The sequence below is a fragment of the Ochotona princeps genome, chromosome 11 (genome assembly GCF_030435755.1).
Source record: "Ochotona princeps isolate mOchPri1 chromosome 11, mOchPri1.hap1, whole genome shotgun sequence".
NCBI lineage: Eukaryota > Metazoa > Chordata > Mammalia > Lagomorpha > Ochotonidae > Ochotona > Ochotona princeps.
In genome coordinates, this window is record NC_080842.1 from 65756666 (window position 1) to 65859502 (window position 102837).

At 46.3% G+C, this 102837-nt stretch overlaps 1 protein-coding gene across 1 annotated transcript; it reads left to right on the forward strand.

Moving 5' to 3' along the window:
- Positions 1–31879: 31879 nt before the first annotated feature.
- On the forward strand, positions 31880–91133 carry TAPT1 (transmembrane anterior posterior transformation 1). Its single transcript, XM_058670287.1, has 14 exons — positions 31880–32133; positions 45087–45217; positions 57577–57695; positions 69137–69299; positions 71458–71593; positions 72963–73060; positions 73597–73666; positions 77613–77693; positions 80155–80264; positions 82235–82294; positions 82616–82684; positions 84984–85060; positions 88309–88469; positions 90365–91133. Exons 1-14 carry the CDS (start codon positions 31932–31934, stop codon positions 90592–90594), a joined length of 1707 nt encoding a protein of 568 aa, XP_058526270.1. The 5' UTR covers positions 31880–31931; the 3' UTR covers positions 90595–91133.
- The last annotated feature ends 11704 nt before the right edge of the window (positions 91134–102837 follow it).

The following is a 102837-nucleotide window of genomic DNA, read 5'->3' on the forward strand; positions in this document are numbered from 1 at the left end:
GTAGTGGTTAAAGTCCTTGTCTTGCATGCCCGGGATCCCATATGAGTGCCGGTTCTAACCCCGGCAGCCCTGCTTCCCATCCAGCTCCTTGCTTGTGGCCTGGGAAAGCAGTTGAGGATGGCCCAAAGCCTTGGGACCCTGCACCCATGTGGGAGACCTGGAAGAGGTTCCTGGCTCCTGGCTTCGGATTGGCTCAGCTCCAGCCATTGTGGTCACTTGGGGAGTGAACCATCGAATGAAAGATCTTCCTCTCTGTTTCTCCTCCTCTCTGTATATATCCGCCTTTCCAATAAAAATAGAATAAATCTTTAAAAAAAAAAGAGGAATGTATAAACTGTAGTGTATCTGCTCTGTGGAATAGTACCTAGCAATCAAACAGCATGAAATTCTACCATTTGCAACCGAATGGTCCCAACTAGAGACCATTATGCTCAATGAAATAAGTCAGTCCCAAAACGACAAATACCATATGTTCTCTCTGATATAAAGCAATCTTCATATAAATGATAAGATCAACAGGTCTTTCAATACTGTTCTTGTCACAACTCATGAGTTTTGATATTTTTGTTTTTATTTTCATTTTTCTCTTATTAAATTCTTCATTGACTCAAAATCATACAGTAGTATCATTTTCTTTAATCGACACATTGATTATTCAACAGTATGTTACTTAACTCCATGGTGTTATAAATTTTTAAAAATTTTATTCCTGTTGTTGATTTTGGTTTATGGCTTTTCATCTGAAGAAATGTATAGCAACTGTGTAGCAGTTGCTCTAATCCAAACGTATCGATACAGCGAATGCACTTGCACTGAGTTCATCTGGCTCAGGTCAAAGTCCTGTCAGCCACCAGCTTAAGGAACCATAGCCTGGACCAGAAAGTTGAACTGCCATAAAAATTAAGTGCAGAGACCAACACAGTTTTATTGGTAAGAACAAGAGCAGGCTCCGAGACAGGGAGAAATCCTGGAACCCTGTTCATGGAGCTAGGAAGAGAGGCTGCCAGCACAGTGTTTTCAGGAAGGGCTGTGCAAGTGAAGGCCTTTTGACTACTGGACAAGAGGCAAAGGGGACCAAAAAGAGATTCATGCGTTTATTCGGAAGCAGGGTAATAGAAGGGGGAGACGGAGAAGGAGTGAAAGCGAGAACTCTTCCATCTTCTAGTTCACTCTCCCAAATGGCCCCAACAGTCAGGGCTGGGTCACAGGCTGCATCTGAGTCTCCCACACAGGTGTAAGGGCCCAAGGACTTGGACTATCTTCTACTATTAGCAGGTAGCAGGCACGTTAGCAGGAAGCTGGATCAGAAGTGGAACAGGAGGGACTCAGTCACCCACACAGGATCCTGGAGCTGTAAGCAGGTTTTTAACATGCAGTACCACAATGCCGGCCCCAAACATCCTCTGGTTATATTTTTGCATGAATTCGCTGAAGTTCCCTCGTATTCGTGCAAGTCACATTAGTCATTGCATGATCGTAAGAGCCAGTAGGTGTTACTGTGTTTGCGTTACTACATTTGCTGCTCTGCTTCTTTCTGGTTTAACATCTCCACCTACAGCTACTGCCCTAGGAGCAATCATTCGGCCACCCCGGCAGCTTTCTCTTGGACATAGATAAATAAGAGGAAAATAATAATTCTTCAAGTCTTCTTATATGATGGCTTCTGTCTCCCTTTGGGTAGGCCACAGAGCCCAGATAACTTGCTAACATTATTCTGAGCAATTCTATGAATGTGCTTTTGATGAAGTTAATATTTAAATTGGTGGATTTTGAGTAAGGCAGATTGCCCTGCATGCTGTGGTTGGGTGTTATCCAAGTAGTTGAAGTTCTGATTAGAACAAAGGCTGACGACTTTCACTTACAGTAACAAAAGGAAGTCAGCCAGCAACTGGCCCTTGAACTTGAACTGCCTTTCAGCTCTTCCCTGAATCCCCAACCTGACTACTTACAACAACAGATTTTTGGACTTGCCAGCCTCCACAAATATGTGAGCCACTTCCTCAAAGATAGAGGCTACATGCTAGATAGATGTCAGATAGTTAGATGCATGAATAGAGATAGATATGATAGGAAGGTGGATAGTTGGAAAAATAGATGCTTAGGTAGACAACTAGTAAATGGATAGTTAGATGACAGATGAATGTCGGTGCAGATGTAGGCAGCAGTGTTAGGGGGCTGTGTGGGCTGATGTGGTGGCATGATAGCCCAAGCCTCCTCCTGCAGCACCAGCATCCCATATGGGCACGGGTTCGTGTCCTGGCTGCTCCACTTCGTATCCAGCTCCCTGTTTGTGACCTGGGAAAGCAGTATAGGATGGACCAAAGCCTTGGGACCCTGCATCCACGTGGGAGACCTGGAAGGTTTGGCTCAGCTCCAGCTGCCATAGACATTTGGGGAGTAAACCAGTGAATGGAAGAGCTTTCTGTCTCTCCTTGTCTGTAACTCTGCCTTTTGTGCCCTTGTGTACAGATGACTGCCAGTTTTATAAAGGACTTGCAAGGGTGGGTCTGCTCTCCCATCTCTTCCTCTTCTGCCACGTGAAGATGCAGCAGATGGCCCATCTCAGAGACTAACCACTCAACGTTGGGCTCACCGGTCTCCGGAACTGCGGGTCAGAAAGTTGCTGCTTGTAATAAATGATTCCATTTCAGGCATTCCGTTGAAGCAGCACACAACAGGCTAAGGTGGGACGTCACATAAGCTAAACACTGGATAGATCACAAGCTGTTGTTAATTAGCTTATACAGCATTTTCAAGCTCCGTTCATTTGGAAAAGAACCCACACATATACAGTCCCTTCCTTGTATGTCCTAACTGTAATTTCCCAGTTCTAAACCCCACAGAGGTTAGCTAAGATATGAACAGAGATCTTGAAAGAACTGCATAAAGGACTGCTACATCTCAATTTGTTAGTAGCATTTATAAATATAACTCAGAGCCAAGAGTGTGTTTGCTCTCAATTCCCCCGCTCTTCAGACGCGTTGCTCTCATTAATGATGAGTTCATTAATTCCTACTGCAGGCTTTCTAACTTGCCAGTAATACAGATCACTGTCAAGGTGGCTTCTGAAATTCAACCTTTTTTACTTGAGAAATTTGCTGCAAATAAAAAAAATGACTAATACTGCATTCTTACGAGCAGTAGCAGCTAGGGCTGATGTAATTGGCATCTCACCCACATATTTCCAAAAACAGCCCACCTTTTATAGATCTGTGATACAATACCAGCACTGCTCCCACACGGGGCTGCCAGGGTCTTCTCTGCCCCAGTTCTTTCAAGCAAAGTTACCTTTGTTTAGGGTAAGAAATTACTTACAGAACTGTTTATGAAAATATTTCAAAAAGCTCATGGAAAAAAGTGAGGTTAAACGTCTACATTTATTTTTGTGCAAAAATGTTTACTTCACCAGATACAGAAAATAGATTCTATGAGGAAACTGCATTGCTTTCCATGCTTGTGCACCAAAACAAACTCCACAAAGTTTGCAAAGTAGCCTCACATCTAGAATATAACCTATCTCCTTTCGCTGTGAGTTACATAGAATATCATGCTGATGGCTGGGTTGCTTCAAATCCCAAGTTCCAACATAGTCAGCCCAGACATCGAAGCAGTGATGTTGGGCAGCACTCACAGTTACCTCTGCTCTGATCACTCCAGGGATCCCCCCCGAGGCCATCCTACTACTTGTAGCCAAAGGGATAGCACTGGACCCAATCAAGCCATTTAGGAACCTCCCCTGGCAATCCTGCTGTGCCCATCCCACTGTGTCAGCATTCGTGCCTGTGGATTCTTACATGTTCTAAATCTCACACATGGCTGGAAGGGAAAGTTTCTGAGTGTTTATTTTTTTAAAAATACACAGAGTCCTTTAATTTATTTTTGTTGAAAATTAAATGACCGAATAAGAAGCAAAAGCATTCTTATAGCAATCTTACTTTGCAATATGTCCAATGCATGAGCCGATTCAGCAACTGCTTATTGAGCCATGCCATATTCCAAATACTGAAAGTGGCTATCTACACACACACACACGCACGCGCGCGCACACACACACACACACACACTTTCTATCTTCATCCATTTGGTCTATCGTAACAAAGGATCACGAGGCTGAAGAAGTCACACACAACAGAAGCTAATTTCTCCTGGTTCTAGCAGGACTGGTGTCTGCCAAGGGCGTCCCTCTGTTTCCGGGATGGCACTTGTCACCAGGTGCTCCAGAAGAGACAAGTGCTGCACGACGGAAAGCACAGAAAGCAAGGGGATGCTCCCTTCAACCTAGAGACACAGCAAGCGGGCAAGTGGGCAGGCAGCCCATCCATGGGGTGGGGCCTTGCACCTTCATCACCATCAGGGACATGCCCTGTGATGCATTAGGGATCAGAATGAATTTTGGAACAGTCACCATTATTCAGACAACAGAGGCTGTCATCTGCCCCTTGTGACAGTCCTGTGACTCCAGGACCATTATATACATTTCAACTAAAACTCATGTTGCTTCGAGCTAACCCAATTTTACATGCTGGATTTCATACACCATGCTAAGTATTTTACAAGGGTTTCTTAATCTAATCAACAATACTATTATGAGACTTAGGCCTATTTTTTTTCTTCCCAAACGGGTACATGTGTTAACTGGAATTGGAAAATGTTTAGTCACATCCTCAAACTAAAGAGCTAAAGGAACAGTACATGGCTCCTCCTCCAGGCCCCCCAGCTCTGACTTCTCCACAGCTTTCGCCCTAGCTCCTCACTCCCCTGTGGCAGAAGCTGATATTGGCAGGAATTCTGAACAATAGGACTATTGTAATTTCTAAATGGATAAAGTACTTTGAGCTCTGGCTTTCAGCATTAGTGTTAACATTGCCTCTTTGCAATAAAATTAGAATAATGACAAATTCCCATCCCAAATCCACCAGCTTCTAGAAGAAGCTATGCCCCAGTTTCTCCTCAGTAATTCTTACATTTAAAGGATAGGCATTGTGCTAATCTATAAGGTTGGTGACTCTGTTTTCCTAGCCACAAACCAAGTACCCAGAGCATGAGAAAACCATGAATATTATTTGAATACATGAATGTACTTCATTGGGAGTCAGTGCTTTTCAAATATCTACAAAAAAAATTACAGCCATCCCAAGTGCACTTTATTCTAACGTCCACAGCATACTTCCTGCCCGATCAGGTTAAAAATTCACTATACCCAGTGTATCGCATCTGGCACTTGGGACTCTCCTTGTTTTTGTTTTGTTTTGTTTTGGGACTTGACCTGGTGCACATATGCGATGTCAACACCGAAGGCATGACTTCATCTCCTGGCAACAATGCTGGTTTCTCTTCCTTCTCAGCCCCTCCCCACAGCAGAGGAAAATTCTTTCCATTCCTCTTCTTTGGTCTTACATTTTCCTTCCTGGAGCCCTGTGAAGCATGACTTTGCTCTTTGCTTCTCAGCTGCTCCACTTCTGATCCAACTCCCATCCAATGTGCCTGGGAAGGCAACAGAAGATGATGCAAGTGCTTAGGGCCCTACTCCATGTGTTCTTGGCTTCTGGTCTCAGCGTGACCCAGTCCTAACTATCGTGGTCAGTTGGGAAATGAATCACCAAATGGAAATATTCTTTCTCTTTTTCTGTTTCTCCCTCTCTGTGTAACTCTGCTGTTCAAATAAATTAACTTTAAAAATTAGCAAACAGCAATAGTGATTTGGATTAATAAGGTGGTAGAAATAGGGGAAATGATGGATTTCTGCAGGAGCTAGCAGTATTAAATAAGGGCAACCAAAGAAAAGGACTTGGTTAGGCAGCTGAGACCCAGAGAGTGTAGTAGGAGCAGGTAGTAATTAAGAAACTCCATATTCTCATTATTAGTTTTTCATTGCCTATTAAATCCCCCAAAACCAATGTCAAGTTAGAAATACAAGTCTTGAGTTCAGGAGAGAGAGACCACAAGTGGTTAATTTGGGTTTCAACCACAGGTAGAAACTATAAGGACCAAGCTGAGATGCACTGCGTTCAGCTTATTCAGGTTTCGTTTATGAACTGTGCAAAGACTAAGATCTTGTGCAAACAAGGTTTTCCTACCTCCATTTTCTCAACTGGAAAACAAGGGTGGAAATACTGGTTTTTTTGGGGGGTGGTTCTTAGGTTTTATAAAATACTAAATGCATACCAGAACCTGCTAAGTAGTCCATGAGTGTTAATATAAGTGGTTTATATTTCCTATCACAGTGGCCTTCACCCTCACTCTGAATATGACTGTTTACAGACAACCAATGCTGGTGTACCTTCCATTGGGTCTGCTCAAATGTACTCCCTCAAACTCAGGAAGGGCTGGCTGGTCACTGCTGTCCTGCGTTCTCGCCAGCTCCTGGCAGCTTGACACCCTGTGACTCCTCCAGACAAGAAGAGGACACCACTCTCACGAAAGGATAGGTCAGTGACCCCTCCTGGCAGACATCTCACCTTCAGGACTGCCCTAATTTGGCATAAGGGGACACACCCTCTTTTCCCTCTGCTGAAGGGAGTTAGGACATGCCCTGATGCTCTTTTTATCAATGGCCTTTAAAGCACCTTTCTTATGTAGTTGTGGGTGGTCAATGGAGGTGACAAATGTTCTGTTGGTCATCTCCCAATGAGTCCTGCATAAGTGTCTGCAGTCCCATTTTCAATATGTAGGCAATTTGTCATCTGTTGCACTTGACTTTGGGCTTCAGCCAAAATTCCCAGAATCAAGACACATCCCATTTCCCATCATACATAGTTTATCTTTGATTTTTTTTTAGTATCAAATTAATTAGCCCATGATAATTTCCATGAAAATAAATGCTGGCCCATGAACCTGAAGTCTAAATAAATCTAGAACAAATAAGAGTATACAAGTATAATTTTGCCTCTTATTTCCATATGTTTATGATATTGAATCACACATACAAATAAGACATAAACATACATTTTAAGAAGTTTGTTAAAGACATCATTTGGGTGATGTCTGAGTTTGAGGAAAGGTGAGAATGAACTATTCCTCTTCCAAGCTCGAAACGAACTATGAATAAGAGTCAGATGCATGAAGAGTAACACATCAGCATTATAATTAGAAAGAGTAGGTGGGAGAACGTAGCACAGCCCATAGAAATGAAAATCTCCCACTACTTCCCTCCATGACCAAGTCAGACAGGCAGGTGCCATATTCAGGAAGATTAACACCTGGCCTTGTACCTCACCACCATCAGGGAGATGGAAGTCATGCTTGCACACACACTGTTCACAGGCAGGTCCTAGAGACAGAACTACACAAGCTCCTTGAAGAGAGGGACAAAACTCAGACAAAGTTGGAGCTTTCCCTCCTTCTGAACCAGCAGAGTAAAAGAAGGTATTTATGCCAGAATGTCACTTCCATCTTTTCCTTCTAAGTTAAGGAAGAGGTGGGAACGGGGAGTGGAGAATAAAAGTATCACCTTGATGGGAAGTTTGAAGGGCCTGCAAATAGAAAGGACAGAAAGATCATCTAGAAGTGGAAAAACCCAGCAAAGCAGCACCTGCCGATGCTCATCTGCTCTGAGTTTCCAAAGTGTGCTTGTTTTAAGGAGAAGGTGTGCAGGAAGCATTCCATTCACAAGGAACGTGTGAGCAAAACGCAGAATGGAGGAGACAAATGTGCCCAGGAATGGTAAAGTGTCCACATTGGCTTAAAAAAATCAAGGGCTTTAGTGGAAGAACAGTGGGAGACAGTGAAGATGCCATCTAGAGCCCGGTTGGGGAGAGTCTTGGTTCTAAGCCAAGGAGTTTGTGTATTATTCGGTCAGGACTTGGAAGGCAGTCAAAGTTTTTGAGTAGGGAAGGAACATAATTATGGCAGTACTTTAAGAAGATTAAGTGGGCAGCAGGGTGCAGAACATATTATCTGGGGAGAGTTTGGAAGCAGGAAGATTAGTTAGTGGCTGCTTCATGAGTTGGAAGTGGAAGGTACATTAATTAGTATTATCACAGTGGGACTGGAAGGCAAATGACATTTGGGTAGTGCTTTAGAGTTTACAAAGTTTGTGACATGTTAATCACCTCATTTGGTACAGTGCAGTGCTGTGGGAAGTAGGTGGCTCAGTGATAAACACACTGGAGACAGTTTGCACTGAATAAACATTAATTGAATAAACACAAGGGCTACTGTAAGGACTTGGGAGCTATACACAAGAAGGAACACAAGTGGGAAGTCAGAAGTGACTCGGAGCCTTCAGAAGCCAGAATCTTTCCTTACTGCAGCAAATGATATACTCGTATTCCAAAACATTTTGGACCAAAAAAATTAGCTTTGTTTCAACTTTCCACAATCTTTTGGAAATATCCTCATGTTTTTTGAGCTCTTGTTATACACTGGGAACTGTCCCAGAAATTGAGATCGCAGCAAAGGACATAATAGATCTCACCCTTAAGGAACGTGTACATTAATGAGAAAAGAGTTCCAGACATCTCTAAAAATATAAAATACTAGAGGGTGAGGGAGAAGCCTTCCCCATAGGAGGTTAGAGGGTCTGGAAGAGTCATTTTAGAACATGTGGTTAGAAAGACCCTCTTTGTGGAAGTAACTGCTGAGCAAAGATCAGAGGAAGTAAGGTAGTGAATCATAAGGAGTTAGGGAAGAGAAGAACAGGAGAGAAGTTGGGAAGTGGTTGTCCAGGTGGTGTCCAGCAATCAGCAAGGGGGCCTGCATCAGCAGCCAATGCCGAGGTGGTAGAACATGAGTCCAGAAAGACAGCCCAAGGTTAAATCCTGAAGCGTCCCAGAAGCCAGGCTCAGGCCCCTGGGCATGTATGTAATAAGAATCATCTGTAAACAGAGGGCATTGTAGGCTTCCAGGCAAGGGCCAATGGTGCTTGGACTATTGTGGAATTATTAGAAAAGGTAGAAATGGCTGGATTCAGATTTGTGGGAAAGTATACATTATAGGATTTTGTTTATTGGATTTTAAGAAGAATAGAAGAAAGGGGGAAATTAAAACTGCTTCTATCAGCCATTAGGTGAATGGTGGTTCCTTTGCCAAGGTGGATCGGAGTGGGCAAAGGAATAAAGATTTTTCCTTAAAACCTGTTACACTTGATCATGTTGAACATTAAGTAGAAGTGCTTCGCAGAAACCATGACTCTGAAGTTAGGGGAAGAAGTCAGGGTTGGAGGTATACATTTACACACTTGAGATGGCCTGACCATCATTGGAAATATACAAGCCAAAGAGAGAAGTGGTGCACACACTTATTCAGATTCGTTAAGTTCTCTGCTAAGCCTTTTTCTAGGGCTCTGATGGTGAAGAGATCAAAGACTTTGTCTTTCCCTACAAAGGACTCCCAGTTCAGATTGGAATACCGTCACATAAACAGCCACCTAACCCACTGTGTGATGAACTCCATGACAGACGTTTCCAGTGGGCTGAGAGCTCTGAAAGTCAACAGAGGAACGTTGGGGCCAAGAATTCAAGAAAGCCATCCTAAAGAAGGTGATAGTCAAGGAAACTTTTGAAGGTGGACGAGGGGTGTTTGATAAATCAAATTCAGACCTAAGGAGAAGGGTATTCAGGTGGAGAAAACATACTTTGCATCAAGACAAAAGCATGCAACATCATGGCATGATCATGCAACTACAGTTATTCAGCTACAGCTCAAAAGACATTTTTTGTGACAGTAGCACAAGATGACACTAGAATCAAGAGGATCTCTTTAACTCCTATGAAAGAATTTGTTAGGAAAAAAGACAAATTTAGTTTTAGAAATGCTAAACTTCAAATACAAATGAGACATATCTAGGAGGTAAACAGAAATGAAAATCAGAATTTCAGAGACACTTGGGGAAAGAATTATGCTTTTTTTGACAGTAAGTTTATTCTTTATTAAGAATTATTTTCCTGCACTGAATATTCCCTGAACAAACAGTGGTGTATTTGAAAATTCATGCATTTCAAAGCAATATAGAGCAAAGTATTTACATCAACTAGAGGATAAAGTGTTAGACAATGTAATTAATGTGGAAATTAAAGTGACTAGGTTTTAGACACATCAGAAAAACAGTACTCAACTAGTGTGAGCACGACTGGACATGGCACAAGAAGAGTGATAATCACTGGTGCAAAACATTCCAGGCTTTTAAGAGCATTGACATTTAGGCTATATGATGGGCATTAACAAGGCATGATTGTGTAGATACTCACAGAGTCAGAGCAAGCATAGAAAAAGACTTACAACGTGTTGTCTCTTACCATGGTAACATAAATAATCTAATAACACTCTTCATCACCTTTTGGTTCTAAATCTCTTCAATGGGTCTTTATCATCACATATGCTTCCTAAAATTCACCTAAACTGGGCCCGTCGCAGGAGCCCAGTGGCCAAAGTCCTCACCCTGCGCCCATTGGGATCCCTTACGAGCACCGCTTCCAATCCCGGCAGCCCAGATTCCCATCCAGCTCCCTGCCTGTGGCCAGGGAAAGCAATCGAGGACGGCCCAAAGCCCTTGGACCCTGCATCCACATGGGAGACCCGAGGAGGCCCCTGGCTCTGGCCACTGGGGCCACTTGGGGAATGGAAGATCTTCTGTATCCCCCCATCCACATCTAACTTTCCAACAAAAATAAAATAAATCTTCAAAGAGAAAATTCACCTAAATTTCTCACCACGGTTATACTCTTCTTCTTTCATCAGACTTCATTAATAAAATTACTTAAATTTATAATACAGAATTAACATACAACTTTTGAAAAAATATTGACAGTGAATATTCAGATGTCTTTAGTTCTTTAAAAATAATCATAGTGTATGAAAGCATTATGCTTTTCCTGATACCTGTATCCACATTATTTCAAAGTCTCTAATGGAGAGCATCACTGAAGCCCTTCCAAATGAGTTAAATAGCCAAGAAATCTACAATGGCAAAGAAGAGGCATGAGACACAAAAAATAGAGGCAACAGAAGACTGTTGAAGAGGAAGAGGATGAAGAGTTAGGATGCAAGCCAAGAAAAGAATGTCAGAGACATTTGAGAGTAGAACAGCATGTTATCATGTTGGCAATGTCAACCCGCAGGAGAGGCAAAGAAAAGTTAAGTGGAGAGAAAGTCATCAAATGTCATGACCAAATAGTCCTTAGTGTTCTTTAGAACATTTAGTTAGAAGGCAGAAGACAAAAATCAGCAGCAAGGGGTTAGAGAGACCATGTTTGGCCTGAGAAAGCAGGACGGTGGAGTGATGTACTTCCACACCTTCATTCTCAAATTGTCACATTTTCCTGCCTAACATCTGTGTTTTCATACTCCAACTTGATCTGGACTATCCCTATTTTCCGTCATATCTTTCTTTCCCTCTCTGTTGTCCCAGTGTGGCGCATTTCTCATTTCGATAAGTATGTGCTGTTACAGATTCTGTACAATGAATACAATCTCTTCAAGGATTCCTTCGACTGAGAGAAACTAGTCTCCTCCTCTCCAGCCCTGTCGGCCTTTAGCAGTGGTTATGCTGCAGCGTCCTGGACAGCAGGAATTCACAGTGAAAGATGTTGCCATCTTTACATTCTACACCATTCCGCTCTCCTAAGTGCTTGTTGTTTTATAGCACATCAAGTGTTGATTTCCTGATCTGAAACAATTTGGTTTCAAAAACAAAAGACCTGACTCTGTTGCTCTGACCTTTAGAGGCGCCATTTGGCTCAGATCACATATATTTCTTCTTCTTCCTTGTGTCATCATCACATTATCCTTTGCCAGAATTAACTCAATGGAAAGGTTGGCAAACTCTTGCATCAGATGCCATAGCCAGATGACTGTTCTCCTGTATCAACTCATATCTGGCTTTTAGTGAAATTGGGTCTTACTATATCCAAAGCCACTTATGCAAATTAAGACATGATTCCACTCAATAAACTGGGAATGATGGCCATGGTCATTATGAAAGCAAGTGAAGCTAATCAAAGCCCCATCTTCATAATCTTTTTTTCTAGATACTAGCAGCTGAAACAAGCGAAATCAAGAAGACAACAACTGGCCATTTAGTCTCGTCTCTGCTATTTGTAATAGTAATAAACAGCACAATAGAAAACTAATTAGTCACCACTCTCCCCAGGCCAATTGTCAAGTTATAACAACTTTACTTTCCACTCTTGATCCTTTTCGTTCATTGCTGACTCATTCAGGGCCTCCTCTCCCCTCCTGTGGACCAGGTAACAGCATCCCAGCTTGTATTCTACTGCCTCTTACATATATTCACTCGATTGGCCTCCAGAATGTTTTCTAATACAAAGACCAAGCAATGGCCTCACATAAACTCCTCCAGAGGCCTTTACAACATCAGGAGATGGCCCGGGCCTTCATCGCTGTCTGCAAGATCATTGGCATCCTGGCTTCAACCGGAGCCTGTTCTTCATTCACATCCACAGCGTCTGAGGGCTGCTGTGGGAAGCTCATGTCACTGCCAGACACCCCTTCCCTTTGAGTCCTGGGTTTTCACTTCTTCTTGGGCAGGACCACCACTGTCCACTGTGGCGGCTTTCCTTTCCAAAGGCTCTTAGGATCCTAGCGCAAACACATCTACTCCCTTCCCAGACCTTGGGAGACTTTGCCAAACCACAGGATTTGAACATGTTAGTTATACACCACCTTCCAAACTCAAGACATGCCTCAATTGTCCTTTAATAAAGGATTCTGCTCGAATATGATATGATCTTTATATGATCACCTCTAAGTAAAATCTCACATTAGCAATCTCACTCTACATACTGAATTTATATAAAATTCAACTCATTGTAAACATCCGCATGCATCTTAAAGCTCTATATCTCTGCCTGGAAAATTACTTTCCTTTAATAACATTAATATTGTTTGATAGATGACCTAACATATAATCCTTTGAGATCAAGAACACTGAGATCAGAACTTTCCCTGACTTTAAACAGAGTCTAAATCAATGAACTTCCTCAACTAATGGATTATTATTTTCCCCTGCATTACTCTTCCACAAGAAGAAGTTAATAGCTACAGATTAGTCAGAGACCGTTTCAGGAGTGTAGAACTGGCATCTGCATCTATAGACACACAGGGGCACGTGCATGCACGCACACACACACACACACATACACATCTATGGACATTTAGACATTTGCTCTATTCAAATCCTTTTACCGCTTCTGTAATCTAGAAAATTCTGACTTCTCACTGATGCACAAGTGGAAGAAAACTTAAGTATAATGCTGGACCCAGCAACAATAGTAATAATACCTGCAGGTCCAGTAGACAGACAGACAGCTAATGAGCCAGGGAATGTTTTAAGCATCCCTAAGTATGTGAACATACAAGAGGCAGCCACATGTATGTCTTCAAGTCCTCCTCCAACTTTCTGAGGTCATCTGTTCTTAAAAGTTCCGGTTAAAGCATAAAAGTTATTTAGGGACATTTAGCAGCTCTAGAACCTCCGGAAAGGCTTTGGAGTCATTCTGGGATGCCCCGCCCAGCCATAAGGAAGATCAGGTTATGTGGAGAACTTTGCCCATTTAGTGTAAGATTATTGAGTAAATTGTAAAAGTGCCAGGCCCTTCTTCACATTATATTTTCCTTTTTTTCCCAAACACTAAAAACCTTGTCGCACACATCTTAGTCCCATTTTGCCTTAGTTCTCAGAGAATGCAGACCTCTACAACCAAAGGACTTGACAGGATCCGTTCCCCTTTGGGATTCACCTTGCTTAGATAGGAGTTAGCTTTACAAAACCAGGGCAGAAATTTTGAATAAATAGATTAAATAGAAAACATATCACAATAATCAATTGGTGCTAGACTGAGACACAGATAAAGTCTGATCATGGCCTGTCACATAGACTCAATTCTCAAAAACCCAATACCTACTGTTTGACTTTTATAAAGCACATCTTCTGTAGTCACCATCCCTTAAAAATCCTAATGAGGGCCCAGCGGCGTGGCCTAGCGGCTAAAGTCCTCGCCTTGAAAGCCCCGGGATCCCATATGGGCGCCGGTTCTAATCCCGGCAGCTCCACTTCCCATCCAGCTCCCTGCTTGTGGCCTGGGAAAGCAGTCGAGGACGACCCAATGCATTGGGACCCTGCACCCGCGTGGGAGACCCGGAAGAGGTTCCAGGTTCCCGGCTTCGGATTGGCGCACACCAGCCCGTTGCGGCTCACTTGAGGAGTGAAACATCGGATGGAAGATCTTCCTCTCTATCTCTCCTCCTCTGTGTATATCTGGCTGTAATAAAATGAATAAATCTTTAAAAAAAAAATCCTAATGAGATTGCCTGACCCTCACATCATATTCATTGAGAAATGGTGAGTTCCTACTCCCAACAGGAACTCATACGTGCAAACATCACATAACACACTTCTTCAATCCTCATGTCAAATCTCCAGAATATCCCAGAGATACTATTTCCCATAGTTAGCCCATTCACTGAGCTGCCCTCTTTCTCTGCTTGCTTGGTCCAGGATTGTTGATGTGGTGGATGCTTGTTGTCAGCAACTTTTGTTTTGAACTCTCTCATCTACCTTCCAAGGAGGGAAGCAGTACAAAAGGGGACAGCAATCTTTCGGTGTAGGAGCTCCTCAGAGTTTTGACACCTGTGTTTCTGAAAGTTATTGAAAAACACAAGGGACTATCACATTGACTCAGCTAGCCGATGCTCCACCTTCAAGCACTGGAATCCCATGTGTGCACTGGTTCATGCCAGGTTGATCCACTTCTGATATGGCTGCCGGCTTGTGGCCTCAGACAACAAAAGAAGATGGTCCAAATCCTTGGGTCTCTGCACCCATGTAGGGGACCCTGAAGAAGCTCCTGGCTCCTCACTTTGGATCAGCTCAGTTCTGACCATTGCAACCATTTGGAGTGTGGACTAGAAAATGGAGGATCTTTCTCTCTGTCTCTCCTTCTCTATGTACATCTGCCTATCCTATAAGGATAAATACATCTTAAAAGAAAAGGAACTCAAAACATAAGGACCAGATAATTCAACTCATATATTCAATGATCCCCAAACTTACTCCCTTCACTTTGTTTCTCAAACATTCTTACCTATAAATGAAAGAACATTCGTTTCCTTTAGGTGTTCCTCATCTATGAGGAACAAATGACTCAGACTACACACCCATGCAGGCTGCACCATGGCAAGTGCACTGAGCTTGAGGGGTGCACGAACTGTCATGGGGTTGCAGGAGAGGGAACAACCAGAATTACCTGGTGATGAGGAAGGAGAGTCAGCAAAGTTTTTCTGGAGCATAGGACAATCTAAGCGTCTCTGAAGGAATAAAAGGTTGCCAAGGAAAAAAGGAAAAGCAGGGGTGTTAGGGGAGGAATCTCTGGCAGAGGCCCCCAAATCACAGAACAATGGATGCAAATGGCAGAGCCCAGGATCAGATGGCCACAAACACCTACAGAGCTAGGAGGAGAGTTGGGAACCTCCCTGGAAGGGTGCAGAGGGCCATGGAAAGTGTTCCAGCAGGAAGCACCTTGTTTGTGTGTGTTATGAAAGCTAATTGGCCCAGCTGCATGGGAAGGACAGGTTAGACAAATAAGAAGGTAGGCAAACCAGTCAGGAGGCTTTCAAAAGGCACCAAGTGCTCACTAGGCACCATTCCCAGCACTTTATAAATGTCACTTCACTTAATCCTCACTGTGAAAGTGACAACTGGTCCCAGACACCTCAAACGGCAGGAAGAAACAGAGGCCCAGGAGGCTAAATGAGATGTCCAGGTGTCAAAGCTGGAAGCAACAGAGCTGTGCATCAGAGCAGGAAACTGGGCTGCTGAGCTGGCTGGCATTCCTGGCACATCTGTTCCGAACCCCCCCAGAGGAAATGGTGAGCATGAGCTAAGAGCAGTAACAGCTACGCTAAAGAACAAGGGACCAAACCGAAGGCACCTTTGGAACCACCTAAGGTTTCCAGTTTCACTAAGCCAGAAGGAAGAGATTTGAATTGGCAAGAGCTGGAGTAGCAATCAGGGGTAAAAATGACACCCTAACTTGGGGCATGCCAAACTGGCAGAGACCAGGACAGCTTCCTGGTGAATTGGGCAGCAGTGTTCACATTTTTCCCATCCTCATCTTCCTCCCTTAACCCCTTTCTCCCTCCACAGCTCAGGATCTTGTATTTGTCCTATGCTCCATTGATGTCTATTCTCAAGCAATACCAAACTGTACTGTTGGCTGGAAACAACTGTGAAAATTATCAGATTCCTCATCCATGTGGGCAGGAAGCCAGGATTCCACCTACTAGTTCTAGAAACAGTTTTTCAAATAGTATCCCTAAAGGTGTTTGCAACCAACATTTATAAAGCCTAATACAGCTATTGAGAGGATCAGCATCCTAGTGCAAAAATCTGAAACTCAAAATCTTCAAGATCCAAAACATTCTGAGCACCAACATGATGCCTACAGTCAAAAATTCCATGCCCAACTTCATGCAATGGGCCCCCATCAATACTCAAACCTACTAAGGATACTGTATAACCTTATCTTCATGCTGTTGTGCAAAGTAGACATGAAACAAATGAATTTCATGCTTAGACATGGGTCCCTTCCCAATACACCTCATTATATAAATGCAAGTATTCCAAAATCCAAAATGCACCTGAAATCTGAAACACTTCTCATGCCAAACATTTTGGGTAAGCAATGCTTATCTTGTAATAACAAAAATAGTTTCCTCAAAGTGCTGGTGGTTTAATATCATTGACAAATGTGAAAGGGCACTCCTGTGACTTTATGTACAGCAGCAGATCCAAATGCTTACTGAGAGGGGAGTCATAAACTATGACAGATCCGCATGGTCCTCTAAACTCAGCATTGAGGAAGAACAAGGAACTGTCTAAACATCAAAAACCAGTGCCCTCTACAATAAGATGTCAGCCATGAAAAGTAGGAGACAAATGAAGGGCATCAATGTGCAACCTTCGTAGGTGCATATCTGCAGGAACAAATACTGAAAGAATACATCCATGCACACACATACGCATATAGTACGCATAATGATATGCTGACACACGTCTTTGCTTTTCTAAAAGAATATTGGAAGAATAAAGCAGACTCAAAATGAGTTACCTACAGGCAGCTTAAGGCAAAGCCTCTGAAGGGCAGAAGAGGGGTGTGTGTGTGTGTGTGTGTGTGTGTGTGTGTGTGTGTGTGTTGGGGATGCAGCAGTCCTGGTCTCTTGTCACTCCCTGTAAGTCACACTTCTTGGATCACATTGGATCGGGAGCTGAGTACAGAGCATCAGAGTGACAGCAACAGTGTCTTAGGCATAATTACATAGTTTTGACTTTGGAATAAAATAAATATTCTTATATTCAAAAGTAAAATCAATTTATTTTTGTAAAGATGATACTTCTTTATTTGTTTGAAAGCGTGACAGAGATAGAAAGAGAGGCAGAAAAGAGAAAAACAAATTCCACCTGCTGATTCACTCCACACCTGACAGCAGTCCAAGTCAGCAGCCCAGAACTCCATCCGTGTCTCCTATATGGATGGTAGGAGCCCAAGGATTTGGGCCATCATTCAGGGCTTTCCCAGGTGTACTATCAGGGAGCCAGATGGGAAATGGAATAGGCAGGCTAAGCATTTGTGTTCTTATGAGATGTCAGCATTGCAAGCATAGGCTTGAACAGCTGCACAACCATGCCAATCCCATAAATTAAATTTTAAAAAGCAACAGAATCATCTCATGCAACAACTTAAAGGTAGCATCTTACACCAGCAAATTTACTGGGAGAAATTGAAGCCAGGCATGTGGGCCTCTGACCATGCTCTCTGACAGTAGAGCAGCCAGCCTGCCGTACCATCTCTAAACAGCTTTCCAAGGATGGGGGAAGGGCAAGAGTGAAGGTCAACAGCAGGGGTAAAAAACAACGAATAAAAAAGGAAGGCAATGTGGTGCAAGAACAGTGGCTTGCAGGGAGTGACAAGAGACCAGACATGAGAAGCTGCCCAGAGGGTCCCTGTGTCCCCAACTCACACACACATCCTTCACCCTTCAGAGTCTCTGCCTCAAGTTTGCCAGAAATCTTTACAACTTGGAAATGTTTACATATGTGCATCCATAAGTATATATTACATATTTTGGAAATATTTGTTCTGGCAGTTCTAGTTATTTAGGGACATTTCTCTACTCTCTCTTGCCTATGTACGAAAAGTCCACTGTGAGGCACTGACCAGGGTCCCTCCTTGTCCTGCTCCCTGTCCCTATTTGAGCATGCAGTCACCTCAGGAGATAATGTGGGAAGTAGAAAGTAAAAGCTTTTCTGCCTAACACTCCCTGCTTCCCCCAACTCCTGCCCTTGGGGAGGGAGGGGCAGAGCAGACAGACCACTTGGGGGTATCTACCCTTTCTCACATCTTCCACACAGAGGGCCCAGGAGGCAGCCTCACACCAGCTTGTGCTCCAAAGAGCTTGCAGAGAAACAGACAGAGAAGAAAAATGGGGTGTGTGCAGAGGCTGTGAAGACAAGAACCTGCGGGGTTGGGGGGCACCAGATGTGAATCTCCACCAGACAGGCCCTGTCCATTCTTTGACAGGACACAAGATTGCAGAACTACAGGGCACAATGGGGAGACAGAGAGCACTGGGCAGGAGTACAAGCTTGTTGCCCTTTCTGTCTCCCAGGAGCCCACCCTAGTGGACACTCAAAATCCACAGCAGGTTGGTGCTTGTGGATCAGTTTCATGTAGTGTATTTCACACTTCAGTCTGCAGGGTGATTCATGCCCAGTATTTGTGCTTCTTTCACAATCTAAGCAAATACTCCCTGGCTCAAAGGACAACAGAGGCTCAACAGGGAAACAAGCATAGGAGTCTCTGACTTTCCCTCTGGCTCTCCTCGCACCCTTGCTCTGTAGGGTGCCTACCCCCATGGGACACCAGTGTGAAAGTTTACAGACAGCAAACATCAGGGGAACCAGGAGCCAGCCCGGTGAGAAAACCACAGGGACTCACAGAGTGTGTCGGAGGCAGGGATGCAGAACTGTAATCACTCAGCCCATTTTCATTTTAATCATGTGCCCAGAACCCAGTCCCCCAGAGGTCAAGCAAACACGCTGGACTCCAGAGCAGCCGACTCAACTGTCCTGCACTATGTCCTGAAGACAGAAATACAAAGCAAAACCAAAAAAGTTTCAGGACAGAACAGGGCGGAAGGGAAATCAGCTAAAAATATAAAGGAGTTGAGACACAACGTCCTTTCTTCCATGTCCTAGAGATCTGGTGGCTGAAGTTGGCTATGACATAAGCAGAAAAGTTTTCTTTAAGGTAAGGTTAAGTGCAGGCCTGGAACTTGCCCAGCACCATAAAACAAAGTTAACCTTTGGAGCTGTGTGAACTGGCAAATGAAGCAATACATGAGACAAAGGAGAGGGCACTTCAGAGGTTCACCTAACCTAACAGGATTGCTAACGATTCCATGGGGGAAAACATCAGGAGCAGTCTTCCTGCCTCTGCTTACCTGGATTAGTTGGCTCCTTAACATGCCCGCCTTGCACATAGTGTTACAACAATAATTCACTCACCTGCTGTACCTGTTGACTGGAGCCATGTCTCTTCGTGTTTTAGTTCTCCTTGTCTCCAAGAGCACCTGGTTCTGAGATGAGCTCAAAGATATGGTGGATGTCAGGTGAGCTCTCCAGAGCTCTCCGCAGTCACTGTCTGTGTCAGCCACTGCTCCCATCTTGCGGGGCATTCCAGCTTTGTTGTAGCTTGGTGGAGGTCTCAGAACAGACAGGAAGTGCAGGGTCATAGGAGAGGGCTTGATTTGGTTTGGTGGGACCTGTGGGTGTTGGCTCTCAGCAGAGGGAGTAAGCCCCACCTCACAGCTGGCAAACCGTGGTATCAAAACAGGGCATTATCCAAGTAGTAGCATTCAAGAGATTAACAGCAGAGATAAGATCCCCTTGCCAGGCAGCTGTGTTGAGTGGTAAACAAGCCATGACAGCAGTTCAGGAGAAAACTCTAGGGCTTGGGTGAGGAATCAGAATAATCTCTGGGAAATCACAGCAGAGACAGACAGAATGGTGACATTCTGCTGGACACGTGCTTGCTGAGGACCTGCGGGATATGGAGGTTCAGGACACAAAATGTCTGCCAGATCTGACAGGCTGGAAAGGACTAGGATCTTTTTTTTTTCGCTGCTGCACATGGTTTTTATTATATTTTTTACAATCTTTACATAGTTAATTAGGGTAAAAAGGTTCAAGAGCTACAGGAAAGTGGGCAAGACCATTATTTCCACATTGTTTCCTTCATATATCTGAGGGAAAGGGGGATATTAAGGGAGAAGCCCCACCCAGTCTCCCACCCACCACAGGTCCCGGATGTAGGGCATGATCTGAGATACCTGCTCAAGTGGTTCTGACAGTTCAACAGTTATGAATTGCTGCCATTCTCGCCATTCCAAGCACGATGAGGTCATTGAAGAATCCACTGATTGACATAGTCCATCCAGCTGAGGTGGTTGATTTGTCCTCTGTCTTTTCATGGTCAGAGTTCTGAGTCCAGCAGTTCAATTGGGGAGATCCCCAAAGAAACTTTGAGGTGTTCCCAGACCAGATTCTTGTATGCACTAGCAAGTACAGGGCCCGGCACAGTCCATTGCCCAAATCACCTGGTGGTTGCAATTGCTGGGTCGGTTCTGTTTCCAGCGCTGAAGGACTATTCAGCAATCCCATTCCAGCCACACTATCTGTTCACTCTCACCCCGCAACCACCCAGCATCTGACCATGCTGGAGTCTCTGCTCTATTAAAAGAAAACAAAGGGCACCAGTGTTGTGGGGTACAGTAAGTTAAACCATCACTTGCAATGCTAGCAGGAGCCCCAGTTCAAGTCCCACCTGCTCTTCTTCCCATCTGGCTGCTTGCTAATAACACCTGGGAAAGCAGCAAAAAGTAAGCAAGTGCTTGGGGAAATGTCATCTATGGGGCAGAGTAGGGTGGTGATCCTCACCCCCTGGAATTCAAGCAAGACATCCCATGTGGCTTAAACCAGCGGAGCTACCACCTGCTGCCTCCCAGGGTGCATAGTACAGGTTGGAATTGGGCTTAAATCCAGGCACTCTGATAGGACAGTGGACATTCCAAACAGATAGCTTAGCTGCAGGCCAAACACTTTCCCCAACATGGCAAACTTGACATGATAAATACAGTAGAGCTAAAAGGAAACTCACCATGGAAAAAGCTGTAATCCATAAAACTTTGACAAAGAGAAGTTGATAAATCAAGTCTTCATTTTAAAATGTACACAAGAAAGATGTTATCCTGATAGAAATAATGTTAGCAAAATACAAATGCAAGTGGAAGCAATTGGGAGAAAGTTTAAATAGGCCATAAAGAAAATGAAATGAGAAATTAAATTGCCTTAATGCAGTTCAATCTTTGCTACAAAATTCATCATTGTTGATATCACCCTGACAGAAATGTACATATTCAGGGAAAAAAAGGAGGGACAAAACATACATGCACTCAACGCGATGAAGTCAAATTGTCCTATGTTCCCCACAGGCTAGGTTCTGCCTATTTTCTGCTACTTAATGGAAAGCCAGAGTCTCAAGGTTCTGAGTTCTGGAAGTTCAAGATGGGGGCTGTCATAGTGGTGGAAGACATCACACACATGCACAAAGAGGGAAAGAGGGAGAAGAGGAGGTGCCACACTCTCAATAACCCATCCACACAATCCCCATGGTAAGAGCAATAATGCACTCTGAGGGCAGGACCCTCATTTCCCTTCTCACCTGTAGCCTTATCTTAGACAAAGAACATCATTATGCCCAAGTTAAAATTCTGTGCATTTCCCCTTGAAATTTCTGCTTCCTCCCTTCCCACCTGTTTGCCGACTCCACATGCCCGCCTTTTTTGACTCCTCAGCCTTCGCTCAGTGGTTTTCTCTGTCCTGTTCCCACTTCGATTCCTATTGCTTGGGCCGTGGTCACTCTGGGCTACAGCCTCTTTGCTGGTCTGATTTCTGGGACTCTCACAAACCACTCCACGCATGTCCAGGGAAGAGGCGGGGGCCACAGTGCATGTCACGGTCTTGCAAGACTCCTCGTGATCCTGACATCTCCAGCAGAGCCCTACAGTTGAGCTCGTGCCTGTTTCTCTCTGTGACAGGGACTTGTCGCCTTCTCCGGCTCCAAGGCACTGCACACACTTCTACCTCAAATCCCACTGCCTCCACCCCCGACCCTTAGAACCCCTGTGCTAATACTCCCTACTCACCCTTCGAGAATGACACTGCAATTGTTTCTTTCCTAGCCTATCTCTTCCACCAAATTATAAAATTTTTAGAGTAAAGTCATGTCTTATTCACCTTCATTTTGTTAGTAGCAAATACAATAATACTTGGAATCACAAATAGGTAATGAGCTCTCTTTACATATGTGTGAGTTGGACTGAAGAAGGAACTATTTTATTCTTTGCATCCTGGACACAGGTATTATTATCCTCATTTTTAAAAACTCAAGGAACTTCAATAGCTCACCCCAATTTCCAGAGAAAGAAAGTAGCAGTTAGGATTTCACTTGTACCATTTTAACTATAAAATTTCTGCTGTGTCTTTCAATTGGATAGAAACCCAAAGGCAGACATTGGAACATAGTTTCTACAAATATGGCATTGATAGTCAACAGGGGAGAGGAGTAACATTAAAAATTAGTTATAAGCCCACGTAGCCTGCTATTGTAGCTGCACGACAGTGGGTTTATTCCTTGGGAAAGCAGGAGATTCAGGAGGACTTTGAGGGAGACATTAGTGCCAGGGATCAAATGGTAACCCAGAGCTTGGTCATGTCGGAAGAGAATCCTAGACAAACACAGAAAGTCAGTTTGGTTTTCTTATACATCAGCTGTTGCGTTAGAACAAGCTTCAGAAATTAATATTCTGAGTGCAGTATAGATGACGGGAGCTGCAAATGCCAATGTTTTGAAATTTCAAAACACCAAAAATGATTAAATGAACAAAGGTATCCATGCCAGCGAGGATGATTTCTCAGAAGCACTGAGCATTACACAGACAACATCTTTCTTGGATGCAGCCACAGTCAGCAAGATGCCCATTATGAATGTATTTCTTCATGTTTTGGGCCTCATCAACATATTCTGCCGCATGCCAAGTGCTAATGAAAACTGCATGCAGATTGCCAAAAAAAAAGTAGAAGTACTTACATTAGAATAATTAATGTCTCAGCTAGATGGCTCAGAGGAGAGATGCTGATTCCAAGTTGACGCACAGTTCTTGCCCTACTCCAAAACTGTCCAAGGAGAAAGCTGAGGCTCAGAGACAAAGTTGAATAAATTATCGTTCTTTCTGATATGTGATTAGGTCTTGATTCAAAGTAACCCAGAACTTTGAAGTCACTTCCTGAGCCATCATTTCCTTAAACCCTTTCAACAGACTGAAAGAGTTTGATTTGGGATTTTGAAATTAAATGTGATAGTCTATATGTAAAAAAAAAAAATACTATTGTTAAAATCTATCTGTAAGTTAAAAAAAAAGAATCCTCTCTGTGTATGACTCATTGTCTTACAGCCAAACAAAAGTAATAAAAACAAAAGTTTGTTGTGCAAATGCTATGCTGAGATAACTTTTCAGAAAAAAAAAAAGAACAAAAAGGATATTGATAAAATCTCCTAACTAGATACTGGACTAAGACATCTAATGTAAGATTTAATGCATAGTAAATACTCAAAAAACAGAGACTAATATTCTATCTGTCTTACCCAACAATTATGGGTAGATGCGAACTCATATCTCAACATAAATCAGCTTAAAAAGGCTATAAATTATTTTTCCATTTATGGAGAAGGTTGAGAAGCACAGTTGGCAACCTTTAACTCTAATTCCTCACCCTACTTCTAGGCCTTTCTCACCCATTCTTCTTTCTGGTCAATGCCCAGCCCTACGCATTATGTGCTTCCTTTGATTAAGCTCTGGAAATCCACCTTGAAAATGTACTCAACCGTTGGCATTGCCGTACCTGTCATTCTGCGCTTGCTGCAACTTCGATCTCCAGGACCTTCAGATGCCTTCTTCAGCCCTGTTTTCCATCTAGCAAACACATCTTTCCAGAATTAGTCAAATGCCACTCCCTTCTAATCAGGATACCCACAAAACAGAATTAATGAACTCTCCTTTGAACTCTGCTGTGTTACTTCCTGCATTGCAAGGTGACTACTTCTGGACAGGAAACACATCTCACTGATTTTTGATACCCTGGGACTTTGTGCAGTCCTTGAAACATGAAAGATGATTTAAGAAACGTTTTCTGAAAAAGAAACACTAAATTGAAGGAAAGTAATTTAAGGTCAATATTCTGGTTTAGAACAGGGAACTGGAAGTTCATCAGAAGAAAAGTCCTCTCATACCTATGACGTCAGCATGTAATGCCTGCCTAAAATAACCAAAGGCACTTAAAAGTCACTGAGTCCTAAGCTGAAAGAAGACTTCAGGCTCATCTGTTCTTCCATATGCTTCATGGGTCAAGAAAGTAACGCCCTGGATACATTCCAGGCTTCATGGCCGGCAAGGGGTAGGCCTCCTAGCCCAAGACTCCTGACTCCAACTTCACACTCTCTTTTATTATCTTCAGCTACCCCTCTAAAGGCCCTTTCTAGACTGTGGCCATCTGTGGAGATAATATTCTACTGCCTGCTCCCAGACAAATATTTTACCCACATTGACATAGAAGTAAAAGAACAGATTGTTTTTGAGAAACCCATTGGTTAGTTAAAAACCAATGCTTGCATGGGTGAATCCACCTGCGTGTTTATACTTATTTCTGTAAGATGACTCTAGCTTAATAAAAATATGTATTGTAGTCTGAAGAGAAAATCCTTGCTTGATAAGTTCTGTTTTAAAAAACACTCTTGATAGAAAATTCTTTGCATTCAAAGGCTGAAACCAATCGTAGAATCCATCTATAACGCAGAACACAACCCGTAAGACACCAACTTAATCACACTAGTTAGGCTCTGCAGGGAATATCATTGAAATGTGAGTGGGAACAAATGGGCAGATTTGAAGTGGACATTCAGTATCCCAGTCAGTAAAATCCACTTAGCTTTGTACTTTAATTACTTAACACGAGATTTATTTGATTGGCTATCTGGAGATAAACTAGCAACTACGTGAGGGTTAGCCAAGCTTGTAAAAGTGAAATCAAATGGCAAGAAACCACTATCATTCAGAAACAATCGAGTCAACTACATTTATATCAATATCATTTATATACAATAAATATTAAAGTTGAATATTAAAAAGTGTTTGGCGGCTGTCAGCACTGTGTTGCTGCCTGGGATGTGGGTATCCCTTCTCAGAGAGCCTGGTCTGAGTGCCCATCACTCCATGTTTTCACTCAAGCTTCCTGATGACGCTCTTGCAAGGCGGCAGGTAATGGCCCAAGCACTGGGTCACTGCCCGATCCTGTGCTTGGGAGGACCAAATGGAGCTTCTGGGTTCTGACTTCAGCCTGCTCCAGTCCCAGCTCGCTCACTCGCTCTCTCTCTCTCCCTTGCCCTCTTTCTCTCTGCCCTGACATTCTGCCTTTCAGATGAATAAATAAATCTTAAAAAAAAGTAAATGGTTTACAGCACGGGAAATGAACTTTTACTTAGATAATTGGTGTTATTACATGGTAAATACAGAGATAAAAGATCACAGTGAAAGTTATAATAAATAATGATCAGTGGCTGAGCTAGCCTCAGTTTTCTTTGCAATCAAATATTTACGTGTGGATTATGTTTGGCAAAACTTTAATCCCAACATATATCTGTCATCAGTGGGCATATACTCAGAAGAACACAGACTGATGGTACAGCTAGGCAAGGCATAATTAAGGGGATAAAACTGTCCCAAGAAAATAATGCCTGTTAAAAGCCACAATAATGGTTTCTTTTTATTGATGATTAATTTGAAAATTAATCACGATACTGTTAGTCTTGAAACCATACATCTGAGTTATAGTACTTACTAAGTATACATATGATACAAACAGGTAAAAATCTGTTCATTGTTTGAACTTGATATTAAGTTGAAAAATGTTAGAAACAATGGGAACATATCTCAATATAAACACAGCATTAGAATTGAAGAGAGGAATCAAACAGAAGCATATGAAAAAGCAATTTGAAAATCTAAGGTCTGGAAATCATATACATTTCTGAATCCTGGAAAGCAGAGACCATTAGTAGAGTATTATTTGAGGTTCTGGAAATGTAGGGTACATTTATAATAACTTTCAGTAATCAAGCTAAAAGTGAGGCAAATATTTGGGTTTGTGTAAGAAGAGATAATGGATTAATAACCTATGTATGACCCAGAGAACACATTCACATTTCAGTATCTCAGAAACAAGGAAAAGAAAAAGAGAAGAATATTAGAAGAGAAAGGCTGATTAATGAGCAAAACCAAAGCTAATTACGAACACAGTCCACAGAACCAAAAGAACTTAAAGAACACAAAAAAGAAAAATTAAATATTTATTCCACACATGTAAAAATCTGATTACACACTACTACTTGATGAATGGTTAAAAGAAGCCATAAGTAACTCTCCACGAGGGAATAAGGAAAACAGGAACCAAACAAATAAGAAAATTCTGACAGGCAATTTCCCAAAGGGCTGGCAAACAAACTGGGTAGTTACCAAAATCTGCTCTGAAAGCAGCCCCTGGCGGCTGGGACCACAAAGGCTTTCTGACAGCTATCAACAAAATAGATGGATGGTCTGAGTCATTCCGCAGATTCTTATTCACGGAATGGATTCAATGATTAAAACATTCCTAACCATAGCATGTCTTTTGTTTTGTTTTCAAACCATTTTAAGAAATGAACAATGCTCTGAGAGAAAAACCTGTCATGGAAAGCCCGCTACGTTATCACCAAGGGCCTTTCTATCAGTATTTGGGAACTCCCCAGAAATTTAAAATCCATACAAAACATATGCACGCGAGTGGTGCATGGACTTACAGATCAGACAGTTTCATCACATTAACAAAGCCTACTCAGAACAACTCTTAGGAAACATTTTTAAATAACTCCTATTCCCAATGATTCCAGTCATATTGTCTCATGCCGGAGAAATGCCTTCAGGAGTAAGATTTTGCTCAAGACTGTTAGTTAAGTTGTGACAGGTACGTTAGCACCAAGACGCATGTGATTCCATTTGTGCTACATCTTCCAGAAACAAGCTGAGTCGATGTCCTTTCAGAATCCATGGACTAAAGCCCAGAGAGGATGAAATGCAAGGAGTTACCAGTCCAAAAACGACTGCCAAGGACAGAAAATAGTATTACCGAAAGCCAGAGATGCGATAAACTTGTAAATGCACTGCGAAGTCTTCCTCTGAGCCCACAGTGTGTTTTATTTCATTAGAAAATCAGCTTCAGTGCTGTTGAGTGTTTAAAATACTTCAACTCTTTCTTTTCTCTTTGAAAACAAAATGGTGAATGACTTGCATGCAGGACTAGTTTGCGAATCAGACGCACGGCATTTGCGGTTCAGGAAACAGAAGTCAGAGCTGATATAGATTCTCAGAGAAACAAGAGGTGATTAGAACCGCTCCTCAGTGCTTGGATCCTGCTTTTCAAATGAGCTCTACAACAGTGGTCATCTCAAACACCATTTCAGATGTGCTTAAATGTCTCCTTAGAATCACGGTCTTGGACTTTGGTGTGGATGGGAACAAAATGGGAAATCTATTCCCAACGCAGCAATTCTGCGTGGGAAGCTCAGCCTCAGACACCAGATGGTCACTAAGAGCCCTTCAGTTCTAGAAGAACCGACGCAGAGTGCAAAGACGGATGCACCTGGGTGAGCTACCCTGGGTTTGTAATCTGAATTCCCCCACATGTTGATTTTAGACCCAATTACAAAGTGACTTTCTAATGAAAAATTTTACACTTCTCCGTAGATCTTGACAGCCTGTGTCTATGCAACTCTTTTTAAGGAGTCTTAAGAATCTAAAAGGGGGTTTGCATGGATTTGGGGCCAAAAGTTTGGAGCTAGCAAAGGCATCACAGTCAGCTCATCCAATCCTCTAGTCAGGAAAAGGAAGCACAGGAGGTAATCTGTGTTCTAGATCAAGACGCTCCAGTAGGACGAGGCTCAGAGCGAGCTCAAGCCTTCTCGTGGGGATTACTCAAGGTCTGAAGTTTTGCTCTGGGGGTTACTCAAGGTTGCTTGAGTCTACTGGGGGTCTACTGGGGGCCACTTAAGGTTACTTGAGTCTACTAAAGGTTACTCAAGGTCTGAAGTCTTGCTCTGGGGGTTACTCAAGGTCTCAGAGTAGCTGGTTTTCATTACTTAGGAAAAGTGTGGGGGAGTCATTTCAAACATTTGCAGGGCAATACACTAGGAGGGCTATGAAGAGATAAACACCTCTCTTAGCTAAAAGTGCAAACACAATGAAAAGAAGCTGAGCCACAGCACAGCATCACATTCTTTGCAGAAATAATGCTTAGGTTGAATTATGGGTAGCTCATCATCCAAACCTCAGGCTTACCTCACAACTTAACTCAGGATGCTGTCTCTTTAATGGAGAGGATGGTTAGGTTTTTAAAAACATAATCCATTATGTTTTAGGCAATAAGTTCTACCTATAGCTTTTTACAACTGATATAAAGAATATTTTATTTTGGCCATTTATGTTTTTTAGAGACTGTTGGCTCTTCTGCAGTGTGTAAATTACTCATCTTATTTTTGTGTCTTGATATTTTCAGGATTTTTTTTTTTTTTTGAGGGCAGAGGCCCACAGTTGGGCCATGTCCTGCTGCTTTGCCCAGGTCATTGTCGGAGAGCTGGACCCAAAGTGGAGCAGCTGGACTCCACTGTTGCCCACACGGGACGCTAATTTCACAGTGGTAGCTTAACCAGTGGTGCCAAAATGCCGACTCCCCCCAAACATATATTTGAAATAGCTTTTTTTTTTCTTGATTTAAAAAAAATAATTAATTTGAGAAACAAAGAATATCCACCTAATGGCTCACTCCCCAAATGCTCACAATGATTGGGTGGGGTCAGGCCCAAGTCCAAAGCCAGGAACTCAATAAAGCTCTTCTGCGTTGTGTGTCAGAGATGCAATGACCTGAGTCATAGCAACTGCCTCTCTGGGTCTACGTTAGCAGCGAGTTGGAGACAAGAGTCAGAAGCAGAAATGGTACTCAGACACTTCAATAGGCGTCTCGGGCAGCTTAGCTGCCAAGCCAAAAGAATTCCAAAGTGCAATAGGTTTGAATTAATTCAAAGGAAACAACTTTCCAGATATAATGCCATTTTATTATTTAATTACCAATACTTACACAAGAATTCTATTAAAGAAATTAATGTTTCTTTTGACAATGCATCTGAGTATACTGACTTCAACCTGAGCTTGTCTGAAGCCACGCAGTTTCAAAACATGTCAGAGAAAACAATACAGATCAAGTGAAAAGAGCTGTCCAGTTACCAGTCGCCCAGGCTGACTACGTTTCCTGTTTGCCCTGTTGCCATTACACCTCAGTGCCCAGCCTTGACATGGCTACTCCTTCCTCCCCTTTAAAAAAGATAAGCACAGTCTTCGGAATACAGTGCCAGAGAAATGCATTTATGCAAGGGACCACCTTAAGAAATTTCTAGGGCAAACACTGTGGCACAGCAGGCTAAATCCCAACCGGGATGCTCCCAGCCCATATCCCATCCAGACATGCCAGGCGTTGTCCTAGCTAGCTTTTCCACTTCTGATGTGGTCCCTGCAAAAGCTCCTGAGATGCAGCAGACGATGGCTCGAGTGGTATCCTGCCGCCCATAGCACGTTCCTGACTCTTCTTCAGCCTAGACCAGCCCTGGCTACAGCCCTGGAGTGAATGAGCCCAGGAAAATTCCCAGTGCTGCCTTTCAAGCAGATGAAAATAAATCAGTAAGCAAGCATTTTTTTATTTTTAGAGAAACAAAATTTAGGATTCTTTTCCTTTCAGGCTTCTGAGTGAAAGGCAGGCGTGGGGCCTCTGCTGTGACACAGCAGGTTAAGGTGTCAGATTCCATATGCGACCTGGTTCAAGTCCTGGCTGCTCTGTTTCTGATCCAGCTTCCACCTAATGCACCTAGGAAAGCAGCGGAGAATGGGCCAAGTAATCCAGCCCCTGCGGCCATGCGGGAGACCCAGAAGTTGCTCCTGGCTCCTGGCTTCACTGCAGTCATTTGGGGAGTGAACTGGTAGATGGATGGATGTCTAGCTCCTCCTATGAACTCTGCCTTTCAAATGAACTGAAAAAAAAGGGAGGGGACGGGAGGGAACCAGGCCAGTGAATGTGGTTACCCAGTTAATGGGAACTCCTGTAAACAAAAAAGTGACTTTCTAATTAACATTCAGTACACAACCGAATGGGCATGATTTTATCCTATAAGTGATCAGGGATAATGGAATCTGACCTGGAAAGCATCTTAGAGGCCCTAAAATGTCACTATCTTCTGATTCTCCTAGTAAGTGATTATAATGATTTGACTGGGACATTGATTTTTGGTTGGCACAATCAATCTGTTTTATCTGAAACAGAATTCCATGGAGGATTGTCATTGTAATCGCCTAGAAATGTATTTGCTGTGTATGAAGGTGGGGAGGGGGTGAGGCTCCTCTGCAGGCTTGCGCCCACCTGTGGATCTTTTCCACTGAGCCTGTGTAAGCCCCTGCGCAGCTGTCAGGCTGCTGCCCACAGGCCACTCTGCGGTAAACCTGCCCAGACTCCGCAGTCAGGGGTCCACGGAACCCTCGCAGTCTGATGAATCCGCAAGAGCCCCGGTCAGGCTCGATTCTCTGACTGCGCAGGGTAGGTCTAAGGACCCACAGCTCTGCGTTACAGTCAGTGTGGCTTCTGCTAAATCAAAAGGCTCCAGGAAGAAACGCAAACTAGCAACGTTGGCATACGGTAAATGGAGGGGGGTCATGTCCCACTTACGGGAGCAGCAACAGTCAAATGGGCTGCGGACGACAGCAAGTGCCCTGGGGCCCATGCTCGGTGCCGGGTCGCACGCCAGAGTCCGAAGGGCACGGAAGGTCCAGCCCCACGGATAGCGGTTGCCCAGGTGTCGCGCGAAAGACACCTGGCTGCCAAGGGCGGTCTCCTGCCCTAATACCGAAAGACCGTTTGCAAAATCCGCGGCCGCATGAAACGCATAAGGCACCTCGCCCGGCGCGCTGTCCCCAGGCCAGCCGCTTCGCCTCCGCGCCCCCACCTGTTGGGAACCTCCTGAGCCTTTCTCGCCCAAGTGCTTTGGGAAACAAACTATCGAGCGAGCACCAGAGGCCCGGGGATGTGACAGGCGACCATAAACATGCAGAAGAAACTGAGCCAAGATAGCGGACACACGGGTCCAGAGCTCGTGGGAGTCGGGCATCTGGAGCCTGGCCCCAGCCGCGGCGCCAAGGCTGCCAAGGCCGGCCGGGCGGCGCCGGCGCACTCCGGGCACCGAGCTTGCAAAAGGGACCCCGGGCGGGCGGCCGGACAGCTCGCAGACGGCGGGCAGCGATCGCCGCTGCCACTGCCACCGTCACCCCGAGGCTCCACAGCCGCCGCCGCCGCACCTGGCCCGATCCCGCCGGGACCTCAGCCCGAGCCCCGCAGGCGCTCGCTCTCCCCGGCACTACGGTCCGACTTCATGGAGCCCGGCGCGGCGCCCCGGCCAGCCGAGCCCGTGGCGGCCAGGGAACCCACCGCGCGTCACGGAGAAGGCAGGAAGAAGATGGCGGCGGCCGTGGCGGCGGCGACGGCGGCGGCGGCGGCGGGCTCGCACGCGCCTCTGACGCCAATGGCGCGCGCCGGCCGGCGGGCTGCGGATGGCGGCGGCGGCGGCCCGGGCTCCGGCGAGGGGCGGGGCGAGGCGGGGACGGGGCTGGCCGCAGGCGGAGGCCGGGCCGGAGGCTGGAGGGAGGCGGCGGGGACGATTTGTTGTGCTCGGAACATGGCGGGCGTCGGCGACGCGGCCGCCCCGGGAGAAGGCGGCGGTGGCGGCGGCGGCGCGGACGGCCCGGAGCGGGACCGCCGCGGCGAGGCGGAGCAGCCGGGCGGCGGCGGCCACGGGCCCGCAGCCGCGCCTCAGCACACCGAGACGCTGGGCTTCTACGAGAGTGACCCTCGGCGGGAGAGGCGCCGCGGCCGCGCAGGTGAGGCGGGCGGGCGACTCTAGGCCGCGGCGAGGGGCTGACAGGGGCCCCGGGGCCGCCGTGGGTCCCGGCTCGCGAGCCCCGCGGCCGCCGCTGCCCGCCGGGATGGCCGCTGAGGCTCCGTGGCCGCTGACAGCTCCTCGGGCGGCCGTGGCGCGCGGCTCCGAGGTCCCCGGGGAAGTGCTGTCCCGTGCCCCGGTCACTTAGGTAGCAGGCATCTCCCGCTCGGATTTCTGAATGACAGTCACGGGAAGGTGACTAGTTCGGTGGGTCTGTGTTTTCAGCGAAATGAATCCTTAGAAACCTGTTAACTTGGCTCTCCCAATAGGTTTGTCACGGACACAGCCCACGGCGTGGCAATGATTCTGAAGTTTAGTATAATGTTGCCCACAATAGAAAGATTCAATACTCCTCCAAAATGTTACACTTGAACTTTTGCTGAACTGGAACTTAAGCCCCCCCAAAAAAGTACCGCATGAAAAAATATGTACACTTCCGAGTCCCATTGATTTAAGCATGCTCTTATATAATATTACTATTCCTTTAAGTTCTTGGCTGTTTCTGTGTTTTAAAAAACTTCTTTGAATTACACTTGTGGGAGGCTGACTGGGTTCATTGGATACCCTGATGATAATGTTTTAATTTTTATATAATTCTAAGTTTTGAACAGCAGCTCCATTTCATTTCTTACAACTAAAAATTGCTTCTGGTGTCGCTAGGGACTGCATTAGCGCTTACTCCCTGAGGTTCATGCTAATAAATGTTTTATTGGTAAGGCTTACTGCTTTGGTTGTAACTCGGGTGTTGAAATGCTAGAAGTAATTAAAAAGACCATGGCCGATCATGTGAGACCTTGATTGATTTATTCATTCTCAGAATTGGATGCAGCTTTTGAAGAGGTGTATATGTTTGAAATATTAAGCAGACTTTCTTAGTTAAGCACTTACAAGTGCTCCATTTGGTTTCATTGTCAACTGTTGGCAGGAGTGTTTGCTTTCTGAATGGGCAGGCTGGAGGTGAAGTCCTAACTGCCTGGTTACTCTGAGTATTGAAAGCATTCTGGTGTACATAGAAATAGATGTGACCAACGTTTCACTCTCGTTTCTGAAGAACATCTCTGAATTTCAGGAAAGCCAACACTTTAATAAACCTTTTTTGTTGTTGTTGTCCTGGGGAGAAAATGCAGTTGTCAGAAGCCCTCAGTGAGGTCTTCGAGTCCGACCCAACACTCCTTCCCTGGCTTTCCCTGGCCAGGGTCTGGGTACCGGCCTGCCCGAGGCGCTACCCCTCGGACCATCCTCACCCACGGCTCACTGGGTGTGCCTTGCTGACCCGGGTTCAGACTGAAAGACAGTTGCAGCTCTAACTGTTGGAGGACTTCTTGTGTCCTTATCCTGCCAGCCTTGTGAGAAGGGAGGCGGGTTTGCCACTTCACACAGGTCTTGGCATCAGGACCCAGGTGAGCGTCCCAGGAATCTGTGCTGCTCTGTTGGGAGCGCCGCCTTCTTTGCCCTCCGCTGTGGCTTCCACAGCTCCTGGCCCTGCCAGTGCACCGGCAACCCAGAAGCCTTTGCTGGTAGCTCCTTCACCAGAGATCAGAATTATTGGCTGTTTTTCCACCACTGCCTTCCTTTGCTGTGTAATCTTTCTTCCCTTACGGTTTCCAGAATTTGAAACCTTTGCCCTAAAGGTGGGCCTGGCCCTGAGGGCCATGGAGTGGCACCACCTAGTGTCACAGTAGCATTTCTACCAGCCTCAAACTGGCACAGTGCTCAGTGCTCCTCCGCCACAGCCCTGCCCCAGCTCTGCTTCCTCCTGGCTTCATGTTGGCACACCTTAGTGTTTCTTTTCTAACGGTCATGATCTCAGTGGCCTGTCAGTCAATACCAGGGAGCCCTTCCTCCCTTCTCTCACGGAATCGAGGCTTCTGGAAGCAGCGTGTTGGCTGCCCAGTCCTGAGCGCCAGGGGTCCCCTGCTTACCTGTACACAGTACATGTTTATCCACACTCTATTGAGTGGGATAAATCAAAGCACAGGGCTTACGGTTTGTCCTGTTGTTTCCTACCTGTCTCGAAGTATGTCTAGAAAATATATGCATATGTTAGCTCGCCTATGTACAACTCTGTGTATCGTGTATGGATAGCTGCATCATAGTGTCTTTTTCTTTCAAACTCTGATCACATGTTTCTCAGAACTTGCTTTTGACTTGGGTATTGGCCGGCAGTAACCTGAAACTCATCCCAAGTGTGGTGCTCACACTTGGCATCATCAGAGAAGGATGGCTATTCTGTTCCTCGTTCCTGTTTTCTTTCTTTCTCTCTTTCAGCATGGGCAATGTGTATTCCACTGTTCTCTGTGTGGTCCCTAGACTCTGCGTACTGTGGTTGTCAATTCTGCAGGTTGTCCTTTTGAAGACTGGAGAACTGATTCCTTGTGTGACTGTTTTTGTGCATATTCCCCTCGTCTCAGCCGCACGAATCCTAGGTGCAGGGCTTGCTGTGCAGTGATGTTCCCAGTCAGGACTTTTGGCCCAGCAAATCAACCTTAAACTAAGAATTAAGCAATCTGAGCGCTTGACTTGGCTCACTTGTTAAATTGCTCTAAAGACTCTGAGACTGCTTGCCCAATCCACCTGGCTCTGTTCCATAAGGCCACCAGAGAGTTTGGGATCCGCAATACCAAGGTTAGGTCTGGTCATAGTGAGGGTCTGGTAAGTGTGTCATGGCACATCCCACTGAGGATGAAATGGTACCGGTACAATGCAGGTGTGCAGGTGCCTTGGGACAGGTGCTGCGTCTAAGAGCCTGAAGTAAGTCTGGGGGAAGGATATTGTTCCTGGTGGTGATGTTATTTCCTCCCTTGTTTCATGGCTGCTGGAGTCCTGGAGCTCATCTTGTTATTCATCCTTTTGCTTGTCTTCTCTGCTTTTGCCTGTTCGCCTGCTTGACTTGACATCCATGAGAGATTGAAACAAGGGGAAGAAGAAAGACTGAAACCCGTAAAAGCCCTCTTCGCTCCTCTTGAACAACTCTCATGAAAATTTTCCACTGAGGCAGGTTCTAACTTGTCCAATTCCATATGCTGCACTTCTTGTGTAATTGAAAATTTGTTACATTTTTCTTACAAATACCACATTTTTATTCAAATACGTTTTCCTTTCGTCAGTCCTCACCCTTCATAGAATTTGTCCCAGTTACTGCTCTGATCCCAAACTCAGACATTAAAGCTGATCCCGAGCCGGTAAAGCAACATGAGCTCCTTGTGTACCAAACCATTGCTCTGCTTTGGAAATTCTCCGTTGCTTTAATTGGTTAGCATTTATGAGGGGTCTTCAGAAAACTCACTAGAGGGGTCAGCGTGAAGGATACACAGGCTAATCCTCTGCCTACAAGTGCCAGGGTCCTATTGGGCACCAGTTCATATCCTGGCTGCTCCATGCTTTTGACTTGGGAAAGCAACAGAGGATGGCCCCAAACCGTGGGACCTGGCACCCATATGGAAGATCCAGAAGAAGCTCCTGACTCCTGGCTTCGGATCAGCTCAGCTCCAGCCATTGTGGCTACTTGGGGAGTGAATCAGTGGCTGGAAGAATCTTTTTGTCTTTGCTTCTCCCAAAAATCTGCTGTTCCAAAAATAAATAAATAAATACATACATACATACATACATACATCTTTAAAAATCAAAGAAGATAGCTCATTAGAGGGCCCAACATTGTGACGCAGAGTTAAACCACCACTTGAAATTCTGGGATCCCGTATCGAGGTGTCTGTTCCATTCCCACCTGCACCACTTCTGACCTAGCCTGGAAGCTGCGGGTGACAGCTCAGCTGCTTGGGCTCTGCCACCCACAGAGGCAACCGGCTGACTCCCCTGGCTCCTGCCTTCCTTGATTCATCCCTCATTGTGGCGGGAATTTAGGGAGTGAATCTGCAGGTAGAAAATCTCTGTCCCTCCTCTCCCTTTCTGAGGCTGTGGCTTTCAGATAAATTAATCTTTTAAAAAGTTAATTGGAAATATGTAGTATGGGCCCAGCGGCGTGGCCTAACGGCTAAAGTCCTCGCCTTGAACGCCCCGGGATCCCATATGGGCGCCGGTTCTAATCCCGGCAGCTCCGCTTCCCCTCCAGCTCCCTGCTTGTAGCCTGGGAAAGCAGTCGAGGACGGCCCAATGCATTGGGACCCTGCGCCCGCGTGGGAGACCTGGAAGAGGTTCCTGGTTCCCGGCTTTGGATCGGCGCGCACCGGCCGTTGCAGCTCACTTGGGGAGTGAATCATCGGACGGAAGATCTTTCTCTCTGTCTCTCCTCCTCTCTGTATATCTGACTTTGTAATAAAAATAAATCTTAAAAAAAAAAATAAAAGGAAATATGTAGTATGAAAAAGTTGCATGGGATTTTTCAAGATTTTTTTTTGGAAGATCTTTAATGCGATCATTTACTTCCCAAAATGTCACAACAGCTGGAGCTGCACCAAACTGAATCCAGAAACCTGAACCCTCTTCCAGGTCTCCCATGCAGGTGCAGGGTCCCAAGGCCTTGGGCCATGCTTGACTGCTTTCCCAGGCCACAAGCAGGGAGCTGGATTGGAAGTGGAGCTGCCGGGACTCGAACCGGTGCCCATATGGGATCCCGGGGCGTTCAAGGCGAGGACTTTAGCCACTAGGCCATGGCTGCCGGGCCCTTTAAATTTATTTTTAAAAAATAGTATTTGATAGAGACTGACAGAGTGACCAGAACTGGGTTGGTCCTAAGCCAGGACCATGGAGCTTCTTCCAGGTCTCTCACGTGAGTAAGCCTTGAGCCATCTTTAGCTGCTTTGCCTGGCACGTGAGCAGGAAGCTGGATTGGAAGTGAAGCATCTGAGACTCAAACCGACAACCATAAGGGATGCCAGCACCACAGGCAGAGGCTTGACCTAGTAAACGCCACGATGATGCCCACCCCAGGGGCACAGGCATCTCAATCACTAAGTTAAACACCTACTCCTTGTTGCTATTTTTAATCCTTTGCTTGTTTTTTAAAACTTTATTTCTTTGGAAGTTCGATGTTCCATCTGGTGGTTCACTCTCCAAATGCTTGTGACGGCCAGAGTAACCCAAGAGTCAGGCACTGCGTCCTGGCTCCCGCTGGGGTGATGGGGCCGACGCACCTGCACTGTCATCTGCTATCTGCTTCCTTCCCAGAGTCGTCGGCAGGAAGGAGGATGAGCAGCAGAGCATCCGGAGCTGCAGCTAGCAGTGCCTTCACTTGCTGTGCTGTAAACATCACCTCAGACGCTTTACTGTTTAACCTGTGGCCTTGGACAAAGTCATGCTCTCTTGAACCCATTTCATGTCTATAAACTCGTGAATATTCTGCCTGTTCCTTTACTTCCCTACATGCAAGTCCACGCGGGTTTTTTTTAAGTCTTAAAAACTCAAATATACTGTGTAAAATAGTTCCCCTACTTAGATTTGACTTAATACAGAATTGCTTGTATATTGGTTTCCAGAAAAGCTGAGTCCTAATTGACTTTGTATAAGAATATCTCTCTGTATAGTAATCTTACATTTAATATTTTATTGTAGTCTTAGTAAAGCTTATTTAAGTTTTATGTTGTTTAAGGCTTTATTTTCCTAAGTGTTGACCAATATTACTTTGTACTTTTTAAAATGTTCACTATTTTAAGAAAGATATATTTAGATATATTACTGAACATATATTTTTGATTACTCATTACAAGTAATGAGTAATCACAGATGTATTCATAGTTGTGTTTACTGCTTTTATCCTAGATTGCTATTTCTAAAATAAGTTTTCTCAGAAGATAATTAAGCAGCCATTTCTTCTTTCAGGAACAAGAAGAAGCAAATAATACTGTACCTTTCCCTAAGTTAAGGTAGTAGATCAGAGAGCAATTCTGTGATAGGAGATAAATATTGATTACAGATTTGCCAGAGCGGGGCTAGCATTGTGGGTATCAGGTGAAGTTGCTGCCTGCTATGCAGATATCCTGTGTGGGTGCCAGTTTGAGGCCCAGCTGCTCTGCTGTGCTCCAGCTCCTTGCTGACGTGCCTGGGAGAGCAGAGGAGGGTGGCCCTGATGCTTTGGGACCCTACACCCATGGGCAAGAGTCAGAAGAAGCTCCCGGCCTGGTCCAGCCCCGTCATTGTGGGCTCTTGGGGCGTGAACCAGTGATGGACGGCGTCTCTCTCTCAGTATCTTTCTTTCTCTGTAGCTCTGCTTTTCGAATAAATATAATAAGTATTTAAAAACTATGCTGAAAGAATTGAGCTGGATTTATTATAGTTTTTTCCTTACATTAAATCTTTACAGTTGGCAAAATTTATTTCTTACACTATAGAAACATTTGTTTGTGTTCTAATTGCGTAGTCATGTACATATGTTTATAAAAAGACCTGGTGAATAATACTTCTTCTTAGTAAGAGCTGGATAAGTAAATTTGCTGACATCTAAAATAAATCATGTTCAGAAAATATGTATTTGAGATATAGGTAAACAGATATATGCATATATTCTCACAGACAAACTATACAGTGGCAACTAGCATACTGGGAAGTAAAGACACTTTGCAATACGTGTCTCTACTCCCAAGTAAAAGTAGGACTGCTAAGGAAACATTTAAATATGTAAAATTTATTTTACAATTCAATACTGGATTTTCTTTTTTTTAATTTATTTTTATTCGGAAGGCAGATTTACAGAGGGAAAGGTCTTCCATCCCCAGGTTCTCTTGCCAAATGGCCACAGTGGCTGGATCTGCACCGATCAGAAGCCAGGAGCCTCTGCTGGGTCTCCACATGCATGCAGGCGCACAGGGGCGTGGGCCCTCCTCTGCTGCTTCCTCAGGTGGTAGTAGGGAGCCGGACGGGGAGTGAAGCATCGGGACGTGAACTGGCACTGCTAGACCAGTGCCTGCAGGTGAAGCCTGTTGAGGCACCATGCCAGCCCCGATACTAGATTTTTTACCTTTGCCTATACTTACCATTTCATGGCATATTAAAATAGTAAAACATTGAAACCTATAACTGTTACTAAGGAACTGTATACTGTGATAATTCATGAGAAAATGACTGGAGGGGAAATCAGAGGGAGAGGTGGAGATTGAACCCCTATACCTATAAAACCGCATCTTGGAAAATAATAAATTCACCCAATTCGGTCCCATTTAAAAAAAAAATGCATCCTCACATGAGGTATATTAAACGTCAATGACTTATAAAATCAAACATGCATATATATCTTATACTGTAAGAACAAAATGTTCTTTTAAAATATTTACTCATTAAAGACAGGTTACACAGAGAGGGAGCTACAGAGAGATTTTCCATCTGTTGGTTCAATTCCCAGATGGCTGCAGTGACTGGGGCTCCACCACGCCAAAGCTGGGAGCCTGGGATTCCGTGCCAGGGTAGAGTGAGGTTGCTTGCTCTCACTGTTCTTGGTGGCTGGCAGTCCTGGTGCAGGGAGCCCTGTTTCGTGCTGTAGAGTACAAGGATCCTAGTCCCTCAAGCAGGGCTGCTTTTCCAGGAGTGGCTGAGGAAGAGGATAAAGCTTGGCAGGCTTTTATCACCACTGGACTTGGATTTTGGGGGTTTTGTTTGCTTGCTTGTTTGTTTCTGTTAGAATTGCTTCAATGTGTCTCTACAGAGAGTGAACTCCCATCTGTCAGTTTAACTTTCCAAGTGCCCACAATGGCCAGGGCTGGGCTGAGGACAAACTGGGAGCCAGGAATTCAGTCTGTGTCTCCCACATGGGAGGAAGGACCTTGGTTAATGGAGCTGTCGCCATGGCCTCTCAGGCTCTGAGCTGTCAGGATCTGGTGTCCATCAAGTATTGAACCCAGCTGGACTGATCTGCTGGACTAGGCACCCACTCCCTGTGGTATCATTTAAAACCATCTGTTTTAGTCCCAACTGTTGATCCATCTTCCTGTTGGTGTGCCTGGGACAGTAGCAGCATATAGGCCAAGTACACTAACCCTGCCACCCTGTGGGAGACCTGGATGGAGTCCCTGGCTTCAGCCTGACTCAAGCCTTGGCTGTTGGAACCATTGTTGGAAGATGGATCACTCTGTGTCTCTTGGGTTTGCTCTATCTTCCTGCCTTTCAAATACATAAAACAAATCTTTAGAAGAGGAAGCTCAGCAGGTGATAGACGTTGGGAATATGGCCTACGTGGGAGCTGCTCTTAGAAGGTTCGTGGTTTTGCAAGGCAGCTGACTGTTGACAGTGCGGCTTCCTAGAAGTCAAGTTACGGTGCTATGAGGACATGAAGGACAGGGTTCTGGTTTTCCAGAAAGGACATATTGACCTGCTTACAAGAGCACTTGAGTCGGTGATGGACTAACCACTCTGGTGGTAACAAGCACGTACATAAGGGGGACTGCTTAGCTTTGAATTTTGGCACGACCACTTGCTTCTCAGTGACTGTGGGGACCTCTAGCCCCCCCCCCCGTGCCTTCATTTCTTTATCTGCAAAATGAGCATAAAAACAAATGTTCCATAGTTTTGAAGTCTGTGTACTCAAAAAATCATTTGATTTTTAAAATTCTCCATTGTAGGTTCCAGCTTGGTAATTGTATCTAAAAATCTTATATTTCTAGATGCCAGATTCTGACACATTATTTTGTATTTGTAATATAGTTAAAACACTGTCACAGATGTTGTACAAGTGGTGTAAGCTTCAGTTTTCTCTCTTATGAGTTTGAGATCTGTGACTTGATTCAGGTCGGCGGCTTAATATGTGAATGCTGCTGCTGGGACCCGCCTCCTGTGGCAGCCAAGCCCAGGCTCCTGTGCAGCACACCAGCCTCTGGCCGCTGGACGAGACACTGTGGCAGCAGGGTGTTCTGAATAAATGGGAATGCGGCTTCCTGTACTTCTTCATTTACTTTACTGTGTGCCCACCTGTCTGTGTCTCTTTAACCCAGATGCCGTTCTTGGGGGCTGCGTGAGATCTCCCTTTTGCTTCCTGGGGGCAGTGAGACACTCCCTGGCTGGGACTACATCCTGGCACCCTGCTCTTGGGTCTGTTGTGTCACTCTGCCAACACTCAGCCCCGCTTCCAGCCAAGGTTCCTGGGTCGGCCACAGCTGGCTGCCGAGTGGGGCGCTAGGCTTCTCACTCTCCCCTGCTGACGCCTTCGGTCTCAGAGATGTCGTCCTAATGCGGGGTTCTGTTCTCTTCTCTTGTGCAGAATCTCTGTATCCTGTTCTTTGGCCACTTGTGACTCGGGTTTTTGGTTTTTATTGATATGTGTAGTTTTTAAGTAGTGTGACTAATGTTGAATATTTTGGTTCCTTTTACCTTTTGTATTCATGTAGATCGTTATGTGGAGTTTCAGTGTTAAAAGAAAATGGGAAAATAGCAGAACTATCAGAAGGACAACTCACCCACCTGAAAAACTAGCCCAGTGTGCCTTGTGTGGGCACTTGCTCCATTTTCGTAAGCAGTTTGGGTTGTCTTGCAGCCTGCTTTCCTAAGGAGACTAACACTGGCTACTCTGACTTGTTATATTTTGATAATTCTTACCTACTCCATTCATCTCCCTTGCCATTTTTTTATTTGGCTTTCTACTTTCTAATTGTGTTTTTGTGTTTGTTCGTTCTTGTCATAAACCTTTCTGTGATTTTTTTTCTCCTTCTCTGATCAAGATATTCTCCTGCAGGCATTTCTTGAACATCTGCTTTGTGCTGGGTCCTGGGCTGCAAAGGTGAATAAGCAAGGCAGATAAGAAAGCGACTGTAATTGCTGCTGAGAGGCAAGTGCAGGTGCTGTGGGAGCCACATGTGAGAGCAGGACTGAGAGGTGCTCCTGGGACACGCACAGAGGATGGCCTCCGAGCAGGCTCCCTGGCAGGCGCAGAGAGGGCAATCTTGGGCCAAGGGGCAGTGTCCACACGCAGAGGAGCGGGGGAAGCAGGGTTGGCACCCGCTATGAAAAGTGCCTTTGGCAGGTGGCAGGGGATCTAGGCGAAGAGAGCTGCTCGAGGTTTTGTTCGGGGTTTCAGCAGAGTGTGCCCAGGCTGTGTGGGTCTGCTGACTGCCGGTCAGAGTGGGATTAAAGGGAAGAAAGAGTACAAGAAGGGCATGTCATGAAGGGGTTTGTGCAGGAACCTGGTGAAAGGTGAGGTCCGGGCTTAGATGGAATAAAGGAAGAAGAAAATGTTCAGGAGTGTTTCAGAGAAACGATCTGCAGGACTTGGTGAGAGGTGAGAGGTTATCCCCATGGGCCCCGCGCTTTCAGCAAAACTGTCTGCACTGCTGACTGAATTAGGAAGACTGGTTTGGTTCTCCAGGTGATAAGGCATCCCTGGAATCCATAGGGGAAGTTGCCCAGGAAGCAGCTGGAATATATCTCAGGAATCAGACCAGAAGATGCGGAGACTGTAGGATAGAGACAGTACTTCGAACTTAACTGAAGAGTGTACAAGGAAAGCCAAGGTCGGCAGGAGGCACCTTGGTGAACATGAGTGTGAAAGGAAGGCTAACAGTTTTCTTGACTAGCATCTTCTTAGGGTGTAGGCTGTAATGGATGGAACACTTGGGGGTCACAGGTGAACAGGAGCCAAAGAGTATTAGGTCAGAAGAGGTGGCCATTTGAGAGAGAAGAGAGCCTTAAGTCAGAAGAGCTTGGGCTGGCAAGGAAAAACGATGGGTGGCCGCAGGGTCAGACACCACTCAGAGATGATGGGGAAGTGACCATTGGGCTCCAGGTGCACCTATTTCGCTGTGGTCAGTGAAAGGTTCTTGTGTTTTCCGAATGCCATGTTGCTTCTCAGTTTTACATGAAAGAATTAATGTTGTGGACATTAACCCATCAAAATACACCTTTCCTTCTGATTGGAAACTGAGCATGGACAGAGTTTGCGATCTTTTGCTGGGCTTGGCTCTTCTTGTACACAGCTCCTAAGGCTTTCTTCTCAGAGAATGAGTTTGTTTTTTTCCCCAGCCAACCTAAAGTGTATCAGAAGGTTCGTAACTGGAAGTTTTATTCTACAGGAATTTGGTTACTAAGGCCTTCAAATCCAAGCATCTGTTACTGTGTGCAGTAGAGGTCACAGCTTGCATGCATTTCACTTGCAGGACTTGGGCAGTAAATGTGCTGAATGGAAGGACAAAGGATGACATAGCCAGTGCACTTGACGCTTCCACCTGCTGCTGCTCAAGGCTGGAGTCAGTGGAATCCTGCGTTCCTCTGTCTGTCTCAATCCCAGCTATCTCGTGGTATCACTGATTGTCCAGATTATTAACCTGGTAAAGAAGTGCATGTGTGTATATGCACATACACACGCACACACACACTGTGAGCCTAAACGTGAGCAGACAAGCCACTTGGCGTGATACCTGAAGAATGAGGGCTGTGGTCTGTGCCGGTGCTAGAAGAAGACAGCAGATTTGGGTCCATGGTTAAGTCCTTTTGAGTCTTGCCAAGGGCTTCTGGATAGGAAGTGTAAACCCTTCCCCTGCACGGAGACTTGGCTTCCTGAGTGAATAGACCCAGGTCAGGCCAGCCTTTGGAGTAAACTTCAGTACCACATTTGGTAGAGAGCTCACACACATCGCTTCTTGGCCTTTTGGCTACGATCAAGTGTAGAGAGTTCACACAGCCAGCTGAAAGCAGGAGAATGATTCTAAACCTTGGGGATCCTGAGTTCTGGGGCAGGTGTAGGAAGAGGGAGTACGGGGTGCTGAGGAGTCTGGGTAGGTGATGGTTGTCTGTCAGGCAGGCTGACAAGTGGGAGGAGCTGGAAGCAAGCACTCACACATGGCTTCTGTCCTCCAGGCCCCTCAGGGGCAGCGCAGAGGGCAGGTGTAACCTCCTCTGGCCTAGCTGTCATCTGAGGAAGACAGCTGTGGGCGAACTTTCTTCTGGGAAACAGAAGACATGAAGGCGGATGGAAAGATCTGGGAGCAGAGAGAGGGGTTTGAGCTCTTGCAGAGGTCTGTTGGCATCACGATCGTGGTTATCAGGTGCTAGGGGCCTTCATGTGGGCAGTAAGCATGCAGCCATACCAGCCTGCCCTGGCCATGCGCAGTGTGCAGGGACATGCAGACACACCAGCCTGCCCTGGCCACGCGCAGTGCCCAGGGACATGCAGACACACCAGCCTGCCCTGGCCATGCGCAGTGCCCAGGGGCATGCAGACACACCAGCCTGCCCTGGCCACATGCAGTGCCCAGGGGCATGCAGCCGCACCAGCCTGCCCTGGCCACGCGCAGTGCCCAGGGACATGCAGACACACCAGCCTGCCCTGGCCACATGCAGTGCTCAGGGGCATGCGGCCGCACCAGCCTGCCCTGGCCACACTCAGTGCCCAGGGACATGCAGACACACCAGCCTGTTCTGGTCACGCGCAGTGCCCAGGGACATGCAGACACACCAGCCTGTCCTGGCCATGCGCAGTGCTCAGGGGCATGCGGCCGCACCAGCCTGCCCTGGCCACGCGCAGTGCCCAGGGACATGCAGACACACCAGCCTGCCCTGGCCACGCGCAGTGCCCAGGGACATGCAGACACACCAGCCTGCCCTGGCCATGCGCAGTGCCCAGGTGGTGCCTCGGCTCCTGCTGATTGGACCTCTGACACAATCAAGATACCTCCCCTTTTCTCTGTGAAATTCATCAATCTGGATGCCGTGTCACTTATAAGACCCAGGACTGAGCTCTCAGAAACCACTGTTCCAACTGTTGTCTTTATGGTCATTCCCCTCCGAGCCCCAGCACCCTCTTAGCACCACTCTATGTCCCCACATATTCTTAGCCTGTGCCACTCAAAGCGACAGACGTCACCTGCCGTCGGTGTAGCGCTGAAGTTGCAGCTCCAGCAGCGTAGGTTAATTTGCTTTGTCCTCTTTTTGTTCTATGTGAGTATTACCTGTGGCCCCAGTTAGCATGTGAGTTCCTTAATAAAAACTGTTCTTTTTGTTTTGTGTTGTTTTCTTTTTCTGTAGAACTTTCACTGTTGAGGTTCCTCAGTGCTGAACTCACAAGAGGGTACTTCCTTGAACATAACGAGGCCAAGTACACAGAAAGAAGAGAAAGAGTGTACACTTGTATGCGAATACCGAGAGAATTGGAAAAGGTACTATTTTTTTTATTCCCAGACATCATTTTGAAAGTTATGCCAAAGTGTTGATTGTATAAAAACAAAACAAAACAAAAAACTCAGATTGTGAGCTGTATTTTTAAAATATTGGAAATAATGTAAGTAAAGCTGTAGGAGCAGTAGGAAATGACACGCTCAGTTTAAGAGCTGATGGTGGTACAGGTGCAGATCTTATAAAAACAGGAAGTTAACGGCTCTGCTTCCCTGGGAGCCACTTCCCTGGAACTTTTTCCTAGGAATGATCTCTCACACTCTTTCAGTTCTCTCCAGCCTTGTTTAACTTTCTATATGATCAGTGATTTCATTTCAGTCTTTTTTAAGGTTTCAGTTTCTCAGAAAGCTCACATATTTGAAAACATAAATGTCAATCTTTCAAAGAAGAAGAGGATTGCTTCAGCTGTCAGCACAGGAGTCAACTCATAGCAGATCAGCACAGTGGGCGGCCACAGTGCCAGCTGGTGGCGGGCCCTCCTCCTGTGACAGTCACCTCGCAGACCCAGCAGCACGGGGCGGCAGCGATACCTGCTGACTTGTGCTTGTCGGAGAGTTGGCTTTCCCTGTGTACTGTAAGCAGAGATGTGGTGAGCTGGGCCAAGTCGGGAAACTTGGCTTGGCTGTGCTCTTTGGGCTCTGATCATCTGTTTAGTAGCAGGAAGAGCCTGGTGCCGAGGGCGGTTTCAGAGCTATTGTTCTGTGGGCTTTGATGGAGCGGGACTTGCTGCAGTCTTGGGAGCTCTATGAAGGAACGGGCAGCCAGCGTGTGGGGACACAGGACAATTGAATGGTGGCAGAACGCCTCTGACGAGGAGTGTCACCTGTGCTCAGTTCTACATGCAGTGCTGCCTGTCTCAGGAGCCCGAGTGTCCCTGCAAGGAGCCTGAGGGACCCGAGGGTGGGATGGGAAGAACAGGTGCTCCTGCAGCTCTTCCCCCCAAGGGCAGCAGCACTGCTCTAACACTTGAATTTGTTGAGACTGGGGATGATTTTCTGGTTGGAAATAGGATAAAATCAACTCCTCTCAGTTGCTCTCAGAGCTGCCCTTTGTCCTTGTAGTGATGGGTGTGAGGATGTGGGACGGAGGCAGTGAGCCAGTGTTCAGGCAAGGCCAGCGCATTGGGCTTGTGCCTGCCTGGCCACAGCCCTCACACTGAGAGCTCCTGGACTTCGGTTTGCCTCTCATGGGGAATTTGCATGCAGCCTGAACCTGTGGGACAACCAGGGGACTACTTCAGAGCGGGCGCTGTCTGCCCAACTCCTAGTTATGTTGGGGCACAACTAAGGAGCAGAGGCACCGGCCCCTGGAAAACCTTCTGGCTCGGTGTGCACAGCCTATGCTGGCCACTGAACTTGACTTCCTGATGCCGGTCCTTCTGAGACTGCTTACCGCAGCCAGAAAGAGCCTCTTGGGAAAGCCGTTTGGTCCTGCCTCCCCCATTTTTAAGCCAGACTGTAGTGGATTGGAACATTTCCCTCGTTCCTGACAGGCGTAGCTGTCAAGATAATGCACCCTATCATTTTCTGCTGAACCTTCTGGAGTCGGCCTTGGGGCACTGGTAGAGCCTGCAGTTAGGGCTTGGACATAGTGAGCTGAGGGGCGTGACCGCGGCCTTCCCAGAGAGGACATTTCTGCTCAGGCGGTTCCCACTGCACGGCCTGCCTAGACTCGGCTGGCTGTGTCCCATCTCAGTGTCCGTTCCTGTGCGAGGACAGCGGGTGTCTGGGGAGGTTTCAGTGCTGTGCTCTGAACTGAGCACTGTGAGTGTGTTCACATCAAATCCCCTGAACAACCTCAGTTCTCCCTCCTGCCTCCTTAAGGGAGTTCCCTGTGGACTTCCAGACCCACCTCGCCTTGTTTTGGAAACAGGAGCTGGCTTCTGTGCGGGGTTTAGACCTCATGAAAACACTGCAGCATAGGTCGGACAGACAGTTGTCCCCGAGTGTTGCAAATAATGAAGGACTGCCCTTTTAGTGTTTTCGTAAGTTTCTTCATATGTGCAAACAGTAATGGAAAGGCAAAACCACTAATTCCCTGTTCATTTGCTCCATCAGTTTTTGGAGCAGCTTTTGTTCCAGGCACTTTTGTAGCACTGAGGAACAGGGATGAACTTAACACTCAGATCTTAGCCAAGAAGGAGATAGCAGATACCTAAGTAATTTCAATGGAAGATACAAAGTGAAAAGTACCATTAAATAATTACCTGCAAAATGAATTTAGAAAAGGTGAAAGTTTGTTTAGAAGACAGGGCTGAGGAGGAAGGTCAGAAGGGAACTGGCGGAGGGGAGAAGGGGAGATTGTTCTGAGTACATTGCCCGGGTGCAGTGATGTGCTAGGTAGATCTGGAGCCTGTTAAGTTTGGACAGAGCAGTACTCAGACCTTGTGGAGAGAAAGGCTAGGCCCAGGGTGTGTTTAAGAGTAGAGTCTAGGGCCTGGCGGCGTGGCCTAGCGGCTGGGGTCCTCGCCTTGAAAGCCCCGGGATCCCATATGGGCGCCGGTTCTAATCCCGGCAGCTCCGCTTCCCATCCAGCTCCCTGCTTGTGGCCTGGGAGGGCAGTTGAGGACGGCCCAATGCATTGGGACCCTGCACCCGCGTGGGAGACCCGGAAGAGGTTCCTGGTTCCCGGCATCGGATCGGCGCGCACCGGCCCGTTGCGGCTCACTTGGGGAGTGAATCATCGGATGGAAGATCTTCCTCTCTGTCTCTCCTCCTCTGTGTATATCTGGCTGTAATAAAATGAATAAATCTTTAAAAAAAAAAAAAGAGTAGAGTCTAGGTGATGAGTATTAGGAGTCCTTTAGCTGTGTGTACCAGAAAACCTGGTTGATGGTGGATTGAACAACTAGGACAGTTGTTTGGTTGGTTTTTTTTTGTTTGTTTTTTTAAGCAAATGTAGAGGAAGGAGGTCTTGATTGTTCTGTGAGTTAGTGAAATCAGCATATATTAGGCTCCTTATCCACCCTCACGCTGACTGGGCTGCCTCAGGAACGGTGCAAAGGCAGGACCTGGGGAGTACTACCTTTCCGGACTTTTTCCAAGGACTGTAAAATCCTCTTGGAAGTGCCCCCCAAATACTTCTGTTTCTCTGTTGGCTGCACTGGTTGTGTGTGTGCAAGGGGGACCAGGACAGGAAGAGTAGGTTCTTTGTATTATTATTACTATTTTAAAGATTTTATTTATTTGAGAGAGTTAGAGGGAGAGGTAGAAAGAGATCTTCCTTCTACGAGTTCATTCCCCAGATGGCCACAGTGGCCAAGGTTAGTCCAGGCTGAAGCCAGGAGCTTTATCTGGGTCTCCCACACTTGGGCCTTCTCCACTGCTTTTCCCAGGCCGTTAGCATGGAGCTGGATTAGAAGTAGAATAGCCAGGATGTAAACCGGTGTCCATATGGGATGCTAAGCCACAATGCCAGCGCCAAGAGTATATTCAATACCCAACCAAAGAGGACAGATCAGTCATTGGGTTCTCCCGCAGGCATCCGTGGCTGTGGTCAGCATGGATTGGAAATGTAAGAGAGCACTAGACCCACATGTGTAGATTTTCTAGAAATTTAAATTGTTCAGGATTTGTTTACTAACTTCTGTGACAATGACTCCTTGTGTTAAATAGATGCTGCATGTAGGTTGTGGTTGTTACAAAGCTTTATTTATTTATTTAAATTAAAATTACTTCTTTTTTCTGCATACATGCGATCAATCACATTACCTTCCTGATAGAAAAAATGGAACTAAAATATAACTGATTTTTTTCCAGCTATGTAATTCTTTGCTGTATAGTGATTCTTTGTTTCATTGTTTAATAAATACTGTTTTTCTAATGAATTCAGCTGCTTAGTATTAAATTGGTAACTAGTTTTCTTAGTATTCAATTAAATTTGATACATCTTTTTTAAAAATTTGCTTATTTTAAAGTCATAGTTACAGAGAGATCGACACCGAAAGACCTTCCATCAGCTGGTTTATTCTCCAGATGACTCAGTAGTCACAGCTGAGCCACACCAAAGCCAGAGTCAGGAACTTCACCTGGGTCTCCATGTGAGTTACTGGGGTCGGAGCACTTGGGCCATTTTCTGTTGCTTTTTCCAGGCCTTGAATATGGAATTGGGTCGAAGGAGAGCAGCTGGTATACAAACCAGTGGCCAATATGGAATGCCAGTATCACAAGTGGAACTTTACCGCTACTTTCAAAATAACACATTTAGTTAAAATACCATATATTCATATTAAGACTTTTTGTTATTAGCAGGAATTGTGCATTAAGCTTCCTGCGTTTCATTGTGAAACTATCAGACCCATGTTACTGGCTCTGGGCTCAGGGCTTGCTGCACCCTGCCTTCCCGCCCTTGCTCACATGTGCCTCAGGGAGACGGCAGTGAGAAGCAGGAAGTCCTGGGGCTCCTTTGCTCACAGTTTTGCTGCCCCCTGCCTGTGGAAGTGGAAACAGCGCCTTCTGCATTGTGATTGTTGGGTGTCAGGTTAGCAACTGAATTGACAGCCCCTTCAAAAGCTGAGTTTGAATGTGTTGGAGGAGTGGTCCCAGAATCTGTGGCCTATTGACAAGGTGTAGTCTCCTACTCATTAGGCATATAGGACCCATCAGATAGTTTTGGGGACAGTCCAGCAAAGATCAAGCTTTTATAACTTTAGTGACTTTCTTTTTTTCTTATTATTTTTTACACAGTGTTTACATAGTTGATCAGGGTAGGAAGGATCCAGGGTTAGGGAGAAATGGGTATGATCATTGCCTCAAAATTTACTTCTTCCCACTTCTGGGGGGTGGCGGGAGAGACAAGAGGAGAAGCCATACCAGTCTCCCAGCCATCCCAGTACCCAGGGATGGGGAACGGTCACCCGATACCAACTCAGGGTCATAATGTGGTGCATACTGCAAGGGTTCTGCCCAGGTGGATACGATAGTTCTGAAATGCTGTCCATCTCACTGAGCTGTGGATGAGGACTCCCTTCCAATGTTCATTGGCTGACCCAGTCCACCTGAGAGTCTCCATTCGCCCAGATATTGCTGTCATCATTTGGCCGGGATAGTTGTCCATATGTTCTGTTCTCCATTCTCTGCTGTGATACCAGATGTCCTCTGCAGGCCCGGATGAGCTACCATATCCTCTGTGCGCAGCGTGGCCTGAGGAGGACCAGTTCTCACAGGTAGGCCCATGGACCCTGGCCAGGGAACCTGAGCCCCACTGGAGCGCCAACCCTGGGGCTCAGGGACCCGCCACCTGCCATGCAGGCAGGCCCAGGGACCTGGGTCAGGAGATCCAAGGCTGCCCCTCCAGACCCCCCCACCCCTGGGGTTTACAGATCCAGCACCTCCACACACACTTTCTTTCTCTCTCTCTCTCTCTCTCTTATCTACTGGTTCACTCCCTAAATGGCCACAGATCTCATCTACAGTCACAGAGCTGAGCGTGAAGCATCCCCCGACCCCATGCCGCCCACCTTCACTGCAACAGCAGCTGAGGCGGGGTTCCTCGGTGACTGTCAGCTGCCAGGAGCCCCCAGAGCATGCTCACTCTCATGTCATCGCAGCCTCTTGGCAGGAGCCGTACAACAAAACACCAAGTAATAGCACTTGCTTCAGGCTTGGTTGTGAGGGTTTAATTTCCAGGAGTTGAGCTCATGGAAGATAGTGATATTCAGTACAGGTTAGAAAGGAGAGAAGCGAGAAGAGCTCCAGGCTCTTCCACGAGCAGAGCGTGTCTGCAGATGAAATCTTCAGATGATTGGGGTGTTTACCTTTTATGACTAGTCCTGTGTTGAGTATATCAGATGACTTAAGAAACCTTTGTTTTGTTGGGTGACCTTTGGGATGGAACTTTGCCTATTGTCAAAAACCCTGGCCATTTCCTGGAATGTAGACTCACTGGGGGCATGTTTGGTTTTATTTTGTTCTTAATTTAGGGGAATAAAAATGATTCTGCCTAAAATGACCTTGAATCTACTATAGCACTTTTCGGCCAGTTATCTGTAGACTTAGAAGATGGTGCAGTACCCCTTGAAATTGGGCTGACAGTGGATCTCTTCCTGTGGGTTTGTTGAGAACTTCTGGACTGGGCGAACCATCTGGACTCTTCTGCAGTTAGCTGAAAGCTGTTGTTCAGCCTCCTAGCCTCACAGGGCACCTGTGCTGTCACTCTCTGCTTGTCTTCCTCTTCTCTGTGCCTGACAAAATCTCATGCCCATGATGTCTCCTGTGGGAAATCTGTTGACTCTAGCTCCTCCCTGCCCCAGCGCCCCAAACCCACAGTCTGTGGGCCTGATCTCTTCACCAGTGGGTACCAAGCGCGTGCCCTCTTGGTCACCCGGAACAGTGTGTGCCCAGCTCATGAGACTGGATTCCCTGGGATAGGAGGGGCTTTTGGGAATGGGTCTTGCTTTCCCCAGCATATGGCCGAACAAGATCTGGTCTCTGCTCTTGCAAGAGTGCACCCGGAGACTGGGGCCTGGAAAAGGTTCTCTGGTTTCCACACTGTGAACAAGTGAGTCCCTGCTAGCACATGCGGTGTGCCGGGGTGGGGGAGCCGGTTCCTGCAGAGACTGGCCCCAGTCTCAGTGCTGCTTTCGTTTTAGTCATCATGTTATTTATTTTGAAAGTTTCAAGTGGCATTTAAAGGAAGACAGAAATGGAAAAAGGTCAAAAATGGGGATAAAAATTTTAATAAGAAAAGGTTGCATTCCCCACAGAGAGAGCCTGGTGTTTTTGTTTGTTTATGTCTTTTAAGGTAGTATTTTTCAAATGAATGAGAGCAATAGTCATGATAAGATGAATATGATAAAAGCAACCTGTAGCTTTTCACAACTATGTAACATTTTATTAATGTACAAGGTCACTGAATCATTTCCATTTTGTAATTTTCTTAACTCTAAAGTTCAGTTGGGATAAATCCATATTAAATCTTTTTAAAGACATCTAATGGGGCTGGTGCCATAACGTAGGCAGGTTAAGCCCCTGCTTATGGTGGCAGCATTCCATATGGGATCCGGTTCAAGTCCTGGCTGCTCCACTTCTGATCCACCTCCCTGCCAGTGTGGCAAGCAGCAGAAGATGGCCCACGTGTTTAGGCCCCTGCCACCCTCCTGGGAGACCTGGAAGAAGCTCCAGGCTCCTGACTTAGACCTGCCCGGATCTGGATATTGCAGAAGTTTGGGGAGTTAACCAGGGGATGGAAGAGCTCTCTCTCTCTGTCTTCCTTCTCTATCTCTCTATAAATCTGTGTGTCAGATAAAAAATAAATGTAAATCTTAGAGGGAAAAAACAAACAAACAAGAAGAGAATCGCAGATCCAGTGGTGTGTTGAGGGTGGAGGCTGAGTAACAGGTGTTGGGAGTGGAGGTGGTGCCGGCCTTGCTGGCCTTGCTGGCCTTGCTGGCCTTGCTGGCCGCCTATAGACCTGCTCCTGCCTCTAGCCTAGCAACTGGGTGAGCTCTTTAGTCTGGCCTGAGTGCTAGAGTGGGGTGATCAAGGCCAGACTGAAGAACCCACCCAGAATGGGGTGAACTGCCGGCTGTGTGCCAAGTGGGGAGGACTTCTGAGGCCTCTCATCCGGCCTCCAAAGACCAAGGGGCAGTGAGCAGACTGGCCGGGGGTGGTTGTCACTGATCATTTTTAATATTCTAAAGAGGAATTGAGAAAATGGCGTTAACTAAACAGAAGATTAATTATGGTTTTCCTGTGCATTTTGATAACATCTCTGCTTTGAGAATGAATTTTCAGAGAATATTTTTAAATTGAATGTCTGGAATTTGTTACTCAATGCTCTAAATTAATTTTTGATCAAACAGCTGTCCAGAACATTCTTCCCTCCATAGAGCCGGTTTGGTCCTCGCTGTGCAGAAACCTGACGCTCACACTGGAAGTCTCCTCCTGCCGGTGGGGGAAGACTTCAGCCTGAGTCATGGACAGCAAGTGCTTCCGCAGAGTTTTTCTTTGTGTCTTTGAGGGTATCTACAAGTCTGTGTAGTGGATCGCAGTGTAAAGTGTGTTTGTGGTGGCCAAAGCATAAATCCTCTTCCTGTGACAGTGGCCTCTTTGTGGAGCTTTAACTTTTTTTTTTTCCTGAAAGGCAGAGTTACGGAGGGGGGCGGGGGGAGCAGAGAAGTTTTTCCATGTGCTGATTCATTCTGTAATGGCCAGAGCTGGGCTGGCCCAAAGCTGGGAGTCATGAGCTTCCTCTGGGTCGGCTACATGGGTGCAGGGTTCCAAACACTTGAGGCTTCCTCTTCTGCTTTCCCAGGCATATTAGCAGGGAGTTGGATTGGAAATGGAATAGCCAGGACTCGAACTGACACCCATATGGGATGCCAGTGCTGCAGGTAGAGGGTTAGCCTACTACACTATGGCACCAGCCTCAGTTTGACCCTCTTAAAGCAGGGCATGTAACTTTTATGCAGCTGTAACTGTCTGCCTTATCAGAGCTATACCGTGAGTTTTAAAGGAGAAAGGAGGGAACATATCGCAGGATGAGCTGCTGCAAGTGGCAGAGAGGTAGAAACCCCAAAGCCAGAAGGTGAGTTCTTGTATTTCTACCGTGTCTGGGTTCTTTGCCATATTTTGGTTTTTTACATCTTGTTGTGTCGAGTCAAGTAGATGACTTACTCGTTTCAGGCCTTCTCGGTGGAGTGAGAGAGAAAGGAGGATCCTACTGTCTTGTAAGGTTGCACGGTTAGCCAGGACCGAAGGGGCAGTGCTGGGAGATGAGGGGGAGGAAGAGAGTATGACAGGGACCCAGTTCTCAAGGCGTGTGCCCGTCAGCTGGCGGGACAGAGTGGCACCCAGGACTGAAGGAGGTGAATTTCAGTCACTGTGCTGCCTTCCTTTAAGCCACACCATTAGTTATTTATTTTGAAATTTCAAACGACGTTGAAAGGAAGGCTGGAGATTTCTGTGTTCCTCAGAGAGGAAACAGTGCCCTTTACGCTGTACTGCTTTTGTGACAGCCACGGCTTGGGTGGTTACAGAGGACCTTTTGCTAGTCATCTAAGAGTGCTGGAGATGTGGTTAATTGGCCCAAATATAAACGCAGTGATCGTCAGGTACCCTCCAAATTGAGGAACGGCATGGAAGCATGCATTATTTGAGTATATAATAGCATCAAATTTGAATATGTAAAATGTTTTAGCTTTTTATAAGCGTGATTCACTAAATACCCATTATTTATGTGTTTTTTTCATAACACTAGGCAATTTGGCAATAACAGCTGACACAAAGAAAACTGCCTTAACCCCGTTGCCTTGTTTTGTTTTGTTTTTGTTTTGCTCAGACTTCTTCAAAGGGAAAAGGTAGGGCCTTGGGCCTGGAGTGGCAGTTACTGTGCTTGACCCGTGTTCTCGGGCAGGAGTTCCTTCTGCGGCGCTGGGGTTGCCCGGGGGTGAGGGCAGAGTGGTAATCCCCGCAGAGCCTGTGAGCCGGATAAGTAGTGAGAACTGAGCATCATACCCGAGGCAGGCACCGGCAGGTTCTGTGCAGCACGGCCCCCGGAGGGCTGACCTGCGGCAGTTAAATGGGGCTGCAGGGTGTGCTGGGCACCACACAGGAGCCCTTAAAGCCCGCACAGGTGGGGGTACTCAAGATTATGGCCTGCTCATTCTTTTAGGAAACATCCTGAGTTTGAAATGTAAGAAATTTCAAAGAATTCTGTACTTGATGAGGAGGTGTAACATCAGAGTATTAGGTCCAGTTGTTGAATCATGCTTTCACTTTCTTAAACCCGAAAGACTTTGAAGCTTTTCTTTTATATTATGTATTCCACAGATGTAATATCTTTTCTCGCATTGGAAATTCCTTTAGATTACAGTAACCACTTGCTGTTTCCTTGTTAATATCATGACTCACCATGTTAACAGTTACAGGTAGTCCCCTTACAGGGCCAGTACTTGGTGTGAAAGATTAGTGCCTGCCCACCAAGTTTATGCAACTGTATTAAAATGTGTTCGAGTTAAACTAATGTTACTGTTGTTTATAGTAATGACAGGTCCAGGTTGAGCATCCCCAATCTGAAAATCATAAACGCAGCACTCAGAATCTGTAATCCAAAACACCTCTGGTTCCAGTATTCCAGATAAGAGATGCTGAAATGTAATAGATCCCTCTAAGTCAAAGAAAAATGACGTTGTATCTTTTATGCTAGCAGAAGGTTGTAGTTTTCGTAGTCACTTTTCAGCTCTGAACTCCAGCCCAAGCTTTGTCCTCCTACAAGATGTCCCTCCTGCACCCCGCCCCTCTCCTGTCCAGCCCCTGCTCTCCTGTGTGTCTTCTTAGATTCTGGGCAATGACCTCCCTCCCTGCTGCCTGCTAACACTGCCTCTCCTGTGACCTGTGTATAATCCCTCCAGAGGACAGAAACTGCACCCCAGTGTCCCGTTTGTCTTAGCGGCCTGCTGGGCTGAGCATGTCTTGGCCAGTGTTAACAACTTCCTGGGGGCTGCCTGAGTAAGGAGGGATTCATCCCCAGTGTAAGCTCCTGGCAGAGAGCACACGGCACTCGTCCCCAGCATCCCGTGGCCCTTTGCAATCCACTGCCAGGTTCTGGCTGTTCCTGTCCTTGGCACTCAGCCAGCAGTCCACCAGCACAAGGAAGGCCCATGTGCCTGCAGGGTGATGAGCAAGAACCAGTAACTGAGGTGGAACTGGAGCAGTTTTCAACTACTTGCCTTTGTTTATAAAAGAAGAAAACAGGCACAAAACCACGACCAACTGACAGTAGAAACAGGATGACTGAGTGACTGCAGTAGAAGGGAGACTAAAAGTTACGCGCCGGGGCCAGTGTTGTGGTATAACATGTAGAGCCACCACCTGTGCTGCCAGCATCCTGTGTGAGCACTGGTTCGTTATCTCCAAGGCTCCGTTTCCAATCCATATCCCCACTGCTCCATTTCCAATCCACCTCCCTACTAGTGGCCTGGGAAAGCAGCAGGAGACGGCACAAGTGGTGGGCCGTGCTGCTGTGTGAGAGACCCAGATGAAACGCCTGTCTCCTCGTTTCTTGCTCCCACAGTCCTGACTTCTGTGGCCACTGGAGGAGTGAACCGTGAATGGAATACTCCCGTCTTTTCCTCTCTCTAACCTTGTAACTCTGTAACGTTTGTCAGGGGTATGGCATGCAACATATGACCTAGTAATTTACATTATATTCTTATTTATGATGGATCTTAATTATTGAAAATCAAGAAGGCAGTAAAGGTCTGTATACTTGAAATAAGAATTGTGACATGTATATGGGCTATATTCCTGATGAGTAAAGCACGTGGTTTTATTTAAAGGTGTGCAAGTATATTTGCTGGGGAATTTAGCCAGCAGAAGGTCCTGCCCAGCCAGGGAGCTAGTGGGGGCTTTCTTGGGCGGCCTCTCCCCTTGGCTTCTTGGTGCCACCTTCTCATATTGGCACATCACCTTTCCTCTGGGTCTGTCCAAATTTCCTCTCTTGACTGTCCATTGTGGTCCTATTGTATTAGGGCCGTCTAATGACCCCATTTTAACTTGAGTTGTCTTTAAAGATACTATATTCAAATACAATCATATTCTCTGGTTCTTTGACTGTAAGTTCAGCTTATGAATTTGATGGGAGGATACAGTGCAGCCCATCGCTGATTTTAGCTAGTATGTGGAGAGAGGGCAGCTTATTGCCTGCAGCCTTAGAGGGTTGTGATGGGGACATGTGTGTTAGACACGCAGACACCTCTCTTTTGATAGTGTTTGGTGGCCTGGATGTGGCTGCTTCCCCAAGGCATCAAAACACTGCACCTTCCTGTGAATTACAGTCCTGAATTTAACAGATAAGAATGTGCAGTGTTACAGGAAAGAAAGGGCATGGCGAGTGTGCTGGAGAGGGGAGGCAGAGAAGGGTGGTTCTCGGTGGACCGGTGGTTGTGTTAAAGTGAACCATCAGTTTATATGGTTTCAGTTTGCATGTGTGTGGATTCCTAATCTTCCCATTAATGAAATATGCTGGTAAACAGGAAACAACAAATTGCTAAGCAGGAAAGCTAGAGGTAACAGGTTTTAGCTGAAAGGTTTTCATGAAACGTTTAAAGTTTGAGGATGTCCCCAGAAAGCGCCATCAGCTGTGTCACAGCTGTGGCCGAGAGCAGCTTGTCCTTGGAGTAATTGACTATGGGTGCTAAACCAGAGACGGAAAGAAGTGTAGACTTCACTTTGAAAAAAAATTTTCATTGAAGCATAGTTGAAATAGAAGAATAGAACTGTCATTTTTTTAAATTTCCAGTGACAAGTTAGAATTTCCTGGAAAATTCAGAATTTCTCTGCTTGAAATTTTGTACTTAATTTTTGAGACTATTTCCCTTGTTCCTCTCGTCTCCCGCACGCAGCTCATGGTGTTTGGCATCTTCCTGTGCCTGGACGCCTTCCTGTACGTGCTCACGTTGCTGCCACTGCGCGTCTGCCTGGCGCTCTTCCGGCTGTTCGCCCTGCCTTGCTACGGCCTGAGGTACGTGGAAGACCGTGCACAGTGTGAAAGGCGGAGTTGATTTCATTCTTTCTGTTATTTGTGTCCTGCAGATTAAAGATAGTATATACAGTTTCATTCACTCTTTGGCCCACAGTACAGACATTCTGTTTCTCTTTTCAATGAATGTTATATATTTATATGACACATTTTTTTATGGGCTCTTTTTTTCTAGAATGGTTTAGAGCAAGAGCTTTGCTTCAGCATGACATCAGTGCAGCAGGCTGTCGCAGAGCGGCCATGGCTGGGGCTCACAGACTTACCTCAGAATCCTTGGGCCCCCAGCAGTCATCTGCAAGTAGGCGGGGCTGTAAGCTGACCTGTCGGTGGTAGTACCCTGGTAGTACCCGCGTCCCCCCAGCGCTCTGACTGCAGGGCCACCTGTCCCGCTCCATTTGAGACTCACCGTCTCGGGGCAGTGGAGCCTTTCTAACCCTCTGATGGGGACAGCGCCAGGCTCAGACAGCCTGGCCAGTGCAGGGAAGTCCACACCTGGTTCCCCATCCGCAGAAAGGGGATGTTGCAAAGTTTTTCGACACAAACACCAGGTTGGGGTGGGGTACGGAAGGTGACTCCGCACAGGACCTTTTTCTTGGTCCATCGTGACACGAAGTAGTTCCTTCCCTGCTCTGCTAGGCTAGGATGAGCAAGGTGAAAAATGCCAGGAGGCTTTTAAGGGCACAGCAATGCTTCTCTGTGCACTGTTACCTGTCACAACATTAACTAGGTATAAATGTTCCAAGAGACATTTCTAAGTGCAACAAAGCCCTCCTAAATACATTTAATTATGAAAAAGTTAAAACTTGTTTAAAAAGAATAATAACTCACAAAATTGCTTTTCGCTATAGTGAGTATTCCATGACATGTAATTAGTAAGATCATTTAGTCATTGAAATTGAGTTAGAAAATTCTTGATCCATATTTTCTAAAGAAAAAGTCATGAGATACTTTCTTCTAAAGTAGTGAATGAGTGTGTGCTTACTACTTAGGAACCCATGGGTGCCAAAAATGAGCCTAAGTTTAGTTAAGGAAGAATTCTTGCAATATATAGTGGAATAATATAATGATCATAATGATTATATCGTAAAAAGGATATTCTTTGCAAGAGTGCATGAAGTAGTGATAATTTACATCCTATAACTAAATTCACATTTTAGAGTAAGAGTGATTATGTTCTAAATTGTATTAACTACAAGTTACAAATTATAATCAGCTGGAATAAACAGTTTAGGAATCTTACTGTTGGCAGTATGATGTTTCAGGTCTGTCTTTATTCCTTTAAGATTTAGAAGGTCTCATGCATATTAACAGCGTCTCCACCCAGTGCTCTTCTTTGCTTGGAAGCTCAGTAAAGTCTGGCCGTGTGAGTTACCTTCTCACAAGTCCAGAGTCCACCTAGTGAAGCAGTACTGGGTATAACTCTTCATGTGTGGCTGCATAAAGAAAATGAATATGCGGGAGGAAGCTACCTGTTGTAACATAGCTGACACAGCATAAGGATTGTCACATCTGCATTGAAATCTAGACTGCTCTTTGGCTGTTCTTGATCAGCGGGATTGGGCGGGGCGTGGTCTTCCATCCATTTCTGTGCACATGGTTTTTAGATGCCATCCCGTTCAGTGGGGCTGTTGGCATAAAGAGAGGACACAGCCCAGGGAGTGCCTTCCCTCTGGGCCAGTTCCTTCTTGGCTGTTTAGCACATGGATGACACCGCCTAGTGGCCTACCTATGGTGACATGGCAGTGTACCTGAAGGTCTCTCTGCTCAGGCTCTTGTTGGAAGACCTGTGATGCTGTCCAGGTGTGGCAGTCCCTGTGACGTGGGCAGGCAGGGCACCTAAGCAGGGCAGAAATGGTCTTCCGTGCGTGTTCTGGGAAGTGAGGAATTGGAAGGACCCTCTTCAGCCCTGTGCTTTGCTGTATTCTAAGTGCCTGATGGTTCCTAGACCCAGTGTTTTGCAAGCATTTCAAGATTTTTTAGCACAAAATAATGATTTCTTTTGTGTTGGTTTAAGATACTTTTCAATTTAAACTAATTTGAATAACGTTTAGAATGAAATGTTTTGTTTCCCAGGTTGTATGGCTAAGCAGACACCAGAGGACAGTCTTTTACTATGTTTAAGACACCACTATTTGTATAATTTGGATTCCTGAGCAGTTAGGTTCATACTGTCACTGATAAATATTTATATGCTACATGGAGCATGAAATACAGTTAAGATTGCACAGCAGGACTTCGGCAGTGTTGGATGTGCCGTGGGAGGGTCGGCCAGGTTCCACAGGAAGTAAAGCAGTGCCTTGCCGTCCTCACGGCTCAGGTGGGCTTCGTCGGAGCTGAGCAGCTGGTGCACAGCATGACGTGGATCTCCATTTTTATTTTCTTCAATGAGTTTTGAAAACAGTATCTCTTGACATTAGTGTTAAAGGCACCAAACTTGAAACAGTATAAAAGTTATGTTACACCTGTTGTTGAATCTAGGCCCTTTCAGGTGTTTTAGAAAGCTAAACATACATTTTATCTTTACTAAATGTTTATTGAGAAATAGCAAATTCTTCACTGATCGCTCTGCTCCCAGGACTGTTTGCTTAAAGCTGATCCAGTTTTCCTGCCTGCAGATTCCATCTTGTTCCTCCTCCCTCAGCCAGCAGGAGGTGCTGTTCCTGCTGTGTGACCGGTTGTTTTCAAATGGATAGCAAAACATTAAGAAGACCAGAAAGTTGTTTTTAGCTGATATTTCGTATTCTGTCAGTCTTCATTTCGTAAAAAAAAATCTTACTGTCTCCCTCATCTCTTAGATTTTTGAAATTATTCCCGGAAAAGGAAGGGAAGGGATATTTGTCCAGCCAGTCAAGATGCTGCCCCTGTCAGCTGTCTGGTATGGGCACCCCCTGGTCTGCACTGCAGCGTGGTGTGATGGAGCATAGATAGCTAGGTTAGTAGACTCGCCTCTCGGCCTCCAGCGTGCTGTCTGCTCCGGCGTTTGTGAGAGGGCTGCAAACTGTGGTGGCCCTTGGATATTGTGCTTTAGCATTTAGTCTTTGAGCCTGTTTCCAGAGCTGTTGCAAACTTACCATAGCTTTGGGCTTTCTCCAGGGTCCAGGACCTGGGTGATTCTGCAGCCTGCCTCCCTGGTGCTCGGCCGGTGGAGTGTTCTGCCAGCCTCTGCTCCTGCTAAGATGCTGTTGGACTGAGCTGAAGTCTGAAGTGGTGTTTGCAGGGGGACGCAGCTTGCTCAGCAGTGTGCCTTAGTGCTTCTGATGGATTTACCCTCTTGACAAACCTGTCCCGAGATGTTCTGAGCAGACGTCTAGATTCTTTAAAGTCAGATTTGTTATGTATTTTTTTCCAAGATAGGGTGGTGTCATTTTAGAAAAATATTTGAGAAATTTCCAAAATTAGGCTAATCTTTTTCAGCTTCAGAATTAAGTTGTGACTCATTGTATAAGATATCTGTGTATCTTGGAAAAATGGCAGGATTTTGCTTTTTAGAAAATTGCACTGCTCCATATTCAAATGAGGTAACGAATACTGTTTTTGCAGATTAACTCAGAGAAAAAATAAAGCATCACCAACTATGTGAGTCTTTTCATTTACCTGTAATTTTTGTGAATCTTCCTTCCTGCTTAAAATTGTGACTGTAGGTTCTCAGTCACATTTAAGTTAAAATTGAAAGGAGACAGTAGAGAAAAACAATGCAGTCTGGTGTCAGAAACTGTTAATTACTGTGGAGAAGACCTCACTGAAGCGGCCTGGGCAGTATGAATGAGTTGGATCGGTACAAGTCATAAATGAGGAAGGATCCTGCTTTTGGTATTAGATGAGTAAAGTCACGTGAGCAGATTCCTGGTCCCTCGGCCCAGTTGGAAGCGTAATTCTTAGCCTCCCGCACGTCCTCCTTGCCTGAAGAGGCCAGGGTGTCTCCTTTCTTTGAGCTTACTCAGTGGGTGAGCTCTCAGGTCAGAAGAACTGAGTTTCAAATGTTTTAGGATTTTGTAACCTTTTGGATTGCCTCCCAGCGTCTTGCCTCTTTTGAGACAGTTCTGCCAACATATATTTGAATATTGTCATTTTTCCCCCTTGTTAGCGAAAGGTGAGCCTTGCTTTTGGCCTAAGTGATTAATGCCACCACTACAGCACATGCCAGGAGAGCATTTCTCTCCAGGGAAACATGGAAGCCTGCTAGTTCCTCTTCCCAGGGCTGACCTGTGGGGCTTATTTGTTGAGAGCAATAGATGTTATTTTAGAAACTCCTTGTACCATCAGGAATTGTCGCCCCGTTTCCTCACCATGGCGCTCTAAGCAGCGTGGCATCATTACAACCTTCTCTCTTTCTTTCTCTTTCGTAAATCAGACCGAAGGGAGGAGCACTTTCACTTCCTTTATAGAATGGAATGTGGTGGCACAGGGACTCCTTGTGGTGAGTAAACCCTGATTTTTCCTTCTCTACTCTTGGCCAAATTGACCGACACAAGCAAGTACTAGATATAATGCAAAGGAAACAGCATAGACAGATATGCCCACTTGGGGATGGAAACACAGTGGAGAAAATGTAGCTCCTTATCTGTTTTCTTAATAGTGCCCTTACTTGATCTTAATGCCTTGTCCGCATTTTTGTGTGTGAAGGGTTTGACCATCTTGTCACCTAACATGAAAATCACCCCCTCCAATGATCAGTCCTTCATCTTTAAACGTGTTGTAGACCTGACATCCGATAACTACATCCTCAACACTACAGCAGTTGGCTGAGTTTGGATTTTCCCTTATGAACAGTTTTTGTTTTATGTTATTCCAAACACTAAAAATGGCTTTATAGAGCAAGTTGTTTATTTTTATAGTGTAGTTTGAAATTATTTAAAGTGGAAAGTGTTATGGTTTTTCTACCAAATGTCAGACTTAAGATTAAGGAAAGCATTGATCCCACCACTTTGTTCCGATTTAGTTGACAATTATAAGCGACTTTGCTGGGCCACACAAAAGCCAGGAGCCAATAACTCAAACCTATTCTCCCAGGTGGATTCCAGGCACCCAGCTACTTGAGCCAGCACCTGCTGCCTCCCAGAGTGCACCTCACCTGGAAGCTGGAAGCAAGCGCAGCAGCCCCGGTGAAACTGAGGCACTCTGAAAGAGATGCAGTTATCCCAGTAGCGTCGTAGCCACTGCCAGACACCCGCCCTGGGAATCTTCACATTGTAAAAGTTCAGTGATTGCGTTTCTTTTCCTTGGATTGCACCACAGTTGCTGCACATGTGGGGAGAGAGAGAGAGATCCAGTCCGTGGTTTGTGCAGTGAGATACCCCCATACCTGCCATGTGGCAGCACGGGTTTGAAGCCATTACGCAGGGCTTATTCCATTCCTCTTGCTCATTTCTGTTGCTGCTGCTTTCTTCTTGCTCTTCCGGCCTGTTCCCAGTTTGTATTTAATCATATTATCTTCTGCTAAAGAGGAGGAGGATCGTGCCTTCTCGCCATCACCCTTCTCTACTTTCCTGTGAAACCCATGAGCCCTTCCAAGCAACTGGAGGCATGTCAGCTGGTAAATGTATGACCTGTGTTAACCAATGGGTAAAATACAATAGAAGCACTTATAAGAATGAAAGATAAAATTTAGAAAGATGTAGAATTTGGCTTCTGTGAAGAGGGTTTAACCTGAAAGTTTTTAATTCTGTTGACTGTCTTTTTGTGAAAAATGTTCAAATTCTGTTGAATCTCTTAGCTCATATTTCAGTCTTGTGGCGGCACACAGCTGCAACAGCGTGCCTCCCTTGTTTGTCTGCGCACATGAGGGATTGGCAGCATTTACAGAATGAATCGCCAGTGACTGACACTTCAGAGCCAGTTACAACAAAGAGCTCAACTTTGGAATACTGTTCAAAAGCCAGTTAGCGCTTGATTGGCAGGACCGTGGATAAGCTTCTTAAATAATTTGAAATGCTTATCAGGTTGCCATCTAAAAATATCTTAACAGAGGAAAGAATAAATACTGTGATTGACTCAACTTGTTTTAACCAAGTAGACCAAATTATGAGTTAGATCTTGTCTTAGACTTTATATAATACATCCAGATGTCCTATAAGAGAACACCTAAGAAACCACATTTTATTATAACCGTGCATTTCAAATCACAAGGATGCTTATTTGAAAGCAAGATCCTTTCATTCCTTATTTTAGGAACATCCCTTGATTTTTTGTAGGCCTGTGGTCAGCTTTGTCACAGCAGCACTGTGGAGGGTCACACTGTAGAGATGTCTGCAGTGGGTATTGCAGCAAACAGGGACTGGCCGGGCACCTGGAGAGACCTGGGTTTTCTGAGTGCTATTTGGAAAGAAAAGAATCAAGTAAAAGATAATCTTGTTTTGTAGCACGAAAGTTTTCCAAATAGTAAATTATATACTAAGTACTAAGTTGTTGACTCTGTGTGTTTGGAGATTTTTTATTTTTTCAAAAAAATTTTTAGCATTTATTGGAAAGGCAGAAAGTCAAAGAGAAAGACCCCAATAGCCTGTGCACTGGTGTAGATTTGGGAACGGTGTCCAATACCCCCAGCAGCTGGGGCTGGACCAGGTCAAAGCCACGAGCCAGTACCTCACTTCAAGTCTCTCTTGGGTGGCCAGGATGATTAGACTGTCACCTGCTTCCTCCTGGGATGTGCGCTGTTGGCAGGAAGCTTGAAAGGAGAGCAGAGCCAGGCCTCAGGCTGTATAATATGGGATGTGGGTACATCAGTAGCATCCTAACCACTGTGCCAAGTGCTTGACTCCATTTGGAAGGTTTTAAGTTTAGAACGCGCATGGCTGTAACGCTGTGGCCCTCTGGAGTTAGACTTCCAAGGTCAGCTCTCTGCTTGCCAGCACGTGACAGATGCTCTGCACAGCCACAAGCGCACACTTGACTACGCCCTGCCACACACATGGAACTGGCTAGCAGTGGGATCTTCCTCAGAGGTTTGTTCTGAGTGGAAAATGAGTAATTAGGCGAGTGCCTAGAATAGTACATTCCACAAAGTAACTGAATTTTAATATAAGGAATTTCTGCAGTTTGTTTTGTTGCAATTCTAGCTAAGGTAAAACTGTATTCATCATTGCCTCTTCTTATTAGAAAGAGATTTACTTATTTATTTGAAAGGGGTGGGGGAGAGAGAGAAATTTATCTTCCATCTGGTGGTTCACTTCCCAGCTGGCCTCCACAGCCGGTGCTGGGCCAGGCGGAAGCCAGGAGCCAAAAGCATCATCCATTCCTTCCGCACAGGTAGCAGGGGCCCAGGCACTTGGGCCGTCTTCTGCAGCTTCTTCAGGTTGCGTTAGCAGGGAGTGGGATTGGAAGTGGAGCTGTGGGGACTCGAAACATGTGGGACGGTAGCATTACAAGCTGTGACTGTCTGCCATACCACAGCACCAGCCGTAAATCATTAAGTCTTAATTTTTCTGTTTTAACCTACCCGGTTCAAAAGCCTCCTCCGGGTCTCCCACACAAGTGTAGGGTTCCAAAGCTTTGAGTCGTCCTCAACTGCTTTCCCAGGCCAGAATCAGGGAGCTGGATGGGAAGCAAAGGCACCTAGATTAGAACTGGTGCCCGTATGGGATCCCGGCGCATGCAAGGCAAGGACTTAAGCTGCTGAGCTACTGTGCTGGGCCCATCATTTTGTCATTAATAAAAATTAATTAGAACTACCCTACCTATAGTTTTCATAGAACACAACCTTAAGTTCTTAGTTACGGGCACAAAGGCCCATGACGAGGGCTGGGTGATTTTCAGCACAGCTCGAGCTGTGCAATGCTTGCAAGGGGGCAGGTGTTTGACCTCCTTGCTGAACGCCCATTGTTTCTTCCCCACCATCCCAACAGAGATGTCTGCATATGGGCCAGGAGCATTCAGAGTGGCTGCTCTTCAAAGTGTTCGAATTAGGAATGTGAGTACATGATCAAGGCCGAGTGCTTGACAGCTGGGGTGAGGGACAGACATCACCCTAACAGGAGCCTTGGTGGAGATCTGTGAGCTGGGCTGGTGTGTGGCCGACACACTGTGCTCCGGGTACCACAGGGAGAGAACCGAGTCTGTGTGGGAGGAAGGAACAGCACTGGAGAAAAGAAAGCCATGGGACAGAAGTCACCACAGGAACGAGCCGGCTTGGCCTTGCACTTTGACCCAAAATCCTAGCTGAAACTGCTAAGAATAATTTCAATCTGCTTTTCTTTCTTTTTCTTTTTTTAAAATGATTTCTTTTCGGGGCCCAGCGGCGTTGCCTAGCGGCTAAGGTCCTCGCCTTGAAAGCCTCGGGATTCCATATGGGCGCCGGTTCTAATCCCGGCAGCTCCACTTCCCATCCAGCTCCCTGCTTGTGGTCTGGGAAAGCAGTCGAGGACGGCCCAGTGCATTGGGACCCTGCACCCTCGTGGGAGACCCGGAAGAGGTTCCTGGTTGCCGGCATCGGATCGGCGCGCACCGGCCTGTTGCGGCTCACTTGGGGAATGAATCATCGGATGGAAGATCTTCCTCTCTGTCTCTCCTCCTCTCTGTATATCCGGCTTTCCAATAATAATAAAATCTTTAAAAAAAAAAAAGATTTATTTTCCCTGGAAAGGCAGATTTACAGAGAAGAAAAGAGACAAAGAGACAGAGAGAGAGAGATCTTCCATTAGCTGGTTCACTCACAAAGTAGGCACAGTGGAACTGAGCCACTCCTAAGCCAGGAGCCAGGAGCCAGGAGCCTCCTCTGGGTTTCCCAGGTGGGTGCAGGGTCCTCGACTGCTTTCCCAGACCATAAGCAGGGAGCTGGATAGAAGTGGAGCAGCCGACACTTGAACTGACACCTGTATGATTCCAGCATGTGCCAGGTGAGGATTTAGCCACTGGGCAATTGCCCTGGGCTCTCAGTTGGGTTTTTTGGTGCCCATCTCAAGACATGAAAGCTTGCTTAGGCCACTTCTGACCTGTCTCTAGTTAGATTCCTTGGGTCAGCCCTGTATCTTGTCGTCTGCTTCCAGCCCATCCTGGGTACCATCTAGAGGAGCCGCCCTCGACACTTCTGCAGTGGTGTATCGTGCTGTCCATAAACAGATCAGTTAGATCCACGCCTAAGTCAAGGTTGCATTTTTAGGAAACAAGCATGAGGTTCTGGTACAGCAGCTCAAAGAATAGGTTTTGGTCATCGCATAAGGTAGTGTTTCAGATGGCATTTTGCAAGATTTATATATCCCTTGTTGAACTCTGGAAGGGTCTTTGGCAGAAAAGAGCCCCTCATCTGAGCATGGGCAGGGCACAAGCAAGAGCTCCGGAGCTTGGGTAGGCGGGGAACAGAGAGGGGGAGCAGGATGCCCAGGGCCAGGGGCACTGAGCTCACCCCGAGGTTGTGGCTCGGGAGAGTTCGCAGGGTGGCCGTGAAGACGCTCTGGCTCCTGCACAAAGTCATCGCGTCGTTCAGAGAGGCTGCCAGGATAGGAAATGAAGCAGTTCTCTGTTGAGGAATTAATTCAGTCTTTTCCAGTCTCACCATCATGCACAAGTGATCAAAATCATAAATGTATTTTCTTTTCACAGTTTAGGTCTAACCTGTTATACTCTCAGCCCTGATGTAAAACATAACCATTCCGCTCTTACTAATTATCAAAACAACCTGAATTCATGTCACAGGAGACTACGTTTTATAATGTAAAAATGATTCTACAAATCAGAACTAGATATGAGGGCAGCATTCACAGGAAATACAGATAACTCTCAAATATGTATTTGTTAAGAAGTATGTCATCTGATGAGAGACATTTGCTGAAATGTCCCTCGCTGCTGTTTTCCACCCATGAGATTGGCAGGGACGCAGAAGGCAGTCCAACACTGTAATGCCGCGCATGAGCGACTCCCCTCCTGACTGCGTTCCAGGTGCAGGTGTGAAAAGCTTAGTATTTCTGTCCGAGTGGCAGACAGCTGTAACCCTGCAGCTCCAGTTTTCGGAATTCACCCCAGATACCCATTCAGGTAGGAAGGTGGCAGGTGCGTTACACCCCGGCTGTCTGTGATGACTAACCTGTGTTCTGTCTGCACAGCGAAGTTCTGCACTGCCATAGTGTGAGTGCCTTATAAATCAGTGTGCAGAAAGTGCTTTAAGCTTTTATGTGAAGAGTGCACAGTGCAGAACCATGTGCATGGAAGGCAACCAGTGTGTAAAAAGGGCCTCATGATTAGGTTCCAGCTCATGCCGTAAGCCCAGAACGCTCTTCCATAGAGCTTATTGGGTCAACAGACACCTGCACTGGGCCTTGTTTTAAGATTGCCAAGGTTTTTTGTTTTGTTTTTAAGATTTATTCACTTATGCATTTATTTATTTGGAAGAGTTACAGAGAGAGAAAGAGAAGCAGAGAGAGATCTTCTATCTGCTGATTCGCTTCCCAAGTGGCTATAACCGGAGCTGGGCCAACGCAAACCCAGGAGCTTCATCCAGGTCTCCTATGTGAGTGTAGGGGACCAAGCACTTGGACCATCTTCCATTGCGTTCCCAGGCACATTAGCAATGAGCTGAATTGCAAGTTGAGTAGCCCGACTTGAGCCGGCGCCCGTATGGGATGCCAGTGATGCAAGCAGAGGTTTAGCCTACAGAACCAGCCCTAAGATTGCCAACTTCTGTGGGCTACACAGTGAGTTAAGCCATGGCTTTCAGTACTAGCATCCCATATGATCACAGGTTTCGGTTCCAGTTGTTTCACTTCCAGTCCAGCTGCATGTTCCAGCACCTAGCAAGGCAGCAGCAAGTGGCCTAAACATTGGGTCCCCAGCACCCACTGGGAGCCCTGGGGTGGAGCCTCTGGCTTCCAGCTTGAGCCAGTCCTGGACCTGCTTGTTGAAGCAGCACTTGAATATCTCCCTCCCTCCCTTTGTTGTTCGGCTTTTCAAATAAATCTTTTTTTAAGTTGCTGACTTCCAGTGGTAATTCTGATTTGATGTCTTTATTGTATTTGGGCAGAATGTTTCACAATCAATGTAACTTTCCTTGTCAGTTTGGAGTTTTTTTAAAATTTATTTTTTTAATGAATAATCTTAATAGTCAGTCACCAAGTCATGATTTACCTGTTTATTTGAAAGACAGAGGGAGAGACCGACCAAGATCGCCCAACTGCGATCAAGGGCTGGGTCAAGCCAAAGCCCAAAGCAAGGACCCTGGGCTATCTCGTGTGGGTGGGTAGCAGATACCCCACTACTTGATCCATTTCCTGTTTCCTTACACGCTGCACATTAACAGAATGTTAGAATGGGGGGCAGAGCCACACTTGAAACCAGACACGCAATATAGGATACAGGTGGCTCACCCACATCTTTTTGAAATAACAACTTCATTCTCGTTGTTACCTTTGTATGCCAATATACGTCAAGTAATGATGATTTATTTTGAGATCCTGTCATGTGAAACTTACCTTTTTATCACTTCTTGTGTATTTTAGGGACAGACGTTTGCTTCAGCCGGCCCAGGTCTGTGACGTTTTGAAGGGTGTTATTCTGGTCATCTGCTATTTCATGATGCACTATGTTGACTACTCCATGATGTACCACCTGATCCGGGGCCAGTCTGTCATCAAGCTCTACATCATCTACAACATGCTGGAGGTAAGGACGTGCACCGCACCCCACGTGCAACTGCTTGCGCTGTGCCAAGGCTCACAACATCAGCCCTTCAACAGGGAAGCCACCTGCAGGCAGGAATGTTGGTCTACTGAAGAATGACTGGGCCGCCATCACGTGAGGCTACTGACATAGTGGATCAGGGGTGGGGCTGAAGAATCAGTATCCCTGGCTGGTACTCAGGCTACCCGATCCAAGGACACAGTTGGGACTAAGGTGCTCACAGCCCGGTGGCTCCTCAAGAATTCAGAAAAGATGCCTGCTGGCTTGACGGCTTGGCTAGAAACTGTTACGTTCTTGAGAAACAGTTGCCTATAAATTCATTGAAACCCATGTGTGCTTTTCTTGCAAGAACTTTAAAGATTATAAAATAAATGTTATATGTTTGCTATAATAGATGTACATTTTAAATTGCGTTGAAATTTTTGCAGTTTTCCAGTTTCTTTAAGTACTGAGTTTTAATACAGTGTATTTCACTTAAAAGCAGTCAGCATGTGAAAGTCTGCATTTACACAAAGTAAATTGAACAATTATACAGTCAACAATTATACATTCTCTTTACCAAAAACGGCATTGCTTGATAGGCAGAATCTTAATTACTTTAATAGTAAACTACTCTGAGTTATTTATAAATTGTGAAATTCAGGTTACATTTCCCTGTACTTCTTTCTAGGGACACATGTAAGTTGTATCTGTCTTTTGACTAAGCTGTAGAGAGTTCCTAGCGAGTGGGCAGGTGGGCCGTGGGGCTGCAGGCCGCTGTCCTGATACACTGCTGTGGGAGAGGAGGCCTTTTACTCTCTGAGAAGCTGTTGTGGTTGTGCCTAAAACCAACACCAGGAGGCGCTAGAACCACACCCCAGCTTCCCTCCGGAGCCTGGCTGCCTTGCGTCTGCCGGGGTTAATGTGGATGAAGCTCACGGAGCAGGGCAGCCTGCTGAGCTCCCCCTTCCCACGGAAAGCAGGTGAGGCCTTGTCCCCCTGGCCTCCCGTACTGCAGCGTACTTGAGCGGCTGGCCTGCCAGCACCCTGCCAGACTGCTTCAACTGCCTTTCTCTCTTAGGGCACCAGGGCGTCTCCTGCCCTCAGACTTCATGTGTGAGCCTCCTGACTTGCAAAGCCCTCTCTGAAAACAGACCATGGAAAAGAGTAAAAATTGCTGATTAGAATGACTGAAATACTGCTTCACTTTGTAGACCGATTGATGGTGTGGCATAAGCCTAGTAGACAAAAATCTGCTCTAGTCCAGAAACAAACTTCCTCTAATCCAGTCCTGGCGTCTTCCTCTAATCCGTTATAGCCTGGTTATTCTGGACATGAGTGCTGGTTGCCAAGTATCTATTCCTCAGTTTCTCATTGGAAGGTGGAAGGAGCTGCAAGGGAGAAATGAGACAGTGTGTAGAAGGGTTATTGATGCAGGGTGGGCAGGTAAGTGGAGAGGGCCCCCCAGGTGCTAGCTGTCATTCAGCACGCGTTTCATCGGCACATCCTGTCTTGGTCCCTGAAGATGCAGAGAGACCAGTGGTAGGTGTTCTTTGAAGATGAGACAATAAGCAAGGAGATGGTAGGAAATCATACTCTGGTGGAAAAGAAGAGGGTGAGGTGGTGGCAGACTCTGGGCCCACAGGTTAAGGTGGCGTAGGGGAATCTTGCGTGCAGGGTTCCACATCCAGCGACTGCTAAAGGGCAGGCACCCTCCGTGTCTCTTTCACATCCTCTTTTAGTTGTTTACTGATTGTATTTTTAAGGAGTCCATCTGCTTGGTGTACTCCATAGGGAAACCATTTGTGGAATTCAGCAGCTGTTACATGTGGGAGGGTTTAGGAAGATGTGCCACATGATTTATTTGTCCTGAAGAACTAGGCTTGAGTCCTAAGCTTAAACAGTAGTTGAAACCACGGGAACCACAATATTCTATGCCCACCCCTTATGTGTGTCCCATATGTAAGACTTTCTTTGTCACAAACACAGCTGATTAGACAAAGTCTGGCTGACCTCCTCTGTTTGCTGGAGAAGAAAGCCTGGGAGTGGTAAGTGCACCCAGGTCCCTGCCCTTTCCACGTAGAGACTTGAGTTGCATTTGGAGTCTCGGTTACGTATTGAAGAGGAGGACTGAGAAGCACTTCCCGATCCTGTCTTGCAGGTGGCTGATCGTCTGTTTTCGTCCTTTGGACAAGACATATTAGATGCTCTCTATTGGACGGCAACCGAGCCGAAAGAAAGAAAGAGAGCCCACATCGGGGTGATTCCTCACTTCTTCATGGCTGTTCTCTACGTCTGTATCCTTTCCGATTTACCGGAAATTCCACGACTAGGGGTGTGAGCCTCATGGTATTTAGTCAGCCATTTCACTGGTTTCAAGATAATCTGCTTAGATGTGTTTCCTGAAGATAAATGTGAGATGATTGCATTATTTTGAGAAATTAATTCTGACCATAGTTAGAAGTTGAAAAACCTTGTGTGCGCACAACCCTTTGAACTGTTAAGATATTCTAGTCTCTGTGATTATATGGAAGGACTTCAGAATGAAAAAATAGTGTTATCTGTGAACAGTTGTCATTTATAGGTCTGTATAACTTATACATCCATATAGTAACATAGCTCTACAAAACACTTTTATATTTATATCGGATTTTTTTCTTGGCACTAATTCTATGAATTGTTTGTTATAATCTTGAACTTAAAATGTATAGAATTCATCTTGAAATAAGATGTGAATTTGGTTAGGGGAACTTGGCCAGATGGCTGGGTGGGAGCTGTGTGTGTGTGTGTGTGTGTGTGTGTCCGTGACTTCAAAGCTTTTCTTTTGGAGAGTAAATACTTCATACTGTATAAACAGTGGACACATGTGTGTGCCATACATGGATATAAAGAGACTTGAAGAAGTTCGCGGGAAGTTTGTACCATGAAAAAATACATATGGATTTCTTATTTTTTTATCCAAATTAACTTTCCTTTCCATTTTTCACAAAACTTTTGAAGTCTTGCTATTAAGTTCCACATGGAATCAGGACTCACTTATTGGAATGTATCATAGTAAAGGAATTTGTTGGGGTTTTTTTTAATACTGCCTTTGAGACTTGAAACCATTTAGTATGTGGGAAGTTAAGGCAGAGAGTAAACTTGCTCTACTTCATGTGGAGTGAAATAGTTGTCATTGTAAAATACAAATTAACTTTCATATGTACTCTGCATATAATTCTGTATAACTTATGAAAAACCTTAATTATCAGAACCAATCAGCATTCCACATCTCCTAAAAGCAAAGAAGGAAACGACTGCAAACTTTCACTTTGTGTTCTTTCCATTCTTAAAATGCAGATGGTCGTGATTTAGACTGTATATTTCTAAGCCTCCTCTTTCAATGTTAATATAACTTTTCCCATGCATCTAATAACCTTGCGTGAGTAGCCTGTCTCCCAAGCGCTACTGCCAGAGATCCCGAAAATAAGGAAATGGACGCAGAGAGGCTCCTTTCTGCTTTGGTTTGTTTCAGCTTGTCAGCCTGATCAGTTAACAGACGGAAATTGTGCAGAGAAAAAAATACTAATACTTGTTTAGAAGGTGTGCTCTTTTAGGCTTTCGGAATTCTCAGATTTTTCTGTTAAAAACAATGTAAAGTAAGCTTTCTCCTTGACATGCTGTTAGTTTTGCATGCGATTCTCATCATGGTTCAAGCAACCACTCTGAATGTCGCCTTTAATTCACACAACAAGTCCCTGCTTACTATCATGATGTCTAATAATGTAAGTGGGAGACCTCACTTGATATTTTTGAGATTATTCAGGTGTTTCAGCAGCAACATTCTGGATGAGGCGCAGTTCTTTGTTCTGTGTATTACCAGTTAACCAGGAAGATTTGTGTGTAAGAAGTCTATTTTGAAACCAATATAATGGGGCTGGTGTTTTGGCACAGCAAACCAGGCTGCCACCTGCAGTGCAGGCTTCCCATAGCAGAATACCAGTTTGAGTCCCAGCTGCTCCACTTCCAATATAGCTCCCTACCAGTGTGTCTGGGAGAGCAACGGAAAACGGCCCAAGTGCTTGGGCCCTTGCCACCTATATGGAGACCTGGGCAGAATTGCAGGTTCATGGCTCTGGCCTGGGCCAGCCCAAGCCATTGCAGTCATTTGAAGTGAAGCAGTGGTTGGAAAATCATGAGATAGAGTTCACTCTCATGTGTTCTCTCTCCTTCTCTCAATATAACCCTTCAAATAAGCAAAGAAATGTTTTAAAAAAAACTGATAATGTGATAAAGATAGTATTTCTCTTTACTCTTTCAGTTTGTTGAAATTAAAGGAAGTGTTTTCAAGAAGTTTGAAAAGAACAACCTCTTCCAGATGTCAAATAGCGGTATGTAAAGTTAGATCCTGCTTGCAGCTCTGTGCAGGATCTTGCAGTTCATTTTGAAATGTTAATTTATAAATCCTGTTTGCTAATTTCTCTTAACTTTATCTGTGCTTTCTCTAAATACCAACAACATCTTCCTTAGGTTTCCTTGTTATCCTTGCTCTAAGATACTTAAAAATATGTTTAAGATAATAAAAAAATTAGGTATGTCTTAAAATAAAAAAATGAATGTGTCTTGCTAGACCATATTTTTCAAAAGTTTTTCATTGGTCCAGAAATTTCTGTGAAGCATAATATGCTATTTTATTTTATATACAAGTGTAATCTAAAACACAGAAATTAATTTGCACTGCAATCACTCAAATAGCTACTAAGAGGAAGAATATGGCTATAAACCTTATGAGCTAGTCAACTTTTTGTTATTGCAAAAGAGATCTCCAGGAGGAGCTGTTTAGGAAGGAAGGAGTTTGGGCTCATAGTTGGGGGTTCACAGTTGAATGTCTAGCAGAGACTTACAAGGGTATCTGATGAGGGTTGGGAATGTTGGGTGTGTGCAGAGGGAGGCGCCCTTAGCAGCCAGCAGGAGCAGACTCCTCCGGCCCAGGAGGAACAAGGCTGCCATCCCCAGCATGTCCCCAGCAGCCTCTAATCACCCCAACAGGTCCATCATTAACCCATGGACTTAGACTGTGAGTATCAACTTTTACGCCAGGCTCCTTGGGGAACACACACACTGTTTTCCAAGCTGTAAGGCATGGAATGTCTGTTGTACCTGCAAGAAGTCCTAAATATGAAGGTGCAGGATTTACCCATGTAGGCGTCATCTCACAGCTGTGTAGCAGAGTGGATCTCAAAGTGGAATCCAAGCGCCCTCTGGAAGGGTCCTTTAGCCCCTTCAGGGAATCCTGTTCCCCAGGAAGGTAGAGACATGATCTGCCTTTTTCACCAGCAGATGTAAGACGGCAGGCCATGTCGCAGGACCTGGCTTGGTGATGTCCTGGGGCAAGGGGGGCAGCGAGGGGTCCTGGGCAGGCAGTCGGGGTGAGTTCAGGGCAGAGCACGCATGGCCGTCTCTGACAGCACTTGTCCTGCTTGTCCTGCCTATCTGGGGACCCTTCTATACTCTTAGAAGTTACCATGATCCCAAAACAATTGTTTATTGAATTATGTCTATCTTGGTTTACCGCATCAGAAATTAAAATATAGGTTTTTAAATAATTACTTATGTAACATGATTATCAAAAGCAGTTGTGTGTTTTCAAACATGTATTAGTGAGGACATTATTTTTTCAACAGTGCTAGAACATCTGAATATTTTAAAGAACTTTGGCTTTCCACCTCCCTACCCAAAATAATAATTTTAAGCTCTAAACAGAAATGTTTAGATGATAAAATACCAAATATAGGAGAATATATTCACAATGTGCATGCAAACATTTTTGGGTATTATATAAAACACTATAGAAATTATATTTCTTTGGAATTAATAACTGTTCATTTAAAAAAGAAACTGAACAGATTAGTCACATCACCTAAAGATTTGATGTGTTCATCTGATAAGATTCTCTTATATGTAAGCAGTTCCCTCCATCGATAACGGAAGGACAATCCAATGTTAAAGAAAGGGGCTTGAATAGCTATTTTAAAAAGGATCAATGCTCAGTAAGTTTCCCAAAAAGGTGTTCACTGTCACTAGGGAAAGTGTGCAAGAGGCCACTGCACACTCACCAGAGGGCTCCTTCTGGCACGGGCAGTGCCAGGGCGTTAGTGAGGGCATGACACATGCCGGGCACAGTGAGTGCTGGCTGTCAGTACTGCCCAAACTAACAGGTGGTTATTTATTTGATTCAAAGCTCACCTACCCTTTGGTTCAGCCCTGAGAATGTACAGTTGTACTTCAAAGAGTTGCTAGAAAATGGAATTAAAAGGTAAGCTTATTTTGGTGCAAAAAGGTTTAGAAATGCATACATAAAAGGCCCCTCATAAGCACGTTACTGATATATTGAAACATGTGTGTCTCGGATGCAGTATGTTGAGCAAAAAGAGCTGAAATGATTGTGGTGGGCAGACTTCATTTACGTTGACGGAAGAGCAGTGGGTGTGGCACTGAGGTGAGAGGGTGCGCAGAACTTGCTGGGTGAGGATCTTCCACATTTTGTCGAGGAGTCTGGTGACAGGTTATACATTAAAACTCATCAGAATGAGTCTGGAGATGAATGCAGTTCACTTTGCAAGTTTGTCTCTGTGATAAACAAGAAAAGATGGCATTTGGGAGGGGTTAAAACAGACACATTTTTAGAGCTGTAGGAGATATGCAACCTAGCCAAGGATCAAGAATAAATGAGGAAGTTTCAACAGTGAAGTCTAGGCTGTCGTGTGAGTCCACGATGCACCTTCGATTCCAAAGCCCTGAAAGGCAGTCCAGCTGATCCCTCTGTGTTAACGTTCCTTCCTTTCAGACGCCTGCTGCCAAGCATGTGAATTTAAAAGAAAGAGGCTAAGTTACATAATTTGTAGCAGTTTTATTAGTTAACCAGAGAACATTTGAAGATTCGACCATTAGAATTCACGTGTTGGAGAAGGCACTTTTTTGCTGTTGCCTTCTGTCAGTATTTAGCATTGGTGTAGGTGCTGTTTGTAAAGCTTTAAACTACACATGCAGAACTTACGTGTCAAGGGTTTTCTGTTTGTGCAACAAGAACCAGGTGATTGTGAGTGGTAGTGAGCCTTATCACCAACAAGGTGAACCTAGTTAATGTCCTTTTTCCTCTTTGTATACAGATCCCCCAAGTTAGGAAGATGAGGGATGTGCAGTTTGAAGTGTTAGAATGCTGTGGCGCTGGCGTTGTGCTCCGGTGCTTTAAGCTACGACTGAGGATGGCAGTCCAGCCTCAGTGCCAGTTTAAGTCTCCACTGCTCCTGTTCTGCTTCTGAGCTAGCCCACCTCTGGTGAGCCTGGGAAGGCAGTGGAGACAGGCTGTGTGCTTAGGCCCCTGCAAGTGAGTGAGAACCGGGATGGAGTTCCTGGCTACTGGCTTTGGCCTGTCCAGACTCAGCCGTTGTAGGCATTTATGCAGTGAGCCAGCAGATGAAAGATTGATCCGTCCTCTCTCTCTCTCCCCCTCCCATCCTCCATTACCCTGCCTATCATATAAAGAAATAAATCTTGGAAAAAGAAAGCAAAAACTGCATGTTGGTTAGGTATTGTTAGGTCGCAGGAAGTTTAAGATTTTATTTTGGCATAAATTAGTAATTGGCAGTTATTGTGGAGTTTGTTGTTGCTGTAGGTAGAAATAGTTGTTGTGCAAGGTGATTTGCTTTGTACCCTTTTGAGCTTTATGATGTTAAATTTAGGTTGTTTTTAAATTTTTTTCTCAAGGGCAAAACAGTCTGCTAGGCAGTCTTCCGATGGCTTCTGGCACTTAGATGCTAAGGTGAAGGAAGAGCCCTCCTTTGGGTGCAAATGCAGCACCTTGCTTCCTGTGCCTCCTGCAGCAGCTGTGCCGCGAAGAGGAGTCTGCAGGGGGCGCTCACGTCTCCATGAGCTGCCGGTTGCAGTGTGAGGGTCAGTCCCTCCCAGTGAGTTCGCGTGAAAGTCTGGACATCGGAGTGACCTTGCTTAGCAGATCGGTCTAACAGTTTAAATAGCGCTCCCTTGGCATGGGGTGATGTGTGTGGAGATGATCCAGGTTGCACAGTAGGTGTGCGCAGGTTATCTGCCAACACTGTGCGTTAGTGGAAGGCACCTGAGCACTGCGGAGTTTGCTCTTCTGGGCGTCCTGCCACCAATCACACATTGGCAGGATACAAAGGCACATCTGTATTTATTTCACAGATGCTTATTCACACCTACAGATAATTTCATACTGTTCTGACTAAGCCAGTATGTATGCACTGTTACTATATTACATATATGCACTGTGGTACTTACATATGGGTTTTTTTTCAGATATTAAGGAACGATTCACAAATTATGTGCTTTTGCTAATAGTGTGTTTAAGAAACATGGAGCAGTTTTCTTGGAATCCAGGTAATTAAACCTTAACAACTACTGTATCTTGTAATTGTATTGTTAAAGCTGCGTTGTTATTTCATATGGAATAGGATGAATATTGAACGTTCTACTGTTTGGCATCGGCAGTACCTGAAGCAGTAGATGGATAGAGCCAACATCTCTGAGCTTTCCTGAGCACCTTGGATGCATAGATTTCACATTCCTCTGCACTGAAATAACCTTCTAAGTGCATCTCCCAGGACCTTTCTGCAGTCCCCTGGCTGTTTTCTGGGGGATGGGAGATGCCATCGTGCCCCACAGGCTGGCAGGTCCCTGGAGCTGCCTGCACGATGGTATGTGCTGCCCGCCGAGCACTGTGGCCCAGCCCTCCGAGTGTTACAGAGAGCAGTGCGCCGCACCTGCCTGTGAGCAGTCACGTGACCCGCAGACAAGCCTGTGCTCTTGGCTGACATGGATCTTTGCCCATTCACTGTTGGGTGGTACTTGACGAAAGATAAAGAAATACAGTGTGAAGCATTAGAGTGTGCTCCTGACATGCCTCTCTGGATCCGGGCTGATGAAGTCGCCAAGGCTCCGTGACTTGTCATTACCCAGTTGGTGGGCTTCAGTGAGCCTGCACTGTGTGCCAGGAACAAGGCTGTGCTGTGTGGCGAATGTGGAAAGCACTCAGCTCTGTGTAGGACACAAGGGTTAATAAACTGGAGAAATAGGCAGTGACAGTGTTGCCATCAGCTAGGTGGCATGTGATCAACTACACAGACACGTTAAATACTTTAGAGGGTTTTTTTAATGTCTTGTTTACTTACAATTAAAGATAATTATATCTTTTTCATTTTTAAAGTAAATTTTGTTTGCTCATTTTTCTTCATTCAAAAGGCAGAGAGCAAGGCAGACCAGGACCCTGAAACTCCATCCACTTCTCCCACATGGGTGGCAGGAAGCCAAGTACCTGAGTGAGCACCTGCTAACCTCCTTGTGTACACCGTCACAGGAGGCTGGGCTGGAAGCAGAGCCGAGGAGCTCAGGCGTTCAGCTAGGGGTGCCGCTGTCCCAGGCAATGGCTTTACTCTTCTGTGCAGCGCGTGCGGCTGTTCTGCATTTTAATACTCCCAACATCAAACTTGTTATTGGTGTTAATAACTTGCTGGTTAATTTTTTTTTTTTCGGTTTGTAAAGCTTGTTTTCAAGTACATAGGAAAAATAAGTGAGATACATGATCTTGGAACTGAATTTCCAGAAGTTAATGTCTTACAGAAACTGAGATCAAGTCTTATCATTATGTATACTCCCTTCACTTCTCTTCTGAATAGGTACAAAGACCCTTGGGCAAAAAAGTGCCTACACACACACACACACACACGCACACACTCCACGTGTGAACTCACACACACCCCTGCATTCTTAGCATGCCTGAATTCCACTGATGCATAGGATATACCTTTCTTTGTAACTGAGTTGGCTAACAGGGTGTTCACATAGAGCAAAGTTGGCATTTGTGATTGGTTCCCTTGGAGCTCAGCAGTCCCAAAACAGGGTTGTTAGGCCCGATTGCGGCCAACCCTAAGCTTCCTGATATCTAGGTGTTTGAAGTCATTTTCCCATCTGTGCTGTGAGTCTGGCATAGTATCTGCAGGCTGTGCAACAGAGCATGTGGCAAAACATCAGCATTCTAGCTTTCTGTAGTTTTTTTTAAATGTTCTGATTTTAAAACCAAATTCTATTTGTGCAAGCTTGCTCTAGGTTCCAGGATCATTAACAGTAGACACTAATACAAGTTGTTTAGTATTCCAGGCATGCATACTGGCCTTATTTCTGTAGCGGAGGAAACTTATGCAAGAACACGTGGCAGTGAGTGGCAGGATTACTACTGAAAGGGGGCCTGATTGCCAGAGCCTCAGCCACACGCGGGGCTCGCCACAGGTGCAGGGGTGCCTGTGCACCCAGCTTTGCCGTCCCACCCCTCACAGCCTCTTCAGCATTTCTGACCATCTTTGTCTTGCTCTGTCCCACTCTTGTCACCTTCTGTAAGGTCTTAGGCTGTGGTCTGCGGGTATTTCTCTGATACCTGGTGCTGAGTTGCCATCTAATCAATATCCCAAGGGCGAGCACATTTGCGGTTATCATTTTGCATCTGAATGGCAGCATCATGGAAGGCCTGTAAGTGAGGAAAGTGTGAGAGAAGTTGACTTCACTGTAGCACCCCCGAGCTCGAGCCCTGCGCCCAGGCTGTGGCCCTTGACATAGTGAAAGCCTTGAAAGATGCTTGTGGAATTTGTTATCCTTCAGTTTGAATGACTTAAAAAACAAAACTAAAGTATCGTTCATTGATTGCTAATTCCGACTCTGTCATTGTTTATTACCGAAGTTCTGCCCTGTGGAGGAGGAGGAGTCATTCTATGATGTCATCATTCTGTGATGACAGATTCTGTCCATATCGAGAGGTTTAACTGTCTCCCTGTTTTTCCGTACTTTGCAGATCATCTCTGGGTGTTATTTCCAGATGTTTGTATGGTGGTTGCATCAGAAGTTGCTGTGGACATTGTAAAACATGCCTTTATCACCAAATTCAATGACATTACCGCAGATGTATGTATATTGATAAGCAATTTAATACTTAGAGTTACCTTAATGTTTTAAAGTTATAAAATAGTAAGTTTGGGTTTACTGCATTTGTAAAAATAATGCAAGATTACTGTGTTTAAAAGTTAGAATTGTAATTTTACATATCTGAAAATTTTTATACCACTGGAAATATGTTTTGGAGTTAAAAAGCCTTAGTTCTGTGCTTCAAAATGAAAGTATAGGTTGGTTGGTAGTTCAGCTAAGAGTATCAGTAACTCAAAAATTATTGTAAACTGTTAAGATTACCATTGTTTAGCTCACGTGCTTTGGATTATATTGTTTCTAGATGATATTTGAAAGTTAAAACATCAATGCTTACTTTCTGGCTGTTTAAAACATTTTGTATTTAAGCATTCATTTTCTGTGATTATAGCTTCCTTTATGTTTTAGAACATATAATTTTCTGGTGACAGTCTTAAAACTTTAGGAAATTTGCTTTATCAGTAACCAGATATTCTGTAGAATTTCTGGAAACTGTGTCTGTAGCTATAGACTCATTGGATGCATAGATGAATCGGCTTTGGTTTTCCTGTGGTCGGAGGGCAGTGCGGTCTGGAGCTCTGTGTATCCCTGGGCAGTGCGGTCGGCGAACGCCGTGCCTCTGTGTATCCCTGGGCAGTGCAGTCCCTTGGTGCTGGCAGCGTCTCTGCCGCACGGTCAGCCCCACCGCCACAGGGGGACGCCACACCCCGCCCTGCACTGTGTTGCTGAGCCGGGATGTTTTATGATTGGGATAGGAAACGCGTTGTGAACTCAAGATATTTCCAGCTAAAGATGGCTGCATCAGGATGCAGCTGCTCGTAGGTCCTGTAAAACGGGGTTTCCTGGGGGCGTTCCTTACGTCTCAGTCTCCAGGTGACTGCAGGGTTACAGTCCCCTGTATCACTGCACTGGAATTTTATGAAATTGGGTTGCTCTGATACATGACATCTTATCCCAAAAGGCAGCGAAGATTTAAAGTTGAATACAGTTCTAACTGCAACAGTTTCATGAATTAATAATGGGTTTCTAGATACTTCCATGGACTTAAATACAATTTTACACACTTTTGTAAAACATTAACAGGTATTTCACCATTTTCTCTTTCAACTTCCTCCATACAGAGTGGTTTCCTTTCTGAGGGATCATTTTACAACATTGAAGTGATAATTAGGCTGAATTCAGGTGTTCAGTGGTTTTAAAGAGATTTTTAAGTGCCCTGTTGCTATGTCCCCTAGCTTAGTTTGTATTTGTTTGTTAAAATCCATGTCTATCAGATGGCTAAATGTGAAATAATAATTTTTAAACTGTCTATTTTCCCTATAATGTCAAAATTGTACATGAGAGTGCTTCAGAAAATGTCTAAAAGGTGTGCATTGTCTCTAAATTTTATTGTTTGTGAAATTCTCAAAGTATGCTTGTAAAATAGCCATTCCTCGGGCCCAGCACGATAGCCTAGCATCCTTGCTTTATGGCTGCTGGGATCCAGGTGGGTGCCAGTTCCTATGCTGGCTGCTCCACTTCCCACTCAGCTCCCTGCTTATGGCCTGGGAAGGCAGTAGAGGATGGCCCAAGGCCTTGGGGCCATGCACCTATGTGGGAGACCCAGAAGAGACTCCTGGCTCCTGCTTCAGATCAGCTCAACTCTAGCCGTTGCGGCTACTTGGGAAGTGAGCTAGCAGATAAAGGGTCTTTCTCTCTGTCTTCCTTCTCTTTGTGGATCTGCCTTTCCAATAAAAATAAATAAATCTTAAAAAAAGAAAAAAGCCATCTAGAGAACCGCAGCCATGTTCCCCCTTATGCGGGAAAACAGGAAACACAGCGGGTCTGTTGGTGAGCAGCACCCGCTCCTGGTTAGTGTTTAAACGTTAGTTGTTAGGTACCTACAGAGTCAACGTCTATCCAGGTTCTCCGTCTGCACTGCGTTACTCTGTCTCCCTGTTATTTGTCTCTAGGTCTACAGTGAATACAGAGCCAGCCTTGCTTTTGACCTGGTCAGCAGCCGACAGAAAAATGTGAGCATTTGATCAAAGGCGTCCTCTGAGATCCACACCAGAATAGGATTTTGACCTAGAGTGGAAAACCACACGGACTTCCTCCGTACCTGTGTTCTCAAGACTAAATGTTTACAAACTACTAATAATACATGAAATAGTGAATGATTTTTTTACACAGTTAGAAATTATACAACTCTGTGTATAAAGTTCTCATGAACAGAGTTCCACATTGTATCAGCAGGCTGCATAGTGGCCGCCATGTTGTGCACCTTGGGCATGGGTGCGTGGTGCTCTGTGCGTGCAGTAGGCGCAGGCGCTCACGGCCCCCTCTCTCTGCAGGCGTACACGGACTACAGTGACTCAGTGGCACGCAGGATGGGCTTCATCCCTCTCCCCCTGGCTGTCCTCGTAAGTCCCTTCTTCTTGTGATACGAGATAGTCATATTTATAGAATTTTGGCAAATGGATTGTCAGCAAATTTATTACAAAAGGACTTGATATACAAATAGTTTGAGAGAAGTTTTTATTTTCTAATTGTGGTATCATTCTTTTGAAGTTCAAAACATCCAATAGATAATGACATGAAGGCACTGTTTTAAAAAAAGTAACTGTCCTATTAATGAGTATCGCTTTCTGGCTTATTCTTTTGGCAAATATCTTTATTTTTTATGTCATAACTGGTGGTGAGGTTGGCATGGCCACTGTCACACTGCTGGCATTTCCAGAGAGTAGTTTGATGCTGTAATGCAGTAATTCCAGTTCTAAGGATTTGTCCTAAGGAAATAGTTACAGAAGCCAACCATGATTCATGGGCAAGAGTAAACGTTGCAGTGGCAGCTCTAGTTGCAGAACTTTAGGGAAATGAAATACATGAAGTAAATTATGGTTGCCTAAATGGAAACATAGTGTATCCATTGTAAGTACAGCTTTTCAGAAAATTTTCCAGAGTTTTTACAATTAAAATTCTATTATCCTTATAACATACATATTTTTTAAAAATAAAAATAACATTGGGGACCAGTGTTTTTGTGCAGTGGTCTAATCCACCACTTGTAATGCCCACAGCCCCGACTGCAGTGTGGACTCAGTCCCAGCTGCTCCGCTTCAGGCCCAGCTCCTCCTGATGTACCTGCTGGGAACGGAAGCCCAGGTGCTCAGCTTCCTTCCAGCCTGTGGGAAAGCACAGTGGAATCCTGGCTCTGGCCTGGCCCTCTGGCTGCAGCGGCCCTCTGGGGAGTGAGCTGGTAGATGGCAGATCGCTGCCTTTCATAAACAAATACACCTTTAAACATGCAGACACACTGAAATGTAAATCACTGCCTCCCAGAAAGTTACAACTTTGAAAGAAAAAAAAAAACTTTTTAAATTTTGTTTTTATTTATTTGAAAGGCACTGTTAGAGAGAGGAGAGAGAGATGCCTTTTATCTGCTGATTCACTCCCCAGGTGGCTGCAGTGGCTAGGGCTGGGCAGACCAGAGCCAGGAACTGACTGGGCCATCTTCACTGCTTTCCCAGGTGCTTCAGCAGAGATGGACCGTAAGTGGAGAGACCGTGACTCAGACTGACACCCACACAGGATGCCAGAGTCACAGGCAGCAGCTTTAAGTGCTGCAGCACAGCACCAGCCGCTCACTCTGAATCCAGCAGCCTTGGGAAGGGTTTCTGTCCTCATCAAGGTGTAATCGCGTTCATTCAGACTTGCTGGCTGCATCTGTGTTTGACAGGTGCCTGCTTTATTTTCTGGTCCTACGTTCGAGCAAATGCTGCAGTCACCTGAAAAGTTCTCCCACAGGCCTGTGCAAATCAGTTGAGAAAAATATGAAGAAGTTACCCGCCATGCACTGTATATCAGACCAGCTTGCCTCCTCCCAATTGTTTCTCTATTAAAGCCCATTTTTCAAAATGTCTTTTTAAAGTTCTCTTTTACAGTACTTAAGAGCCCTAATAGACTCCTATCTTATGACTTGGTGTTACTAGCCAAGCCCGATTCCTGTCCCTTCCCCCGGCCTCATAGCTGCTCGGTCTGGGAGCGCCAAACTGCACCTGTGGTGGGCGAGCATTCTCCCCTGATCTCCCTGGCCTGCTGAACAGGCACACAAGGGTACTCCAGTCATTCCTACAGTTCTGGGAGACAAATGACAAATGAGGAAAAAGCTCATTAGTCACAACTGTGTAGAAGCGCGAGGGATTTTCTTACCTTTAAGTAAATCATTTTTCAGTAATATTCTTCAGTTTCTTCTAATAGTAAGTGCCTCTTGAAGTTGTTTTTCTTTCCCTCCCTGCAGGGCATTGGGGCTCTAAAAAGTAGTAGAATGAAGGGTAGGAGAAAGCAGGAATAAGGGAGAAGGCCTAAGTGGTCCTAGCTCTGCTGGGAGCCTGTGGAACAAGTCACTCACGTGTATGTCCAGATTTGCTTTTCTTTCTGAAAGCCTCCGGCTGACATCTCTCAGGTAGATGTAGCTGAGGCTGTAGAAGCAGCCATAGGCTTCATGAATCTGCCTAAACAAACCCAGACCTACCGTGCAAGTAGTACAAATGGGCAGATTTTAACAGGAATCAGTGATTCTAGAACCGCTGTCTTAGATTTAAGCAGAGGCTGTAGGTGGATACCTGAAGTATTGCCATTAGCGTGGAGATGTATTTAGAACATTAGTTAATGACTGCTGTTGTGTCATTTGTGTGTCTTTGTTGGTTTGTTTCTGGTCAGCTCATCAGAGTTGTAACAAGCTCAATCAGAGTGCAAGGAATCCTGTCTTACGCCTGCGTCGTACTCTTCTACTTTGGGTAAGATGAACTATTACTGAATGTTTTGGGTTATCTGGTCAAGTGTAAGCGTGGAAGGGAGTCTTATAGCACCCAGGTCATACTCTGTCCGCTCTGTGCTGGGAGCTCCCTTCCTGCTGTGGGCTACTGAGAAATCGTGTCTCGGCTCCATACACTGCCTTTTGGTGGCAGTAGTCATTCTTTAGTTTTCATTGTAGTCTCTTACTTAAAGATTTTATGAGTGTGCGCTAGTCATGTTTTCTTTTATGAGGCAACGCCTGCCATTACATTTTTTTTTCCAATACTAAAATCATTGTTAATCTTCTAGTTTGTTTGCCACGTTGAATCTCCTTTCTGTACTCTAAGCTGCTGGGCCAACACACAGGCAGCACAGCAGTGCAGCTTCGCTGCCGGTAACAGGCTGAGCCCACCTGCAGGGGTGTTGGCTGGTGCAGCTTGCGCTCTGCCCTGGGGAGGCAGCAGTAAACACGCAGCTGAAACAGCCTGATGCCGGACTCGGTGGTGGCCGCCAAGTAACCATGGGAGCTGAGCGTTTGCTGTTGTGGGTTTTGTCAAGACAAGGATCGATGGTGAAGGAGTGCAGGCTGCAGTTGTCACCTTACTGGTGCATGGGGAGAGAAGAGTTGGCCACGGAGCCAGGCTTTCTCCAGGGGACGCATGGCAGCGAGAAGAGCTGTCCCAGTGCTGAGGTCAGCAGAGTCACCGGGGCACCAGGTCTGCTCCCCAGATGCCCGCAGTACTGCATTGTCGGGTTGGATGTGTGTTCTGCTCGAGCCCAGCACGTGTCCTGCCACGTGGCAGGTATCCAGGAAGCGTCTGCCCCAGCAGCTGAGGAGCAGCCCTCGTGTGCCCTGAGGAGCCAGTGCTTCCTTGCTCCCCCACCCTGCAGAGCTGGGCTCAGGCATGGCAGCTTGTTTCGGCAGCACCACGGCAAGGTGGAGTTCCAGCACATCACAGATCACTCTCCGTTTTCCATTTGAGTGAACACACAAATGCTTTACTGGAGTAAGCTGACCCCTGTCCGGTTTTGACGTTAAAAACATGAGTGTCTCCTTTGATGGTACAAATGTCCATTCCACGCCTTGAAGTCCTAGCACAGAACCACACTTACCAAGTTGTACTGCCTTAGTTATTCCATTGTTAATAAGCTTTTTGTCGTAATCTTTTGCTTTTGACATGAATTAGCAGGCAGACATATTGCACCCGAGGTCTTTTTGTGGTTATAATTGCTTGTGTGTGATTCACCAAGCGGGCTGTGCTTCTGAGTTACTTAGAGTTTATGCTCAGCATCCCTTGTCCCAAGGTGTCTTACTACCCGTCCACCCGGGTAGTCCCCCCAACACAAAACTCCCTGTGAATGTCCATGTTCTACTCCATTATTCTATGTCAAGGTCACACTCAGATTGTCCTCTCCCACGAAGTCTTTATTCCTCGAAACCCAGGCACCTGCCTTCCACAGAACAGATCGGAATCCCCAACGTGAAATGTGTATGTAGATCCTACACTCGCTGTGGCCCGCTGTGATGAGAGTCGCTGGCCTCCATCTGCCAGGTCCATTCCATACTCCTCAGGGAGAGCAGACAAGTCCCTGTGTGGGTGACAGTGAACTCCAGACAGCTGGCTTTCAGGGGACCGGTGGTGTTGAGTAGTATGAAGAAAACCCCAGTGATGTGAGGAAGTGCCGTCGACAGAAGCGGTGCCTAAAGGGACTGCCCCAAGGAGCAGCCGCCACGCAGCAGTCCTCAGAGAGCATCAGAGAGCATGGTGGGGGCGTGCTGAGGGGGCAAGGGCCAGGCAGGCTCTGTCATGTGGAAACGGACGGCAGGTAGCAAAAGTGGCAGTCCAGTGAGGAGGCTATCCTGACCCCAGAGGCACGCGTGCCCGCCTGGGCCTGCAGGAATCCTGTGCAGCCCTGGGAGTTTGATGCCTGGGTGTGTGTTACTCTTGAATTGATTGGATATAGGGCATGAAGGCTAAGAAATCAAGTTTGGGACCCAAACAGTTGGAGTGATGGAGTAGCCATCAGTTGTGATGGGAGTCTAGTAAGAGAAGGGCAGATGTGGGAAAGTGGAGATGAAATCAGGACCTGGGATGTGGGGTTTGTGAGTGCAGAATTACTGTTAGGCATCGCTAGTCAGTGTCGAGGAGTAAGAGGAGAGGATGAGTCAGGCTCAGAGGGGAGCCAGAGCCGAGAAGAAAGCCTGAGAGTTAAGCACCTGGCAGCGGTAGGTCTGAGTGGGTACTGGATGTTGGCCGCCTCAGTCCTGTGGTGGGAAGGCTGTCACCATACAGAGCTCTGGTTTGCTTCCTGCTTGGTCTATGCCACCTCTCCACCCTCACTGTCCAGTATTCCTGTCAGGGTCTCCCCTCAGACACAGAGCCATGGCCCACCTCACCCCTCGTCCCCTGCCTGGCTCTGTGTCCTGGGCCCTTAAACACGCCCACCTCACCTCTCACTCTGTGTCCTGGGCCCTTAAACACGCCCACCTCACTCTCACTCTGTGTCGTGGGCCCTTAAACATGGCCCACCTCACTCTCACTCTGTGAGCCCTTGATCTTTCAGGGGTTAGTGGATGCCCAGGTGTCTCATGTTCCACACCTTTGCCAAGTCTGTGTGAAATGCTGAAATGGGTATTCATCTTTTGACCCAGGAATTCTACTACTTGTAATTACTGGCATCTGAGAAATACAGATTTAATGTTTTCTTAATCAAAAACTTTAATTAAGACAAAATATTGTAAATTCTGTCTAGTAACAAGAACTTCTTTGGAGTTTGCTAGCTAATGGCCCGTAGCATGAGAAGTCTTAGGACCTTTCAAAATAATATCCCTTGGGGACTTTAACTGGGAGAGTAGATGCAGATGACTCAGAGATAAGAAAACGATGCCAGGTGCCGCAGTGACCCTCACTGCGGTGTGGAGTTACATGCTATTTTATGTTCCTTGTATTCATCTATATATACTGAGTGTCTTTGTTTTGCAACAAAAATAAATGTTAAGAATGGTAGGAAAAATTTCTAGCTGCCATAATCTTTTATAGTGATAAATGAGGAATTTAGCAAAAGCTTTGTCTTGTAGTCCGGATGTCTTGGAAAGCTCGGGCTTTGCGGCACATGCCATGGCCCCCCAGTCCAGACCCTCTGACTTGGGCTAGCCCCAGCCCCCTGCCTCACCACCGGCTGCACAGCAGGTGGCCTCCAGTGGCCCAAGTGAATCTCCCTTGGTTACGTGTTCTGTTTCTTTGTTAAGGTTGGTATCCTTGAAAGTCCTGAACAGCATCGTGCTCTTAGGGAAGGCATGCCAGTATGTCAAGGAGGCCAGAATGGAAGAGAAACTGTTTAACCGCCCACCAGCCAGCAGCCCCAGCCAGTCAGCCAGCAAAGCTCAGAACAAACGCAGATCCTCCCCAGGTAAGTCTTCAGTCTTTGGTCGGCAGATACTAACTTGTCAGAGGATCAGCCAGGAGTCCAGCAGAGGGGCAAGGCAGTATGGCTGCTCTGGGAAGCAGAAGAGAAAAACGCAGACCCTGAGTCAGGGACTGTGAGCACGTACCACTGGCAGAGAGAGTGGGTGAAGAGCATCCCCAGCTTTGGGGTGCTGTCATGTGAAAAGATGCTCGCAAAGGGCCTGAAGGTGTGAGGCGAGCAGCCTTCCCCGGAGGCCAGCCTCACAGGCCTTCCAAGCAGAACCGCCAAGCAGGAAGCTGTTTGGCAGGTTGAATGGCGCTAATAACCATGGCTGCAGGGACCCAGTCCCAGGGTAAGGGGCTGGCCAAGGGATCCGTGGGCCCCAGGGCCTGCTGTGCACCAGGGCTTACTGTGCACCAGGCACTGCAGCTGACCTGAGGATTTGGGCCGTTGTCGGACTTCAACTAACCACTTGTGGACACAGCTGTCATTCTAGAAGGATCCTTCACTGGCTTTGTGGGAAATAGGCTCTGGAAGGCAAAGGCCAGGGACAAGGCTGACTGGCTCAGGGCAGGAGAACAGTGATGGGCAGGGAGTTGCAGAACTAGACGGTGGGGCTGAAGGAGTTACTGCTGTGCGTGTTGTATAACGTGAGGAAAGAGGAGCTGTGGACGATTCTGAAGTTTCTGGCGTCGGATCTGGAAGAACTGGGTGACTGATTGAATTTTTGTCACGGGAGGACAGTTCCCTGCTCCTGTCTGTGTTCGTCCATATTACTTCTAGCTTGACTTGTTTTTAAGTGTGTGTGGAAACTGTGTGCCAGATGGTGGTGGTGCCCTGCAGGGAGGGGCCAGCAGGAGCTGTGGGCAGCTCAATGCTGTGTGAGCCCAGGGCTTGCTGGGAGAGGGCGGTATGAGCCTTGGCCAGAGTCCAGTCTGACGGGAGGGCCGGGCCTGGCCTTGGGCTTCACAGGGAGCTAAAATAAAGTAGCATAAAAGCATGTGTAATCACGTGAAGGTAACTATGCTTTTTATTGTAAGGAACAGCATGTAAATACTGTCAATAGTATGAGCATTTGGTTGCAGTACAAACATGGTAAATGTGGCTTTAGGGCCGTGTCTGGAGGTCTTGGAGGCCAGTAGACCGTGGGGTAGAGACCATCAAGGGGCAAGTGGAAGGCTGAAAGAGGAGTGGATAGTGTGAGGACAGCATGAGGTGCATCCTGTTCTGACAGCGGTGGGAGGAGCCACCAGGAGCTGGGCAGTTGTGTGCGTTTCCTCTTCCCTGGCCCTGGTTCCGGTAGGTACATACGCAAGGCAACACTCCTCAGATTGCACATACAGATAAATGCAGGTTTTAGTGCAACATTTTTACCTCAGAACTGTTCATACAAAGATTGAATTTATGATTCTGAGACTAACAGGTCTAGACCTCAGCCTGGCTGTTCCCAGGAGTGGGTTCTAGGATCCTTGGATCCTGAAATAAGCTTCTGAGAGTTGGTCTTTACCCCTGATTTGTATTTCTAGAGAGGTAGTTCTAAGTCCTGCTGAAGTGCCTGTGGCTGAGAGGTGGGATGTTCTGGAGTAAGCTGAGCAGGTGCCCTGGGTAGAGAAGCCCAGGCCAGTGTTTCAGCCTGGCAGCAGGTATTAGGATGCAGTCGTGTAGAAGAGGCTGTAGCACAGGAGAGCCCAGTGTGGTGCCATTTTGATGAGCCAGCGGCGACGGGATGGGCTGGAAGGTTCCCGGCCAGTGAGGGCAGCTGCCGCTGTGTTCTGGTTGGCTCTCAAGGTGGAGCTGTGTGACAGGATGGTGGATGCCTCTACCATGTTTGTGTTGGTAAGCTCATGATGCCTGAGGTATGCGATCACCTTCTGAGTCCGTGGATCTGTTTCCCACAGGCCTTTCCACGGAAGAAAACCTGTCTGCCTCGGTCCCTAGCCAGCCTGCTCGGCCAAAGGATGACGTCATACCACTGCTAGTGACGAGCAGTTCCGATCAGTTTCTGACAACCCCAGACGGTGACGAGAAGGACATAACACAGGACAATTCAGAATTAAAGCACAGGTCCTCAAAGAAAGACTTGCTAGAGATAGACAGGTTCACGATTTGCGGCAACCGTATTGACTGAGTTCTGGCCCCGTGTTGACGATGCTGGGCCTGGGACAGCGGACGCTGAGCCACCGGGTCAGACAGAGGCTGAAATGGCACTTAACTATTTATTTAAAAATTTTAAGTTATTGCTGGCAAGCAGGTCTTAGTGTCTTTCCTCCAGTGACATGGTCCGGCTAAAGGGCTGGACTATGGGGCAGCAGCAGCCCTGGCCTGGTCCCTGGAGGCTCCACGGCCCGGGCCACCGAGCCCTACCCGGCCATGCAGCAGCACTTCCGGGCCCGAGAGGACGAAGCAGCTTTGTCAGCCGGGCTTCCAGAAAGTCACGTTTTGCCTCAAGGCCTCTTCAGTATACAGATGTACCTGGAAACTGTGAAGCTTTTACCGTGACGTCACCTTGGCAGTTTCATACTATTTTCACAAACAGTTTCCAAACTCTACTTCATCTGCCAAAGCATTAAAAAAAATGATTAAACGTAAGATAAATGTTCTCACCACCAGAGTAATCCTTGAAGATATATCTGACTTAATCAGAATAAATGGCTACCTTAAATAAGACATCATGAATAGTAGCATTTTGTAGAAAACAAAAGCAAAAAAAAAAAAAAAAAGCAACCCTCAAATTGTTCTTTTATTTAAAGCAAAATTTATTGAAGGTCATGTATCAGAAAATGTTCCATACTTCCTCAGTTTACTCTTTTCAAGCTAAATATGAAATGTTTGTCATGTAACTACAGTGGATGAAAGAGAAATTTCCTGACAACAAAAGCACTTTTGTACTGAGAGCTTAGACCCATGTTAACTTTTTGGTACAGTTAACTGGTTTCGCTTTAAGACCACTTGCTTCATAAGTGGTTGCACCTGCAAAGATCTGTTGTCGGATAGGCTAAAAGTTGTCACCGTACAAAATTGAAAGCTGTCAATTTTAACTGGATTTTTTTCAATAAGTTGTAAAGTAAATCTCCCAGGTAAGACAGATGACAGCCTCTCCTGGGTTTTTGAAGGGCGTGTGGGCGCTGAATGCCCGTGCCTGGGCCCCTGCGTGGCCAGAGCATGGTGGGGGCTGCCGGGCCTGCCCGCGCTGGGCCAGCATGCCTGTGTCAGGGAGCACCTGTGTGGACGCAGAGGCGCTGTCTGGGCGTGGAGAGCTGCGTGTGTGTGTGTGTGTGTGTGTGTGTGTGTGTGTGTTGGGAACAGCTTTCTGGTTTGGTGTGAGGTGAGGATTTCCGTTTCCACCCCATTAATCTTCTGGAGTTATTTTCCGCCCCGTTTTATCTTGAAAGTCCTGCCTATGTTTGTACAAAAATTTTACGACTTCTGATTTCAGAACAGACTGGAAGGTGGTTCTCATGCCAGTCATTTGCTCTGACGCTTTGAAGTGCAGGTCTCGTGCCAGTGTCCAGGCCCGGGAGGCCGACTGCAGGGGTGTCTGTCTCCCGTGAGAGCCGGCGCTAATGCTGGGCGTGTCCATTTGAGATCTGAAGATTGGTGTTGAGGAGATTGTCCCAACAGGCCTTTATGAAGCTGCAAAGTACTCTTAAGTGAAACATGCAAATTTTAATTGCCTTGCTTTTGTGTTTCAGGGGAGCCCCATTCTTAACATTATTGTTCTATTTGCCGTCTCCTCTTCACCAGCAGTGAACAGGAGTGGTTGGGGAAAGCTTTGGCACGCCTTGCACTGGTCAGAGCAGGCGTGCCGTCGCCATGGAGCGGTCCCGCCCGCTGTGCTGTCCTGGGGAGGGGTCCCTTCCTGTGCTGCCGCTGTGGGGAGGTGGGGCTGACACTTCTGTTGTAATGGCAGTCAGTACTAATTTTATAAGTGCATCTTGTGTGAAACTCAATAAATTCAATTTTGTAATCTTTTTTAAAAAGGTCACTGACTTTATTTTAAACCTGCTTGCCATTGTAGTTGGCAGAGTGAATTTTCTACTCTGTAGTAAGAATTTACTGCTAATATACATCCGGTCAACTCTCTCATTTGAATTCTTCCTTTGTTCTGGCTGGTAGTAAATACTTAATTGTGTCTTTGAAACATATAGATGGGGCCTTGGTTATAGGCCACTTAATATCTCCAGCAAGTCAGTGTGGTTGCATTTTACGGGGGTTTTGCATGTCACACAATATGCTTTTCACTGAGCATAAAGTTCAAGGTAGTGTTGAGGAGCCTGTTGGACTCTCTTGCTCTTCCTTTGGAATAGTTGCCATGCCCTGTGCCCTGCCCGAGTTTGCCCACGCTGACCGTAGACCACGAGCAGCGCTCCAACACCATATTTGATATTGGTGATATAAGAGACAAACTTGTCTTGATTAAAGCCTCAGAATCTACCCTCCGTTCCTGGTAACTGAGCAGAGGGAGAGAGATTCACACATCACTATGTTTTGGTATGTCTGCACTTCTTGTGTTTATTTTCGCTGCGTGTGTTCAGGGCTGTGTTGACGGGAGCAGCTGCGCACAGGATCAGGCCCATGTGCTTCCTGGGAAGGCCACGGACGCACGCCTGCTGCCACAAGCTCCAGTGACTGAAGGATCATTCAGGCTTGTTTCCATGTTTAAAAAAAGAACAGGTGCAGTTCATGAACATATTTATGTAATTTTGATTTATTTTTGTTTTGGATTTGTTCAAAATGGGATCATTAAAATTTTTACCCAACTTTTGAAAAGCGGACATAAGGTCCTTGTCACCGTCCTGTCCTGTTCATTGTCCACCAGAATTCGCTGTCCTGGAATAGAGGCTGGTGGCTGGGTGTGGAGTTGCCTGGGCGGGGCCGCCTTGCCCAGGCCCTCCTGCTGTTTGGCCAAGCAACTGATTCTCACCCATAGATCTAAATCAGAAAGGCAGGTGGAGGGCACCATTCACCTTACGCACTTCCTGCAAGCTGGAAGCCAGCTGAGACCACAGTGGCCTTAGCTCATTCCTACCGAAGGCACCAAGCCACACCGGAGCAGAAACCTGGGTCCCCAAAGGCTTCTACAAACCACAATTGCCAGTTAATTGGAAAGCAGTCCAAGCTTCCCCTGGGGGAGAGAAGCTCGTGAAATGCCTTGGCTTATAAGCTGAGTCGGGCGGCTGGTGCAGTGACCCCCATGTTAAAGCGCCAGGGAGTCTGAGCAGGGCAGTGGAGAGCTGAGCCCCACCCCTGAAACTAGGACTGCTGAGGAGGCGCCCTTCCAGTGCTGTGCTGCTCTCTGCGGTTTGGGGGGAAAGGTAAAGGTTACACTGCCCCAGCTTTTCCAGGATCTGATTCGCAGCGCCATTGGCCAACTTCAAACTTCAAAAACTGGCAGAGTCTTATTTGTTCATATATTGTGTTGAGCAGTGTGTACAGTAGGAGAGTAAATTGTAAGTCCGCTCTTAACAACAAGGAGGAGAGGAGCAAAAGGAGTCAGTCCATTAAGAGTGGTGAAAGGGTACAATGGTCCCTGGTCCCTCCCAGGCGGTGGGGCCTGCCCTGGCGGTGGGTTGGTCCCTGGTGCATCCCAGGCGGTGGGGCCTGCCCTGGAGGTGGGTTGGTCCCTGGTGCATCCCAGGCGGTGGGGCCTCCCCTGGAGGTGGGTTGGTCCCTGGTGCGTCCCAGGCAGTGGGGCCTGCCCTGGCGAGAGTTCAGGGAGTGCTTGCAGGCTCAGCCTGCTGTAGATGCCATTTGTTTCACGTGATCAAGGAGCAATGCGTACGATAGGGAAAAGGAAGTTGTTAAGAAGAAATGGGCTTGTGAAGGGCGTTTGGGTGATTGTAAAGACTTGCTTACAGGAAACAGCTAACAGCATTGCTGAGCCAATCAAGCTCTGCTGGTCCTAATTCCAGCAAGGAGGAAGCAGGCCTTGGGAAGGCAGCAAGAGGCACAGCGTCACATATGCAGCAGATTTGCAGCTGCAGTGGAAAACAAGGGTGGGCTCAGCAGACTTTGCACCACAATATACTTAACACCATTTCCCATGAACCCTGTGAAGTAGCCTCCTGGTTAGCTTTGCACGTATAACTTCTTTGGAAGTGCTGTGACTAGAGCAGCATTGCAGAAAAGTCAGGCCAGGGAACTAAAAAGGATTGTTAGGTAATAATTAATGGTCATGTTAGTGTAAAAGCACTACGCAAAGCTTGTGCCCAACATTCTCACATTTAACCTATTTCTGAAGTAGCATTGCTCCAGTTTATAAGAAGAGTTCACTTACTTTGAGAATGGGTTTGCATCGGCTGGTTCACATCTTAAAAGGCTGCAACAGCCAGGACTGGGCCAGAGCCAAAACTGAGAGCCCAGTACTTAGTCCAGATCTCTGACTTGGGTAGGAAGAGCCCAATTACTTGAGCCTTCACTGTTGCCTCCCAGGGTCTGCATTGGCAGGAAGCTAGAGTCAGTGGCTAGAGCTGGGGCTGGACGCCTGGCCTAGCAGTGACAGAGGGAGCTGAGAACATAAACAAAGGTATCCGTTTGCACATGCAAATGCGTTTCAGTGAGACTGCGTGCGCACTGGCTTCTAGCGTGCTCCATCTCCTTGGCACATAGTGGCCATTTTTCCACATCTATAATCTGAACTGTTTACATGGGCTACATAGAATCCTGTGTTTGGGCTGTGATGGCTCAGCTGGCTAATTCTCCTCCTGCAAGTGCCAGCATCCCATATGGGCACCAGTTTGTGTCCTCACTGCTCTGTTTCCAGTCCAGCTCCCTGCTTGTAGCCTAGAAAAGTAGCAGAGGATGGCCCAAAGCCTCAGGACCCTGCACCTACATGGGAGACCCAAAAGAGCTTCTAAGCTTTTGCAATTGTAAAAAAAACTGCTATAAATACTTGAATGCAGGCTTTCCAGTAGATGTGTTACTATGATTTTACAGTATGCAGCTTTATTGTGTACCATATGGTTCAGTTGATAAAGGAAGATATTTCAACATTTTATAGTGTATTCACAGAATTCAGCAATCATCACTACTGTTAACATGCAACATGTTTGGAGTAAATTCTGTGCTCATTACCAGTCACTCACTCCTCATTCCATCACCTAGCCATAGGTAACCCACCCTCTATCTAGTGCGAACTCTTCGTCTAAGTGCAGTCCAACCACACGCGGCCTTTTGTGACCAGCTGTTTCGACATTCTCCTTGCTGTCTAGGGTGCATCACTCATTTTCACTGAATAATACTGTTCATTGAATAAATATGGCACATCCTTTAAATGTGCATTGATTTGTTCACTTGGATTGTAGACTGGCAGAGAGAGAGGGGAGGGGCTTCCAAATACTGCTTCACTTGCTTAAACACCCACAGCACCCAGAATTGTACCAAGCTGAAGCCAGGAGCCCAGAGCTCCATCAAGGTGTCTCACGTGAGTGGCAGGGTTCTGGGAACTTGAGCCATTATCTACTACCTCCCAGGAAGTATTAACAGGAAATTGGATCAGAAATGGAGCAACCAGGACTCAAACCAGTACTATGATATGGGAAACAGGTTTCCTAGGCTGCTTAGCCTGCCGTGTCTGCCCTGTCGTCTCTCCGTTCACCAGTTGATGAACGGTTGGATTATCTCTACCTGTTATCTGTGATGAGTAACGCTGCATTAAACGTGTTATGTACAGGCTCTAGTAGAGACATATATTTTCACTTACCTGGGGCATATCCCCAGGGATGGAATTGTTGGGTAACATACAGTAACTGCTCAACCTTTCAAAAGCAAAGCAGTTGTACCATAAGCCTGCAGTATATGGCAGGTACAATGACCCTGTGTCTTTGTCATTGCCTGTGTTCTGTCCCTTTTATGTGTGTGGTGACAAATTTCCATACCATGTGCATTTCTCTCTTTTACAATGATTGTGTGTCCCTTTAGTACTTGTGAGGCATGTGCTGTCGAAATGAAAAATCAAACTCCCCTGAGTGGGATTCCATTAGCAGAAGTGCATACACGTGTGGTTCCAGGGACGGGGGTTGGGAGAGGGCGTATAGGAGGACGGGGCTTTGTGGCCCACCACTGCTGCTATACTGCAAGGCCTTGGCGCTCTGCTCTTATTCCTTGCACCTGCCTTCCTGTCGACTGCCTTGTCCATGTGGCGATCAGCCCTCCCTGAACAGATTTCAGGTCTGTCCTGGGTTTGAGCCTTGTTGAAAAATTTTCGAAATAAAGTTACACAGACAGGAAAACAGAGACACAGAGAGAATCTCCTGTTTCATTTCCCAAATGCCCATAATAGCCAGGGCTGACCCATCCCAAATCCAGGAGCCTGGAGCCTTCATTTAAGACTTCCACTTGCCTGGCAGTGACCCAAGCACTTGAGCCATTGGCTGTTGCCTAAGCAGAGGCAGGAAGCTGAATTGGAAGTGTAGCATCTCCAGTCCAGACACTGCGGTATGAGACACAGGCTTGCCAAGCACCATCTTGGCCACCATGACAAATACCCTGTAGTTGAATCTTGCTTGTTTTTATCCTTGACTGGTAGGCAGCAAATGACATTGCGCAAGTGGAAGAGCTCTTCAAGCATCCCCAGAAACAGCTGCACGTGCTGTGGGGACTTTGTTGGAGGCAATCTGCCTACCAGTCCCTTGGCCCTGGCAAGGCCTAATCCCTCATGCGAAGGTAAGGCTCCGAATGATCCCTTATCCTTAAGAATACTCTTTTTCAACCTAATGGTGCACTGAGCATTGCCATAGGCCCTGGTATGATCAGCCCAGAACTCCTGTTCTATGTACCCCAGTCTCCAGGGTCTGCCTTTTCCTTTAAGTTCTGACCTGATGGTGTACTCATTGTGTGTGCAGCCACATCTACAGGCTTCACAGGGGTAGGGCACTGTGTTGCGATGGTGGCTGTGAGCTGGGAGTGGACGCCCTCTGCTCTACAGGTGGGGCATGCATGCATTGTCTTAGCCCAGACAGGCAGCAGCTTCCTGTATCCCTGAGCGGGGCAAAGCACCATTCACACACACAGGTGCTCTGTGCCCCATCCCTGGTGGGAACAACATTTTCCTATCCTGCATTTGTAGTGCTTGAACATCCTGGTTTTGCTGGCACTGGAAGGCCCTCTCCCAGACCTAGACACTTGCTAGAAATGGCAGGTCTCTGGCCTGTGAGCAGCCAGCACTCCTTCTCTGTACAAACCATCTACCCCCTTCTGCCAGGCTCCCGTGCTGGGCCCCTGTACATGTATCCTAATCATCCTGTCTCTCCTTACTAGGAATAAATAATCCTGGCTGCCCTTGAGACACTTCTGGGGACCCTATCTGGAGTCGCCAGCTCCCCAACAGCCTTCTGGTGACTTTCGTCATCTCCTAGTTCCCTGTATTCATTTTGCTGTTGTTTTTTACTCTGAAACCACCAGCAAGCTCCTGTTTCCCGCACCTGTCTTGACAGTAAGGTAACTTAGCTGACCGCACAGCTCACCAGGAACAAAGACCCACACTGTCCACCAAGAAGCTGTGCTCTGTTAACATTGGCACCAGTCCTGCAACCCACGGTTACAAAGGTTTGCCCCTCCCTGACAGCATTTCCTGAACCCCATGTTTCCTGGACAACCTCCAGGGAAAGCTAGAGCAAAGGTTTTGAAGGTCTGAGCGAAGGTTTTGAAATTCCTGAGGGTCTGGATCACTTTCCTTTAGCGACTTGGGTCAAGTTTCAGTCCTAGAAGGGTGTGTTCTTTCCTCTGGCAGGAAAAACGTCATTTTCTCCCTGCCCCCTGCTCCCAGCCCGTCTCCCAGCCACGCAGCCACAGCCTCCAGCATCTGCAGAAAGTGGCTCTAGCTTTCCGTGGTGCTTAGGGGAACGTGTAGGCTCAGTGGCCACCACTTGTGTCTGCCTGGATGTTTGTGGTAGAAGCAGCTCAGGCTCCAGGGGGTCCCAGAGCTTTGTCTTTTTGAGGTGGTAAAATGACCCAAGGCCATCAGAGCCCCTGAGATCCTTATATATTTTTTTTTCCCTTTTCTGAATTAAAAACAGATGCTTTTTTCTTTTCTTTTTTTTTTTTTTTTTTTTGAAAGAAAGAGAAGCAGAGGCAGCAGAACCTTTCAACTGCTAGCTCACTCTCCAAATGCCTGCCATACTTGGGTGGGCCAGACCAAAGTCAGGAGCTGGAAGCTCCATCCGGGTCTCCCACGTGGGTGACAGTGCCCAAGTACTTGAGCTACCAGCTGCTGCTTCTCAAGGTGTGCATTACCCCAAGCTAGAGTCAGACGCAGAGCTGGCCCTGAAACGCAGCCAATACAGTAGGGATCGTCTTTTTTTCCCCCGTCACACATCTCATATGCTTTCACTAGGCTCCTCTGGAGTTGGAGGAAAGGCGTGAAGGGGTGACCAACTTGCCTTAATCTCCCTGAAGTTTGGCAATGGCTCCTGTCTCATGGCAGGTGCCCGAACATTGTACTCAGGCTTCCTCATGGAAGCAGCGCACACTGGGTGGCACACATCAACAGTTCTCCAAAAGTTTGAGCAGCTAGGGAGCCAAGATGAAAAGACTGGCTGTGCTGTTTTCCCTCCGAAGCCTTTTGGGGAGGAGCATGCCCTGCCTCTTCTAGCATGTGGGAGATCCAGGCTTTCCTTGGCTTGGGGCAGTGCCAACCCTGTCTCTGTCTCTGTGGCCACAGGGCTGTTCTCTCTGAGTCCCTTCAAAGAATGCCAGTCCCAGAGCTGGCAATATGGCTCAACTGACTAATCCTCCAACTCCAAGCACCAGCATCCTATGTGGGCACCGATTCATGACTCGGCTGCTTCATTTCCCATCCACCTCCATGCTTATGACCTAGGAAAGTAGTGAAAGATGGCCCAAAGCCTTGGGACCCTGCACCCACATGGGAAACCCTGAAGAGGTACCTGGCTTTGAATCAGCTCTACTCCGGCCATTTGGAGAAGGAATGGAAGACCTTTTTAAAAAATATCAGCATACGGAAGATCTCGCTCAAAAATAAAGAAATCTTAAAAAAGAAAAAGAATGCCAATCTTGAAGAATTAAGGTCACACCTGCCCCAATAACATCATCTTAATGAATTTCATCAACCACAACCTTATTCCTAAACCTGGCCACAGGTTCCTGGGAAGTTAAGTATGTGGCTCTTTAGGGAGACACAATGTGACCCACGGCAATTTGCTTGTCAGCTTTCTCTCTCTCTCTCTCTCTCTCTCTCTCTCTCTCTCTCTCCCACCCCACCCCCCAGCTCAGAGGTACTTTTGTGGGTTCTTTGAGCTATTCCACTGCCTCCACATCTGCCCATACCCGGAGTGCCATCTGCTACAGCTCCTCCTCTCTGCCAGGGCACTGCTGGGCCTAGATGTTGTAGATGTGTCTAACACCTCCTTTTACAATGTGTGGGGATCCATTTGTGTTCAGTTCAGGGGACTGTGGAAATCACAACAGACAAGTCCCATTCAGCTTCCTGGTTGAGGGATCAAGGGCCTGGCTCCCAGGAAGCCCTCAGCCAGCAGCAGACCCCAAAGTGCAGGCTGTGACAGCTGCAGTCCCTTTGCTGCAAGCACCGTGTCCTTGTATACATGTCCCTGGCAGCCACGTGACCACATGGGCTCCAGGAGGCACCTGCTCCCACAGTGGATGTGGGAGAAGACTCAACAATGAGGCACTTTGCTACTGCTTGCAGGGGCCTGACCTGGTGTTTCCCAGGCCTCTGAATTTGGATAGGTGGAACTGAGTGCATCTGTGAGTAACATGAGCTGTGAAGAACCCTGCGTCCATCCACTTGTGTCCTCCAAGATGGTTTTTCTGATGGATTTACCCGAACAGCAACCGATTCCTCATGCAGACAACCAGGTTTTGCCCTTCTTGTCTTCACCTGGAAGTTTGTTGAATTACAGTTTTTTATGTGCCTTTCCCCAGTGGGCACAGGACTTTGGTGAGAGCTGGGATTCAACTGGCATGTTTCCTGCTAAAACAAAGCATGGCATATGGTGAGTGGCGTCTCCTAAGACACATCTGTCAGAGACTGACTGTGCGACTCCATCTGGAAAGAGGGTTCCTGCCGATGTGTTGAAGTTAAGCATCCTGAACTGAGATCATCCAGCATGAAGGTAGGTGCCGAATCCCACGACTAAGAGAGGAGGCACACACAAGGCCATGTGAGGGTGGAGGAGGAACGGGCAGTGAGGTAGCCACAAGCCAAGTGAGACCTGCAGCCATAGGAACAGCAAGAGGGCAGGGAGGGCCTGGAACTTGAAGGGAGCACTGCCCTGCCAACATTCTGGCCTTGAACTTCTGGGCTTTAGAACTATGTGAGAATGCATTTCTGTTACTTGAATAGGAATTATAAAACGATTTATTAGAACAGCCTGCATCAAACTCTATGATGGGTGTTGAGGAAGTGTTTGCCGAGTGAACAAGTGGGGAGTGTACGCATGTTCTCTTGCAGCAGTTTATATTCCTTTCGATGGAGTCCTGCAAAGCCCACTGCAGTACCACTAAAGAGGAAGCCCTGGAGTGGGCGCCAGGACCACAGAACTGAAGTCTCAGCCCTGCTGCTGAGTGCCTGGGCCTGGCTGCAGTGTGCAGATAGCGAGAGCTCCCTCCAGGCTGTCCTGCCTGCTCCAGCTCTGTGGCCTCAGCTGGCAGAGGCCTCTGGGGTCGTTCCGGAGCAGGGCACAGGCTGCATGCCCGGCAGTGGCAGCTGCTCACAGTCTGTATCTGGCCACCCCTTGGGGCGACATGATTACCTTAGCAATCCTCTCTCTCCCAGAGCTCCCAGTGGCAGATGGAACTAGCTGGATTAGTGAAGGGGTGGGTTGGCTGCTGGCTGGGAGACCTTGCACATCACAAAGGGCTTTTACTTCCTGGTCAGGGGACAGACTGGCTGCTTAGGGGTGTTGGCTGCCAGAGCTAAGGGCTTGTTTCTGTTCCATGGGTGTAGGAATGATTCCTGGCCTCTCCCTGTCTGCTGGGAAGTCTGGCTGACTTCCCAGCATGGAGAAGGGGAGACTTTGGGGGATGCCTGTGAAACTCCACAGGAAGCCCTATGCATCCATCAATGCTGTCTCCTCACTCTCCTGAGGATGCAGAGGACCAGCTTGGGCTAATGCAGAGGACCGACTTGGACTGATGCAGATTTTCCAAAAATTCAAATCCCCAAACTTTTGAGATGAAGTTCACCTGACCTATATGTTCTGACATTTCCAGTGACTCAGCATGCCCTTAGCAGCTGGCTGGGTTCACATAGACATTGGATTAGATCCCAGGATACACATCAGGACTGGAACAATCTGTGTGGCTTTGGGGAAGCTTGGGAAAATGTGGGCCACAGAGCCCAACATTCCCATTTCTGGAGGAATGGAGAGTCCAGGCAGCCTATTCAGTAGGGTTGGGACAGGATGGCTGGAGAAGAAGGCTGGGTTACAGGAAAGGATTAGCCAGCGCTGGAACAGAGACCTCTACCCTGATCTTCATCTGGAGAGCTAACTTGTAGTGTTCTACCCAACTGAATGCCTCTCTTTTCCCTGGGATTATATCAGAGAGTCCAAGTATGACAGAGGATGGGCCTGCGGCTGCACGGTATCAGCCACAAGGGCTGTCAGCGTGTCCATGGTTGGCCCCCAGATACCCTCAGACCAACAGGGCTCTAGCAAGCTAAAGGAGTCAGCAACCCTGTGCCTGTTCACATCTTAGTAATGATGGCCAAACTAATTATGATTTGGTGTGAGGCCATGAGAATGCTAGCCCCACGACAGCATCCATGGCTGAGTGTGAAGAGACTGGAGCCAGTGGACTCGCCCTGTCTCCTGGTAACCACACTGTGTATATCTCCCTTTTTCTCTTCGTTTTCTGATGAACGGAAGCTTACCAAAGACCATGTGCCTAATTAGGACATACTGCAGCTGCTTAGCAGAGCAGAACATCTTGCAGTGCCTGCCTCATGATGAGTGAAGCCTTCAGTGAGCTTTACAAGGAACTGTGCTGATGGCCACCGAGATGGATCAAGTGCCTTGTTGTCAGATTCACAAGCATTTCAGCCCCTCACTGTCTGCTTCTCACTTGCCTTTTGTCACAGCCTCAGGAACCCAGACTCTTGCACACCTCAAGAGCTGCAGACCAACCCCATTGAGGAAGGTAATCATTCTGGAAACCCTGGTCTGATACCTTCTCACCCACTGATGGATTAAAAAAGTGTGTCTTTTCTTCTCCTCAAACCTTGTGCTTGCTCATCGACAAGGACCAGACCTTCACTAACTTCTGTGCAGTAATGCCCTTTGCCACTCGGTGCGGCAACCAGAGGACCTCATCAGAGGCCAGCATTGCTCTTGGACTGTTCGCTGCTCGGATTATCCAATCTGTGTTACTTAGTTAAAGCCACAGAGAATGG

What these genes read in the sequence shown, in the direction of transcription:
- TAPT1 (XM_058670287.1), top strand. Translation starts at nt 31,932, where the DNA reads ATGGCGGGCGTCGGCGACGCGGCCGCCCCGGGAGAAGGCGGCGGTGGC. An exon ending in CTCTCCCCCTGGCTGTCCTC is followed by an intron (nt 82,685 to 84,983) that starts GTAAGTCCCTTC and finishes GTTTCTGGTCAG; the next exon opens with CTCATCAGAGTTGTAACAAG. An exon ending in GTCGTACTCTTCTACTTTGG is followed by an intron (nt 85,061 to 88,308) that starts GTAAGATGAACT and finishes TTCTTTGTTAAG; the next exon opens with GTTGGTATCCTTGAAAGTCC.